Source organism: Micropterus salmoides, unplaced genomic scaffold (genome assembly GCF_014851395.1).
Source record: "Micropterus salmoides isolate LMB-PRFRI ecotype aquatic unplaced genomic scaffold, ASM1485139v1 Ms_hic_scaffold_8, whole genome shotgun sequence".
Classification (NCBI taxonomy): Eukaryota; Metazoa; Chordata; class Actinopteri; order Centrarchiformes; family Centrarchidae; genus Micropterus; species Micropterus salmoides.
Window position 1 is genome coordinate 6013256 of NW_024044570.1, and position 126554 is coordinate 6139809.

The 126554-nt window shown below is 39.9% G+C and overlaps 8 protein-coding genes and 1 long non-coding RNA gene across 16 annotated transcripts in view; 5 read left to right on the forward strand and 4 right to left on the reverse strand.

Annotated features, from left to right (window-relative positions):
* Window positions 1-228: 228 nt before the first annotated feature.
* deaf1 (DEAF1 transcription factor) lies at window positions 229-16168 on the reverse strand. 5 transcript variants are annotated; one of them, XM_038706597.1, is made up of 13 exons: window positions 15760-16168; window positions 14532-14629; window positions 13571-13709; window positions 13254-13403; window positions 12287-12426; window positions 12120-12185; window positions 11799-11843; window positions 10162-10339; window positions 9628-9771; window positions 3385-3671; window positions 3157-3255; window positions 2974-3060; window positions 229-1603 (listed from the first exon to the last, which is right to left on the reverse strand). In XM_038706597.1, exons 1-13 carry the CDS (start codon window positions 15950-15952, stop codon window positions 1502-1504), a joined length of 1728 nt encoding a protein of 575 aa, XP_038562525.1. In that variant the 5' UTR covers window positions 15953-16168; the 3' UTR covers window positions 229-1501. The 5 variants fall into 5 exon arrangements, with proteins under 5 accessions (XP_038562525.1, XP_038562526.1, XP_038562524.1 ...); XM_038706598.1 differs by having other exon boundaries at window positions 2974-3063; window positions 13571-13697; window positions 15760-16167; XM_038706596.1 differs by having other exon boundaries at window positions 2974-3063; window positions 15760-16167.
* Window positions 16169-17051: 883 nt separating this feature from the next.
* On the reverse strand, window positions 17052-23822 carry bet1l (Bet1 golgi vesicular membrane trafficking protein-like). The gene is made up of 4 exons (XM_038705588.1): window positions 23727-23822; window positions 19599-19684; window positions 19304-19360; window positions 17052-18595 (listed from the first exon to the last, which is right to left on the reverse strand). Exons 1-4 carry the CDS (start codon window positions 23743-23745, stop codon window positions 18428-18430), a joined length of 330 nt encoding a protein of 109 aa, XP_038561516.1. The 5' UTR covers window positions 23746-23822; the 3' UTR covers window positions 17052-18427.
* LOC119893441 (plasma membrane calcium-transporting ATPase 1-like) lies at window positions 22346-55573 on the forward strand. 2 transcript variants are annotated; one of them, XM_038705586.1, is made up of 22 exons: window positions 22351-22432; window positions 26170-26305; window positions 27709-27996; window positions 31867-32064; window positions 33631-33888; window positions 34565-34690; window positions 36205-36408; window positions 37014-37040; window positions 41380-41523; window positions 44122-44336; window positions 46478-46720; window positions 48358-48599; window positions 48677-48914; window positions 50114-50293; window positions 50620-50707; window positions 50893-50999; window positions 51576-51767; window positions 52124-52337; window positions 53034-53245; window positions 53346-53453; window positions 53759-53947; window positions 54424-54807. In XM_038705586.1, exons 3-22 carry the CDS (start codon window positions 27801-27803, stop codon window positions 54805-54807), a joined length of 3765 nt encoding a protein of 1254 aa, XP_038561514.1. In that variant the 5' UTR covers window positions 22351-22432; window positions 26170-26305; window positions 27709-27800. The 2 variants fall into 2 exon arrangements, with proteins under 2 accessions (XP_038561515.1, XP_038561514.1); XM_038705587.1 differs by lacking the exon at window positions 26170-26305 and having other exon boundaries at window positions 22346-22432; window positions 54424-55573.
* A 4939-nt stretch (window positions 55574-60512) lies between these two features.
* gtse1 (G-2 and S-phase expressed 1) lies at window positions 60513-71596 on the forward strand. 2 transcript variants are annotated; one of them, XM_038706643.1, is made up of 12 exons: window positions 60513-60611; window positions 60889-60958; window positions 61053-61110; window positions 62091-62760; window positions 63428-63586; window positions 63736-63871; window positions 64141-64539; window positions 65174-65228; window positions 66297-66509; window positions 66627-66852; window positions 67288-67404; window positions 71246-71596. In XM_038706643.1, exons 2-12 carry the CDS (start codon window positions 60937-60939, stop codon window positions 71333-71335), a joined length of 2145 nt encoding a protein of 714 aa, XP_038562571.1. In that variant the 5' UTR covers window positions 60513-60611; window positions 60889-60936; the 3' UTR covers window positions 71336-71596. The 2 variants fall into 2 exon arrangements, with proteins under 2 accessions (XP_038562571.1, XP_038562572.1); XM_038706644.1 differs by having other exon boundaries at window positions 71249-71596.
* Window positions 71597-83196: 11600 nt separating this feature from the next.
* LOC119893361 lies at window positions 83197-85619 on the forward strand. Its single transcript, XM_038705474.1, has 4 exons — window positions 83197-83479; window positions 83711-83960; window positions 84130-84267; window positions 85089-85619. The coding sequence occupies exons 1-4, from the start codon at window positions 83304-83306 to the stop codon at window positions 85356-85358; spliced, it is 834 nt and encodes a 277-aa protein (XP_038561402.1). The 5' UTR covers window positions 83197-83303; the 3' UTR covers window positions 85359-85619.
* Window positions 85620-96107: 10488 nt separating this feature from the next.
* On the forward strand, window positions 96108-99923 carry LOC119893362. The gene is made up of 4 exons (XM_038705475.1): window positions 96108-96570; window positions 96797-97031; window positions 97660-97797; window positions 98407-99923. Exons 1-4 carry the CDS (start codon window positions 96389-96391, stop codon window positions 98677-98679), a joined length of 828 nt encoding a protein of 275 aa, XP_038561403.1. The 5' UTR covers window positions 96108-96388; the 3' UTR covers window positions 98680-99923.
* A 1095-nt stretch (window positions 99924-101018) lies between these two features.
* On the forward strand, window positions 101019-124463 carry LOC119893365. 2 transcript variants are annotated; one of them, XR_005442797.1, is made up of 8 exons: window positions 101019-101325; window positions 101538-101781; window positions 102168-102305; window positions 102963-103301; window positions 122921-123157; window positions 123293-123368; window positions 123531-123634; window positions 124390-124463. XR_005442797.1 is itself a non-coding variant. In XM_038705478.1 (4 exons), exons 1-4 carry the CDS (start codon window positions 101183-101185, stop codon window positions 103272-103274), a joined length of 837 nt encoding a protein of 278 aa, XP_038561406.1. In that variant the 5' UTR covers window positions 101019-101182; the 3' UTR covers window positions 103275-107076. The 2 variants fall into 2 exon arrangements, 1 of the variants encoding a protein (XP_038561406.1); XM_038705478.1 differs by lacking the exons at window positions 122921-123157; window positions 123293-123368; window positions 123531-123634; window positions 124390-124463 and having other exon boundaries at window positions 102963-107076.
* Window positions 111077-114824, reverse strand: LOC119893367. The gene is made up of 4 exons (XR_005442798.1): window positions 114482-114824; window positions 114131-114177; window positions 113742-113827; window positions 111077-111749 (listed from the first exon to the last, which is right to left on the reverse strand). It is a non-coding gene; the product is annotated as an uncharacterized LOC119893367 (long non-coding RNA).
* A 1931-nt stretch (window positions 124464-126394) lies between the features above and the next one.
* Window positions 126395-126554, reverse strand: part of LOC119893363 — a 13999-nt gene continuing 13839 nt past the window's right edge. The window contains exon 5 of the mRNA XM_038705476.1: window positions 126395-126552. Coding sequence (XP_038561404.1) covers window positions 126535-126552 — 18 coding nt within the window. The 3' untranslated portion in view covers window positions 126395-126534. The remainder of the gene's footprint in view (window positions 126553-126554) is intronic.

The following is a 126554-nucleotide window of genomic DNA, read 5'->3' on the forward strand; positions in this document are numbered from 1 at the left end:
ACTCCAGTTGGATAAAAATAAGTATTTCATTAATAAATTAACTTATTAAATAAACATCTGAGGAGATGAATGAAGACAGAAGACTCTTCTGACTGTTGCTGACGGAAGAAAAGACGTCATCTACACACAGAAGAAAGTCTGAAAGTCCAGTCTGTAATTATTATAGACTGGTGCAGAAAGTGATTTACTATGTTAAAGTGTGCTACCTCACAGAAAACCATCCATCTCTTAATGAATAATTTATTTTATTTTATTTTATTTAGTTCAGCAGTTTAGTAGATGGGGAGAACATAAATGTAATTTATTAAAAAGATCAAAAGTAAAATGTAAACTCTTTTGGCAAGATACATTTTGCAAACTGGACTTTAAAATGTAAATTCTGTTCAGAATATGGTTAATTTCTAACTAAAATTAAATGGAAATGTCCATTTTACTCAAACTACAGGATTTCCCTATAAATCTGTCAAAAAAACTGCTCTGATTTCTGTCATGGTTGCCATACAGCATGCAAACTCTGCACACTTAACTGCTGCAAGAGTTTAGTTTCTGTCATTCTGAGCTTCCACTTAAAACAGAAAAATACAAAACTTCAAAACCCTGAAAGATGATCATTTCTTGAACACACAAGATCTTGTACAAAGTATCTTCCAGGACTTTCTATAGAAAACAGACTTAAACTGAAACGTTCACATAACGTGAAAATAAAAACTGTGTTTTCACTGGAAGAAAACCCCACAAAGAAAAACCTTTATAACATGAGGAGGTTTTGATCCAGACAACAAAATCAGGTCACAATTCATCATGAATCATAAGATTAAAAAATGCCATTAACCATTAACAACAGATCCTTCATGTCGAAGAAGTGGTCAAGGTTGGGTGGGTTTAATTTAATATTATCTTTCATTTTATCGACATGTCTGACCTTTATTTAAGCAGGACAGTCTCTGTAGATTTAAATCCGTTTATCAAGAGTTAAAATGGCACAGAAATAAAAAAAACAACAGAGATAACAGTCACTGAGGGAAGATGAGAAATAAAAATCATCACTATGGTATATAATTAACTAAATTAATTGAGAAAATAATTGACAGATTAATCTATAATGAAAATCAGCAGTGCCATATAGCTTTTTACCATCTTTTCAACCTATAATCGCCATAATATACTGGTAGTGAATTAATTTTTTAATAATTAATGAAATATGAATTTTGTTCAGGGTTGCGCTTCTGTTCATCTAACATCCACTAGACACCCACCTTCTCCATACAAATATAAAGTCAGTGCAGGTATTATACATAAAGTTCAACTCTCAGGAGACCAGAGACTTGACTTTTCATGCCGTCCTGAGGAGACACTTTCACAAAAGCGGCTCCAGAGACGAGATTTTAAGTCTCCACAAAAGATGTGTTAAAAATAATCTCATCTTTGCCCACATAAGGGCGTCCTGTCTGAGGAGCTCGTTGACATGCCGCTCATGTTTTCATGCAGACTGCGGACACCTTCATTTCACTTTGTCCATGTCCATGGCTGTCATTGGCTCCTCCTCCTGAACGGCCACGCCTCCTGCTGACTGACAGCAGGTGTGCTGATGATCCTTCCAGTCCTGCAGAGAGAAAACAAACTGATCTGTGATTCTGTTCACTTATTATTACTTATATTTTTGATATTAGATCGTATTCCATCCTAATTAAGTGCTGATAACAGCTGATAATCAGGGCCTGTACGCAACCGTCTCAGAGAAGGAAATCTGTCCTAAATGACCAAAAGTAACACGTTTGGTCCTACTCCTATTTCGGCTAATGATCCTGACCTGTTAGAAGTCGCCCGGAGATGGCGTTTAAGCTGAGATAATTCCATGAGATGAAAGATGTTTTAGGTGTGCTTGATGACCAAGTGTTCAGAAAATTATATTATTTTGACGAGATTGAGGAAAAATCTTTTATTTTTGTAGATCATAATGTGCATGACGAGGCTCTGCATTGGCAGTACTGCACAATATATGTAAGATGCACTAATAAATGCCTTTTGATGTAACTGGACAAGACTGAGAGGAGTCAAATTACATATAGGCTACAATTTAAATTTATATTTATTTGCCATTGTTTACTTCTGTCATAATAAGTCTATTATGTAAATGGTGTATTACATTTACATTACATTTATTCATTTAGCTTAAATGTAATGTGGTGTATTGGTAAATATCATTATGAGATTAAGCTATTTATAGATTTTGGCATCATATTTTTGCATAAATAATCCAAGTTTGCTTAAGGCTCGTGCAAACTACACAACTTTCAGCGTCGGCCGATCGCTGTGCTGTTCAGAATACACAACTTGCCGTCTTCGGGCGGCAGTCTTGAAGTCGTGTGGCGTTCACACTACGTGACTGATCGGTGACAGGGGGTCACACACACTACACAAGCTGACAACGACTGTCACCTGGCGTCTCGTCTCCAAACCACATTTTGTCAAGAAAACACACGTGGAATGTGAAACGGGAAATAAACGCAAACCTACACACGAAACAGCTGTTTGTTATTATAAAGATTGCGATCGTAAAGACAAAGAATATATATAGATGAAAGAATGGATAAGCACACACAGGTAACAGGCTCTCAACAGCTAACTGCTGCTAAGAGCTAATAAATTAAGATATTGTAATTTCTTCCTGTAAAAGAAATGTATAAATTGTACATACTTTAACTACATCTCACATCTTTTTGCATGTGAGTTTATTAACAAATCATTGTCTGATTTTATTCTTGATTTTACAATAAAACGTTTTATTTCTGATTTTGTGGGGTAGCTTATGATACTTGCCATATGATGTTTGCCTTCTATCTTCTCTAATTCAAAGCCTGAACTCTTTAAAACATGATATTTAATGAGGCTTTCTAAGTGGGGAAAAAAAGAGAGTTTAAATTAAAAGAAAAACATGTCTGTACTCCAGAGGATCGTTCAGGTGAGTCTTACCTTCCTCTGACAGAACGTGGAGCAGTAGTTGACTTTGTGGCAGCCTGTACACTCACTCATCGCCACCCGACCACAGTTCACACACATCTGCTGCCGAGTAAAAACAAGAGAACATAAAGGAACCAGCGAGGAGACAAGAGAATAGAACAGGAGCCACTTTTAGTGTGTGTGTGTGTGTCATACATTAATGATGATCTCTGTGAGGTCAGAGCTTCTCTTGGCTTCCGAGTCGTCCGACTGCTGAAACGAGATCTGGTTCTGAAATGACGGACTGAGACCACACTGTACACAAACACACAGGCAAGACGATAACTCAGTAATGAAGCAATCATCTTATTTCTATGTCTAATTATTATGTGTAATAATTACATTTATGGTTAATGCGACTAGTGTGTGAGAGAGTGTTCTCACCTCCTTCCTGCCTCCCTGATATCTGACCCCTGCGGTGTCCCCTCCACAGTTTTTGGCCTGTTCGATCAGAGCCTTCAGCTGCTGGACGTTGCTCAGCAGCGTGTTGGCCATCTCCTCCAAGTACAGCCAGGTGTTCTTCTGTCCCTCGCTGATCGCCGTCCCTGCCCCCCCTACAGGCCCCACCTCCAGCCCGCTCACCAGCCCTGCCGACGGAGAAGCCGCCGCCATTGTCATCTTGGCCTGAACGGGCTGGGGAGACATGGCCAGCGCCGGCAACGCAGTCAAAACTGAGAGAGACACCACAAGAGAAACAGTTTTATTCTTTTGGTCATTTTATGCCTTCAACTGATGATGGACAGTAGAGAGCTGACAGGAAATGAGGGTCATATTCAAACTAAGGACGCTGCGATTAGGTGGTGGAGAGTCTGAACCTGTGTGTGAACCTACAGACACCATAATAAACAGTGTTTCCCACATATAGACTTTACTTGGGCGGGCCGCCCAGGTATATTAACGGCTGCCCAGGTATGTTTGGTGACCCATTTTAGCATTTTGCAGAGAATCACAGAGAAAGAGGTTATCTGGTATTATGTTACAAGCACCGACCCAGTAAAGCAACAGTGAACACACCAGTGCAGATTCCGTACCACGCTGGTTTCGATAGGCTACGTCATCAACAAGCCTCCTCCAAAATACGCCACAGTCGCACAGAGGACTAGTACATCACATCAAAAACCTCCAGCTGTCTGAAGACTTCTACAACTGTAGTTAATAAAAGGCACTATAATAAATAGTATTAGGGATGCATCTAATGATTATTTATTCATAACACAATAAATGTTGGAAAACAGTAAAAAATAAATGTCCATCCCAGTTTCCAAGAGTTAAAGGTGACATCTTCAAGCGTCCAACAGTCCAAAACCCAACAATATATTAATTTAAAGCTAAAAATAAAAAACCTAAAAGCAGCAAATCCTCACATTTAAGAAAATGAGGATGTTTGGAGTTTATTACTGATAAAAGATCAAAAATTTCTTTTAAGTTATATTGTTGTGTGTATTTCTATCCTTCTTGTACCCAATCGTAGACCATGTATCATCTGACAGAGTAATTTAACAGTTTAATCTCGTCTCTGCTGACCTCCAGTGGTGTAAAGGTGTAGTGACAGGACTCTGTGGGGTCACTGTTGGGTGTGGTTACAGGTGCAGCAAAGCAAACTTCTGACCACACCCAACCACAGAGGTTACTTCTGTAACTGGGTTACTGTTAGTTTCCTGCAGTAATCTTGCGAAACGTCACAGAAACCTGGTTTTCTGTAATCTAACTGATCCACCCAAGACGCATGAGGTGGCTCGATGTAAATTTGGTACGTTTAGTGTGTGCAGTTCACTCACAGTCAGACCCACAGGAGGCGCCACAAATATCACAGCCTCCTGACTGGACGCCTGCCGTGACTGAGGTTTACAGTCCTCCAGATATTTAATGCAGAAGTGAAATATGTAGAATGAACCAAGCAGGTGGTCTCAACAGATTCAGGCCAGTGTGTCTGCTTCCTCCATACATTCACTCCTGACCTACATGCAAAATATATATTCCTGTGGTGAAACTAACAGCCGAGAGCTCTGCTGACAACAGACGCATTCAGAAATAACGATACATTCGTCTCAGACTTTGATTTAACATGTCCTGGGTACGTTGTTCTCATCAGTGTTTGGAGAATATATATTAGCACTTTTACTTTACTGGATTCTAAGGACTAAAATCTACTTTGTTCTCTTACTGTCCTGCCACTACAGATGAGACAAGAGAGGAGCTGTTAATATTTTCAACTGAGCAGCCTTCAATGATTGCCCTACTGAGTATGTTGGACTTTTCAGCCCTGTACTTTTTCCCCCCCTTTTGAGTGAGTCAGTTGTCCGTGATGTGTCCTTCTCCATAATGATCTGTGCAGGGGTTTTCACCACAATCCCCTGACATGACATGCAGCCTATCCATCATTATGAGCTGCCAGCCAGGGCTGAAATGTATACATACTCTTTCCAAGTGAATAGTACTACCCACCAAGGGCTGAAATGAGCACTGAGGTAGGCAACGTTGGAGAGACTAGCAAGAGATCGCTAGATTTATAAATTGCTCATTCCAAGCTTTAGCCTTTTTTGGACATATTTATTTGTAAAAATAAATTAAAATGTACTTTTTTTGTTAATATTCTTTGTTTTAAAAAGGTGCAAATACAACAGTATCTATCAGAAAGTAGTATTTCTGATAGATACTGGTCTCTATCAAGTGAACTAAACACGATTAAGTAGATTTAGTGCATTAATAATACATAGATTTATTTACATATTTACATCATCAGTACCAAAACCTCTCACCGCAATAACAGTTTCTTCCCGTCTGCAGCTACACTCATCAACAAGGCCCAGGTCCCCCACTGACACTCCTCCCTTTCAAATAATACAAATGTCTCTGCACATGTAAATATTATTTCATTTCATATCATGCCCAAACCTGGCACATAGCACATATTTGTTGTTCATTTTTAATCGTTGTTGTTGTATATTTTTATACTGTCAATTTATACACAATATTCTCTTCCGTTGCAATACCTCTGCACAACAAAACCCAGAATAATGCACATGTAAATATCTGCCACATTGTTCTGTCTTTGCAAATAGTTGTATAATTTTTCTCTATTCTTTTTATTATTCTTATATAACTTGCATTGTTTATTCCATATTTATATATTTCTAGATTTATTTATGTCAACTGTATGTTTGTCTACATGTAGCACCTTATCACCAAAGCAAATTCCTCGTATGTGTAAAACACTACTTGGCAATAAAGCTCCTTTTGATTCTAATTATACTACTGTTATTATTTGTACTTCTGAGCAAAGAAACACACTTGGTTCGTAGCGTTTAAAAAAATAAAGATCTCAGATGTTACTACTACTATAACAGATGTAGAATAGAATCCGTCCATTTGAATTGATCTATCTGAATCTTTCAAGTATTTTCTGATGCACATCTCTTACTCCTTACAAATGCACTCACACAACCACACACAAACACACACCCAGCGTGCTTCATTAACCTCAGGGTGAAGGACAGAGAGAGTACTGACAGCTGGATCACTGCTGTCTGTCTGTGTGTGTGTGTGTGTGTGTGTGTGTGTGTGTGTGTGTGTCTCTCCCCTTCTGGCCAATCAGAACAGTCCCAGGACTAACTACAGCTCCAGTCAACAAACACATGTAACTACAGATCATTTCATATGTTCTGGATGAAATATCACCAGTTTATGTGTATGTCTTCTGATTACAAACTCAGATTTAACAGGTCGGTGTCAGACCCTGTGCTAACAGAAGGAGTGATGAGATGGTCAGATCTCTGATTGCTCCACTGACTTGAGAGCTCATTACAATGGCACGACAGCCAATCAGAAAGCAGCTGTGGTACTTCCCTGACGTCTGATGGCGTCAGATGATGGGCTGCCGGTCAGTGGCCGTGCAGGGAGCTGTGGGGGCCAGGACGACCGAAACATTAAAGCATTCAGAGGAAACAGAAACTAAACACAGAGACGTTACACTGCTACTACTTCATTTAAAGTTAATTAGAGTAGTTTGTTTTTTTTATGGTGCTGACATTTCAATTTAAATTCCAGTGAAGTTTACTATCTAAGATTTACTGTTTTATATTTATGTAAAGTAGTAACAGCACTTATCTATGTCAATATTCTTTTAAAGAGGTGGTATTATGCTCATTTTCAGGTTCAAAATCCTATTTAGGGGTTGTACCAGAACAGGTTCACATGGTTTGATTTTCAAAAAAACACTTTTTTCCCCCCATACTGCACATTGCTGCAGCTCCTCTTTTCACCCTGTGTTGAAGGCTTCGTTTTAGCTATGGAGTGATACATCTTGTCTCCAAGTTATCTTTGTTGGGAGTTGCACATGCGCACTTCCTAGTTAAGGACTACTAGCCAATCAGAAGCAGAGAAAGGCGAGTTAGTGAGAAGCCGGTAAACAGCTTCGGATCAGCTGTAGGCTACATGTTGCCGACCAGCTTGGCAACATGTCCTGGAGCAAGAGTTTCAGAGTGGTGAGTTATTAATCTGTAACAAAAGTATCTTTCATCCATAAAGTTTTAACTGAGCTCTGTCTCTACATCACAGGAAAAACTTTATGTCCGCTGACTGCCTGGAGGGTAGCTAGTGTTTGGAAGGGAGAGGAGAGCTGTGTGCTGCAGCTCACTGTTTTTGAGGGCGTGTCGGACTAGCCGCTTGGCGAGCGTTATGAGGCGCATTTAGCTTTCATCCCTGTGTTGTCACAGGGAAACAGCTGGACTACAAATGAGCTGTTTTCAGGCAGTCCAGAGCAGAGTTTTCTGTGGGAGATGGGAACTCCCTTTGGGCTGGACTTCACTTTGCAAACCTATTACATGCCCAAAAAGGTATATAACTCAATAAAGGAGAGGAGGGGAAAAGCCAAAAAGCATAACGCAATCTCTTTAACAAACACATATAATGATATTTATCAAAAATGTTTACTTTACAAATGTTATAATCGACAGATATATTTTTGAACTCTCACACATCACAGTTAATCTTAACACTCCTACTAATTAACTAAGTGAACTTTTGATAAAAAAAAATTAAATTATGTTTTGAACTGAAATAATTGGTCAATTATTTGAGCTATTTATATAAATAAATAAAATAAATAAAGCAGGGCTGGGCAAGTTAACGCGTTATTCCGTTAATGCATTAACTCTGACAATTATTTTATCACACATTAACGCAGTTTTTATTAATACGATGATTATTATTATAAAGATTGTTATTATTTTCAAAGTCCGTTGCTCTCTGGCTCTGAATACACATACAGTCAAACCGTGGGTCATAGGAGGGGTGGGATGTTGATCAGTCTGAAAATCAGCAACCAAAACAAGCAGCGGAGGAAGCCTTCGGCAGAATACGTTGGATGCAGCGTGTGGGAGAAGTAGATTGAAATAAGCAAGACGAGAGATCAAATGCCATAGTGAAGTGGATAGCTACACACTGCATGCTGATCAGTATTGGGGAAGACGTCTGTCTTAGGAACGTTCTTGAAATCACAACGTAGTCACTTGGCCCCGCAGGGTTGCTCTGCGCTCCTCAGGTGAACAGAAATGGAGAGAAGCGCTCCGCTAGTAAACGGCAGGTGCTCTATGGATGGTAACCATGGCCACAGCTATATCCTATTTAACTTAAGTTAAAATTATAGGCTACATAACTTTACCAGATAGGCCTTCATCTAGTTTGTGGCTCTACCATGCGAATTCCCTCCTGTTGATGTCCTATTTAGTAAACAGTAATAGATTCTGGAAACTCACAAACAGCGAGGATCAGTCTCTCTTCCAGTGATTTGTGCTGCGCGTCGCGTACAAAAAGTTCAAGAGAATTCAACTTCATAACAATACGATTAATCACAATTAATCGCAAGAAAATCACGTGATTAAAACTTTTAATCATTGCCCAGCACTAAAATAAAGTGCTTCCTTACTGAGGCGTAGGGGAGGGATAACAACACAAGGCATAATTTGGTTCTTAAAAGACATTAACTTTTCGAAGACACCCAAAGTATTTGTCTAACTCAGACTGCTGAAGACTCATATCAGCCTTAGCTTAAAGCTCTGGGTAGGCAATTTATTTCACAAGCATTTTTTTATAATTTTTTTTATAATTTTTTTTTATTTGTTGAAGTTTTCTTTACATCCCCACAGTAATAAATAAATCAAATGCTCTGACACACACACAAAAACAAAAGCACAGTTTCTGCAGCTGTTGCAGAACAGTAACAACCACAACCATATACCAAGTTTCAAAATCTAGCAGTCCCTCGGTTGTTTCTCTAACATTGCCTTCCCCAGCTTTAACTTTCGGATGCATTTTTGGACTGTTGTATTTTGTTCCCCATCACTTACGCCAAAATTACTTTAAGAAGGGATCTCTTTATGGACAAAGATAGGAAGCGTGTTTACAGGGTCCAAAAACTACTTCTGTGTACATACAGTATGTGTCAGTATTGTTTAAAGACAGACTAAAAATGTGACCGTAACTGGGAACAATGTTGCATGGTTCTCTCTCAAGGTTACCTCTCTCTGGAATAAAACAACAGCTGGTACGCCCTCAGATACAGCTGACAACACACAGACGTCCAACAGATGATGGACACACGTACAGTTTAACAGTGATGAACTGTACCTGCTGTGCTGGCAAACACCTCGCTTGGCGCTGACCCTTCTGAGATAATGGCAGCGGCAGCGGCGGCGGCGGCATCACCCGTTGGAGTGCGGTCAAAGGTCAAGGTGCCGGAGGTGGTGAACTGTCCTGACGGGGACACTGTGACTGTTGGAGGAAGACAGACTTCTCAGCCGTGTTTGGACAATCACTTGTGAAGTCAAAGTTTAAATGATGTGATGGAAACTCCAGGACTTTCAATGAACGTTCATGTCTCACTCAGAGGATGTCCAACTGTTCATCAATATTTCATTCATTTAATAATTAAATATCAAACTGAATTCAGTCAGTAATTGCTCTATAGGATGAGGTGACAAGAATTTTAGGGTCATTTTCAAGGTGTCAAAAGGTCAAGGAATAAAAAACGGTCTAATCTGATAAATGAAGGACATTTCTCCTCCTTAACTCTCAAACTTTTTAAACAAGCTGTTGTGACTGTGAGCACATGACTCCATAAAAATCAACTGATTTAATAGTCACACAAATCACACAACATACATGTGGCTCCCGGGGTCAGCGTGATGTTTTTGGTGGCAGGAAGTTCCTTTTTGGGGGGGCTGACCGGAGGCTCGGTGTCCTTCTTCCGTCTTTTGTAAGGGACGAAGAGGCGGACTGGACCAGTCTGAACCGAGCAGCGAGAGGAAACAGACAGAACGTCCAACAAACAGTGACGGTGCTTAAAAATCAGAGACACTGAGATTAAAAACAACAAGAGTATGATTTCTGATTTAGGTTGGTTTTTACCAAAAGACTTCTTTCATTGAACAAAGTTGTTAAAATAAAAGCAGCAGTACAAGAACTCTGTCTAAAGCTAGTTTGGGTTTTCAATGTCTTACCCAAGGACACTTAGGCATGTGGACAGTCTTTGTGCAGACAACTCCATAATTAAAAGGCTGACCTGCCACTAGGGCTTTCACTTTCATTTGAATATGGGAAAAGAATGTACATTTAATCTGTAATCAGCTGGTGAAATTCAAAATTCTCAATGTAAAACTGAAAAGCTCTCATACTGATTTATTGACATCCTGTAGTCCTCTGTAAACCAGATGGTTTCTCTCTTCGTTAACACAAACTGTGTGGGAAACTAGTGAGCCGTGCGTCTGAGAGTTAATGTGAGGAAACATTTTGGGGTCAAAATCATAGATGGAAAATTGATTAAAAAGGTGAAGCCATTTGCTGACAGTCTTAACGTAAATCTACCCTGACAACAACAACAAATCTGAAGTCGGCCGTTAGCATGTAATGAACAGAAAGTCAATTTTACAAAGTAGTTTATTGCTCTGTTAGTTCAAGTTTGTTTAAACTGTTTAGAAAAAGTGGCAGCAACCCTACTCCATAAAATATTTTTCTGCTACCACATTTGTTGTTTATTTTAAATTTTCAATTCATGAGCACTAGCCCTCCCCCCAACGGTTACATGACATTTTAATGGGGAAAGTCAGAATTCAAAAAACTTCAAAGCATCAAATCTCTGGCCTCTGTAGCAGAGCTGAGATGCCGTGGCTTCTTAATGTGGTAGGACTCCATATTTCAGTCAGACTCAGGATAGGTTTTTTTTTTTTGGCAACCGAAAATGACTGACGACATCCTCGTTGCTTTATATTTCCAACTGGTTACTGCGCTCGCTAAAAACTCCTTAACCCTCATCTCTCGCTCCAGGACATGTAAGCAAACCACAAATTATGAGCTCCTTTTGTCATTTGGCTCCACTAATCAGCAAGTGTCCCTGATTGTTACCAGTAAACACGGGGGTGGGGTGGATTAAAGTAAGTCTATCCCTATTTTTGTGAAACTATCTAACTTGTACTAGATTAATCTGAAGCAAAATCAAGACTGGCCTAACGCTACAGACCGCTCTAAAATATCCAGCCCGGGTTGGGTCTCTCTGCTATATTTGAATTGGGGAATGGAAGGACGTGTAAGGGACTAGTTGTGGCCTTGTTTGTCGACAAGTCTCTTCAGCAATCCTTACCTAATTGGCATAACGAGATGTCATTACAATGCAACTTGCTTAAAGTACAAGAAGGCTGCTTAACACCATGTAATGACATCTAAATGCAGATCATAGGTTAAAACCAGGTGGAGATAATGAGGCCACAGCTACACACAAAAAAAAAAAATTAAATTAAATTTACCATACTGATGTTTTCTGCTACCACAGTGTCTGCTTCCTTTGGACACTGAAGACAGAGAAGCAGAGAATAAGACACAAAAACAAACCCATTTTGTCATCATAACTGTATATACACTATGCCTTTCTCTTGTGAATCTATTCTGTACACACAACATCTATTGCAGATCAGTATAGCTGAGCGAGAGATGGCGCTGAATGTCATGCCACGCCGAATCTTTGTCCCCGATTTTGTCGCTTCGTCATTGTTTGGGCCATTTGTCTTGTTTCTAGTGCCGTCTCTCTGTATTTAACACTAAATCTTCTCTCCGTACTTCTGACTCACCCCTGTCAGGTCATCACAGCAGGCTGCACAGGTACAGGAAGCAGCATGGGGGTTCAGGATACGCTCCTATGCACACACAAACACAAGGTTATCCTGCAAGAAGAATTTAACTCCATCTTTCTGCAGTAGTACAGTGTAGAATTACAGAAGTATTTGCGCAGTAGTACCTGTATGAGGCACAGCAGAGGTCTGCCAGCGTATCTGATACTCCTCTTCCAGTCTTTGCTGCTCGCTCTTCCCGCCAGACCTTCAAACTCAGTGGGAGTGAACCACTGCTGGTTGTGTCTGATGCAGCGACCTTTACCACCTGAACACGACACAATACTGTCATTCCGCGTTTTACAAGTAGTTCCACTAACCATTTTAAGTAACAGCATTCGTCGTCATGGAGGCCAGTTGGAGATGAGAACGAAAGTGGGTAAAGGATTTAAATGGAACGCAACTACCCGTCTTCACTTTCTTCCCAAAACCGGGATAGACTGTCAGTTGTAGGATTAGCACTACATTGCTTTTTACAAATCATCAGAAATACGTGCAGACTCATTTGAATGAGTTCGGATAACTAAAATATGTAGGCACTTTGTAATTAGCTGCGTCACTTTCTGATTTAGAATTCTGTTTACAGACAAAGTTGGGAAATAATAAATCAAACAAGCTGAACAGCAATCTAAGTTAATGACATATTTCAGCAACTATCTAATAAAAAAAGAAATCTGCATGAATACTTGTGCTTTTGAATTTTTAAGTATACTTTACTGATAGTACCTTTACTTCAGTAACATTTTGAATGCAATACTTGGAATTAGTCATTTTTTTACTGACTAACTTTTTTTGCTGCTAAGTGATCTGATTACAATGTCTTCTTCTCTTAAACTGATGATTTGAGATGTTATCTTTCTTCACTTTTGTCTCCAGTGACAGCAAATGGTGATCATACTACTTTCCCTTTGATTCTACAGCCATGTGTCACATTTCTATTAGCTTAATCCTAAAGCAAATATATAGATCTTATTTTCCCAAACCAGACTGGTCTGGAGGTTTAACTTCAGTAAGACTTATGTAAACCTTCTTCATGAAAGAGAAGATGCTTTGGTTTACTGGTGGCTATATGTTACGGCCCTCGGTGTGGGTCACCTGATCCCAGTCGGTTCTTGTAGAGGACTCCGCTAGTGTTCCTGCAGCGGACCGGCAGCTCGTTGTTGTAGACTGAGGGGTCCCAGTTGTACTTGGAGCAGGAGTCTTTGTCCTGGGGAGGAGTCAGCGGTGTGGGTGGAGTCTGCCGGCCTGAGGGACGCACAGGAAGACGAAACAAACAGGCAACGATCAGTCTGAGAGAGTGATGGATGTCACTGTCTTCCAAGTTCAGGTTTGTATATAAATTTTTTTTAACAACCTGGTTCAATATGGACACCGCAGAGCACCTTCTCCGTACTGTAAAAACACACACATACCTGATGCGATGGCCGCAGCAGACTTGAGGCCAGCAGCCTCCACGATGCTGCCATCAGTGTGAACTACAATCAAAGTGGCCTTCTGGGTGCTGAGACCTTCACCCAGCTGGAGGGTTGTCCTCCCACTCTGTGAGACACACAACACACACACACATACACAAACACACAGTATATACACTTGCAAAGATAGTGTTGCAGTATAGCAGGAGGCTCAGCTGTCAGCAGAGGACACTGGAAGGTACAATGATAGAGGTTCTAGTTTTTTTTAAGGGGTCTTTTGAGAGGTTGAACACCTTTATGAGATTTTAGAGTGACAACACTCTGCAGCACAATTATCGGAATACAACAAATAAAGTTTACAGTCTACAGATCTGTACCTGCAGCATATGGGAGTATGAATTATGCAAAAGAATGATTCCTTTGAGGGGGCAAATAATAGAAGTTATTGTAACACAAATTACCCCATTAAAAAGTACCTGAAACCTGCCGGGCTCTGTACCGGCTGTCTATAATGGATTTTGGAAGTATGAGCAGAGATCTGAGCTTTTATGAACAATTAACAAATTAACATTTTTGAACACTCAGGTAGTTACGTCATAGTTTCCCACTTTAATAGTGTATTTAAACACGTCTTCTTCTAGAAAACAGAAGCTCAGTTTTTAACTTAATTTGGATTAGTCCAGTTTCCAGAGTGAAAGTGTAACCAAGAGACCTTCCTGTTGCTGCTGTCTGCTGGTCCGATCACTATGTTGGGCACGTCAGAGCGAGATGAGACACTGAGGTTGTTCATGATTATTAATGATGAGAAACGTCCGTTTAATAAGGTCTGGAATGAAAACAGTAAAACTGCCTGACCTGATTATTTCTCTTGGAAGCTGATCTGATCTTACAGCACAGACTGTATATACTGAGCGAAACTGAGCATGTGCAGTACCATGACCATCAGAGTGTGTAGATTTACCAGCATATGTTCAGGGAGACTTCCTGACGTGGCAACCGTTGTGGTAAAAACGTTGTCGTCTGCAGCATGAACACCTGCCACTGTCACAGCAGTCACCTCTGATCAACAACAAGAGATTCAGATATTTTATCATCGCATCCCTCTTCAGATCAGTACTTCTACTGTATTATAGCTACTACAGTACCTCTGTAATGTAAGATATAATTATAATCACAGCCAAACTGGAGTGTTATGTTGACAGCATGTAGGGCTACATGGGGCAATGTGGGAAATGATAAATATCACCAGAAGACCTTTTCTATAGAGCCAGAATATGGAGAAGAAAGAAAAATCAGTAGGTACACTTTTTAGCTGGTGTGCCTGACACACCTAAAAGGAGACTTAACAGTGATTGAAGTTAAATGAACAGCTAATTTTCTGCTTATCTCTGGGAGTGGGAGAAACCTAATACAGAATTTAACTATAGTTTGAAAAGATATTAATTTTAAATTATTATAACCTGTTCGTTATTATTATTATTCATTTTCACAGTTGTTTGGAAACCACTCATCCAGCCTGCTGACACAGCCTGGCCAGCCCTGACACACAATGTACACTCACCAAACTACATTCAATATCTGGCATTTGTATCCTATAAAATGGTGGGAAAGGCATAGATATAACCTATAAGTATAATTTTTAGTTGTACATAAATGCAATTCATCATAAAACGATTTAAGCAAATTATAGAGTTAAGTAAAGTATTTTATCCAATCAACTAATCTCAATCTACCTCACATTGGTGGGCGGTGCGCTATCGTTTGCAGTGTAAACCAACACTAAAACTTGTAATTTTATTAAGGTTAGGTAGTTGCTTAAAAATGTCTGTCCTTGCCGAATTTTAAGACACTTGCTAAGTTAGAAAATGAAATATGCACGCTGTGATATATGTTGCGTTTATGCTATCAACAGGCTACAAACCTTTAAATTACACAATGATTGAACGAAGTTTAGCAACGTAAGTTACGTATTGGAAGCTGTAGCTGGTTGTTTTACTAATTGAAGAGCTGTACAGTTTCATGTGAGAATCGTTATTATCTTTAATCAATAAGTCATACATTCACCCTGCAGTAGTGTTACTCCCCGTTGAACACAGAGTAAGCTAAGTTACCAAACATTATCATCACGTTTTGTGTTTTAGCGCCACCCCGCTCAGCAGCGGCCTGCTGCTAGCTAAAGCCCGCCTTGCCTGCGAATGCCGCCTCGGCCTCGTCTGGGTTCGGTAGGGATTCGGCTCCCATGTCGATGTTTCCCGGTTCGCCCATCACGGCCATCGTGGTGACTTCGGCCTCCGACTCGGTATCCGAGCCGTTCCCCGGCGGCATGCCGATGGGCGGTTCATCCAACCCGAGTGCCTTCGTAGCCGAGTCCGCTTCGTCCATTCTTCCGCCGAACGACAAGAGCCGAATATAAACGAGCAGCCGCGGGATAGAGCGCGGTCCGAACGCAGCCGAGCCTGGTACGAACCAGAGAAGAACAGCAAACACGAAACTCGTTAACGATAATCGTCAAATGTCAACAACACTTTCTACGAAATTAGCAGGAAACGTCAGGCGAGCGAATCCGAACAGAGGACAGGAGCTCGGGCGCTCGACTGTTTGTTTTTCACGATGTCTCAGGAAATAGATGCACCGGAGACTACCGAAAGAACACGAGCCGATCCGAAGCGACACCGTCCAATGCACACAAAAACAGGAATCAGAAAATCTTTTTATAGACATTGTATGTTCAGTTGTACTTCAACTGACCCATATGTTTCTATTATTTACATTTATTTTCTGTTAAATTTGAAAATTATATTTTTATGTGCTGATGTAAAAACTCCAGAGCTGACATAAACACATACTTTGTGTTTTCATGTGAATGCACCACAGTGAAAAACGTCTGAAACTTACACTTCTGACAAAATATATTTGTTGAAATAAAATCTGTAGTGTACTCTGTAGGAAACGCTGCCTAATATAAACTAACCCCTCCAGGTTTTAAAAAAAAAAAGCCGCTGCTGATGCCTGTGCAGGCATCGGATTCAGATGGATCATAAATTCCTGTATCATAAAATAAATTTGAGGTCATAGTCTCTTGAGTTTTCTCAGACTAGTTTAAGATACTGTATTTCTTTTGTTTTGTTTATAGTGTGTCCATATACATGTGTGTTCTCTATACTGTAGCCAGTGTGTGATTTTAATATTGTATTGTAAGTAAGCACATCGTGAGCAATGTACAATCCTGAGTCAAATTCCTCACATGTGTACACATACCTGGCAAATAAAGCTGATTCTGGTTTCCCTATCATAAGTTTTCATGGTTTGAAACAGGAGACTATTAATTTGGTTATTAAAACAAATTTTCTACAATTGTATGATCATGACAATAAAAATACGCAGCTTTTTTAATGAAAAATAAAAGTCATAAATTTAGTACACCTCACATAATGACCAGGAGCCAAATAAATCATGGAGTCAATCAAGTATCTCCAACAAGTTCACACAATTAAAACCATTTATTGCCCATGTATAAATAATCATTTTAAATGTCTGCTGTGGCTGATTAGCAGTCCTGACAGCGGGAATGTAAACACATATGCATAAACATGTACACGCGTTTATCCCTCTTAAATCTCCTCTCTCTTTTTTGGCTGGATATGTTGTGCGGAGACTGACAGATTGAACATGAAATTTAAAAAAAAAATACAACATTTAAACTATAAATAGAACAGGTCCCAACATTTAATGTTAATTATTAGAAGGAAACAGGCATAACCACAAACACACACTGAACTAAAACTGCTCATTAAAGCAAAGTTACTGAAAAGACAAACGTTTAAAATGTTTTTTGGTTGTTTAAAAAATATAAACATATGTTAAAAGTATGTGAGTGTTTGCATTTCACAAGAGCTATCTGCCAACTAATACAAACGTTTGTTAACATATTGTATTAAGATGTCCAAAAAAAATTGATTGTCACTTCTTAAAAACTTGGCAACGTCACCTGGCTTGCTTCCTGCTCTCGCCAGCAGATTGTCACCTACTGTATCCCAATTTCACACTACATCCAAATTGACAGAGTGTGCATATTATATATTAATTTAGTTTTTAGTTTGGTTTTAGTTCCTTTTTGGAAAGGAAATACTAAAATATGTATGCAGACGCTGACCAAACTTTGACCTTGGAATAACACTGCCAATTAAACATTCACAAAGAAAAAGCACATACTTCCCCCTCTTGACCTCTGTGGATGTCTCACCACCAAACTTGCACTTTAATTAGATTTTTTGCAGTTTTCTTCATTTTCTTCGTGCATTGGTGTGAGATAATAGCATACATCAACAGCAGCACACTTAAAAAAAAAAAAAAGAGCTTTTTTTTTAGTATGCAATATATTTGTTGTAATTTTGTCATATTTGCAATTTGAACTGTAGCTGCAACATAAAACTTGCTTTATATTATTGTGCAGTCAGGAATTAAGACACAGCTTCTCTGTGATGAAACATGTTTTGGGGCAAGTTTATCAGCCTATCACACTCAGCTGTGCCGGGGGCCATCTCCCACCTGAGCTGCATTCAGCGGGAAGAGAGAAAGATAGTACCCAATGGAAAAGCCCTGAAGTCCAAGCATGTTTTTTTAATAGACACCTGTATCTGTGGTACGACCACGCCCACAGCTTTTTCCACTTCTGAGCTGTTCGACAACCCCCAATCATCAAAATGTTTTCAGTCTCCTTTCTGTTCTCACTTTGGTGGAATAAAAAGTCTTCTTCTGTGCAGGAGAACCACAGAGTTGATTTAAACCCATCACATGTGTGTCCATGGTCTCAGCTCCACATCAGGACCAGCTCCTGGTCTGATCTGGTTTTTCCTATCAGCGCTGAATCCTGGAGACCAGGTAGTAAAACAAGAAGAAGACCAGGACCAGGCCCACAGAGACGTAGCAGAGGATGCGGCGGTTGTCTCGGCCGGATCGGACCATGGTGGAGAAACGCTTCACGCTGCCAGTCAGCAGCCCCGTCGCACTCAGGAAGTTTGAGTCCTGAACGGAGAGGAGGAGAGGCAGGAAAAATATAATGAGGGGACTTTTATAAACCGCAAACTTATGAGAAAAGCAGGTCTACAGTTGAGACAACCTGTTATTTCATTTTAGCGTGAACATACCCCCCCCCCCTTTCACATACTGAAAAAAATGCATTCAAATGCAGAGGAGTTGTAGGGACATGTCTGAAGGTCAAATCACACCAGGAGCCTTTTTGATGTCACGTCACTCACAGAACAGATGCACTTCAATTTGTCAATACAAAGATTCTGAGAGACACGTCACTACTCGTTTTTAACGCTCAGACTTTCTTTCCTTTTTCTTTTTTTTTTTTTTTCCTCTTGCGCTCTTGGTGAAATGAATCTGTGATACAGTATCTACTGTAAGACCATAGTTTTGGATTGATGACAAAATATTTCACCCAGTCTATCTCACACTTTTCTGTAAGACAGCCCAAAGTAACATTGTAGAGGAGCCTTTATGGAAATAAAACAATGATCATTTTGTTGCCATTCAAAAGCTTCTTTGAGGATTTAAAAGTGTACTTTTGTGAATGGGAGGGAAATAAAATCAGCCTAGAGGGGGAGGGGCTTGCACTATCCAATTAAATTAAATTAGAAACCAGTTCTCTCCAAAGACATGGCACGTAAATAAAAACAAAAGCTAATTATACTTTTCTATATTGCTTTGTAGACCGGAAGGACTCACCATGCCGTCCAGGTACTCGTTCTGATCATCAGCTTCTCTATCGATGTCGTATGCAAGCTGTCAGATTCAGAGACAAGACAGGCAGGTCTCAACCTTATGTTTTTATTATTTATTAGAAAAGGGATGATTAACGACATTAAATTTAGTCAAACTACAGACAAAAAAAGAGAAAACGAAAAGCAGATTTTGGGAATATACAACAACTGCAAGTCAATGTTTATTTATATATATTGACAAATGTATTAGAAATTATGAAACTGGTGTATAAAGAGTGTAACTGTTGGTTGTGACTCACAGATTTCAGTCTGGAGACTTTGGTGGCCAGGTTCTCAGCCAGCCGTTTGTTTTCAGCATCCAGCATGTCGTCCACAGAGCCATGACCTGGAAAACGCACAACCACATCAGATTAGAAATGAAACAGTGGTTAAAGTACAAACTTTGTGAAGCCATTTGTTGTAGACATTAGGTTTCCATGTAAAGTCCACACTGGGTTCTGTATTCATTTACAAATGTGAGATTTATAATTAAATAAATACAGCAAAGTCTTGGGTCCTCTGTAACATTTCAATCAGGTGCTAAACCTGTTAACACTTTGAACTCATATGCAAACTAGTTTCTTAGGAAGGTTCATAGAAAGAAGTATTTAATCTGGTACTAATTATAGGGAAAATTGAATAATTCATTTGAATCAATAGGTTGCGTGTTACACTGCATGTCAGCAGAACATAAGAAAATCTATCATTTTAATTGTGTTTAAATAGATTTGTCGGTTTTCCAATCAATGTGGATTTAACAGTTCTTAAAAAAAATCATTTAATAATAAATAGCTGCTAATGAACTCTACATCCCGTAAAACTTCATTTAAAAGCCTAGTCCCAATAAGATGCCTTTCAATTTACTGTCCCAGTGTAGCTACACATTTTGACAAATAAATGCAGGTCTCAATTAGACGCCTGGTCTGTTTTTAAAAGACACAAAAGATCAGTCATTCTCCAAAATTTGGTTAATTTTACAGAAACAATTAAGATTTAGACGAAAAAAGCCTATTTTTTATACGAAATAAGAAATATTCATACTGGTTGAAATAAACATCGTTTCTGAATGAGAGTTTTGTGTGAAAAGAATTAAGGGCCTGTCCCATATAGAGAGTCCCTCCCCTTCTGATGGACCACCATGGTACCTTATTTCGGAAAAAATATGTAAGGTAGTCAACGTGAGAGACAACTAATTTTTTGATTCTATTTTGCCCTGAATTACACATATGACGTTTGTCAATTTAAAATATACATTTGAAAGTCAAGAAAGTTGCACTTTGTTGTAAAACTGACTGAAAATACATAAAGATCACACACACACAAAAGTTGTGTATGATAATGTTACTGAAGCTAACATCAAAGACATTACATGAGAAGATGGATTAAACACATCAGGCAAAACACATTTCTGCATGGAACATAGCTAAATTACCTATAGTAGCAGATTACTTCTGCACAAATGGAGCCCAGGGCCCAGTTGTTCAAAAGTATTCTGATCATATTTTGGCTATGGATTGGATCAAATCTTGGAAATGGGTTTTCTAAAGAAAAAAAGTATTCTGAAATTGGATCAGATTACCTAATCCAATCCTGGTTTTGATCTGTATCAAACCATCATGTTGGGGTTGTTTTAAACTTTTTAGTAGGATTGGGATCCTTTTGATCGAAAAAACAGAACACCCCAACAGAAGGTGGATTCAAGGTGGATTTTAGGACCAAAATGTCTTTCCAAATAATACAACATTTTTATCATGTAGTAGCAAATCTACACATTGTTTATATTATATTTTGCACTTGATTTGTTTAAACTTTATAGTGACAAAGTAGATGAAGTAGACATTACCCATAAGCCATTCAGTACAGTGAAGTAAAAAATATAATAATTCCCCGAACGGCTGTCAATACCAAACAAAATAATGTATTTAATTTCAACTGTAACTTATCACTGTACTCCAACAGTGGTTCTCCAACTTTTTTCATGTCAAGGACCCCTACACTGACACAAATTAGACCAGGGTCCCCCATTTGATAAGATTTTGTCCCAGGGTCATCCCATCTGACAGGATTTTGGCTTTTAGATGTTTTATTCCAAAAAGTGTATAAAATTCATGACCAAAATAGTCATAGCTTCACTATGGAACTTACGGATGGACGTACTGAAAAGAAATTATTCCTTTTTGCTGGGGTTCCCCTGGATCCCCCTCAAGCACCCCTGGGGGTCCCTGGACCCCACTTTGAGAACCACTGCTGTATATTAATTACAAAAAGGCACAATTATCAGAGGTTAACCATTCAAAAGTAGTTTGTAACAATTGCATCCCTTATTGCAGGTCCAGTCAGTCCCTCATTCTGAGATAGCCTCTTGAATGTAAAAGCTGCTCTCTAAACTCGGAATGATCTTTATTTTAACTATTGGACAACATGTGCTCAAAACATCCAATGTGCATTTGTGAATAATGTATATTTGTTTGTTTTCTTGGATTTGTTGTGGGTCTGACAGTTGAAAGAAATTGAAAATGGGAGGAAAACTTTTTGTCCTTTTACTGTGCATTTTCTGTCTCTTCAAATAACAGTGACCCCACACTGGCTGTTCTACCTGTTGGTCTTTATAACATTAAACGCCTATGTTGTGACATGTAGTCCCACAACACTGGAAATCCGGATTTGGTACTCCTGACAAGTTTATATCTGGATCAGGGTGATCATAAAGTCTATGGGGTGATCCAATGCAATGTTGGTTTGAAAAACTGGTGCAAAAGTAAAATGGATTACGTGATCCTGGATAGGAAATCCATGAGCAAAATGGGATTTCCACATCCGGATCATTCTGATCCAGATAAAAAGATTTTTTAACAACTGGACCCACATCCCTCCCCAACTGCCCGGGGTTTCCCGATCTCTGCAGCAGGGTTTTACACTGTGGAAGTATTGGCGCCCATTTAATTCCCTGCTAAGGGTTAATTTACGGTTATAAACCATAAACATAGCTTTACAGAAATGTTATGTTCTACAGATTTATTTAGTAAGTAATAAATGTAGTTAAGAGAGATAGTTAAACAGCCCACTAATCCAAAGGCGCAACCTAATGTCAATGGTAAGTCAACTAATGTTAGCTGAACTTAATCCGTCATTATTAACAATTAAGTTAACGTTTTATGACAATCACGAAATCTGTATGATCTAAACTAAACTTGAATTACAAAAATTTCGTCGATATTAGGCTGAGAAAAAAACATTATCGTTACATGTTGAGTGTGAAACGGTTAAATTTCTCCAATGCTATTAATGTTAGCGGTCCACGGAATTGCCATTAACTTTAGCTAACGTTAATGTTAGGTTACGTTAATCTAACCAATGTTCACAACCAAAGTAAAATAACTAAGTTAACTTAAACCATGTGTCGGCCCACTATTTGATAAAGACTTGGCTTTATATTAATAAATTAGAATTCCTAGTAACGTTAATTTCCCTCGGTTAATGTTGAATTTCCCTCGGGATAAATAAAGTATCTATCTATCGTTATGTATATTATATTATATATTATTAGTTCTATATTATTTAATTAGTAGTATATCATTTACAGAGTAAATTCACGCTAAATGAGTGAGAGATGATCACATTTCTACCTAACGTTAAAGATCAGGCACATTGTTAACTGTCAAATGCGGATTCTCATTGGCCCCAGACCGTTAGCGAACATTAGTTAAGTTACAGCCAACCCCCGTTTTGGGAGTTTGGATTCAGGTTAAGTTTTGGTGTAGAAGATAAGATTGACTGTAAATTACTACCGGTGATCTGACGATTTATGTTTCTTTGTCAAAAAATGCTACCCTAATGCAAATCGATGGTGTCCAAGTTAACCCTACCCAATGCGGATGCAAACAGTAGCACATCTCGATAGTTAACAGTTACCATAAATCGTCAAAACACCGGTCATGTTAACGTTTGTTCTAGTCTCTCCAAACAAACCTTAACTTACAAAAAAGTTAAACAAGCCAACTTTGTCGCTCACTACTAAACAGGAAGGGACTCTCTTGTATTTTAAGCTGGTTATGCATATATTAACAATCTTATCGCTTGCGGAAAAAAATAGAAAATAGAATTTTGTGGACTGAGGGAGTAAACATTTCCGGTCCATAGCAGTCAAACAGCTACGAACTAAACAGCTAAACTCCTCAGCTATACTAGTTAGCCTGCTAGCTGATCTCAGGGATTGTCTTCGGGTCAAAGTGAACTACAGACCCAGACACTAGTTAAACACGCAGCCAATCTGTCGTTTAGGTTAAACACTCCATCACAACGGCTGTAACACTGGCTCTATACTGCTGGAGACGACTAAGTTAACTGTCAAACACTTTAGAAGTGAGTACGTGTCCAAAAAGCAATACCTCTGTTCCAGTCCGCCATGTTGGTGAGTGACGTCACGATCAGCTGTGTACAGGGTTGATAGATGCACGTGACAATCCCACAGGGGGGGGGTCGCCACGAAGCAAACAGTTGCGGTTTGCGTCTTCTTCATTGTTCTTTCACGGCGTTGGCATCCAACGTAAATGGTGCATTACCGCCACCTACTGTACTGGAGTGTGGACCCCGACATAAAAAAACAAAAATAATAACAAAACGAAAAATAAATTATATCCCTTCTGCCAATCCCGTGTCCCTGAAGAACCCAACTAAAGTGCACTAATGTCATTTAATGACTTTCCCAGTAAGTCTGTAAGGGAATTCCTTAGAAACCCAAACCTTCTTCTTATTTATCCTTTCCCTCTCGTTCAAAAACCACATGTTCCACAGACTAGCAATAACAATAGACTAAAAATACTTTCACAAAATTCACACCTAACTTACCCGATATGTGCTTACCCATAATATGTTAGTACTTATTTAACTCATAGTGTCCAATTCTTAGCCTAATGATTTCCTGCCTTCCCATTTTCTTTCAGTGACCCTCCCTGTCCCAACCTTTCGTTGAATGCAATATAAACGTCTCCCTTTCTTCTCTTCGTTCTTACGCACCTGCCACCTTTTATTAATTTTCGACCAGATTTGTGGCTTAACTTCTGCTTTACTTAATTGCTATTTCGACAGCTTCCCGTTTACTAGCTTGTTTAGCCAATCTATCTACAATTTCATTCCCCTTCCCCCCTACATGTGCTCGAACCCATGTAAACTTTACCCTAATCCCCATCTGACAAACCCGCGAGGGAAGTTCTAGTACCTCATATGCTATGTCCTGTTTTGATTTTGACTTGAATGATTGCAAACTCTTTAGAACTGCACTAGAGTCTGAACCAATTGTAACCTTCGCTGGTTGAACTTATTCTACCCACTACAGTGCCAACCAAACACCCACCAACTCCACAGTAAATACTGATAAATTATCAGGCATTTTACAGGGTTTCAAAGGATTAAAACAGAAAAGCTGGTGGATGTGTAGTTTGCACTTTGTTTTTTGGATCTCGGACTGGTGACTGCGTTGCACAGATCATTACTGGTCCTGATACCCTGAACTTTTTGACAGTATTTTGTTTTGCTGTTGTTATTACAGCTTCCATCATTCAGTCACCGAGTAACAATATAATGTGGTAGAGATATAAGGTATCCTCCAACAGTAATAATGGTAAATGCAGGAGATAGGAGATAATCTTGCAATTCATAACTTGAGTGTGTACTGTGTGACCACTGGATGGCAGCAAACACACACAGACACACTGTACAGACAGACTGGGGAGCTGATCCCAGGTTAACTTGCCCAGAGTGTTAACTAACTAGTTCGATAACTGAACAAATTCACCCAAAATAAGTTTATCAAACATGTTTATTTCACAGACTTCAATATTCTGTTTGAGATTAATTTGTTTATTTAAACTGTAGCAATCTCTATTTTCATCACCAATCATCCGATTTGTAATATGCAGTTTGCACTTGAAAAAAAATGTGTGTCAGAAATTTGTTTCAGCAATGATTTTGTGGCAGCATGAATCCAGAGCTCTGATAGGCTGGTGGATGTGTGTGGGGGTGTGGCCAATCCTTGACTGATCTGTCCACTGAGGCCTTAAACTTCTTCTTTGCTCGTATTTAGAGTGTGGGGTCAAAGGTCAATCTTGCTCAGTGTGAAGACACTATCATGCAAACGTGAAACTGTGATATCACTGTGTGTGTGTGTGTGTGTGTGTGAGAGAGTTAATCCTCCTGTATGTCTATGTACTGTAATCCACCTGTTTGTGTGTGTGTGTGTGTGTGTGTGTGTCACGTGTGTGTGTGTGCCACCTGACGTCAGCCTGCATCACTGCTTCTCAAAAGGTGGGGGGAAGGGAAGTGTGTGTGAGTTTTATGTGTGACAAAAAAAATTACATTAGTGAACAACAACTAATGCAGGCAAAGCACAGAGAAGAGGATAGATTACAGTTAGCGGGTTGTTTGGATGTTGGATCTTGCGTCCTTAGTTGTAGCCTTTGACTCCCTTGTCTTTTAAGTCAGTTTTGAGCTGATGTGTTCCTCAGCAGGAGTGGCTGCAGCAGCAGGTTTACACCTGGTGTGTGTAGACCCGGTCTGTGATTCTGTGTAGATCTGGTGTTTGAGACGTAGTCTGTGTAGACCTGGTCTTTATAGACTCTCAGCAGGAGGAGCTGCAGCAGTAGTCTCTCTGCCACTCACTGAAGCCACAGATTGTCTAATTAGATTAAGCGAGGCTTTCCTCAGATAATCATTTAGCCAGCTCCTGTTTTTTCCTCCGATGGAGCGCCGCTTGTGACTGTGAGCTTGCTGAAGGTCAAACAAAATTTCTGAACAACAGGCTGGTTTTGGGAGTAAATTGCGGTCTTGGGGCAGGTCTGCAGACTGCCAGCTGAGGAGCTGTGGCTGGGTTATGGGCTGTTTCTGGAGCTGTGAGACCGACGCTGCACAGAGTAATCTGACTGCCACTAATACCTGCTGCTGCTAACAGGATACGATGGGGGAAGTTTTTGTAAGTAAAGCCTTTCTTCTCTTAAGTGCTGCAGTAATGAAATTATGTTTGATCAGATATGACTGTCTTTGAATAGTGTTATTATTTTATTTTTTTTAAGCCTGAATGTGTTTGCTCAGTGTAGTGGGCTGGCTGCTGAGTTTATTCATCTGTTTCACACTGCTACAGCTTGTATAGTTTCATGTACTGTGATGGTTTATTCAGTAGTAACTGATCAACATCTTTAGATCAACATGATGTAAAGATTTATTATCGCTCTGTGTTTCCTGTTGTAAACTGAAACTCTTTGTTTTTTTGACTGTTGGTTGCCATCACTAACGTAGATTATGTTTTGTACAGAGCAGCAAAGCTTTATCCACCAATTTGGCTGTCATGACTTCTGTTCAGCATGCTCACCTCTGAGTTTTCTTTCTCTCCATCAGCCTTAAACAGGCTGCTTCTGTGTTGCTCAGATTAAGCCTTGGCTGACTGATTGACACAGATTACAGCTGAAGGCACAGAGGTCACAACCTGTGAAGAACAAATATAAAGGCTTTCCGTTCACCCACCAGCAGCCACAAACACAATACTCTACACCACGTACAGATATCTATTCAGACTCTGTTCAAAGTGAATCAGTTAAAATGTAATTTTTTGTGAACTGCAAATGGAGAACAGAGCAGTCTGCTAGATGGAGGTTTGATCAGGTCTGTCAGGTCTTGCTTCACAGTTACCTGGTTTATGGAAGGCTTTTCACTCATGGGTGAAACGAGCGATGTAACAAGCATGATGCTAAAAATTTAACAAAATGGTTATTAAATACTTTTTTCTAATGACACTGATTACATTTTTTTAATATTCGCCTATTCATAAAGTTTTCTCATTGCACTTCATATAGAGTAGGGTCATGCCACAGTTTGACACTGGAATAAAGTGGCGTGTTGCTCCGAACGTCACTTTATTGATTATTTCATTTGTAATCCTCCCCACATTTGCCATTTGATGTATATCAATATTGGAAAAATATTGCATAGGTTCCACTATATTGCCTAGCCAGAGTTCCCCTGCGTAATCCCAGCCGACAAACATTCACAAACCACCAAAATAAATATTGTCTTCTGATTAGCATTCTTGTTTAAATTGAATGTTTCTTTATGATGATCTACCTGCTATTTCAAATCCTCCACAATTTCAGGAATATAATTCTGGTAGAGAAGCACCCCCCCCCCCCCCCCCGAAAATCTGAATTTGTGGAGGAATTTATGTGTAATTGTATGTAGTTATAGTGAAAAACCCCACATTCCATATATTTTATGTATAATCATGCCCTTTGTGTATTAATATTTCTAAATATTTCCCCTACAGTTACTTACTCTTTTCCCATGAGATCTCTGAAATGACCTGATCAATTTATCCCCCTACAGTCACAGAGTCCCCATCAGGAGAGATCTAGACCTCAGGTTGACCACTGAGTCTGTGTTTTTCGGGAAGACCTGTGTCGAGTCCCACAGGAGACATGGCCACCAACTCTTTTCGTGGGTCGAAACATGGCCGACGTGGCGAGGCCAACCACGAGGTGGACTTCAGCTGCTCACTACAGGAGCTGCGCTCCCTTATGGAGTTAAGAGGAGCAGAGTCACTGACCAGGATCCAGCAGAGTTACGGAGATGTAAACGGTCTGTGTGCCAGACTTAGGACATCACCTGTGGAAGGTAAATATGTTCAACAGGCTGATGGCCAGCTGGAGCCACACAGAACCAGAAAAGTTCAACCACAGGCAGTGTTATGCTCCACTCGAAATACAGTTTGGTGTTTTCATTCAGAGCTACTGTGGTATGTAATGATGTTTTAGGCCCCTTCACCAGTGACTCACAACCCTTTCCTCTGGCATGGACACCATTAAACCAACGGAGGGCATATTAGGTTTAGTTTGGCTTGAGGGACTTTTGACTGTGCAATGGCCAAAGTCAACAGTGACCTGCAGTCTCTGTTGATCCCGCTCTGCTCTCCGTCAGCTTCAGGACACTATGAGACAAACACAGCATGTTCCAGTCTGTAAATACTACATTTGAATTAGGAAACATTCAAATGGAGGGTTCACAGCAGTGAGGGCAGTATATGATTTATGTTGTTGTTTTTTAAGGCAGGTTTATTAATTTGAAGGGGTCTAAAGTTTGATAAAAGGCTTTAAAGATGTCAGAAGGAAGTCATTTAGCACTTTGTTAGGATTGTACAACATCAACATTGAGCCGAGAAGAAGCTTTTCGGGATGTTAAGAAAATCAAAGCAGTTATTAGCCAGATATAAGAGATCACAGTAAATGCAGTGTCAATGTAATTTTACAATTCAGTGTTTCTGCTATCAGTTACATTCATTTCATCACAGTTGGCACACACCCAAAAGTAGGTTTACACATTTCCATCAATTAAAAACAAACATTTAGCAATTGAAGTAAAAAACACACAAGTTTCACACAATGAGGTAGTGGCAGTATGCAGATCTTAAATTTGGGAAAAGGCTCAGTACTTTTAAGCGGTACATACCTTTTTACCTAGAATTGGAGGGTGTAGCCAATAAGTTTACTCTCAGACCAGCATTAAATGTTGTCCTGCGATTCAATCCGGCTGCAAAATTTGTTGCGTCACCTGACCAACAACAGTTAACAATCTTGAAAAAGCAAGCACAGAAACAATAGTTAATGTTGTTGAGGTAGTGGTGCTCATTGTGTCTGATAAGCATGTAAAGCTTTTCTACATGTTGACCTCAGTGACCGCTACTGAACCCCGGAGAGCGGGGGCCGGGGATCAGGGGTCGGTGTGTCCTGTGCTCTAATGCAGAGGATGACCAGAGGAGTTTTGTGTTTTACTTTAAATGCTAAACTTAGACTCCATGACCCTGCTGTGACTGCAGGTTTAGACACAGAACTGGCCTTTTAATTCACATCCTTCTGTTTGTAGGTTTTAGCAGTTTTCTTACAAACCAGAAGTTGATAATTTTCCAAAATAATTTTTAGATTGATTGCAATCCATCTATGAACATATTGGTTTCAGTTCATTTATAAAAGCCTACATACAGAGATAAAGTCCTTCACAGTAAAGATTATCCAAACTTTATTGTTTTAGTAGTTCTGCTATGATGTTGTGTTCCCATGGTCTGTCTCATACTGACCTACAGACAGTGTGTCTAGGTGGACTCAATATGTCTTGGTGGACACGTCTGCCCTTTGACATTTTCCTCCTCATCATTAATTCATTTAGTCTGTCCATCTTGCACGCGCTCAGTAAACACCTTCCGCGTTTTGACTCCTGCTGACAAAGAGGTAAAATGTCAGCAGCAGCTTGAAATCAGTGGAAAATCCATCACACTGCTTTCCTCCTCTGTGTGTGGCTGTGGTAACAGCTGGGGGGCAGATCTGTTAACTTTCAATCCTGCATGCTCAGTCCTCTGCTCACTGAGTTTAATTTTCAGACGACATGAATAGAAGTGCTGGGCTACAAACCTGTTCAGACTGACTGAGTCTTTGTGCAGCAGCTGCAGTGTGTCCAATGGTATGGCATGTCCTAACATGTTTTACTCCACTGTGAGGAAACCAGTCTGCACCCTGCTCTCACACAACTCCACACTACTGCACAGAGACATAAACACCAGAGTTGTGTTATTTAAAAAAAAAAAAACAAGCTTGAACCTTGTTTCATACAGTTTCTATCCCTAATTTACTTCCTTTACCTCTGCTCCATGGTAACCACCGTCCTTCATTTCTTTAACAACCAGTTGTCAGACTTCTCTGAAAACCGAAATATAAATATCAGGATGTACAGTATGTGTATAGGATAGAGCTTTACACCCGTTTAGTATAAGCTTGTACCTAATGTTCTCAACCATGGAAAAGTAGGTAGTAATGACATAGAGCTAATTAACATTACTAATTTAGCTAACGTAACAGCCAATAAATGTGCTGTACAGGGGAGATTATAGATAGCGCTAAAAGCCTTCACTTTACCAGCAGTTGTGGAAACTACAGACTTTTATTAACAGACACTGGCCTACAACGCACGTTTTCTACCAAACTGAAAGCTAATATTTTCCTCCGCTAACTTTCACCGTCATGTTCTGCTGTTCGTTCTCTCTGATTTGCTCGGTTATATATATATATATATATATATATATATATATATATATTACACCCAGGGAAGAAGACATTCAACATATCACAACTCTGTCTCAGGAGACGAGCAGAAAACTCACTGAGCGTGGCTGGTTAAATGGCTGCAGATTGAAGGTCACGCCCAAGTACACCTGTCTGCCATCAGCCCATCCCCATGCAATCAACCCATGTGAAAACCACAACCCACACACCCAACACACACTCACTCTGGGTGCTCACCCATCTAACATCTGTCTGTTCTAACCATATTCACAGCTTAATCTTTGTTGTAAAAAAAATTGTATTTAAATTGAGTAAAAAACAATGTCATACTGAATGACAATATATTGCTTATGCTCTAGCTCAGGGGTCGACAAATAAGTCTGACATCGGGCCAAATTTCTTTTAAGCCGTTATTTGGCAGGCCACAACATTATTTCAGTCGAATTATTTCAAACCCTTGCATACTCATGCGAACGTTTAGCTCAGTCAGTAAAGTGCGGATTCCCATTGGAGGAGTTGTAAGATCGTTCCCGAAATCTTGCGGACTTCTTTTTTTCTCCCCTGTTAAACAAATTGATAAGGACACTATTTCACATACTGCAATAAAGCATGTGCCGCAGTGTGTGTGTGTCCCAGCGTTTGATTGGCATTCATAAACCTATGGACACTAATTTTCCTGAGGAAATTCAGTGGAATCCAATCACGTTTACAGACGGCTTTTTTCCAAAGGTGTGTCAAGTAAGCCAGAGTCTCTTTCGAATGTCCTTCAGAACTTCAAAGTAAAAGCTCTCAATGAACTCAACATGAAGCATTGCTTCAAAAAACGTTCCTGCGCTTTAATATTGGAGGCACAATCACTTAAGAGGAAGTGATTGTGAGAGTTACTGTTGCTGTCATGACTGAGATTTATTTCAGCATCAGCCACTATAAATTTATAATTTTTTTATTTTTCTGCTATCAAAGCATATTATTATTATTATTATATTATTATTACTGGCCATGGGCCGCCTATTGCCAACCAATGCTCTTTATTGGAAAAGCTGGCAGATAGAAACTTTCTACATGTCTGCTTCATCATTTAAAACAGATTTACCCAAAATATGTGACAGATTTGGGATTATCTAAAATTTAAAATAAACTTTTGTGAGTGAGATCAAAGTTACAACAATATGAGTTTGTAAATATGGAGACAATAATCAGATTATTTAACTTTACTATTTTATCCTGCATGTGTAAGGCTAATAACTATATGACACATATTTGTCAGTGAAATCACTAATGATTTATAACTTAGGATTTGTCCTTCAGAGTATAAGACATTTGAAGAGGTTAGGATTAAGGATTATCTTGATCAACAGATGTTAGAAGTTTAATGTTTAAGCTAGGATCACAGGAGGACATTTCTCTGATGTTGCCTTTGTGTCTCATACTGCAGGCTTAGATGGATCCCCGGAGGACATCGACAGAAGGAAACAGGTGTTTGGACAGAACCTCATCCCTCCTAAAAAGCCAAAAACCTTTGTGCAGTTAGTGTGGGAAGCCCTCCAAGATGTCACGCTCATCATCCTGGAGGTGGCAGCCATCATTTCACTAGGCCTTTCTTTCTACCACCCGCCCAGTGCTGAGAGACAGAGTGAGTTAATTGGGTTTTTTTTTAAAATTCACTCTTATTTGTTCAAATGAACCATTTACATCTTCAGATTAGTCTCTTTCTGTAACTTTTCATCACAAGCCTGTGTGTAACCAGGCGTCGCAAAGATGAGCTTGTTTCAATATTATGTAGCTGCAGTACCGGAGGCTGCAGTTTCAGGAACCCCGCAATCCTAGCTGGCAGTATCAAAGTAAACAAGGATCCTAGAAATGCAGTTCCAGTCCTAGGATTGCAGTCCTGAAACTGCAACCCCTTCGGTACTGCAACTACATACTACTCGCTTGTTTACGGGGACCTTGTGGTGAGACATTAGCAGAGCTGTCAGGTGATTAGAAGGTCAGAATGTGTTTCCTGTTTTTCTGTCTCATCATTGGGCTTCAGTCAAGCTTTCGGTCTGAGACATGAATCCAATGCGGAAGTCCAGCAGGGGGCGACTCTTCTGGTTGCAAAAAGAAGTTCGGCTCAATTAGAAATAATGGCAAAATGACCCTACTTCTCAGCTGATTTATTACCTCAGTAAACACTTTCATAATGAGTTTATGGTCTCAGTCGCTAGTTTCATGTCTTCTTCAATACAACCTGATGTTCATTTAATAGATTATGTACCCATTTAGAGGGAAATAGACTATAAAGCAGAGTATACTCAGGGCGTGATTATCTGTGATTGACAAGTCGTTACCATGGCGACCTGTCAATCAGGCTAGAGTGACTCGTACCCACGGCACTGTGTAAATTTAATCAGCGCTGTTGAAAAATCTTATTAGGAGTTGTCTGTTCACTTTCTCTGGTGAGCACATTTAGTTTTAAGACTGTTATTCACTAGACAAAGTTGTCAGCCCTGTTAAAATGACAGTTAACGTGATTTACAGACGCACCTAGCTAAGCAAGCCAGCTAGCTCCACACACGGCCGTTAGCTCCACCGTCTCGTCCAAGACTCAACATGGCAGCGCCCTATAGGCCAAACTCGAGGCTTCAAAACGGCAGTCCACAAACCAACGGGTGACGTCACGATGACTACGTCCATTACTTATACACAGTCTGTGGCTTCAGTCCATGATGGTGTCTGGGACTCAGTGTACTTCCTGTGACAGGAAGTGTCACAAATCATGCTCATATAGTTATCAAGAGTATTAATTTTGAAATGTACAAAGTAATATTACAGGTGCTTTCCGTCAATACTTCTTACCTAGATTATGAGAAATAGTTTTATCTTATCTTTAATACTATAGAATCCATGGCCTCTGCTTAGTTACACTGTTACAGTTACACAGACTTTCTCTCACTCTCTCTTTTTCCTGTGAGTCAGTTATATGACGTGTAAATCATTGAATTAGTTTCCATCTCTGGTATGAAGGTCAGTTCATCAAAGCCGGGCTGCATCTAACCCTGGTTGGGGTATTTGTAATTCTGACTTATCTCGATCATCCTTAAAAAACAGATTTTCAGTAGGGAGCCACTGGGCCTGGCTGGGGTGTGTAAAGAAGCAGCGGAAAACGTTGAAACACATTCAGAAAACTAAAACTCCAGCCCGTGTTGTCTCTGTTCAGACTGTGGCAGAGCGGCTGGTGGCGTGGAGGATGAAGGTGAGGCGGAGGCTGGATGGATCGAAGGCGCTGCCATCTTGCTGTCGGTGGTGTGCGTGGTCCTGGTGACGGCCTTCAACGACTGGAGCAAAGAGAAACAGTTCCGTGGCCTCCAGAGCCGCATCGAGCAGGAGCAGAAGTTCACCGTGATCCGAGGGGGGCAGATGCTGCAGATCAAAGTATCCGAGATCGTCGTTGGAGACATCGCACAAGTCAAATACGGTGAGAGAACCAGGAGCATGCACTTATCTGTAGCAGAGCTTACCATTGGTTGTGTGATAATTGATGATGATTAGAGCTGGATATCAATTTCTGGTACTGACTGAAATGTGTTTGAAAGTTGACATCAAACGTCTCGCCAGTTACAGAATTTTGTTTTGTTGAATTCTGAGTAAAATCATAATTTTTCTTATCAAAGTAATTTATTGTGTTGGTATCAGTGCTGCAGTTCTGGTCCCAGAGCGGTGGAATGAACTCTGCACGGAAATCATGACAGCAGAGTCACTGCCCATCTTCCACTGCAGGCTGGAAGACCTTCCTGAATATAAAGGAAGTGAATCAAATGTAATTTATGGACCTTAAAGAATTAAAAAAATCCTCAGCAGAGATTATTTCTAGAGACAGTGTCTGTCTCAATATCGCTATCTATTCGCTATAGTTTCTGAAGTGGGCAGTTTACAGTTTAGTGCCTGACGTTAAAAACGACAGGAGATTGTTGATGTTTTCTAATGATAATGAGCCAGTTTCTCTAATCATTAGAAAATAACTTTTCCACTGCTGCATCAGTTACTTTCTTTTCATTGTCAATTTAACATACAGATGATTTAATGATGATGTAACATAATGATCTGATGAGGGTGAGCTGTTGACAGTGTACCTGTGTGTGCTGGTTTCCCAGGTGACCTCCTCCCCGCTGATGGCGTCCTGATTCAGGGCAACGATCTGAAGATTGATGAGAGCTCTCTGACCGGAGAGTCGGATCATGTCAAGAAGACTCTCGACAAAGACCCCATGTTGCTGTCAGGTGATTCCCTCTACTCCTTTCACATGAAATTACAGCAAGTTTAACGTGACCTGAGGTGTCATTGTTAGCTCTTACCAGCCAGTTTCTGCTGCTGATTTTCCATTGTTAAATCCGATTATCTCTAGGTTTCACACCTACAGACTGAACACTAAACCTACACTCAAATAATACAACTACAAAGAAGTAATTGTTGATTCTGTGTGGAAAAAACCGAACAATTTATTTATTTTTATTTCAGGTAGAGTCACCGCATTAACAGCAAAGTGATGATTTAAAAATATAAAATTTTGGGAGGTTTGATGTCAGTTTTAATTAGCCCACAAATTTCACAATTTAGCCTCAAAGGGCTTTACAGTCTGTACGGCCAACAACACCCTCTCTTCCTTACTGTGCATTAATATCAAGCGTGAATTTAATCCTTTCCTCACGGGGGTTTTATCGCTGGACAACTGCCAAATGTTCACACACATCTCGATAACGTGAATAAAAACAACTTGCGATAACTACAGCTGTATGAACCCAAAGTAAAACATTTTCTGTGATTTAATTGCAATAAACGGATCAAACCGATGCCGAAATAACTACAATATGATGCAGATTTGTTAAACATAGGAATTCATGCTTTGTCAGGTCTGTCAGCAAGTCAGCAGGACAAAAACTTCTAATATGTTTATTCATCAGGGCTATGCTATGCTAACTTGTTCAAAGTAAAGTACAACGATAGCTGGAATAAAGTTACAGACACATCTTCTCTTACTTCCGCGAGTAAACGGTGTAGTTGTCAGAGCATAATCCACTCCGACTAATCCAGTCTGGGTGTTTATTTGTCCAAAAGCTGCAGTACTGGTTCTGGGTCCACGGCTTTTCCCGCAGGTTAGTAGCCTTCCGTCGGCCAGTGGCGTTGTAGTTCTCTTCTCTGCCTAGGGCGAGTTCAGCATCGACAAAACATAGTAAAACGTTTTTTTCAACGGAAACAGTGGTGCCTCGAACGCCCTGTTGTGTACACAAGCGCACTGCATTCTCCTGCCCTTTTAACACCATTGTGTTTACAAACTTGTTGAAGCTGATTGGGTAACGCCTGTGACACGGCCACCAAACGGGAGAAAACATACCTCGAAGCCCGTTGCGGATGTTTTGACGTTGGGAACTGGTGCAAAACGTTTTGAGATTGAACTCGCTCCTGGTGCTCTCTACACAACGGCATGAAGCCGTCAGTGACGCCCAGATAATCTCAACACTGATAGACTATCGCGACTCAGCGTCATGTGACCTTCTTGCTCGGGTTGAAAATTTTCAAGTCACACGAAGGCCTTGCTCTCTGCGTCTTTGCATTGACTTTGTATGTAAATGCCCCGCCCTCAATGCTCACTTGGCTGTTGGTCTGAAAGCACCATTAGAGCCATGAAAGAAAATTTAGGTAGAGCACAGAAAAGGGTAGATGCAAGAGATGTAGTGTGTACAGAGCTGACAGAAATAATACCGGTAAAAGCCCTCTGCCTCTCTCCCTCTCTTAGGTACCCATGTGATGGAGGGCTCTGGCAAGATGTTGGTCACTGCGGTAGGTGTGAACTCTCAGACTGGAATCATCTTCGCACTGCTTGGTGCTACTGGGGATGATGACGGTGATGGTGAGGAGAAGGCTGAGAAACAGAAAAAGAAGAAAGACATTGAAAAGAAGATAGAGGAGCGGAAAAAGAAAGTGAAGAAAGACAAGAAAAGTAAGTTAAGTGTATAAGCGGGGCTGTTTCATTTCAGCTGGTATTTAAGAATAGAGTTTAGATTTCAGTCCAATACGCCTGTGTGTGACTGTTAAAGGGAAACTTCTAAAGGTCAGTCCACGGCAACCGTTTGGCAGTGTTTGATTTCTGACACCGATTCCTCTCACAGAGCAGGAGTAAAATGGATTGCATTTATATAGTTCTTTTATCCAAAGCGCTTTACAATTTGCCCCCATGCAAGGCACCAGCCTAATCATTGGCTGCAATTGGGGTGTGTTGCTCAAGACCACTTTGACCTTTGACTCTGTGAACAGAAGAACCTGGGGATCAAACCTCAAATCGCTCTACCTGCTGAGCCACAGCCACCACACAAATGTACTGCTCCATGCTGATGAAACCTCTGCTTTTTTAGTGGTAGTCACATGTAGGTAGATACCCACTAATGTTGTAAGAGGAAAACAAAGTCAAGGGACCAGCAAAGTTCATTCACCATCCTTTAATAGATGTCTTTTTATTTATTTGTTTATAATAGATGTATGGTCTAATTGATGTTTCTTTCCACATGCATTACTAACTAATGGTTGTTGCATGTTTTCCCTTTTCAGGTAAAAAAGATGACAAAGGCAAGAAAGGTGAGCAGCACATCAGTGCCTCAGTACTGTGAGTTACCTTATATCATGTAGGGCTGTCCCCGACTAAGGATTTACATAGTTGAATCAGAATCAACTTTTGCCTATAGTCGCATCATGTGTGTTTTTGTGCACGGTGATTGAAAGGCGGGGGGGGGGGGCACAACACCGGCGAGGTTGGGGCTCCGCTCCGGCTCTTCAGCAAGTGTTCCTTTTGCACCTACATGCATACACGATATGTCTACACATGCGCACTGACGACCCAGGGTTATGGTTTTCAATTTTGGATTTATTCGCGGACTTTAAAAACCTTTTATTGAAAGTTTTTTTCTCTTTTTACATGTTTACTTACAGCATTAAACAGTGAAATGTGTATTGTAATAGGCAGTATATTAACTTATTGTCAGAAAACTGGTAGTTCTATGTAAAATCTGATGTCGAGCACCCCCATATCGTTAAAATGGCAGGATCCTTGTTTCACTGCGAAGCTTTGACTGTGAGAGATCGAAGCATCGAATCTTCGACTATTTGGGGTCAGCCCTGATATCATGGAGCGGATGTGAATGTTGTGTTGAACAGCAGCAGCTTCAGTTATCTGAGTCAAGCTGGTTCGTTCACAGCTGGTCACTGTGGCCTCTGTAGCAGTTAAACAACAGCTGGTAACCAGGGTTGAATGATTTTGATTTGATTGATGTTGCAATATGATTTGCAATTTTGGAGGGTATGAATTTTTTACATCCTTATTCTCATTTTAATTGAAAAACATTAAAATCATTATAGTGTGATTTTTGTGGGGGTCTGACCGAAAGAAGATGTTTTCTCTGTATCTCTGCAGCACAACTGTAAATAACAAAATTATATTTTGACATGCAAATCACCTTTAACAAATATTGCGCCTCCTGCGAGTTGAAAATTGCCGTAGGCCATATTGTAATTTCGATAAAATTTCGCTTAATTGATCGGCCCTACTGGTAACATTAGTTTTGTCCATGGAGCTTCCCAGCATGCATTACTCATCAATCAGTGGTGATGGTGGAAGAAATGAGTAGCAATGCTTCGATCTGATACACTGGATCAATATGGCCTCTAGGGCTGACCCCAAATAGTCGATGATTCGATAGGAGGAGCTTGATTAGACTGCCAATCTCACAGTGGAATCTTCGCAGAGGCGCTATGAAGTGAAGATCATACCAATGTCTGATTTTACATAGGACTACAGCCTATTATGATATAAATAACAACATATAATTCTGTAAATAAAAATGTGAAAAGAAAAAAAGCTTTTAATAAATGTTTTTAAAGTTTGTGAATAAATCCAAAACTCTAACCGGTGAATTGCAGGCAAGCAGAGCAGAGAGAAAAGGGTCAACAATAAGCCTCAGTTTAGCTGTAAATGTACAGCGTAAGTTACGGTGACTAATGAATAGAGACTGCAGCTTCTCAAGATTAAAGCAGAGCTACAGTGTGCAGAGTGGAATTGCTGTAGAGTAAAGGTTGGATTGGTGCATCCCTGCATGTTAGCCAGACACACAGACACACAGTCTGTAGCTGTTACTGTGTCACTAAATTTAGTTTTGATAATTTTTCAGGCGACATGTTAAGTACATTTTGAATATGTGGTCAAAATAATGTCTACTTCAAAATTTGCTTCAACATTTCCAGTTAGCTACTGATGTCAACCAGAAATCTGTTGTTGCAAATTGAAATATTGTGTGCTCCTAAACCTAGTAATGAATATACACAGACTCCCTCATGACCATCTCACATGTAATATTATCCCAAACAACTCAGTTAAATAATCCTGATTAATTTTGGATGTCTGAAGGTGTGACTGTATGTACTGTTACCTGCTTGATGAGGAAACCTTTGTTTAGGTGAGATTGTAGCATTTTACAGTTTAATCTTCATACAGGACATTTCTGTTGTAAAATGGATCATTTGGAGTGATTGTCTTTTTTAATTTGTAAATCTCTCCGTCATAATTTGGTTCATGATCATCTTTGCTGTTGCTTTCTAGTATCTCGTAAGCCAATATGCGCTGGGCACCATGTGATGCAGAAGACTTAAATCAATTAATAACAAGACTAGGTCCAAACCTAGTTTATGGCTGGACTGTTAGTCAGTGGTAGTGTGAATTCCTGGATAGTAAATGTTAATCTGCAATTTTCTGCAGTGGTCCCAGTAATATTTGTTCTGAAAGTGTACTATAGAAGAATACCTCATGACATGGTTAAGCTACGTTTGAGACAAAACACTTAATAAATGCTGTTTTTGATTGTGATAAGCTAAACTTATATACAGGTTGAGACCAAGGTGGGGCCCACGTAATAAGTGGGTGTGAGACTGATATTCTTTAGTGCAGTGCAAGCGAGGAATGAATCCACTGCCGATATCGTCAGAGGGCTACATATTCTCTAAAGAATCTGGAGTTACAGTACAAAACTAACATTTGCACCCGAGAGCTCCAGCAAAGGTGGAAACTCCAACACTCGTTCAGTCACTCAGTAAGTCACAGACTTTTGCGTTTTGCTGCAGTCCAGCCCAAAAAAAAAGACGGGCTTTGAATCAGACTGATCAAAGATCCTGTAGGAGATCAGTGGTCTGAGGTGGATTTCAGGTTCTGAATTCCCCCTGGTTCTGCTCATACAATATGTCCTGTGGTTTCTTGTAGTCCATGTGGTCCCACATGGTGCAGTGTATGTCCCTGTGCTCCTGACTCTGTTGATGGTGATTAGGACCAAGCAGATTATCTTTAAGCTCGGCAGCTGCTTTCTTCTCCTGCCTGCTGCTGCTGCCTGCCTGTCCACTAATAACCTCATTACTGAGCTGGGATCAGCACATTCTCTCTCTCACACACCTGCAGATACCCTCACTCTTCATCACAGAGCTAGTGTCGTTGACATGATTTGTTATGCTGTTTTTGGAGGTTTGTTGTGATTTAAATATTAAAATCACTCAGTATGTCATAATAAACCCAGACTGGGATTACACAATAACATCATGCCCGCCATCGTCCTGTTATTCAATCATAAAAATGACAGGACGATGGCGGGCAAGATGTTGTGATCATTTTCCTGATCACAAAATGTCAACGTGGTCACGTATGTGATGGACAAGTGGACAGTATAACCTACACACTGACATCCTCATCCTCAGGTCCTGCTGCAGCATAATATTGCTTGAAACTTGGATGGCAAGCTACCCAACAAAGCTAGATAAAAGCCAAAGCAAAAGCTTAACGTTACAGATGTCCGAGTGTCTCGTCTAGTAAGTTTTGCTAACATCAACTCTAGATTTAGCTAAAGGCAAGTGACTGAGCAATATTATATATTGTATATATTATATTGTAAGTTCTCTGCCATAAAATAACAGCTTGTAGAGAGTAGTGTTGAGCTGGAGCCGGGCGAACAAGCAATATAACCAATCTGTCTTGGATCCTTTCACCCCTTTTAGCTCACGCCAACGAGTAAAAGCCAGTCAGATATTTATTTTGTCTGGTCTCTTGCTCTTCTCTCTTCCTCGCTTCCTCCAGCAACATTTTCTTCGGTCTCTTCGCAGCTACAGTACATACTGAGAATCCCGAGCTAGCTTTCTTCCAAAGAACTTACAATGTACAGTACATTATATACTTTAGGTCCACTTATAGTTTTCTTGCTGAAGTGTCGTGTTGGTGCCGTAAAGCATTGTGAAATTTTCTAGCCTGGAGTGGCTATGACAGAGATGACGTTGATTCCATTACAATTATGATTTAATTCTAGTCATCCTACCTTACTGATTTTTTGATCAAATGTTGGGTTTCTGTCAATGAGACTCAACTCCTCTTTCAGCTGTTTCACCTTAAAACCTTGCTGTGAGTAATGGAATAACCCCTGGTTTTCCCAGCGGGCTTTTATTGTGAAAAAGTTGCAGGAAGTGCTGATTTCATTAACAGGAGCTTAACAGTAGAGGCACTTGTTCTAACCAATTTTTGTGATTGAAACACTATTGTATTGTAGTCCTAAATAAATAAAACTGACTTGACCGGAAGGATCAGTAGCGGTTTTGATGGCTTGTGACCCAACACCAGGGGCATGTTCCGATTTCCTGGTTGAATGACAGGTTTCATCGAAATGGCGTGCAACGGGCTTTGAGGTACGTTTGAGTTTAGTGGGTGTGTAAGAGATGTTACCCAATCAGCAGCGACATGTATATATAAACACTCCGTGTTAAAAAGGCAGTGTGCTTGGGTTCACAACACGGTGTTCAAGCCATCACCGTATCCTTTTAAATGAACATTTTGCTACATTTCATCTAGCCTGAACAGGCCCCAGAATATTTTAATGACTTTCTGTGTCCTCTGTAGGAAAAAACAATGATTTAGCCACTGTGGAGATGCAGCCACTCAATGAGGACGGAGAACCACAGAAGAAGAAAAGCCTACCAAAAAAGGAGAAGTCGGTCCTCCAGGGGAAGTTAACCAAAATGGCTGTGCAGATCGGCAAAGCAGGTACGAACAGAAAATCTGATCATAATGACATCATCTGAGGGCTGATCACCACCTCCCTATCCCTGTTATTCACCTCCACCTCGTTCATAGTGTATTACTGCTTACACCCTAATGTGTGTTTGTAGAGACCAGGGCCAGAAGTAGGAAGCATCTCAAAGTAGGAAATCAGTCGTAACTTTCGAATATTTCTAGAATGATGAATGTTTGGTCCTGCATTCAGGAGTTAGAGTAAAATCGTTTTGTCAGCTGTGTTGATATTTGAAGCTCTGAAGGAGTCCTAAACTTCCAAGTGAATCATAGAGGTTGTGGTATTTAACATACTCTTACTTCTGTTTCCAGACTTCACACAACCTCAGTGACTAACTACGTGAACAAACCAATAGGTTGATGTAGCCAATTAGATGGCTTTGCTATCTTCTGGCTTCTGTTTGTAACTTCAAATTAGTTGAGTTTTAATCACCATTTTAGTATCTGTAATGCAATATTGTGTTCAATGGTCCAAATAGAGAAATTAAGAAGTCGTGAGAATATATATATTTTTTGTGTTATCTTCATGCACACAAATGTTCAAACCTGTGTATTATTGAAAACCCCAGTGAAATATACAGTAAAATTTCAATTAATAGCTCAGGCATTACTGAACTCTGCCTATATTTGGGTTAGGCGTCTATATGGAACAGGCCTTTAATTCCTTTAATATGCTTCTTTAGTGCTTATTGTTTCTGTAAGATGAACTAAACAATTGACTTGTGGAGAATCTAACTGGTCTAACAATGTGTATGTCCATATTGACAAAGCCCGACCAATATTGGTTTTTGGTTTTTGATGCCGATATTTAGATTTTGAAAATGATTTGGATAGTAGACAGTATCAGTTTAAACTACGACATTGAAAGCTATTCTGTACATGGGCTATAAAACCTTTTCCTGAATGTATTATGTTAAAAAAAGCCTTTCTCAGCAACTGAACTTGTAAACAATTGCATATCAATAAAAATGTGCTGCTAGAACATTCATCATTTTCAGCCATCTGTAAACAGAGAGAGCGAGAGAGAATAACTGTAATAACTAGTTTCAAAGTAGCAAATTCACATCTAATTCATCAGCACTCTTAATTATTCTATCCAAAGCTAACAAGAAACCATTTCTCAACCACCATCTGGCTCTAAAACATGCCGTCTATTATATAGTGATCTAGAAGAATGGCTGCTGTTGAATGCATCTAATATTATCCAGATATATTTACAATACCTTAAACACTATTGTTTAACCACTCAGTAACGTTAGCACTATTCCGCTGATAAACATGGCATTAGCTAGTTTTGTGGGTAGTCTAATTTAGAAATTATATGAATGTTAATTTAAGATAATTTAAATTCTAATATTACAAATGTTATAGGATCTCAGCACTGCGTTCAACATGGTTGGAAAACTGGGTGGGACTTTGGCACAATACTAAACTGGTTTTAATCCTACTTTAAAGGACAGGGACTTTGTGTCTATAGTTCATCACATCAAGGCTTCATTCTGGGGCCTCTTCTGTTCAACATTGACATGCTTCCACTGGCTCAGATTATGAACAACAACATCATGTTGCCATAATTATGTAGCTAAAACAAATGTACATAACCATATCACATACAAGCACTGTGTGGGTGCATTGAACATGCAATTAAAAAAAAAAAAAACACTGAAGTTAAAGTTTTTGGAGCCATGAAAGAAAGTCAAGAACTGAATGGTTTAGGGCTGATTAATGAGAAGAGAGCTGTCGTTAACGGGCGTGGCTGAGGTGGTATTTGGCTCTAGGTCTATTCAGTCAGGTGCCATTTCAGAGTAAGCAGGGTAGGCGTTTGGAAGAAGACCGTTAGAAGCTAGGCGAATCTCTTAAACAGTTCTCAATTATACCTAATAGGGTAATACCCGTAGGCCTAAAGGATTGGACCCTTTAAGACGGAGTGCTGGTCCAGTACCTCTTGAACAGGGGTAACTTGGGCTCTAACAGGGGCAAAATACATTTCTGATCTTCTGCTACGTTATGAGTATTTAAGCCAAGGCTTAATTGGCAGATTGTCAGCCGCTGTGCCGGAGAGCCAGGAACCTGGGAAGACCACACCCACAAGACTGGTCACGGATAGACTGTGATATTCTATTCCCAGAATCAAAACTTAATTTATTATTTATTATTATTTAAGCAGCGTTCAGTTTTTATGCTCCATATATCTGGAACTAATTCCTAGAAAACTTCAGGTCTGCTACTTCTCACAGTTCAATCAAATCAAGGCTGAAGACTTCTGTTTGGCGCTGCCTTTTATTAAATAAAATATGAGGCTTTTGATTTATAGTAACAAAAGTTACTACACTGTAACTTTTACTCTCTTTTATTTAGTTTTTATTTAATTGCATTTAATTTATATTTATATAAAGCACTTTGAATTGCCTTGTTGTTGAAATGTTCTATACAAATAAACTTGCCTTGCCATATACAAATGACAGGTAAATATAAGAAAGAGGTTTTGGGTTCATCGTAGGTATAAATAAGTTATGATCAGCTATGTTTTAATTTTGGCAACCATCTTTGTCTGTTTTTCTGTGTCTTCAGGTCTGTTCATGTCGGGTCTCACTGTCCTCATACTCATCATTCGCTTTGCGATCGATACCTTCTGGGTTGAGGGAGTTACCTGGGCTAATGAGTGTATGCCCATCTATGTGCAGTTCCTGGTCAAATTCTTTATCATCGGTGTGACGGTGCTGGTGGTTGCAGTGCCCGAGGGTCTCCCTCTGGCTGTCACCATCTCCCTGGCCTATTCAGTCAAGGTCTGTTTGTATACATCCTGTCAGCATTAACACATTCAGGCAGATCATGTTCTTTACCTTTTGAATTTTTACATATTTTATGATTTACAAAAAAATGTAATATAAACTCATGGTAAATACTGTCCAGCATCAACCAAAGTTAGCGACAGTCTCCCGGAAGCAGGTGCACATGCGCAGTGTGGGTTTGTTTGGGTCAATGACAACAGCACAAGACGGTTGTGGAGATTTTTCAGTCACTCTGAAGTCTGGGCGTATTTTAGTTGAGGGAAACTTGATTGAAGAAAATGACCTAGTTAGTGAATGCAGAGTGAGGGTAACTTTTAGCTTTGGTTTGTCTGTCTGACTTGCTAACAGCTTGTAAACTGAAGCTCTCATTGTTAGCTGCTCTTGTTGTCACGAATTAGGGTGAGCGCAAAGCAGGTGAGAGCCCAAATGCAAGACACAGGAGCGGAGATGCAGTTCAGAGACTTCAATACAAACAAAAGCAGGATATCAGGCTTACAGGCAGTTGAGGAAACAACAATCCAACAGACCAAGCAGCAGAGGAACAGGCAGGACACTCCACACAAGACACGACAGAGCGTATACACGCTGCAATGACTGAACAGAAACACCAAACGTATATACACCAGGGACTAACGAGCAGGCGGGAGCAACACAGGTGAGAGGGATAAGGACTAATGAGACAGGCAGGCAAAGAGACAGCAGGGGAAAACAGAGAGACAGGTTACTGAACACTAAATACAGACATTAACTAAGACGCAGAACTAAACCTAAGATACATGACAGGAAACAGACTGAAACACCAACAATACAAATAGGCGACAAACAAACCCAAGGACAACAGACTGAGACTAACAGGTTACAAAAAGGCCAAGAATCAAACAACAAAAACACAGAGGCCAACTAAAACAGGACAAACAGGCAAACCGAATAATAAGCTTAATAATGAGGACAGAATGATCAAAATCTGATTAATTAATGAAACTGTCAGAGAACATAAATTGACATCTAGCAGACAGACAGAACCCAAGCACGATGGTACAGCAACTAATACACCAGACAGGAACAGAACTGAACAAGAACTAAAGCAGGCACTGAAATATCAATAGGACAGATCAGACCAGAACAACCACACAGAATAAGCAGAAGACAGAACAACATAGACCAACTCCACAAGACACAGACAACCAGGACCAAACCTAAATGCAAACACACCGAGAAGACTGGATACAAGACCACAGACAGGACTGAAACCCAAAACCCAAAAACAAATACTGAACTGATCAAAAAATCAAAACTCACAGAGAGCAAAACTAAGCATAGCAGACAGGCAGAATGTGACACTTGTAAAAACTCTACACGTCTGTTCTGCTGCTGTGTGCGTCGTGTCTCTCTATTCGTCCACTGCACACAATAAAACGTTACGCAGTTTAGTCAACCAACCAGCATATCTTGTTCATTTTAAATCCAGCAGAGATCAAATTAGTTGTAAAAGTGTCAGTACTGGAGAAACGCCACAGACTGCTCTGTATTTATGTCAGTTGTTGGGCTCATTGCAGTTACTATCACTGTCTTCAAAAGACTTGTTTTCATGTCATTGTGCACGGGGTCATTGCATTACCTATTTAATATAAAGTGTTAATAATGATAATGCCCCCTTAGATGGTTTTCATATCTTTACAAAAGGTATTGGCTGCTATTTTAATGTTGATGCAAAATGGATATTTTATTTGTAGTTTTCAATATAAGAGTTGTTCAAATGGTTTCAGTGTGTGTATTAGTACATTTTAATCTTTTTCAGCACATTCTTACAATACCGTGATAAAACTGTAAACTGTGATAATTTTGGTTTAAAGTTTAAAGTTTCATCCCTAATTCAAACTGACATTTATTTCTCAAATATAATATGTCAAATAACAGTTCTCATATAATTTTAATATTATTTTTAGCACTCAGTAGGTCTACAGTTCTTTCAGTATTGTTTATGATCCCTCTTGGTTGGAGCATTGACCACCCGTAAAAGTACTAATGGGCCCATTTGACCCCTTGGATCAAACACTGTTCGTTCTATAAATGTCTTTAGCAATTTTAGAATAAAGCACTCAGACTCAGGTAACGCTGTTTTCCTCCTTTGTCAGAAAATGATGAAGGACAACAACCTGGTCCGCCATCTGGATGCCTGTGAAACGATGGGCAACGCAACGGCCATCTGCTCTGACAAGACGGGGACGCTCACTATGAACCGCATGACAGTTGTGCAGGCCTACATCGCAGGAAATTTGTATAAAAAGGTGCCGGAGCCGGACCAGATTCCTGCCAAGATCCTAGACCTGCTCATCCAGGGCATTGGGGTCAATTGCGCCTACACCACCAAGATTATGGTGAGCTGTAAAAATAGCCGTCCATTCAGGAAGCTCTATAATTTAAGCATTTAGTAGGTTGGGTTTGGAGAGCTGCCACAGCAGCTCAAGACTCATCTGATCACTGCCTCCTGGATCCACTGCACAGATCAGAGAGCTGAGGAGACAAACAGGTTCAGTTACAAGAGTTAAAAAGTACTTATTTATCATCAGTTTCCTGTCTGTTCATTCAATGAGACTTTCACAAGCAGTTTTATCATTATTAATTAGTCTGATGATTAATTTATGAATTATTTAATAAATTGTTTATGTTTATAACATAACCACTAAGGGCACCAGGGATCATGTAACAACAAAATTGACAGAACATTACTTCCACACAATTTTTTGTTTGTTCATTTGTTTTCTCATGTATTATACATTTCAAATGAAACGATGTGAGTTTGTTTAAAATTCTTAGTATGCTTCAAAGTGTTCTTGTGAGTGCCCTGCGCTAAAACCCCAAAGCCTCAGTTGGTGTTTTTTCAGGTGAGAAGATACAGTGTAATTCAGGAAGTCCAATTTGAATAACAATTCTATGAGTTTGAAGGTTTATCAGACACCAGCTCAATCCACAAAAATGATACTATAGCTATGTTTCCATCTAATTGTCAAGCAAATTTTAAGCAAAGTTTTGAAATGTTGCAAAAAAGAAAAATAAACAGAAAAGGCGTTTACGAAAAAACCAGGCTTCGCAAAGCACAGTTATGTCAGTAGTTGACGTTACACATGGCTGTAATAGAACTACAAGAAGTATGGGTTACAAACCAGAAACAAAACCAGTCGTATGGAGGACCATGGATCTGAGAAAAATAGAGAGAAGTCCTCAGGAATGTGTTTTATATAGGGAAGTTCTTCTGCAGGTTATGAGAATATCCGGGAAGAAACAGCTGATCAGTCGTGAGTTACATGTTCGCTACGTCTGAACTTATTCGGCAAAAAGTGTTTCCCTCTCCCCCCAAAAAAACATCTCAACAATCCTTTTATCCAACAGCTTCCTAAACACAACCTTAGTCACATCCCAATAACTTTATTTTATTATTTTGATTATTAACTACACCAAACTAAACAGATTTTTTCCCACCACCAGTCACACACTCTTCCTGTTTTACCAAAAGAAGGCATCTGACAATGTCTGGAGAAACCTTAAACAATAAAAACAAAGATGTATGAATAAAATCAACAATTCAGAAACCAATAAAACATCATTGGTAATATAAAAATATATTAATAAAAATAAAAATAGGTTTTAAGAAGTAATTTAAAGGAAGATGATTAGGAAGACTGGGCTCTTCAAGCAGGTCATGCTAGCGTCTTGGTGCCAAAAGAAACGATCCCCTCTAGCCTTTAATCTAGTCACAGGAACAGGGTCTTGTTTGAGGCTGTGCACAGGTTGCTGAAGGGAGAGTAACTAAGCCTAAAAGCACAAATAGTGTGGCAGTTAGAAGTCTATTGAAGATTTACTTTGTTGTTATTTACCTTTAACACTGAAAAATGTTACCAGTTTTGTGTTTGTTGAAAGTTGTGTGTCTTGTTACTGCTGTTCGGATTGATGTTGTTGTGCTGCTGCAGTTGTGAGTTTAATACCCACATGTAAAGAAGCTTGCTTCATCCTACAGCCTCCAGAGAAGGAGGGCGGGCTGGCTCGCCAGGTGGGAAACAAGACTGAATGTGCCTTATTGGGACTGTCCCTCAACCTGCACCGAGACTACCAGACCATCCGCAACGAAATCCCAGAAGAGAAGCTGTTCAAAGTCTACACCTTCAACTCTGTGAGGAAGTCCATGAGCACCGTGCTAAAGAACCATGATGGCAGCTATCGAATGTACAGCAAGGGGGCCTCTGAGATCCTGCTCAGGAAGTAGGTTTACTGCTGCTGCTCCCACAGCTCTGTGCTCAGTTATATGATAATCACATGACTCTTTCCTGTGGTTACAGGTGCAGTAAGATCCTAACGGCCAGTGGCGAGGCCAAAGCCTTCAAACCTCAGGACAGAGACAACCTGGTGAAGAAAGTGGTTGAGCCGATGGCGTCGGAGGGCCTAAGGACCATCTGCCTTGCCTACAAAGACTTCCCCGCTACTGACGGAGAGCCTGAGTGGGACAACGAGGCCCACATCCTCTCCGGCCTGACCTGCATCGCAGTAGTCGGCATTGAGGACCCTGTACGACCTGAGGTACATCAGCCAAACGGCTTAATTTGTTCCGGGTACTGCAGGATAACGGGTTGTTATCTGTTCTGTTCTTTTCTTCTTTTCTTTTCTTTTCTTTCCCATTGACGTTACTCGTAAATCGTTAGTTTGCCTATTTTGGATGCATTTTAAATAAGACTTCATTTTTTTAAAGAGAGAAGTCAGCTGGAATTTTGTGCATGTAATCTCAGTTGTTCATAAAGGGCTCCCGCTTCTTTGTTGTGAATGCTCTGATTAATCAATGTAAATGGGCGGCTGTGGCTCAGGAGGTAGAGTGGGTTGCTCGTTAATCGGAAGGTCGGCGGTTCAACCCTGGGCTAGTGGGCAAGTCCTTGGGCAAGATACTGAACCCCGAATTGTTCCACCAGTGTATGAATGTGTGTGAATGTTAGTTTCTGTTGGCTCAGTGTGTGTGATTGGTGAATGTGATGTAGTGTTAAAGCGCTTTGAGTGGTCACAAAGACTAGAAAGGCACTATAAATAAAAAGGGGGGGGGGTCTGTTGAGTCAGCCTCATCACATAAGTGAAGCGATGTGGTTACTTGACTAAATGAACACAGTTTTTTTCCCGCAAATTTAAGATTTTATAATCTCAGAGAATATTCAAGTTCTTTTCTCATAATTGTACCACTTTAATCTTGGAAATCAGAAAAGCTTTGTTTTCAGAATATTACCTCCCTACCCTGTTGTTGAAATCAGTCTGACTCCCATCTGTGCTGATATTTAGGAGAGCTCCATAGGTGTCCCAACCTGTTAGGACCTGCAGGAGGGTGAGATCAGGCAGAGACATTCTGTTGTAGAAGAGATGTATGTTTTGGTAACACTTGATGACAATGAGCTTATTATAAAAAATGTAATACATATCTGACTGCCCTAGTGCTCTCTCCTCATAAAGTGATGTCTTTAAAACCTCAAGGCAAAAGGGAAAATGCAGCTTTGCAAAAGTGATGATTCACAAGTTCTCTCGTACAGATCCTCAGATGTTGTGCTGATTTATCCATATCCTCACACCTCAGGGTGAAGTTAATCTAGTAAAACAAACTGCAGCCCACAGAGGGTTTGTGACATCATTGCTGCATCAGTTTTTGTCCCATCTGCTTTTTTACCTTATTTCTTCAGTGTTGTCCGGAGCGCTCCGTAAACCTCAACATGTATCACTTTCACTTTTGCTGTGGTTCTCACCAGGTACCAGATGCCATAAGAAAGTGCCAGCGGGCTGGGATCACTGTCCGCATGGTGACTGGAGACAACGTCAATACTGCCCGGGCCATTTCCACCAAATGTGGCATCCTGCAACCTGGAGAGGACTACCTATGTATGGAGGGCAAAGAGTTCAACCAACGGATCCGCAATGAACTGGGAGAGGTCAGACAACCACAGACTGGACCAGAAGACCGCAGTGACTGCAGTCCTTTGTCAATCTAACATTAAAAAGTTTCTTTCTCACTATTTCATTTGAATAGTTTCATGTGCCTGAAAAGAGAGAAATGAAAAGTCTGACAAATTTATAATTTCATGTAGCAGTCTTCTTTTTTCTGCCCTGGAAATATTCTTTCCACCCCTTTAATACTCTTGTGACCCCTTGGGTGCCCCAACCAACACTGCTGTAGGGGACAAAGCAGCACTTTAGTCTGATTAAAGTGATTAAAATGAATGTTTTGAAACTAAAACTTTTCTCTCTATCTCTGCAGATTGAGCAGGAGCGTATTGATAAGATTTGGCCAAAGCTGAGAGTCCTCGCCAGATCGTCTCCAACAGACAAACACACTCTGGTCAAAGGTTAGACACAATTTAACCAGGTCAGAATGAAAAGTAAATAAACTGTGTGCGAAGACAATGTTAGCATATGTATAAATTCAGAGGCCACCCTGATATAAAATTAAAACGAAGACAAAGTAACAAAATTAAAGTGACAAACACAGCAGAGAAAAACTGATTTGATAGGTTGTCTGTCATCATCTCAGGTATCATCGACAGCACTGTTTTGGAGCAGAGGCAGGTTGTCGCGGTAACCGGCGATGGAACAAACGATGGTCCCGCCCTCAAGAAAGCAGATGTTGGCTTTGCCATGGTAACGATTGTCGCCGATGTCATCAAACTGCTGCTTCTGCTTAACTCCTTGAAACATTTAAGACAGTTTTTGTTAACAGTGATCAATGTGTTTATAAAACAGTAAACACAGGAATCAGTACATTAATGATAAATGTTTTTTATCAGTGAACTTGTTCATATGAGCTGAGCTGAAGAGACAATAAGCTGTAAACTTTTGTAAATGTATTATGTAATAAAATAGTCAGATATCAGATTAATATAAAATTGCTACATTTTCAAGTTTAAAGAAAACAAAACTAAAGTCCAGATGAATAATAAACTTCCTGCTGTCTTTTGTTGTTGCCCCGCCCCCTGGTGTTTTTTATGGTTCTGATCCAGAGCACCCAGGAGGTTAAATCACAAGCAAATGATTATTCTAACATTCAGATTTGATGATTCATTCTGCTTATTTCTCTTTATTATTATCATCCATTTTATCGATTCCTCCCAGAGAGATGTAATTAACAAATTAAACATCCATTCTCCCAAATCCTTGGATCATCCCACAGTGTAAGGCTTATGTAAGCTAACGTATTGTACATGCTGTGTTCTGCAGGGAATTGCGGGGACGGACGTGGCGAAGGAGGCGTCTGACATCATCCTAACAGACGATAACTTCAGCAGCATCGTGAAAGCTGTGATGTGGGGCAGGAACGTCTACGACAGCATCTCCAAGTTCCTGCAGTTCCAGCTCACTGTCAATGTGGTCGCCGTCATTGTAGCCTTCACCGGAGCCTGCATCACCCAGGTCAGAGTCACCTGACTATGCCGCTGCCTACATTATAGTAATGTTTATCAGTCAGATTGTCAGTTCAACTGACAATGAGGGAAGTTTCAATTCATGCTGGAGTTGATTTGTGTCCCAGGTGATTCCAGGTGGTTCCTCGCTCTTTTCAGAGCATTAAGGTTTCTTAAAGCGTCTAAGAACATGTGTTTACCATTATAAATATTTTTTAAGATGAAGACAAACAACATGACACATACAGTAACATAAAGTACATGACATACATAATTAATTAATTCAGAAGATCATTTTTAATAAGATGTAAATATTATCTAATCTACGCACAGACACTGACTATAGATCTGTGTGTGTGTTTCCAGGACTCTCCTCTGAAAGCCGTGCAGATGTTGTGGGTCAACCTCATCATGGACACCTTCGCTTCGCTGGCTCTCGCCACCGAGCCGCCAACAGAGGCCCTGCTGCTCAGGGACCCGTATGGCCGCAACAAGCCGCTCATCTCCCGAACCATGATGAAGAACATCCTGGGACACGCCATCTACCAGCTGACCATAATCTTCGTCCTGCTCTTCCTTGGTCAGTGAACGCACCATAGCTTCATAGTCTGAAACAGACTCAGAGTGTGTCTGAATTCAGCCACAGACCCACATAAATAAAAATTTTGTTTGTTTAAGTTATTAAATAACTTAAACAAAAGCAGCATTCAAGCAGCAGGCTAATCCCAAAATCTGATCAGTCTAGTGCAGAAGTTCAGTGTGAACGAGACTAACTCATTGTGCAAAGGACGAGGAGAGGAGGAGAGGAAACGCCACCTTTTTAGACAAGTGTTCTTCTGAATTATCAGACCAGGGTAAAGATTTAAATGGGAATATCATGTTGATCAAATTCTACATGAATTGTCCTCGCAGTGGATATAGACACATTAATACGAGGTCTGGGAAATGTAAAGTGTCATCTTGCAGTTTGAGAGCCTTTTCCATCCTAATATTTCAGTGTTTATGTTTTTTTCCCATCTTCATTGTAATTGCCAGACAGACAGTTCCTAACAGGAAATTCTTCTGTTCTGTAATAGAAAGTTCCTTTTTGCTATATGCAGTTAGAAAACATGTTTCTATAATAACAAAAATCCTAAATGTCATCTGAAACTAAGATAAGACTAAACTGAAATGCTATTAACAATACCTAACTTGCATCATTATTTATGTGTAAATGATTGGAATCGTTAAAACACGGAGAGATTGGGTTGAATTCTTTGACCTCCCCTTCTCACAGGTGAGAGGATGTTTGACATCGACAGCGGCAGGAACGCCCCCCTCCACGCCCCGCCCTCTCAGCACTACACCATTGTGTTCAACACGTTTGTCATGATGCAGATCTTTAACGAGATCAATGCCCGTAAGATTCACGGCGAGAGGAACGTCTTTGCGGGTGTCTTCAAAAACCCCATCTTCTGCTCCATCGTCCTAGGAACCTTCGTCGTACAGGTAACCTGTGAGGGGCGAGACAATCGTCCCACCTGGTCAGGTTCACGGTTTAAGTGATAAAAGGCTCCCTCAATGATGTCGCCTCTCTTTTCTCCTGCAGATCATCATCGTGGAGTTTGGCGGTAAACCGTTCAGCTGTGTGGGTCTGACCATCGAGCAGTGGCTGTGGTGCATCTTCCTGGGTTTCGGCAGCCTTCTGTGGGGACAGGTGAGGAGACACGCCATGGTTTTTATATTAGATAGCAGACATGCAACAAAAGTTTCTGGTTTACTACGTGGCTGCAAAGAAACAATGTGATTCGGCACAAATGCTGAGTTATTTATAGGCTACTCACTGAAACTTAACAATAAACACACTCCACAGGTTGATGGTCATATTCTTTCAAAAGGCTTTAACAGTGATGGAAACCCCCCCCTCAAAAGTACGAGTGACATTTTTAGGTCAAGGGTGGAGCAGGAAGTGCTTCTGTTGTGAATGACAGGGATGTATATTTGTGTCTGTGCCCCTCTCAGCTGGTGTCCAGTGTCCCTACTAGCTGGCTGAAGTTCCTGAAGACGGCGGGTCACGGCACACAACAGGAGGAGATCTGTGAGGAAGAGCTAGAGGACATGAAGAACCCGGATGAGATTGACCATGCTGAGATTGAGATGAGGAGGGGCCAGGTGCTCTGGTGCCGCGGCCTCAACCGCATCCAGACGCAGGTATGGTTTCAGGGTTAAAGGGAAATTCTCTCATAACAGTGTAGATTCTGACTGTGGACTACTTTAACTTTGGACTCATCTACTGGGATCAAAATCAGCAGAACAAAATCATTTAGATATAATAGAGTATTTTTAAAGACCATGTTTAAAGAAAATGTTTGCTGGATAAAATATCAGCCTTCAGATTCACTTACAAGGTTTGTTACTAAAATACTTTGAGTCTGTGACGTGATCTAATTACTCTATGTTTTCATCATGGCCTGCAGGTCTTTGAAAAGTCATTTCACCTGGTAATCAGAACAAATATAACAAAGAAAATAGCGCATTTGAAGCCTTTAGTGTTAAACCAACCAACAGCTCGGAGGCAAAAAATTTTTGTGAAACTGAATTTTATTAGGAAAGGCTGAAAGAATGAGACCCAGGTAGAATTTTCCTTTAACATCCCGATACCCTGACTGTTTTCTCTTGTCTTTCAGATTCGTGTTGTGAACGCCTTCAAAGACAGGGTGTCTCCCTACGAAGGTCTGGAGACGCCCGAGTCTCGCAACTCCATCCACAACTTTATGAGCCAGCCTGAGTTCCACATCGAGGACACAGAGCCTCAGATACCTCTGATCGATGAGGCAGAGGGCGAGGATGACGCCCCCACCAAACGCAACTCCATCTTCATCCCGCCGCCGTTGACTGGACTGTCCAACCTGCCGCCTCACCCTTCATCGCCCAACCAGAACAACAACGCCATGGACCGCATCGTCCCGCTGCACAGGGACGCCTCCAGGTCTGGTCTGATCCCGCCCAACTCAGCGGGGCTGCCGCCTTGCCCAGGGAGCCCCCTGCACAGCCTGGAGACCTCACTTTGAAGCCCCAGACCTGACCACTTCCTGTTACGATGGTCTGTTCATACTGTGTTTGTTACGCCGAGAGTTCTGGTTCTTTTGAGAGCCGTGGAATGAAAAAACATTTAAAACAGACTCGCCTGATTGGTTCTCGTCAGGAGTTCACCTGCTGGTTTTTAGAATCCAGGAAGCAGAAATGTTTCCAGGCGTGTTTGTGGTTGTGTACAGAGCAACGGCAGCAGGTTCACACAGACTGATGTTTCTTTCTTTACTCTAATAGGCACGAACTCTGAAGTTGTTGTTGTTGTTGTTTAGGAGAAGAGTGTTTGTGCGGTGATCAATCAATAATCAGTTTCTGATCTGTAAATATTCATGTTGATGTAGTCAGAGCTTGTTTTAATCTGTCAGCGAACGAGCTGATGAGAGCTGACAGCGACGAGCTCAGGTTAGTTCTGTGTCAAGGTTTTAACTTTAAGGGTCTGCGACTGAAAAGTTTAGTGTCAGTCAGATTTAATGGAGGGGGGGGTGGTATTCTCAGAAATGTTTGTAGGCAGAAATGTTTAAAGTAAATGTCTAATGTTGGATTTTATTATAGTATTTTTGTAAAAAAAAAAATGTTTTAGGTTGTTGTTGTAAAACCAAAAGTTATTAAAAGTTCAGCAGGATGTTTGTGATGCTGCTTCACATCAGACACAAGAAGACAAAAAAGGTTTAACTGAAGACAAAGTTCTGTTGTCCTTCATATCAAAATACCTCCGGAAGGATAACAATAAATCAAACTGTCTGCTGACACATCGTCTGTGTGTTTTAAGAGTTGGGAGAAGCTTCACTGTCGTTATCTGTTGAAGCTCCGCCTCCTTCACCATGAATTTACGACACCATAGATCCTGTTGCAGGCTCAGTCTTATTCATTACATCATACAAGGTGGTCCACAGACAGCTGTCCTACTGCAGGACACAAACAGACTGTCTGATATGATTCACACTGTTGAATGTCCAATAATCTGTATATTGGACTCATATTATCCCACAGTCATAATATTAGTCATAACATTAAAGATTGTTCATCATTTTTCACGCTTTTCATGCATCCATAATATTTCTTTTTACGTACAGCTTCAGACTTTACTAAATATAAGATCTGACAGAGAGTCAATACCAAACAAAAACCCATGAAATATTAACCAAATTAAACAATACAAGTATGAAAATCAGCTCTCAGTCGTGGTGTAGAGGGAAAAGACTGATGGGCCTGAGAGTGTTTAATCAGGAGTGGCAGTCCACTCTGAGTTAGGTCTTTTGAGAAGACAGTTGATATATTTTTGTGAAAATTAAATGTTATGAAAATGAAGTTGTAGTTTTGAGAGAAAAAGGGTGATACCTGTGTGATAAAGTTAAGACAAAAGACGCATAATTAAAAGTTGTAATACTAAACAGTAAAGCCATAATATCACAAGAAAAGACAATTTAGTATTTTTAAGAATAAAGTTGTTTTATGTACAATTTTAACATTGTGACAGTTATTTATTATAAAAAAGTCATAATCTTACAAGAATAACCAGCGTGTGATATTTTCAGAATAAAGTGGTAACTTTGAAGGTCGTAATATTATCAGAAAATAGTTATTACCAAAAAAAAGTTATTTTAAATAACTATTATTTTTTAAAAATTGATCAAAGAAATAAGAAATGTAATACTATTATGAATAATAATTTTACATGGGAAAAAAAGTCTGTATTGTGACAAATAAAGTCGGAATTTAACAAGAAAAACAAGATTGTAGATCAGAATAGAAAATAAGAACAAACAACGACATACATATTCCAACAAACAGTAAAGCATATATGTGCAGTACATATATAGTTTTTCATCGTACACAAAGTTATGGTAGAATTTAACTCTGTGTGATTATTCCTTCCCATTAAAGTGATTAAGCGTCCTCTGATTGCACACAGTGACAGTGAACGCACCTGCACTGTACCTGAGCTATTGTTTCGTCCATGATGATGGAGCAGTAAAGCTGCCTGGCAGGTCACAACAGCTCCCTCTGGTGGAGCATTTGCAGACTGTGAGTTCCTGCTTCACACTGGAAGCTGCACAGTACAGCCGGGCTGAAACCAGTGAGCTGTTTGTTCTTCAGCTCCTCACTGCTGCAAACTGAGAGTAAAGCTAAAGAGAACAGGTGATGAAACACCTGTGTGAGCGTCAGCTTTTATATTATTTTATATTTCTATTGTTATTGTTGTTACATTAATTTCTTTCAACAATTGAACTGGAAACATTTGTTCAACCGCTACCACTTGTAAAGAGACAGAAGCTGGATGAATCCGAACCATTTATCCATTTCTTTAAGCTTTTTCAACCCTTTATCTGTGGTGGATATAACTTATATTTACTCAAACACTGTACTCTACAGCAAATTTGAGGTACTTGTACTTAACTTGAGCATTTCCATTTTATGCAACTTTACTTTCTACTACATCTCAGACGCAAATATTGTACTTTCTTACTGCTCTATATTTGTCTGACAGCTTTAATTACTTAATTTAATTGGGGATACATAATTTGGAATTTCTGTTACTTCTTAATAAACCATTTAAACTGCTCTTGGACAAGCTGGAAAAAAGGTAATGACGCTACAAACATATGAAGATCTTAGATTCTGATGCAATTCTGGAGATTAAACTTCCGAACAGTATATAAGTAATTAAAATGAGCTTAACCTTAAACATCTGCAGCAGTAAAATACAACACACAGGGAACATTTTAGGTGTATATGTTGAACTTCTCATTTGACATAATACAAATACATTTATTTTGCCCATTAAATCATCATTTGATTACCAGAGGAACTCGGTGTTGTTCATATGCTGTGGAAGATTTAAACCCAAATACGTTTGTTCTTTTGCTCTTTTCTTCTTTCTTTCTTCAGTCTATCCCTTCATGAAGGTTCACCAAACCTTGAAAGGCCAGGTGTTTTTTTTTGTGGTTGAAAATCAATGGGATGTTGCTATAAAGAAATTACATATTTATGTATTTTTTAATTAAGTATCTGTTTTATGTTCATGTGAAAGTTAATTTAAAGTTGATTTTATTGGAATGAAACTTTGAACTCGGATTTAAGCGGGAATGTGTGAGTGGGATCGATCAGAAGAAACATCAGTAGGTAGTGATCATTTTCCAGTATGGTGTAGTGTTTTATTACACAAAAATGAGAAGCAAGGGGAATTAGTGGGAAATTAGTGGGGAAGTGGGTATTCAGCAGTGCAAAATGGGAAAGGTTTATATATATATGTGAGATAGAAATGGATAAAATTTACCTAAATGAGGAAATAGAGAAGATTGATAAAAAGCTTAAAACAACAATACTACAAGCTGCCAAAGAATCAATTTCTAAAAGTAAAGGGAAAATGAAGAGAAAGGCAGTTCCCTGGTGGACAGATGAGTGTGGGAAAGTAGTGAAAGAAAGGAATAAAGCCCTCAGATTATTAAGAAGAACCCATAATTTTCATAATTTAATTAAATACAAAGAAACACAAGCAAAGGTCAGGAAAATTATACGAAAAGCAAAAAAACAAAGCTGGCAGGCCTTTTGTGATAAAATTGGTAGAGCAACACCTTCTGATGCGAGGAATCAGGAAGTTGCCAGCTGGGTGGAAAGAATCAATAATTATTCCTATCAGGAAACCTGGGAAGGATTCGTCAAGTCCAATGAACTATAGGCCAATAGCACTTACGTCACATATAGGAAAGATAATGGAAAGAATTATTACATGTATTTTATCACCTCATCAGAGTGGAGAGGGGTAGAGGAACTATGGATCCCGTTATGTGCTTAGAAACAGAGATAAGGAAAGCGCAAGTTAATAAAGAATCTTTAAAAATGATAGGAATAACAGGTAGGACATATAACTGGATTAAAGAATTCTTATTTGAGAGAAGTATACAAGTCAGAATTGGGACAGCTGTATCAGGAAGGTATATGGTAGAGAATGGTACTCCTCAAGGCAGTTTCATTAGCCCTGCACTCTTTTCCATTATGATTAATGATGTTTTTTCTCAAGTTCAGGGTGAAATTGGACAGTCACTGTTTGCTGACGACGGAGCCTTGTGGAAAAGGGGAAAGAACATTAACCATATTAAGGGTAAAATACAAGAGGCAGTTAATGTGGTGGAAAGATGGTCATTTGCATGGGGATTCAAGTTTGCAATTGGGAAAACTAAGACCGTAGTCTTCACTACAAAGAGAGGGGTCGATGTTCAGTTAAAGATGTATGGGCAAAAGATAGAGCAAGTAAAAGTCTTTAGATTTTTGGGTATGTCGTTTGATGATAAGTTAACATGGATTGAACATAACAATAAGATAAGATAAACACCAGGTGTAAAAAGATACTGAATGTGATGAGATGCTTCACAGGGTCAGAGTGGGGAGCAAGTAGGGCTGCTATCAAAAATGTGTATATAGTGCTGATTAGATCAGTATTAGATTATTGGTGTATCGCTTATGGATCAGCAGCAAATACTTCATTAAAGAAGTTGGAGGTGGTGCAAGCACAAGCCTTGAGACTCTGTTGTGGGGGCTGTAAAAACAACTCCTGTGTCTGCTCTTCAGGTTGAGGTGGGGGAAATGCAGCTGCATGTTAGATGTAAACAGTTAATGATGCACTACTGGGTAAATCTGCAAGGGCAGTCTGAGGACCGACATCCTACAACAAAGATACTTCTCCCATGTTGGGAGAGTGAAAGGGCCAAACGAGGGTGTTTTGCATGGAAATGTGAGGAAACAGCTGGAGACATGACATTAAGTCAAGGAAGATATGTCCCTACAGTGCCGTTATCTGTAACACCTCCCTGGATGTTTCCTTCAGTGTCAGTTGACTTATATTTTCTGGGAAAATGCAGGGTGAAAAAGGTTGTGGAAATATTGCAGTATTGGTTGAAGATAGGTTACAAACACTATATCAAACATTCGTCCAGGTGTATACAGATGGATCCACGGATCCTAATACAGGCAGAAAAGGTTTTGCTTTCAGTATTCCTGCCTTACATGTTTCTGTTAAAAGAAGGACATCAGAAAAGCTGGGACACAGGAAATACAGGGCGACATCTCTATATACTACAGCAGGATGTGGGCACAGGAAGGACAGCTAGAAGAATCAGTAAAGAGGAGAATATCTTGACAAGGCTGAGGGTAGGGCATACTAGACTTAATAAAACACTGCACTTAATAAACAAGCACCCTTCAGGATTATGTGACCACTGTCAAATAGAGGAATCAGTAGAACATGTAATTCTTCACTGTCAAAAATTCTCTCGGGAACGAGAAACATTAAGGAGGGAAATCAGAAAGCTTGGACAGGAAGAATTGAGTCTAAAAAATGACATTGAGGTAGGGAAACTATTTCATTATTTGAAAGAAACTGGATTGATCAATAGAGTTTAGTGAACAGTGAAATAACTCAGTAATTAATCATTTCTTTCTTTTATGTTTTTGTTTTGCTTTGTTGTGTTTTGTTTTGTTTTGTTTATTTATTTTATTTATTTATCAATGGATAGAAACTCTGGTCCATAAAACGTAACAAAGATAAAGAAGAAGAACTCGGATTTAAATGGTTTTTAAAACCCGGAAACCGCTTTTGTTGCTCTTTGGACTACAATCCCCATAGCTCTGCTCACGCTTCCGTAACACACCTCCAACCAATGGCTGAGTGCGTCAGAGTCACGTGGCCAACAGCGCAGCAGATTTGAATTGCTTGTTATGTGTGTTTGTGTCGCAGTTTGAATGCGGAGCAGAAAAGAAAATTTGTGAGTTTTCAGAGGAATTTGAGGTTTGTAATTTTTTTTTACTGTAATTAAACTGTAACTGTGCGTGACAGAATGAACCCAACTTAATGTTAAATGATGACTTTTAAAGCTCATGCCGGCAATCGTTTGATTTTAGCTAGTTAACTAACCGACTAACGTTAGTAGCAGGCTAACGTCAAAGTTAGCATGACGATTAAACATCGTGTTTAAATCCAATCCCTCAGCTGTTTGTCTTTGACTGTTGGTGTAAAACAAAGTTCATGTTATAGTTTAATGTCAGAGCTGAATGTGCCGCTGCAGGTCTGATCCGGATCAAGCGGTTTCCCACAGAGAAGAACCAACAGCGGGATGGACTGTCGAGCTAACAGCGGTCAGTTAACGCTCCCTGCTCCTGAGTCAGCACAGTTAAACACCATGTCACATGTGTCATGTGTTTTATTAACTATATTTGTGTGTCCGGACAGATGTGTTCTTCCTGGCTGATGAGAAGTTTGACTTCGACGTGTCTCTGTCACCTGCCAGGTAGGAAACACACAGCTAAACTCACAGATATTCATATTGATACCAGTAACCTTTTTTATTTTTATCAAGAGCTGCCAGTGTGCTGTCGTGTAGAGCTTATAATTCATCAGGGGAATCAAAAACTGCCAAAATCAAGGTTCATCATCATTATACAATACAGGATTGCACAGTGAAATTCGGTTGTAGCTCCCTCTATGCTACAAACACACAGAACATTTAGACTAGAATAAAACCGTAAAATAGAACTAAAGGAAGAAATAATCAAAAAAAGAAATGATCATAGTTAGAAGGAAGATACACAGTTATGTACATATACATACACACAAAAGATATTTGCAATACTTGACATAGCAGTGGAAGGGGGGCTCTGCGCAGGCACCTCATCTTACCAATACTCGGTAGATAATCACCTGCTGCAGAGCCCACCGGTCCTGGGGCTACACAAGAGAGGGGCTGATCAACATGTTATACTCATGTGAGTTACTTCTGTGAACTCGCTGTGATAAGATTTCCAGGAGCAGCAGAGACATACAAGCCACTCTAACCCTTTACCTCAGTTGCAGCACCAGACTTTACACTAATTGTCTGCCAAAAATGGCTCCTCTTCTTCACTCTGGCACAGGCTGTGAGGGGCTCTGTGAAAACTGTAGATTTAAAAGTTGATTTTGGTTCAGGCAAACATTTATTTCAAACAGTAAAATCAGGAAAATAATTTTTTTGAAGTTAAAAGCCTGTAACTGGGAAAAACAATAAAATAATTTTGTGGTCAACTACTGGTACTGTATTAAATGGAAGCACTAAATGTATGACTTCATGACAGGTCTCATCTTTTTGTTTGGTTTAACAAATATTATATTTAAAAAACATGTTATTTACTTGTTAAAATTCAGTTTAGAGCTGTCATCCTTCTCAAGTTTGCAGGTATTTGCTCTGAGCTGTTTTTCTTCCCCTCAGCCATAATGTCTCTCTCTGCTCTGCAGCTCCAAAGGTGACGAAGATGAAGATGAGGTGTTCGTGGGTCCGGTCAGCCATAAGGAGAGGTGTGTCTCTGTTAACGTTATGTCTCAGCTTGAGGATGGCGGCGTACGAGCGAGTTGGAGTCCGCTGAGTGGAGATCAGCTGGATGCTGTGTGTCAGGAAGCCCACAGATTAGCCAACCAGCTGCAGGGAGGCGAACTGAGTCGGCCACACAGCGAGGACGACAACATGACCACTGGCAGCATACCTGAGAGGGAGGAGTTTGTCCAGGACTCTGAGGCCAAACTGGGTGTGCTCGGTCAGACCGCCAGTGCACTCAGCCCCATCAAACGTGAGACCTTCTGCGTGCAGGACAGTCCCATGAAGCAGCTGCCGCCTGCTATCCAGCGGCGCCTGCTGAGAGGAGGTAGCTCCAACGTAGCTTCAGCCACCTGCCCTGCCAAAGCGGCTTCATCCATTCGGCATGTCTCCGCCAACACAACTGCATCCACCACCAGACTCAGCACCTCTAGCCCTGTGGCCGGGGTCAAGCCTCAGCCCAGGACTGGGCTGCGAGGGAAAGCCACGCTGGGTGTTGGCGTTGTGCTGCCGAGCAAACCGGCAGCTCCAAAACCTTCATGTTCAAACATCAAGAGCAGAATGGAGAAAACCAGACTGCAACCACCGAGCAAAGTAGGAGAGAAGTTTTGTTTTTTACTTTTCAATTAACAGGTGAAACATTCAGTCTCTAAAACACGACAGGGTTAATGGAGCCATCTTTTGTGAGCCTGTAACAGTTCTCTTGTAGTCCTTCTCCACTGCAGGGACTCACCTGGTTCTTTCCAGAACCTGAGCTTACAGAAACTTGTGGGTCTTTGATACAAGATTCTCTTTGTGTTTCCACTGTTTACAAAACGGGACGGTTAAGATGTACTTCATGAAAAAGGCAACTGCAGGACTACTGTCATTTTTAGACTGATGGTATGTGTTGGCAAACAAACAACTTGGCTTCACATCTGCTCTACCAATCATGATTGACAGTACTGCTGGCAACCCCTGAAAGTATCTGAAAATGGATTTGGTTCCCCAAATCTAGTTTCAAGAACCCGCCAAATGAGCAGAAGGAGAAGAGTGAAAACAAAAAGCAGAACTAAATACAATAGTTACTTTTATTGGGTTAAGTTGCTAAGGTGAAAAGGCATAATCATGTTTCCATTTTCTGTTTTTTCTGTCTCGTTTTGTTCTCCCATTGATCATCTGTGACCCCTCAGAGTTATCTGGTGACCCGACTACAAGGTCGACTAGCTGAATGAATTTCAAGTTGATGTCATCTGCTTTTTTTTTTCCTATTCTGTTTCAGGCGGTGGGGGGTTGGAGGCGTAGCCCGTCCTCTCTTCCCTCCAGAGCAGAGTCATATGAGGATCTGCTCTCTGATTCGGCGAGCGTGGCGTCCGACATCAGCGACTCCTCCCTCAACTCCAGCCTGGTGGGAAAGCGCATGCTGGCTCCGACCACCAAGGTAACTCAGCTTTTCACCTATCTACCTGTTGAACAGAGTCCGCAGTCAAACACGTTTAATGTAACTGATGATACTGTCTGTTTTTTATTTTTTATTTTATTATTCTAAACATCTTGACATCGTGTGGAAATAACTGATCATTTCATCAGGGTGTTGTGAGGAACCGGCAAGGTGTGAAAGCTCCTCCCCTTCAGAGCAGGAGGGTGACAGACAGGAAGAACACGTCCTCATCCTCGTCCTCTGTGTCCAGCTTCAACTCCAGCCTCTCACTGTCCCCCACTAAAGGTACACTAACTGCTAACAGTTAACTGTTAATACTGGCTATGTGTCGCGTCTTGTGCTTCTAAAACAGAGTAGGCCTACATAAATCTTTCTGTCGTCAGGTGCACTTTGCACAATCGGCAGGTGCTAGCAGTTAGCCAGAGAATGAACTGAGGTCTGCCCTGGACTAAACGTTCACCTACTGCTAACAGCTAATTAACCAGCTGACAACCCTGCACCCCACCCCCACCCAATCAGAACCAAAGAGTACAGGTGTTGTGTCTCCTCCTCAGGTAAACTGAACTCTTCTCTAAACCGGAGTATAAGCAGCTCCACTGGCCCCGCCCCCAGCAGTATCAACAGACCTACCAATCAAAGCAGGCCGCGCCGCTCCACCATTAACGCCACAGCTGATCCAGTGTCCTCCGCCGCCGGCCGCCGCTCGCTGTCCATCCAGTCCAGGAAGCTGTCTGAGGTGGAACGTGTCAAAGCCACCAGGTCCACATCGCTGAAGAGATCTGAGACCACGCCCCTCCAGATGACGCCCGCCAAGAAAGTTTTGGAGAGAACCGCCTCAATCCCCGCCATGGCCTCAGTGCGGCCGCAGAGCGGATTGAAGGCCAAATCCAAGCCTGAGGCCCTGGTGGCACCGACACCAAGCGGAGGAGTGAGAGGAGTCCCCCAAGGAGATGGTAATGATGCTGTCAGTGTTAATGTCTGTTTATTCACCATCAGATCAGTTTGACAACAGTTTGTTTCATCCTAGTTTATTTATTAAACACTATATAAATTTTGGATTCGTTCAACCCATCAAAAAATAAAAACATCAGACCCTAGAGACAAAAATATAAATTTTGCTTGTGAAGCCTCAACTCAGCCACAGCAGCCAATCAATCATCAGCTGTGACAGCACAACAGATAACTACACGCCTTGCTGCATTATTACAAATGTAGGTGGCCCAACATTTTATCTCTGTGCAGCTTTTCAATTTAACATCACTAATCACAATCACTAAGAGTGGATCTGCTAAGTTAGACTTGATGCTGGGCTGTTTGGACACATGTTGTAGCAGATATATAAAATTTCCCGACCATCTTCCTGTGTCTCTAAACAAGAACGCCTTAAAATACAGTACATACTGCATAAGACCAAACCTTTGAGAATTTAGTGCCTAAAGGAATGCAGATTCTGGTCTTCACCTTCCAAATTGAACTAATAAGTTCAATAATGTTTTTTTTTAATAAATATTTTGGTTCAAACTAAAGTCTTAAGTTTCTGTATTTGATTCTTTCTCTCACTCTTTGTTTTTTGTGTTTCATCTCCAGACGTCTCAAAGATGTTGAAGCCAAAGAGGCTGATGTCAGTGAGCAGCGTGGACAGGTAGATGACATCACACTGCAACATGTAGTCAGCTCTACATTTTACATCATTCATGTGTATGAAAATGATTTTGGCTTCAAGTCTCATTTTTACTATTGGGTAAGTTTTGTAAATGAAACACAAACAGAGCAGAAGAGTTTGACTTAAGCAGCAAATTGCAGGGCCCTGTGATTTCTGCGATCAGGTGGAACATGGAAAATGAAATCAGCTGTAAAATGTGGAATCTGCCAATATGTGGATGCAACGTTAAAACACACGGCGCGATGTCAGAGTCGACACGCTAGCAAGACCTCACCACTTCAACAAACTCTCAAAAGTGCAACCACATCGGCAGATGCAAGACGCAAGCTTGTTGAAGACTTCATGGCGGAGTCAGATATTCTACTGTAAAAGAAAGTTGTTTGTGAACAAGGAGGAGCATATCCCATGTGAGGGTCGCCTCAGAACCATTTATTACTGTGGTGTGTTAGCATATGGAGGCTGTCAAGTAAATAACCTATTTAATAAGGAGAAATTCACAATATAATACGAATTGTACTTTTTAATATATTCTTACAAAATAGAAAAACAGAATCTGGATTTCATGGGGTCCTAAATTTGAGGGCGTTGAGTATGTAAGTAATCAGATCTCACAAGAGTGCGTGTACTCCTGAACAGTTGGCATTCATCTGGTTGAAATGAGCAATTTACTGGAAGTTTGTGCAGTTAAGAGGGTTTGGTGACTTGAAACACTTGTGCAGGCAAGACTCAAAGGAGAAAAGGGTTCTGGAAAAGTATACAAAAATGTTCTTACATAAAGCTCAATGTGTTTTGGTGAGAAATTCTGTAAACATTACTTTGTTTACAAGAAAACTCCAGAGAGCTCGTAATTCTGGAAAAACTAAATAACAGCTATATCACTTGGTCACAATCAATGACAGCCAGGTGAAACTGTAGATAAGAACTGAAGGATGTTTCTAGATAGTAAAGATCCAGATAAAAAAAGGTGTCTTGTTTGAAGTTAAAGGATCAATTCTATCTTTCTGTCAACTCACTGATGTCGTCTATATTTTCCTTCCTCTTCCACAGTCTGCCTCAGAAGCCCTCTGCTGGTCCTCTGACGCCCTCTGCTGGCGGCTGCAGGTCGCTGCAGGTGAAGGTACGGCGTCCCTCCGCCCTACCCACCCCAGTAAGACGCAGGATGTCCGCCCTCCCCGTTGCAACGCCCACCAGGCAACCACCCATCCCTAACTGTGACTCTGCCCTCAGCGCCACCTCAGACAAGAGGGAGGGAAGCTTCAGGTGAAACGATTTAAATTGCTGTTGACCAATAGGAAAGCTGTTGCCGATCGCCTGCCTGTTACCATGGCAACACACGCAGAGGTCTCACTTTATCGTATCGCTGTTGTTTCCATGTAGTCCCGCCCCCGCAGGCACACAGGAGGCGGAGCCTGTGAGTGTCCCGTACATCCAGCCCTTTTGTCTGGAGGAGGAGGAGCCCCCTGCACTCCCGCCCTCCACCCCTCCCCAGTCTGACCAATCAGAGAGCACACATCCTGGAGCGCAGAGTCAGGGCGAAACGGAGCCCAGCAGAAACCTGATTCAACTGGAAACTACAGAGGAGAGCAACAGCAAGACACAGGAGGTCAGAGGTCACAAACACATTTCTGTCTCTTTACTGATCGTTATTAAACTTTATGAAACAAACATGGGTCCAGGTCTCCTGCGTGTCTGTGTGTAGCTCTCAGGACTTTTGTAGCTTCTACCTGAATCTCTGTGGTTTGGAGCTGTGTTCCTGTTTGTATTTTGAGGTATCGGCCTTATGTTACTGTTTTTTTACTGATCACTTTCAGCCGTATTAGAAATGTTTCAAGTTACTGCTGAACATTTCCTGCTGCTTCACAATAAAAGCTTTCCATCAAAGTGAGCTGATACTGTTGTCACAGACTGAAACTACAGGTTCATGAACTGGGTCCTGAGGAGGTTCATCCTCTTCCTCCTCCTAAGTCTGATCAGCTGCTTCCTTCAGTTGATTCGTTACATATCTTCATCACGCTGACGCGCTCTGTTCTCTCTTCAGGTTCTGCTTTTGGATCTTCCAGCTCCGACTCTGCAGCCTCAAGAGAAACTGCTCATTGACTTGACCAACACCCCCGACCTGATCCGGACCAACAACAAGACTTGCACTACAACTCAGGTAACTGACAACCTCACCTGGTCATATCCACAAACCCCAGACAGCATTCATAAGTGAAATTACATTTGTGTTTTTATACAATACCAATTATATTTTTAATGGTAGTTTTCTTCCAACCTGTATCGCTGAACTCTATATCTCAAAGGTTTCATTTTTAAATCAATATGAAAATTCAACAATGGCTTCAATGTTTTGAGGTTTATTTGCCTCCTTTTATAGCTCCTTAAAGGTTCAGTGTGTAATTCCTGGCCACATGCTCCAAACAAATAAGGGGCAAGAATTTCATGATTTGACTGCAGCCATGACAAGATTGTGTACAGTAAGAGACGTGTAATAAACCTAAATCTGAACAGTAATGGGGGGGTGAAATGGTAGACCAGACAGTTGGTTGCAATTTGCCGCTAGATGCCACTCAATCTTACACACTTAACCTTTAACTAACAGAAGAAATTCAAGAATATGCAGAAACTGCTGAGTCAGTCAAAATAAGGCCCCATCCACGCTACTGCGTCATCGAATTAAAACGGAGACCTTCTGCGAGGTTTGCACCTCTTGTCCAGACTAAAATGAAGACCTAAAACGGAGAAGTTTGGAAACGCTGCCAACCCAGTTTTGAAACTCTACTTTAGAAACGACGATGCAGAAGCTCTCTGATTGGGTCTTTATCATGCAAAACAGAAACCCAACGCTACTGACAGTTTTTTTACTTAATATTTTTATTAAAATATTTTGTACCGTGCAAACAAATACATCAGAAAAGCAGAACTTAATATTTGGTACAGAAACCTTTGTTTGCAAAGAGAACATAAGTTTCCTGTGGTTCACTGCAGCAGGGATTTAGTCAGACTCCTCCGTACAGACCTTCTCCAGATCCTTCAGGTTTCGGGGCTGTCGCTGGGCAATACGGACTTTCAGCTCCCTCCAAAGATTTTCTATTGGGTTCAGGTCTGGAGACTGGCTAGGCCTCTCCAGGACCTTAAGATGCTTCTTACGGAGCCACTCCTTAGTTGCCCTGGCTGTGTGTTTCGGGTCGTTGTCATGCTGGAAGACCGAGCCACGACCCATCTTCAATGCTCTAACTGAGGGAAGGAGGTTGTTGGCCAAGATCTCGCGATACCTGTCCCCTTGGCAGAAAAGCATTCCCAAAGAATGATGTTTCCACCTCCATGCTTCACGGTTGGGATGGTGTTCTTGGGGTTGTACTCATCCTCCTTCTTCCTCCAAACACGGCGAGTTGAGTTTAGACCATAAAGCTCTATTTTTGTCTCATCAGACCACATGACCTTCTCCCATTCCTCCTCTGGATTATCCAGGTGGTAATTGACTTCAGATGGGCCTGGACATGCGCCGGCTTGAGCAGGGGGACCTTGCGTGCGCTGCAGGATTTTAATCCATGACAACGTAGTGTGTCACTAATGGTTTTCTTTGAGTCTGTGGTCCCAGCTCTCTTCAGGTCATTGACCAGGTCCTGCCGTGTAGTTCTGGGCTGATCCCCCCCACCTTCCTCATGATCATTGATGCCCCACGAGGTGAGATCTTGCATGGAGCCCCAGGCCGAGGGAAATTAACGGTCATCTTGAACTTGAACTTCCATTTTCTAATAATTGCACCAACAGTTGTTGCCTTCTCACCAAGCTGCTTGTCCATTGTCCTGTAGCCCATCCCAGCCTTGTGCAGGTCTACAATTTTATCCGTGATGTCCTTACGCAGCTCTCTGGTCTTGGCCATTGTGGAGAGGTTGGAGTCTGTTTAAGTGTGTGGACAGGTGTCTTTTATACAGGTAACGAGTTCAAACAGGTGCCGTTAATACAGGTAATGAGTGGAGAACAGGTGGGCTTCTTAAAGAAGAACTAACAGGTCTGTGAGAGCTGGAATTCTTACTGGTTGGTAGGTGATCAAATGTCATGCAATAAAATGCAAATTAATTATTTAAAAATCATACAATGTGATTTTCTGGATTTTTGTTTTAGATTCCGTCTCTCAGAGTTGAAGTGTACCTATGATAAAATATTACAGAGCTCTACATGCTTTGTAAGTAGGAAAACCTGCAAAATCAGCAGTGTATCAAATACTTGTTCTCCCCACTGTAAATACTGTTAAGAACTACTACTACTAATGAACATTAAATTAAATAGTGTACGTATTGTGGGGGCCAGTGAAACAAACTATAAAAAATACCAATATAGTACTAATAAAAATAATAATGGAGGATTTCCTACTGAAATACAAACACAGACAAGTCGATGAGACGAAAGCAGTGGGTCGACATTTCTCAGTAGTGATTGGGTATGTTTCTGGCAACGCGTCAAAGTTGCTAACTCACTAATGGTATAACAGGAAGGAGATTGTCACTGCAACAAGGGGGAAAAACGAGCACAGTGCAAATGCCTTTCGGCATTTAAACAGACTTAAGACTTTGGAAATCTGAGCAGGCCTTCAAGCGGAATAAAATAAGTGCTGCATTGCAATCCATATTTATTTTGTTATTATATTACCTATATGTGGTATGTTTTGGGAATATTTTATTTAGTGGAGAACTTATTAGTAGTTTGCAGCAGTATTTTATTCTTTTTTTTTTTATTTTATATAATGTGTAATTTGGAAGTTTGTTAAAAAAAAAATTGTAAAGTAATTTGAAACTTTTGTAAAGGTCATAATAAACCAGCAGCAATGTAATGTTTGCATTTTTCCCCTTCCCTCTACCGAAAATTAACCGAACCGTGACTTAAAAACCGAGGTACATACCGAACCGAGATATTTGTGTACAGTTTACAACCCTACCAACTGCATACCGCCACCACCTGGGCTGGCGTGTGGAACAGTAGCATTAATTTTTGGAGCGAACACGAAGTTAAAAGCAAGTATATCCAGCGCTGTAGGAAGTCTGGTATGGTCAGAGGAAAAATGATGGCTATTTTTATCATGTCATGTAATTGACGAGAGAAAAGACGAACTCAACGGGAACACTGAGTGTGAGAGCTTGCTGTCCGCTAATGATTTGTTCTGTGGTTCTGTAGTGTTATGAACAGAGGAGCTGTAGTGCGCCCTCTGGTGGGCAAACTATGCAACACTAATGACATGAAGGACGGATCCGACTGTTTCTCTTTTCTTAATAGTAATATTGGTAGTTACCGATGCAGATATATCTTCAAATAGCTTATCGGCCGATTAATATGTGCAAATCAATAAATCGATTGGGCTCTACAATTGAATAAGTGTGTTTGATTACAATCATTTACTGTCCCTTTAAGTCTGTGGCTACAACACCAAACTGCTTTGGTTTATTGGGGTTAAATGAAAGATGAATTCTTGTTTCATAGAGCAGCTCTGTAGAAACAGTTTGTGAATTTCCTGTTTCAACATGCGCTCCTGTACACAAAGCAAAGTCCATAATGAAATGGTTTCTCATTTTGGTGTGGAAGAGCCTGGCTGGCCTACACAGAGCCCTGACCTCAACCACATCCAACACCTTTGGGATGAGCTGAATCGGTGTTCATTGGTGCTCTTGTGTCTGAATGGGAGCAAATCCCTGCAGCAGGTGCAAACATCTGGTGGACAGACTGAAACCAGAGGGGTGGAGGCTTTCAAAGCAGCAGATTAAATGCTCATGGTTTTGGAATGAGATGTTTAGCTGCTGCATATGAAGGGACTATCTGACTGTTCATATACTTTTGGACAGACGGTGTACATCCACTGTGGTCTTTAGCAATTATATATTAACTCCACAATTAACAATTATTTTTAATGGTATATATCAGTCACAGTAGAATCATCTTCCGTTTTTTACTGTCAAAGAAAGTAATTCATTTGAAAACAGACTTTTCCTCCTCTTTTGTTTCAGCAGCTGATCGACCTGAGCTCCCCACTCATCAAGTGGAGTCCAGAAGACAAGAGGGAGAACAACGCTCCACTCATCAACTTGTCCTTCTGATCTGAGTCCTCCTGAAGACCTGGATCTGATGATCTCTGCAGTTAACTGGACTGATCAGGTTTCTGTCTTCAGAAACTCTCTTGAAAGTCCAGTTGACAGAGTTTTTATCAGTGAAGTCTTTACTGAAGCAGAGTATTATGTTTTAAATGATGAAAATAGTCAAAGGTTGCTGATGTTGTTCTGCACCTGATTGTATTTTATTTGTCTCTGTCATGCTGCTCTTATTGATCTCTAAATAAATGTTAATGTCACTCCTGTAAACGTTCATGCTCCTGTGTGTTCATGTGCAGCTGATCTCAGTCCACCAACATGGAAACCTTTTTAATATATAAATATTTGTGAGCAAACTAAAAAGAAATCATTTAAAACACATTTGACAGGTAAAAATAAAAACCATATTAAATATAACTCAGTTTCTGTTTAAATTTATTTTTAATTCAGTCAGTTGAGCAGCAGATTTACGTCAACTGGGCATTTAGATGCTTTTAGGAAATGCGGCTGTGACGTGTCTAAACTAATTATGAATTTTGATAAATATTAATTATACTATATATGAATTAATACCCAATTATGAATGTTAATATTCAAAAAATATAAAAAATCTCTCGTTTCGAATGGGGCCCCACCGGAGTTATTAACCTAGAGTCTCCGGACCTCTAGATAGCTTTTAATAATTATACAATTATTAGTGATCAGTTAGTTAATAATCGCTCAATTATATTAAATCTATCAGTCAGTCTCATATCTAAAGGGTAAATTCTCTTGGCAGGGACTTAGAAATAGGCAATATACACAATTCCTTGGTTACAGTGAATTTATTAACTAAGGTGATATAAAAAGGTGGTTAAATACATCAGAGAAATAAACAATGAGAATGGAGGTTCGATTGTGGGAGGATTTGACTCATACGGCAACTAACGAATGCAATTAGATGATAACTCGTTAAATTTGTCTAGGGGTTTAAAGATTACATATGCTGGACTAAAGATAAATGGATGAGCAACTATTGGACGTCACTGACCACAGAATATAGGGTTTTGGTCTTACTGCTTGTGTTTCTTCCCGCCGGGTTGCTGGTAAACGGCCTCACATTGGCAGAGTCAGTGCATCTGTTGGGGTCTCTTCAGCCGTCTGTAGAGGGTTGATAATCAAACCCCCCTGCTTCTCTCTGGGAGAGAAAAGAGGAGTTGAGTCTCTAAATTATTTAATATAAAATGCAGAAATCCACACTGCTGGTTCACTACACGGCCTATCAGCTGCTGGTATGGATAAACCTCAAATTAAAACTCTGTGCTCTTAAGGCGTATTCACATTCAATGGGAAAACAAGTGTCTTGCGCTGCATGTTCCATGTTTGTCAGTTCAGTATTTACAGTGGCACTGTGGCATTGTAGTGAAAGCGGTGCTGTTTTAGCTACAATGCTATGGTTGCTAGCAGTAAATCAGTAGGTTTTAGAGACTCCAAACTGTGTTTCTGTAACAAACCTGGTGGCTGCGTCTGCATACTGATCTCTCACCAAGCGGATGGATGGTCTGCTCTTCATATAACAGTTTGTTATTGTACAGTTCAGCACATTCAGAACCACAAGTAATTACACTGAACAAAATTATACACGCAACACACGCTGTGTGATGGAACTGCATATTTTTGAGTGACCTTTTATTGTGGCCAGTCTAAGGCCCACCTGTGCAATACCCATGCTGTCTGATCAGCATCTTGATATCCCACACCTGCGAGGTGGATGGATTATCTCGACTAAGGAGAAATGCTCGCTAACACGGATTTTGACAGATTTGTGAATAATATTTGAGAGAAATAGGCCTTTTGTGTACAAAAAGAAAGTATTAGATCTTTGAGTTCAGCTCATGATGAATGGGGGCAAAAACAAAAGTGTTTATAATTTTCTATTATCTATAAATGTAATCTAAATTTTCAGACCTGCTCTGAGCTCTCAAATTAGAGAGAACTTCAGAAGTACCCTAATCCAGGGAAGTTGGGGGAAAAGACCTGATTTGACTGGACCAATTAATATTGGACAAACTTAAGTTTCCCCCAATTTGAACAGGTTTTTCGCCATGTGACTGACGTGGTTCCAGGATGGTGAGGTTGGTCCAGACTGATTTGTCTGAACAACTAATGGATTTTTAGTCTGGCAGACATTCATGGTCCCCTCAGGATGAATCCTACGGACTTTGTTCCCCTGAGTTTCCCTCTAGTGCCGCCTTGAGTGAAATGTCTCAAAAACTATTAGATCGATTGTCATGAAGTTTGGTTCAGACATTCGTGCCCATCAGAGTGAATTGTAACATTTAGTACCATCATCAGGTCAATCAGGTTGCAATATTTGGCATCATGAATACCTGCATACTCATGGCATTCCTATCAGCCTCAGCTGTAGGCTACTTTGTGTTTAGTGCTAATGTTAGCATGCAAACACTAAACTTAGATGGTGAATAGTGAATATAAAAAAATAGCCACTCTCTTACACATAAGCGAACATTATGTTGGTGTTTGGCAGCTCAGATATGGAATCAGTCAAAACATCTACAGCCTCGCGAGGTGATCATTATGGGAGCGTGGTAAAGTGATAACAATTAGAGGTCTAAGCAGTGAGTTGAAACTGAAGTAAACTCTTTGTGTGTCTATGTGTAAATGTTCTCTGTGTTTCAGTGCTGTAAGCTACAAGTTAACTTAAAAATGTGAATATTCTCAGGCAAGTTCTGGAGTCATAGGGGGCATGTTTTTCTAAGATTTCAGATCGGATTTATGGATGTAGATTATAACCAGAAGGGTGTTTAAACAAGTACAGAATAACTCAATAATTAAGTAAACTGGAAAGTGAATTAAAGGATAGGTTCACATGTTTTAAGTATTCCATAAAACAATACAAACACGTCCAGATGTACATTGAAAGTGTCTTATTAAACTGGGCTGGGCCGATGCTGATTGCCATTCTCAGATTCTTCTTCCTCCTTCCCTTGCCCACAAAAAGGGCTGTGATGTTTTGAAGTATATTCATGTGTGCTATAATTCCTTAATTGCAGTTCTAATAAATATATCTTAAAATATCTCAAACAGGTCAGCGATAAGCAGAAAAGCGATAAGACTCTTATCTCTTATAGTGTTCTTTCCCCAAAAGTATTTAGAATCATAGTTGCAGTTTTGCCAGAGAGGTTTAGCAGTCCTGCTCTGGTTTCAAGGTACAAGGTAGGTTTTAATAGTCATATTGTCTTATTAATATGTGTAAATCAGCTGGGCCTGATAACATCCCTGGCCGTGTACTGGCATGGGAATTTAACCACTTTCTATTCCTTAAGAAATACAGCCTGTTCTGAGTTGATTTCACCAGCGTGGAGATGTGAGACGACCATTTCAGGTTCTCTGTTTTGTTGATTCCCAGGAACCTAAAACTGTTCAACTGCTCCACTTCAGCACCACTGATCTAGACAGTAGTGTAGTAGATTGGAGGAGGTGTGTCCACAAATCCGAACTGTCTGGGGTTTGTGAGGAAGTCCAATATCCAGTTACAGAGGGGGGTACTCAAGCCCAGAATGCAAAGTTTGCCAATCAGTTTCATGGGGGAGATTTTGTTGAATGCTGAGGTGAAATAAACAAACAGCATTCTGATGTAGGTGTGGTTTTTCGCCCAGAGATGTTATCAGGCCCAGCTGATTTATTCACTCACTCCCTGGTTCTTCAGTTGTTCTTTCAACCCAACAAAACATCAGACCCCAGAGACAAAAATATTAATATAAATAAAGGCAACTCCATCACAGTGACTACATCTGAGCTGTGGCTCTGCACAAACAACTGAAATGGGTGATAAAATAAGGCACTCTTAGACATAAGTGCACATTATGATGGTGTTTGGGAGCTCAGATACTATGGAGCGTTGTTAGCACCCACAGGAAAATCTTAATTTATTTTTAACCTTTATTTAACCAGGATTATTCTCATTGAGATTAAAAATATATTTCACATGAGCAGCCTGGCCAAGACAGACAGCAGCAAAAACATTAACAGGGTTCCAAACATTAAAAACACATAACAAACTACAGTGAAAATAAATAATAAATTGCAGGATCATGAAAAGTCAAAAATATTCATCCCCATCAGGGATCAAACAGGCAATATGAATCAGTCAAAACATCTACAGCCTCATGTGAGGTGATCATTATGGGAGAGTGGTAAAGACAATTGAAGGACTGGTCACGGTGTTAAAGCAGTGAGTTGAAACTGTGAACTAAACTCTTTGTGTGTCAGTGTGTACACTGTGTAGCAATGTGTAGTAATGTGTAGCAATGTGCAGCAATGTGTAGCAATGTGTAGCAATGTGCACTAATGTGTAGCAATGTGCACTAATGTGTAGTAATGTGTAGTAATGTGTAGCAATATGCAGCAATGTGTAGTAATGTGTAGCAATGTGCAGCAATGTGTAGTAATGTGTAGCAATATGCACTAATGTGTAGCAATGTGCACTAATGTGTAGCAATGTGCACTAATGTGTAGTAATATGCAGCAATGTGTAGTAATATGCAGCAATGTGTAGCAATATGCAGCAATGTGTAGCAATGTGCACTAATGTGTAGTAATGTGTAGTAATGTGTAGCAATATGCAGCAATGTGTAGTAATGTGTAGCAATGTGCAGCAATGTGTAGTAATGTGTAGCAATATGCACTAATGTGTAGCAATGTGCACTAATGTGTAGTAATGTGCACTAATGTGTAGTAATGTGTAGTAATGTGTAGCAATATGCAGCAATGTGTAGTAATGTGTAGTAATGTGTAGCAATATGCAGCAATGTGTAGTAATGTGTAGCAGTAAGCTACAAGTTGAGCAAACTTAAAAATGTGACAGGCAAGTTCTGAAATTATCTGGGGCATGTTTTTGTATGATTTCTGAGTGGATTTATGGATGTACATTATAACCAAAAGTACGGAATAAATCAATAACCTAAAGTTAATTGGAAAGTGAATTAAAGGATAGGTTCACATTTCAGTAAAACAACACATGTACAAGTTGTAATACTCTGGTGAATTAAACTGAGCTGGGCCGATGCTGATTGCCATTCTCAGACTCTTCTTCCTCCTTCACATGCCCACACAAAGGGCTGTGATGTTTTGAAGTATATCCATGTGTGCAATAATTCCTTAACTGCAACTGTAAAGAAAAATAAATATCTCAAACAGGATTAGGCAGAAAAGCAATAAGACTCTTATCTCTTATAGTGTTCTTTCCCCAAAAGTATTTAGAATCATAGTTGCAGGTTTCCCAGAGAGGTTTAGCAGTCCTGCTCTGGTTTCAAGGTGCAAGGTACAAGGTAGGTTTTAACTATCATATTACAACAAGGTTGTAAAATGAAATGTTGTAACGTCCTTCTGGTACATAGCAGACAATACACAGTACACAACAATTATATTGGTAAGCACAAAGAAACTATAAACTATATTGTATGTTGCAGTGTTAAGGATGAATTTGAGTTAGAATATTGTCACAATATAACAAGTTTTGGAGTGAAATTGAGTTTTGTAACTTCCTTCTGCTACATTGCAGACACATTAATAAAGAATAAATTATGATCATTGGAGCAGTGCTGAGGATAGTCAGTACATCAGTACTTTATCCATGGCTACATTACAAATACAAACTGCTAATGGCTCATTTTGCATTGTGTTAATGGTCCAAATTTACCAAAATCTAAATAAAACCTTATATTTTTAAATAACAAACATCGGCAAGGGGGCTTAAGTTGTAGCTTACAGTTAACAGCACTGAAATGCAGAGAACATTTAAACATAGACACACAAGGACTTTACAGTTTCACTGATTAGACACCATAACCAGTAGGGATGGGTATGAAATCTTTATGGTATCGACTGAAACAGCCGGTATGGAGTAGAATCAAAACATCTCCAGCCAAACCATACTTCAATTGATACCTAGGCCTACTTTTTGTAACCAGATTTGCTTTTGGCTTGCAGCCAACCAAGCAAGCAACACACGACAGAAAGAGAAGAGCAGGCTTTTTTCCCCCTTATGTGCCTGCACCATAAACTGTTTAAAAAAGGCCTGCAGGCCCGAGTCCAGCGGTTATTCTAAGGTTGGACAGGTTTGTGCAGCAGTGTTCACCAGAGAGAAAGAGGGAGCGATCCAGGAGGTGCTGCAGGAATATATGCTCCTCAATACAGCTCCTTAATCAAAAATTATTTTAAATATGCCTAGTAAAAATTTGGAAAATCAATATGTAGCAGTCCATGTTGATATCAAAATTATAGGCTAATTATGGGAGACACTGCTTTCACTTGAGTAACGTAGAGTTACTTTCCTTAGTAACTAGTAGTAATATTACCATTTTAGAAAAGTAATTAGTACCACTACTTAGTTAGTGGGAAAAGTAATATTATTACAGTAATGCGTTACTATACTATACTATAGGATATTCTATATATAGTACTATACTATAGTATAGGCCTACTCAACCCGTTATAGTCTAACTAACTGTAAAGATGATCGGTTACTAGTGACGTGTTACTGTCCAACACTGCTCACCAATAAAGGAAAAAGCACTGGCGGAGATCTTTCAATTCAGGTCATTTATCAAAATAATTTTCACAGATCAAAAAATACCTTAAATTTGTTTCCCGCAACGTATTTGGTCACTAAACTATTTCACTCGTCCTCTCTCATTCAAATTTCAAAAATTCAAAATTCCCAAGTTGTAGTCTTTTCCCATATGATACTCCCTGTGAGGATGAACTAATTAGGATGAGGAGCGATCTGATACAATTTCCCAATACTTTTATGTACCATTCATTTGAAACAACAACAACAAAAAATAGATGACCTTGCTTGTCCATAACAACAATAAAAATAATAATAGACTACCAATCAACAGGTGGCATTTTATGCAAGGTATCGAATTAAGTACTCAACTGATGTCGGTATGACTTTAAGGGTACTGGTTTTGGTACTGGTATCTGAAAGATTTAAAGATACCCTACCGTAGTGACCAGTCCTCTAATTGTCCTCTAATTGTCTTCACTGGAAAAAAATTACTGATCACTTCCCTTAAATCTCGGCACATATAAAGAGCAGCAAATAAACACACACATATATATGCAAATTTGTCACACTGAAATGTTTCAGATCATCAAACAACAACATGAAACACAATCTGATCTTAAATAATGTAGATCCACAGCAATACATTTTTGAAGCAGAATTGACTGTGCTGATTTTGGTCATTACTTCAAACGATTTTTTTAGTTGCTGAATAATTATGTCACACACAGACTTGCAACACCTCTATGCAAGTAACTGTGAAGTTATTATGAACTCTTGATCGGTTCTCTTATCTAGAATTTTGCATCATCTCTGTAAATGATTGCCAATAATGTAAGGAGGAGTCTGCTTATAAATACGTGCTTTAGTTCCTCAGTTAGTTTGTTAATTTTCCATATCATATAGGAGAAAAACACGACTTTCCATTCAAAGAAAACTTCTACTTTTTTATGCTGTAGCCTAACTAACTTATTTTATTCTATTTTACTTATTTTATATTTATCTTAAAATGTAACATGTATTTTTCAATGTTTTCTTGCTTTTATCTTGTATTGTTTTTGTATTATTGTCTTTACACTTGTTAAAGCACTTTGTAACTTGTTTTTGAAAAGTGCTCTACAAATAAAGATTATTATTATTATTTATAGATAAATGCAGACTGCTTTACTAGGCATTATTCTGTGGTTGCTGCACATTTACTTCCTTTTTTTTCTCCACCAAAATACCATCAACTCGCTTTGCACTTTGGCATTTGAATGAACTTTGCACAGTGCGCCCAAAACACCACACAGATGGGCGAATTGAATTTTAAGGTCAGGGTAACACCAAACTACACAGGGACCCATGTGTCACGCCTTAATTATGTTAAAACTGTATGTGTATCTCAGTAATGCAGTTACAAAGGTGTTACATTCTATTGGATTAACATTTTCCACTTATAATAACTGATATGTAATGAAACCATCAAACCTCGTAGAATCCTGCGATGATGCCTTCAGCACCTGCCTTGGATGTCCCATGGTAGGACACAGGCCACTCTCCTGGCACTGACTCTGTGCTGCGGTATCGGTTTCCCAGCCAGGTATTTCCATCATACTTATCCAGGACCTGTGACAAAATATTCATATATGACATCAGATGTTTTTGTTGATTTTAAACATGAAGCAGTGACATTAATTGTTAAAAAGATGTGCAGTAGACCATATGTGAAGATTTGCAATGGAAAGATATAAAAGTAAAATTGATATCTTCAGCAATGAGCAACAGCAGGAAAAATAGGTTGGAGGAAACTATATCAGGCATAACTTTAAATAACAATGTCTGCTGCTTTTAAAACGCAGTTGTGTTTCACAAATGAATTTGAAGGAAATTCTAGGATTTAAAGTCAAGTTAACAAAAGCATATTTACCTTGAGGCCAAAACGTTGCCAACCAATATGGGTGTTTATACACTTCTCCACCTCTGTAATAAGTCTTGGTGTCTTTCAAATTGGTGAAATCATAGTAAAGTTGTGGATCAAAGAATTGATCATGGTGGATGAAGTGATTCCTTTCAAATACACTGTCACTGTCCACATGGTTCTTTGGGGCAGAGCGTGCTGCATCTTCATCACCTTGCAAGATGCTTTGGAGTTTCAGTGGACCCAAAGATTGCTATGGACCCGAGTACAGACTAGCTAGAGAGTATAGATTAAGTGTACTTCTCTGTTTATTCTTTTTTCAAAATAATTGTAACTCAATTATTTGCTCAACCCCTCAGCCTGTTTTCATTTTCCATGTAACTCTTTTAACCCTGATTGTAAACTGCACTGTAACTTTTATTATATTCTAATGTGTATTTTTTCAATTTCCCTATGTTGTTTTGAACCTTTTTTTTTTTTTTTGCACTTTGAATGACCTTGTTGTTGAAATGTGCTATACAAATAAACTTGCCTTGCCTTTGGAGGTGTACAAAGTTGGATTTTGACACTTGGCTGTAATGTAAGAATGAATTATATCTAGACTAACAATTTCAAATCTCTCTCTTGGCTGTACTAGAGCAAAATCTGTTTAAATCCATAGTGTGTAACATTTTCAGAAATATCTACTCAGTGCACAGATAGATAGGTAACAAAAATATTTAATAATTATCAGGTTTCATCTCCCTTCAAGACTGTATGCAAGAGATTATTGATGTGCAGGTGCTGTGCGATCAAAGCTTCTACTGCAACGTCTCTATGGATCATCTTTACAATTCTTAATTGTAAAGTAACAAAAAGTAATTGTAGTAGAGAAATACAATTGTCCATGTACTTCTTCTTTCTGTTGTGTGTTTCCTGACAGACGCTGAGAAATGCTGAGAGATGAAAGATGTTGACTAGAGTTGTGAAAAGAGACCTATGGTACTTTTCTCTGTACATGTGGTAAGAGCTGGTATCCTGTTTTGAAACCGCTCTTTAAAACAAATTGCTGAGCTTTCTAATTCCTGTCTTCCTGCTAGTTGCAATATGAAATTCATCCCTGCAGTTCTGAATGAAAATGAAACCTGATAATTATTGGAGATGCGAGGAGCTTTTTTTTGTTACCTATCTTTCTGTGCAGAAGATAGGTTATTTCTGAAAATGTTACACACTACGGTTTTAATCACATTTTCCTCTACAATAGCCATGATAGAGTCTCTACAACAAAGCCTGAGTTTCTCTCTGTTTCCTCACTCTTACAGAACCAGGCAAGCTGTTTCATTTCATCATTGATTCAGTCTGCAGGCCTATCGAAGCACATGGTAGGTAGAGGAGGTTTACTGTCGCCTTCATGTCAGAATCTATACTAAACAAAATTATATCATGAGCTGAACTCAATGATCTAAGACTTTCTCTATGTTCACAAAAGGCCTATTTCTCTCAAATATTGTTCACAAATCTGTCTAAATCTGTGTTAGTGAGCACTTCTCCTTTGCCAAGCTAATCCATCCACCTCACAGGTGTGGCATATCAAGATGCTGATCAGACAGCATGGGTAAATTACACAGGTTTGCGGTGGGGAGGACCTTGTGCTGCTGTACAGGGTTCCCAGCAAAGTATTTTCATCATACTTATCCGGGACCTGTGATAAAATCCGAATATTTGTTTTTTTGGTGATTTTAAACATGAAGCAGTGACATTATATGTTATGAAGATGTGCATTCAACCGTATGTGGGTGCAACCACCCACGATATCTTCAACAATGAGTAACAGCAAGAAAAATGGGTTGGAGAAAAAGTTAACAGGTATAACTTTAATTTAATAATGTCTTAAATCAATGTAAATGTGACAGTAACGTTGCTCTGTGTCTCATGGATGATATGTAAGTGGGCAACATTCATCATAACAGGCCAGGAAGGAGATGCTGACTGGGGCTTCTTTCAATTCAATTCAATTCAATTTTATTTATATAACACCAAATCACAGCAATAGTTATCTCACAGCAGGATTTGAGCTTATCGAGGTAACTTTGGGGTTAAGCCTGGGTTTTCAGTACCACGACGGTGGTTCACTTCTTACCGGGGTAGATCTCCATGGTAACTTATGCTGAACGGCTAACCTGCTCCGGAGCAGCCTGTCGCAGCCATTAAAAGAAATGGGTTTTTCTTTCATTTTTCTTATGTGGGGCTAAATATAATGAGCAGTTTGGTAGGGAATAAAAATACAATAAAATAAAAAATTTTAATATGAACGTAGGCTTTTATTTTAGGTTAGTAGCAATCTTAAAGTCAGTAATAATAGCAATAGGACTAGTTGTACAATAATTGTAGCAGAGGGTGTCGAGCAGGAACACGGGGGCAGCAGGTGACCTGCAACCACAGATCCAGAATCCACAGTTCCAGAGCCAGAAAACCTGCAGGAAGTGACAGGAGGAGAGAGGAGTAGGGACGAGAAAGCACAAGAATACCAGAAAGGGGAGAAGTTGTGTTAGTAACATGCAATAATGGGATGAGGTTGCATACAGAGGGAGAGAAAGTAGAGGAGAGAGGAGCTCAGTGCATCATGGAAAATCCCCCGGCAGTCTAGGCCTATAGCAGCATAACTAAGGGATGGTTCAGGACTACCTGAGCCAGCCCTAACTATAAGCTTTATCAAAGAGGAAAGTCTTAAGCCTACTCTTAAATGTGGAGATGGTGTCTGCCTCCTGAACCCAAACTGGAACCTGGTTCCACAGGAGAGGAGCTTGATAGCTGAACGCTCTGGCTCCTAGTCTACTTTTGGAGACTCTAGGAACCACAAGTAACCCTGCATTCTGGGAGCGCATGCTCTGGTGGGGTAGTTTTATGTAAGGTATCAAATTAAGTACTCAACTGATGTCGGTATGACTTTAAGGGTACTGGTTTTGGTACTGGTATCTTAAAGACTTAAAGATACCCTACCCTAGTGACCAGTCCTCTAATTGTCCTCTAATTGTCTTCACTGAAAAACAATTACTGATCACTTCACATAAATCTCTGCACATATAAAGAGCAGCAAATAAACACACATATATATGCATATTTGTCACACTGAAATGTTTCAGATCATCAAATAACAACATGAAACACAATCTGATCTTAAATAATGTAGATCCACAGCAATACATTTTTGAAGCAGAATTGACTGTGCTGATTTTGTGATAATGATTTTTTTAGTTGCTGAATAATTATGTCACACACAGACTTGCAACACCTCTATGCAAGTAACTGTGAAGTGAACTCTTGACCAGTTCTCTTATCTGGAATTTTGCATCATCTCTGTAAATGATTGCCAATAATGTAAGGAGGAGTCTGCTTATAAATACGTGCTTTAGTTCCTCAGTTAGTTTGTTAATTTTCAATATCACAAAGGAGAAAGAAGACACGACTTTCCATTCAAAGTAAACTTCCACTTTATACTTTATACTGTAGCCTAACTAACTGTAAAGATGATCGGTAGAGACGTTGCATTAGAAGCTTTGGGCGCACTCCTCAACGCCAATGTAACTACTCATCAAAACGTACAACCAGCTGCTTACCCCAGATCTGGCTATGGAGGAGCAGCACCACAGCAGCTGTTCATCAAGAATTTCATCACTACAATCTTGGATGCAGATGATAGCTGGTAATTATTGGAGATCTGATACTATTATTGCATAGAGAAGAAATTGACAATGTTACACACTATGGTTTACAGATTTTACTCTACAACTGCAATAAGAGTTTGTAAATATATATCCCTGTTTGCAGAATGAATCGTGAACACGTATAGATGTAATTCAGATGTGACTGACTGCAAGGAGAGACCACTAATGTGCTTTAAAATTGCATGCCCCCCACCCCCTTATCATTACAGCGAGGTGTCAAAATCCAACTTTGTCCGCCTCCGAAGATCCTTGCAAGATGGTGCACAGGTGGTGGGCACTGCCCCAGCGAACTACGTGGAAATTACAACAGTAACAGGAAGAAGTCACTTCATCGATGAGAATGAATTCTATGATCCACAATTCGACTACGATTTCACCAATTTGAGAGACACCGAGACCTATTACAGAGGTGGAGAGGTGTATGAACGCCCATGTGGTTGGCAGCGTTTTGCCCTCAGGGTAAATAAGCTTTTGTGTTACTTGACTTTAAATACCAGAATTTCCTTCCAGCTCATTTATGAAACAGCAATTTTTTGTTGAATGGATGTATAGAAATAATAACATATTTTGAAAATCCCCAAAAAAGAAAAGACCAACAAAAAATTGTGATTGTTATATTTTGTCACAGGTCCTGGATAATTATGATGGAAATACCTGGCTGGGAACCCGATACCGCAGCACACAGTCAGTGCCAGGAGAGTGGCCTGTGTCCTACCATGGGACATCCAAGGCAGGTGCTGAAGGCATCATCGAAGGATTCTACAAGGTTTGATTATATATCAGTTATTATGAGTGGTAAATATTAATCCAGTAGAATGTAACATGTTTGTAACTGCATTAGTCAGTTAAACATACAATTTTAACATAATTAAGGTATGACTCAAGGGCCCCTATGTATTTATGTGTTGCTCTGACCTTGCTCATCTGGTGGTATTCTGACCATCTCAGAATACCACCAGAGGTTTCTTCCAACGGGAAAAGCGCAAAGAGAGATGTTGGTATTTTGGTAGAAAATGGGTTTTAGACATTGCACTGATATTAGAAGTCTCAGAAACATGTCTGGATCTGGCACAGCAACAGTCAGCAGCTAACCTGATGCTTTTGTCAACAAGAGCAAATAAACACGACAAACAATGATTTATATGTGCAGCAACAACAGAATAACATCAGAACAGCAGTCTGAATTGATCTATAAATGAAAATGAGTTGTTCTACAGTATCTGGTAGCTCTAGCTGATTCATACTGTATGAAATGTTTGAGCCAGTAACAGTGGTTTTAACTTCATAAATACGCTTTAAAACCAAACATTATTTTTGAACCATCACAAAAAAGTCTTACGTCAGAAGATCAAGAAGAAGAAGATCACGCTGGTGTTTCTATTTATTCTATTCTATTTCTATATTTCATCGGCAAGAAATACTGTATTATACTGTCCAGACCTGCTCAATGTGAAAAGTGCCCTGAGAAAAATTCTGTTATGATTTGGGTCTATATAAGTAATTACATATATACAAACCCTAGTGATGTTATCAGTTAAAGAAATTATACTACGTTAATCAGTTGTAATTATTATTTCTTTTTAACAGCCAGGACCAGGTCAGGCGTATGGCAGGGGGGTTTATTCTACTCCATTCATCGCTGAAGCAATCCCATATGCCAAAACATTTACCTCCCAAAAGACGGGCAAGAAATACCAAGTGATTCTGCAGAATCGTATCAACCCCAGATACAGAGAGAAACACAACAACGGCAATTACTGGCTGGTTCCCATCGCCCAAGGAACATCAGCAACCGAAGAGCAGAAGATGGTAGAGAGGGCCATCCGTCCTTATGGCCTTCTGGTGAGAGAGGTCTAACAGGGCGAGAAAGGTCACAAGAAAACCCACAAATTTGTTTTGTTAGCTTCATTTTGAAAAGCCAGCGCTGTGTTGTCTTTAAAGCATAAACTGTATCAGCTAGTCTAAGCAAAATAGTCTGATGTTGTCAAAAATAATGATGTCTCATTTGAATATATAGATGAATGTGTAAAATATGAATTTCCTGACCTGAAATTTCTTCTTCCTTTGTTCCATTTAAAAAAATCCATTTTGCATTTAATAAACACAATTTAAAACAGATTTGATATCAGCGTCTCTCCATACTAAAGAGAACACAGTGGGTGAATGTTTCATTATATTATGCTTGTATGCTTTTCTATTTAGCAAAAGCATTTAATTTAAAATGCAGAAGAAAAAGCGATCTTGTCCTTAAGAATTGAGTCAAACATACAAATTTACTGTATTGGCCTATTTGTATATTCTACGTTTGTATGTGTGAAGAGTCTCCTGGTTCAGAATCAAAGTATTATCCACCGACAGCCAATGGAGAGGGGGAGGTCCCAGGACGGCTGATTGTCCAGCACAGCAAAGCCTCAGTGCTCAAAAGAGAGGACACGAGAGGAGAAAACATCAAGACAGAGAAAGAAATGTTATATTAATGCACACAGACAGAACAATAAAAAACAGAGGTTTGGAGAGATGTAATTTAAGTCAAAGAGGTTTGATTAATAGCTTTTATTCATCAATTTGTGTGCAAGAGTGAAATCTCACTTCATATGAACGTTTAGAATCAGAATTTATCGTTCTATTTAGCACTCACACGAGGAGTCACAACTTTAACTGTATATAAGGACTATGTATTTAGGTGGACTGATAACTTTTTTATTTCACTCAGAACAGTGGTCACAGTGTAAACAGCAGTTAGGACCTTACTGTGATTTCAACAGAAAGATCAACAGCGTCAAAAGTGAAACTACTTCCTTTCTAAATGCTGCAGACTGGAGACTGGCAACAGCAATACACAGTGTAGTACCGAAACCAAGTCTGAAGAATGCTGGGATGTTTTTTAACATAAACTGCAGATATGTCTCATCAAGAGTGACAAGAGAACTAGTCGTCGTTGCCATCTCGTGGGTGGAAGCGCTAACAACTCCTGTCGCTACAGGAGGACAGGATATTTTCAGTACATCCATCATAAGACCAAACCTTTCAGAGTGTAGTGCCCAAACTAATGAACTAATCAGTTTTAATTTAAATATTTTGGTTCAAACTAAAGTAAGACTTCAGTTTCTGTATTTGATTCTTTCTCTCACTGTTTGTTTTTGTGATTCATCTCCAGACGTCTCAAAGGTGTTGAAGATGTGACTTCAAGTCAAATTTTCATTTTTACCATTGGGTAACTGTGGTTAAGAGGGTTTGGTGACTTGAAACATTTGTAGAAGCAAGACTCAGAGGAAAAAGTACACAAACACATCACTCAGCCCGTCATAATCAATAACAGTGAAACTTGACATAGCTAATAGATTGTAAACATGTCATCCAGGTAAAAAGTTGTCTGACAAATCAGTGATGTGATCCTGGTCTTCCTCTGAATACCTCCGATGCAAACCGGTGCAGAGTATTATGTTTTAGATGATAAAAATAGTTAAAGGTAGCAAAAGTGTTTTCTGCGCCTGATTGTACTTTTATTTGTCTCTGTCTTGCTGCTGTAAACGTTCATGCTCTTGCGTGTTCATGTGCTGCTGTTCTCAGTCCACCAACACGGAAACCTGCTTGTTCTTAAATATTTCTGAGCTCGTGCAACTCCAAACTCAAAATAATCAAAACTTTGTAAAATCTAACAGTTCAGTCAGCAGCTGTTTTTATTTTACATTAATATTTTTATTTAAGTTGATCGGAAGACTAACATCTTGGCATTTACATGCTTTTGGGAATGCTGGTCTTGTTGCCTCTCAGCCAGTCAGTTTTGTGTTATAGAGCATCTGCTATATCTAAATCTATAAAATTTTAAATCTACTGTATTTAAACCTCAAAGCCTTTTCATGTGCAAATCACCAAACACATTATCACTGGATCAGATTGTGAGCATACAGTCGTGTCTATGTATTTTTATGCACGTGTTGTGTACACTCGGCTGTAAGATGACCTTATCAGTCTCTCATCAGTCAAAAAGGTTTTCAGCAACTGGATAACTATGTCCCATGTAAAATTGTATCCCCGCAACATTTCATCAAAATGACATTAACTGTGTGAAACTATAGAAAAAAAACAGAATGCAACCTGACAGGTATCTCCTATCATTCCACTGCCAAGGACACTTGTTATGAATAATTTGCGGTTTAATTTGACTGCTTTTCCATTTAACAGCACAACTTGCAATATACATGTTAATAATTTCAGGAAGTGTTACGCCCCACCCTTTGGTGGCTACAAGAGCCGAATAACACTCCAACACTGACCTAAACTTAACACAGATAAACACCTTTGAATCAACCAAATCAGTGGAATTTATTAACATAAGAAGACCATAAATTAAGAAAACCAAAAACAAAAGACCATTACACAAAACTGCCTGGTTGAGAGGCAACAAGACCAGCAGTCACAAACCAAAAAGCTTCCCTTCTTACGCATGCACAGGAACTTTTAAAGGCCGCCTTCCAAGGCCAGGTGGACCTCGTTAAGCAATTAGCTGGAGCACTCCCGGAGTAGAACTAGAGAACCCAAAAGGGTAGTACTTTATAATAACTTAAGCATTAGTTAAGTATTAGTAAAATACAGAATTCATCATTTATAAAGCATTGTTCTTACATTAATACACATTAGTAAGTCATTCATAAACATGTTGTATTCTTTATTAATAAGTTCATCTTTAATGTGCTTAATAATTGTATTGTCATACTTTATATATGATCGTTTCACTATTTATAAATGAAGTTTTATTTTAATTATTTTAATAAGACCATTTGGAAAGTGCAAGAATTATTACATAACTGCCTGTTTTTTTATACATTCCCGAGGAAGAATATAAACAATCTCAGCATAACTTGTAAATCTACTAGTGGCAAAACTCAAAGGATGCTACTAAGACAACCCGAAAGATGCCCCAGCTACGTTACTGGGTAAAAGCCTCAGGTACTGTATCCTTGAGACAGATCATCTATAACCAGCAGTTCATCAATGATGTGATTGTATTTTATACTTTATAAAAAGTATCATTCCATTGAAATATCATATATATATATAAATTACAGAAAGTTTAAGGAAATGATTAATGAACTATTTAGATGTACCTACTTGCATGCACTTATAGGCTATATGATTTAGACATGTAGGCCTAGTAATAGTGTGTGAGTGTGTTAATAAGTATTTTCCCTGTAATGTAAGGACTATCTAGGCCAAACAAAGCATTAAATTGGAAATTTTCAGTTAGGCTTTTTAAGTCTCAGCTTTTTAACAGCGGTCAAGTTAGCAACAATAAATATGCAATGTCTGGTCAAGTTAGCGACATCCGGTTAGACTTAAAATAAAACTAATAAAAATCGTTTGGTAATGGAACGTTACATATGCAAACAAACAAATTAAAAAAGTCAATACTGACTTTTTGTCAGTGAATGAATATAATATCCAAGTTTCACTTTTTGAATAGAATTACTGAAATAAATCAACTTTTTGATGATATTCTAATTATATGACCGGCACTTGTATTTTGTTGTGTTGTGGTTTCAAACTATTCTCTGGAGGTAGCCTACTTTTTGGATGTGTAAGCACATGTAGCACCTTCAGAGGTATTTTTATTTACAATATTTATGATAATACAGTTCAGCTTTATGTAAAGTCGTAATTTCTTTACCTAAAATGTGTAAACTCTTTTAAGTATTTTTTGGTTGTAATTTAATGAAATGTAATGCTGAGAGATGGAGAAATTTAATCAGTTTATAGTAGTGATGTCTTGCTTAAATGCTTCCTGATAAAGTTATAAATCTTTGGTATAACAATGTAAAACTTAAGAAGAATCTCTGGACAACACGGTGATGATATTGAGTTTTGACAAACTGGATGAGATCTTTATTGAAGCATTGACTGTGATGATTTATCTGATTTATTCTGTCCTTTATGTGCAGACTGGTTTTTGAGAGCCTGGATTGTAACGTTAGCTTAGAGGTCAATTCTTGGCTGGATGCAGATGGCAAGCCAGTCCCAGAGATGATGCGCGGTCAATGGTGCGACCAGCTGCTTTGGATCCGATTCAACAGGACTGACACATCAGATTACAGGACACTAGCAGATAAGAAAGATGTGTTTTTTTATGAACGAATGGCTGTAACAGCTTCAACAGAACATCCAAGCAACCCTTTGCTGGTCCAATCACAGCAGATCTCTGGAAGTGCAGGTCTTGGAGTTTTGAACCATTAATAACTGGTTTGTAATTAAAATAAAACTTCATTTATAAATAGTGAAACGATCATTTATAAAGTATGACAATACAATTTTTAAGCACATTATAGATGAGCTTATTAATAAAGAATACAACATTTATAACTGTTTATAGCGCCAAATCACAACAACAGTTATCTCACAGCGCTTTTCATAAAAGAGCAGGTCTAGAGAGGGAGAGGGCAAGAGAGGAACAGAGAGAAAAAGAGGGATGTAAGGAGAGAGAGGGGAGGGAGGCAGCCTACACAATATACACACACAGAGGTACAGACAGTAAAGGTGATGTTGCTATAGACTGAATGAAAAATAGTATAGATATTTATAGTAGTGTTAATGATAACAATCGTAATGTTAATGATTATAATAACAATAATAACAATAGAGATCCAGACTCCACAGCTCCAGAGCCAGAAAACCTGCAGGAAGGAGGAGAGAGGAGAGGGACGAGAAAGCACAAGACTACCAGAAAGGGGAGAAGTTGTGTTAGTAACATGCAATAATGGGATGAGGTTGCATACAGAGGGAGAGAAAGTAGAGGAGAGAGGAGCTCACTGCATCATGGGAAATCCCCCGGCAGTCTAGGCCTACAGCAGCATAACTAAGGGATGGTTCACGACTCACCTGAGCCAGCCCTAACTATAAGCTTTATCAAAGAGGAAAGTCTTAAGCCTACTCTTAAATGTGGAGATGGTGTCTGCCTCCTGAACCCAAACTGGAACCTGGTTCCACAGGAGAGGAGCTTGATAGCTGAACGCTCTGGCTCCTCGTCTACTTTTGGAGACTCTAGGAACCACAAGTAACCCTGCATTCTGGGAGCGCAGTGCTCTGGTGGGGTAGTAAGGTACTATGAGCTCTTTAAGATAAGATGGTGCCTGATCATTAAGAGCTTTGTAGGTAAGAAGAATGATTTTAAATTCTATTCTGGATTTTACTGGAAGCCAATGCAAAGAAGCTAAAACAGGAGAAATGTGATCTCTTTTCCTGGTTCCTGTCAGAACACGTGCTGCAGCATTCTGGATCAACTGAAGAGTCTTAATGGACTTTTTCGAGCAGCCTGATAATAAGGAATTGCAGTAATCCAGGCTAGAAGTAACAAATGCATGGACTAGTTTTTCTGCATCATTTTTAGACAGGATGTTCCTGATTTTCGCAATATTACGTAGGTGAAAAAAGGCGGTCCTTGAAATTTGCTTAATGTGAGACTTAAACGACATGTCCTGATCAAAGATAACGCCAAGATTCCTCACAGTGGTGCTGTAGGCCAGGGCGATGCCATCAAGGGAAATTATATCTTTAGATAATGCGTCACGGAGGTGCTTAGGCCCCAGAACAATAACTTCAGTTTTATCTGAGTTTATCATTAGAAAATTACAGGTCATCCAGGTTTTAACATCCTGAAGGCACATTTGAAGTTTAGCTAACTGATGTGTTTCATCTGGTTTGATCGATAGATATAACTGAGTATCATCTGCATAACAATGAAAGCTTATGGAATATTTCCTGATAATATTGCCTAAAGGAAGCATATATAAAGTGAAGAGGATTGGTCCGAGGACAGATCCTTGAGGAACTCCATGACTAACTTTGGCATGAAGATAGATAGATTGATCATATCTAGAATAGAAGTGCTGACTGAGGGTAAAACATCTTTAAGCAACCTAGTCGGGATGGGGTCTAAGAGGCAGGTTGATGGTTTAGATGAAGAAAGTATTGAAGTTAGTTGGTAAAGATTGAGGGAAGCAAAGCAGTCATATAAACATATATCTGGTTGTACAGCTGTTTCTAAGGTTCCTGAGTTTGGAGATAAGTTGGTGCCAGTTGAGGGCAGGTCTTGGTGAATTTTGTTTCTAATAGTTAGAATTTTATCATTAAAGAAGCTCATGAAGTCGTAACTACTGAGAGTTATGGGAATACTTGGCTCAATAGAGCTGTGACTCTCTGTCAGCCTGGCTACAGTGCTGAAAAGAAACGTCTCAGGTTACGTATGTAACAAGACAATGCGTCGGTGACGACACTATGAGAACGCCTCTGGGCGTGGCAGGGCTGAACTATGAATGAAACTACTCCAATCCTATTGGTGTTACTAGAACGGTAGTGTGTGATGGCGTAACCGGAGGGGGTATATAAGCACGCCGGCACATAGGACACATTAGCCCTTTCTATGAAGCAAGACACTCCAGGCGGGGTGAGGTGTGGTGGACCGACGCAGTGTCTCGTTCCCCTTCTCGGGGACGACTAGGAGGAGAGCTGGTCTGATTTCCTCCACCGGGAAGACCTCAGAGTGTAAATACTCAGTGCTCTGACAGGGCAGAGCAGATGAAGTCTCCCGTCCTCCACCGTCACATGAGGTGGGGGATGAAACGCCTGCAGCACCGTGGACCCTGCCAGTCTGGCTGGAACCTTAGAGACATAACCTGGACAAGGGTGCAGGATGGCCCTGACCCTCCCCGAGGCAAACTCCAGGCATCGGGGAGACACCGAAAGTGCCTGGAGATCCCCCACCCTCCTCAGAGAGGTGATAGCGAGAAGAAAGGTCATCTTAAGGGTCAGGTGCTTGACCTCAGCCGACTCCAGGGATTCAAAGGGGGCCTCAGCCAGCGCTTCGAGAACCCCTGCCAGGTCCCAGGTGGGAACCCTGGAACGAGTCACGGGTCTCATCCTCCGGGCTCCACGGAGGAAGCGCACAACCAATGGAAGCCTCCCCAAGGGCCCATCACTCAGAGGGGCGTGGAATGGTGCAATGGCAGCCACATACACTTTGAGCGTGGATGGGGAGAGGCCGGTGGAGAAACGGTGCTGGAGGAACTCCAGTATCACAATTACTGAGCAGGTAACTGGGTCCACCGCCCGTTCTCTGCACCAGGTGGTGAACACATTCCACTTTAGGCCGTACATCCTTCTCGTGGACGGGGCTCTGGAGCTGAGCAGCGTCTGACGACAGGAGCAGTCGAGTCGCCTCTAGGAACTGCGCCCCCTCAGGGGCCAGACCCATAGCTGCCACAGGGCAGGGTGCGGGTGAAAGATCCGCCTGGGACAGCAGCTCTCTCCTCAGAGGGACCTGCCAGGGCGGGCCCTCGAGGAGCGATATTAAATCCGAGAACCACTCTCGTGCCGGCCAAAACGGGGCTACTAGTAGTAGACTGACGCCGTCCTGGTGGACCCGCTCCAGAAACAGACGCAGCCTCTGCCATGTCTGCACCATGGCATCCAACCCTAGCGGGGCTGGGGACGAAAGGGAGAACCACAGGTGACAGTGCGCCGTCTCTCGGGACGCAAACAAGTCCACGTTTATGCATAATAACTCCACCACCTGGGGGTGGAGTCTCCATTCCCCGGGCCTCAGTCCCTGTCTCGACAGCAGGTCTGCTCTCTGATTCTGGGTCCAAGGGACGTATGTCGCTCTGAGGGACAGCAGTCTCTACTGGGACCACAGGAGGATCTGATGTGGCAGTTTGCATAACGGGTGCGAGCGCAGACCCCCCTGGTGATTCAAATAGGCCACCACTGCCGTATTGTTGGTTCTGACAAGGATGTGGCGTACGCGGAGGGCGGGCAGAAAACTCCTCAGAGCTCTGAAAACCGCCAACATTTCCAGGCAATTTATGTGCCAAGAGAAATGATGCTCCTCCCAGGAGCCTCTCACGAAGCGGCCGTCCATGACCGCGCCCTATCCCATGAGTGAGGCGTCTGTTGAAATAATTGTTCGGCGACAGATCGCTCCCAACACAGGATCTTGGGACAGGAACCAAAATTTCCTCCATACAGACAGTGAACGAAGACATCCGCTCGTAACCCGTATCAGACGGAGCGGATTTCCCCTAGGGGAGAATCCCTTGGATTTTACCCACCACTGCTCATGTGCAGTAGTCCGGAACGTATTATACTGGACGCTGCTGCCAGAAGACCCAACACCCTCTGAAAGTGTTTTACAGGGATGGCGCGGCCTAACTGCACTCTGGTCACTGAGGACAAAATGGACTCGATGCGTGCGGGAGACAGGTGGGCCCGCATCGTCGTTGAGTCCCATACCACCCCTAGGAACGCAGTCCGTTGGGCGGGTGTCAGCACGTTCTTCTTCGCGTTGAGCCGCAGCCCCAAACGCTGAAGGTGGGCGAGGACGACATCTCGATGCCGAACCGCTAACTCTCGAGACTGTGCCAGGACGAGCCAGTCGTCGATGTAGTTCAGTATGCGGATGCCCTGGAGCTTCAACGGAGCCAGAGCTGCATCCATGCATTTGGTGAACGTGCGGGGAGATCTAGGCCGAACGGAAGAACCCGATACTGGTAATCCGTGCCCCTGAAGGCAAACCTCAGGAACTTCCTGTGAGAGGGACGGATGGAGATGTGGAAATAAGCGTCTTCCAGATCTATCGTGACAAAACTATCCTCGGATTGGATGTGGCTGATGATGGCTGTGATGGTAAGCATCCTGAACCTGAATCTCCTCAGAGACTGGTTCAGGGACCGCAGATCCAAAATCGGACGCAATCTTCCTTCCTTCTTGGGAACCAGGAAGTATCGGCTGTAGAAGCCGGCTTCTCTGACCGGCAGGGAAATTAGTTCTATGGACCCTTTCTTCAGCAGAGAGCGGACTTCCTGTCCCAACACCTGGCTCTTTTCTGCGTGTACTGTAGTCCCGATCATCCCGCAGAATCTGGGGGGGCGAACCTGGAACTGCAGCCCGTAGCCATCTACTACTGTGCACAGGACCCACGGGGAAATGTTCGCGAGGCTTCGCCAAGCTTCCGTGAACTTCGCCAAGGGGACCAGCCCCTCGGGGCCGACTTTGTTTTTTATTATTTTCTTTTTTAGAGGGGCTACAGAGTCGAGTGTCATTCTCAGCGAGCCTGCAGCACTATCAACAAGATGATCGATTTGGGAGGGACTGAAATTAGCATATGGAATTAGCTGATGGAATCGCATCCTTAAATTTAGCTACAGCACTATCAGACAGACATCTTGTGTAGAAATTTTTGCCCAATGGCGTGTAGTTCAGCTCAAAAGCTCAAAAGTTATCAAACAGTGGTCGGACAAAGAGGGATTCTGTGGGAACACTATTAAATGTTCAATTTCAATACCATACACCAAAACAAGGTCGAGGGAGTGGTTAAAACAGTGAGTCGGTTCATGAACACTCTGAGAGAAGCCAATGGAATCTAACAGAGAGATAAACGCAGTACTGAAGCTGTCATTCTCAACATCCACATGAATATTAAAATCCCCTACAATAATAACTTTGTCCGTTTTAAGGACGAAAGTTGACAAAAACTCTGCAAATTCAGATAAGAATTCAGAGTACGGACCAGGTGCTCGGTACACTATAACAAAAATCAATATCATAATCTGATATTAGTTCATTTACTAGTACACCTTTAGAAGAGAGAGATCTGATGTTTAAGAGTCCACATTTAATTTTCCTATTAGTTTGCACTATTGCTCTTGTGGTAATTTTTATGAGGTTTTTATGCACAGCTCCTCTTCTGTTTACCTTTTGATTTATTTGGCCACGTATTTGTTTCCTCAGCTTTATTTTGAAAAGCCAGTGGGTGGGTTGTCTTTGAAGCCAGTCTGTGAAAAATACTCAATCCAAAAATCCATTACTGCATATAGTAAACTTGTTCTTTAGACTTGTGTCAAAAATTCAAACATACTGTACTGGCCTATTTGTATTTTTTTGTATTTGTATTTTAAACAACCTGTTGTCGAGCACAGGAAAGGAGGAGGAGAAAGGAGGAGAAAACAGGCAGTAGGAGAGAGAGATACAGATTTAACAGCAGCTTTAGAGAGATGCATTTAAGTCAAAGAAGTTTGATTAATAACTCTTAATTCTTAAGTTTGTGGGAAGGAGTAAAATCTCACTTTTCTGGTGCAGTTTGGTTTAAATCAGATGTTGCTCTATTAAGCATTCACATGAGGAGTCAAAGCTTTATTTAACTGTACATAAGGACTATCAATCTAGGTGGACTGATAACATTTTCCTTTCTCACTTTTCCTTTCACTCAGAGAACAGTGGTCACAGAGTAAACAGCAGTTAGACCTTAATGTGATTTCTTGTAAGTGGGTAACTTTCTCTGCAGAGACCAATGGAATGAAAGTGAAACAATCAACTTCCATTTTATATGTTGTATAGTCACGAACCCTCCGCCGTGGCTGGCTGCCTAGTTACGCGTGTCAGGGTGGATTTTATTTATTTCCTTCCTTTTGGTGAAGTGCGGGTGTATTTTTATGAGGTTTTTATGCACAGCTCCTCTTCTGTTTACCTTTGATTTAAATAATTTCGATGATCGGGGGACAGACACCGTCACTATAGGATTTTCACTAAGTAACTCCTGAAATGGAGGAGCAGAGAAGTGTGTTAGACTGCGACTCTGCCTCCTGGTCTCAACTCTGGGTTGTCATGGATTTGGTCCACTAATAAACTTGGCCAGATTTCTAGAAATGAGAGCTGCTACCCAGAAAGGAACATGGACACAGCACAGGGAAACAAGTACAACCACAACAGGAAGTGTCTGCTCATATATATATGAGCTTCAGTTCCTCAGTCCGTTTATTGCATTTCCACTTTAGAAACCTCTGACATTCCTTTCAAACAAGGCAGTGTTCTACTTTTTCATACTATAACTAGTTGTAGAGATGATCGGTAGAGACATAGCACTAGAAGCTTTGGGCATACTCCTCAATGCCAATGTAACTTCTGTACAAAATGCAGGATCACAATCTGGTTATAACGGAGATGTAGTTGATGGACGATCAGCACAGCAGCACCTGTCCATCAAGAATTTCATCCCAACAATCTTCGATGCAGATGAAACCAGGTAATTATTGGAGATGAGATGTTTTGTTATCATCTATACACAAAAATGTTACACAGTAGTGTAACAAACTTTATTCTACAACAGGCATGAGAAGGTTTTTAAATACATAGTCCTGTTTGCAGAAAATGTTGTGAACGAGCAGTCTAGATATAATTTAGCTATGACTGTAAGAAGAGACTACTAATGTGCTTTGAAATTGCATGTCCCCCCCCACCCAACATTACAGCCTGGTGTCAAGATCCACCTTTTCCAGGCTCCAAAGCTTCTTGGAAGATGGTGTACAGGTAGAAGGCTTTGACGAAGTGGACATGCCAACAAGAAAACATTTCCTTATCGACGAGAATGAATTCTTTCATCCAAATTATGACTATGATTTCACCCATTTGAAAGACACCAAGACTTATTACAGAGGTGGAGAGGTGTATGAACGCCCATGTGGTTGGAAGCGTTTTGCCCTCAGGGTAAATATGCTTTTGTTTTACTTGACATTAAATCCCAGAATATCCTTCCACTTAACTGCAAATTTTGTTGAATGTAACCAAGTGAGGTGCAGGGACATTTGGGGTTTTGGGAGTGTAATTGTGTTGTGCAAAAAAACAGGGCTTGTACCCTTGACCTTCACTGACCCCAGAAAGCAAAGTTCAATAGAAATAATAATATAGCAAATTAGATGCAGTAATAAATCTTTTGCTAATTATGGGGCAAAAATAGTCAAAACAAGCTCTCAGATCCAAAACGACCATATCACTGTGCTAGAAATTTGGTATGGTCAATATATTAGCAAACACATTCCTACTTACACATTCTATCAAAATGATCAATCAGTATAACTGCAATATTTACTCTCCTTTTAGCTGTGTGTTCATCACCACTAGTAAGCCCTTTCACATTAAAGTTGTACCTGATATATTTAGCTCCATCCTGTTTTTCCTGCTGTTACTCATTGTTGAAGATATCATGGGTCAGTTTAACTTTTATATCTTTCTATGGCAAATCTTGTTAACTTTACACAGTCAAATGCACATCTTCATAACAATTAATGTCACTACAATAAAATAACAAAACTTCTGATGTATTATTTTGTCAAAGGTCCTGGATAAGTATGATGGAAATACCTGGCTGGGAAACCGATACCGCAGCACAGAGTCAGTGCCAGGAGAGTGGCCTGTCTCCTACCATGGGACATCAAAGGAAGGTGCTGAAGGCATCATCGCAGGATTCTACAAGGTTCGATTATATATCAATTATTGTCAGGGGTAAATGTTAATACACTACAATGTAACACCTTTGTTACTGCTTTACTGAGATACACATAAAATTGTAACATTATTAAGGTTTGACACATGGGGCCCTGTGTAGTTTGTTATTTCCCTGACCTTCAAATTTGCTGTGTGGTATTCTAAGCACATCGTGCAAACAGGTGTGCCAATCAGATTATTTTGTCAGCAAGAGCAAACTAAATACTGGAAGTAAATTTGTACAGCAACAACAGAATAATGCTCAAAAAAGGAACATCATTAAAGCAATCAGTAGTTTCAAACTAAAACTAAAAGCTTAAACATAAAATGATGAACCATCTGTGTTTGGAATAACTTTAAAACATAAATGTGCTTTTTAAAACTAAAAATTTATCTGTAAACCATCACAAAAGTCTTATGTTAAAGATCTAGATATAGAATATAATCACGGTGTTTCTATTTCCGGCACAACCACATATAAATACTGTATTTAACTGTTTGTAATGTATTTATCATTATGATCAATTAATAATGACTGCATAACTACAAACCCTAGTGATATAATCAAATAGTTAAAGCCAATTTTTGTTTTTAATAGCCAGGCCCACGGCAGCTGTATGGCAGGGGGATTTATTCTACTCCAAACATCACTGAAGCAAAAAACTACGCCAAAACATTCACCTCCAAAAATGATGGCAAGAGATACAAAGTGGTTCTGCAGAATCGTATCAACCCTGCGTACAGGCAGAAACACAGAAACAATGGAGATTACTGGCTGGTTTCCATCCCAGAAGGAACATCAGTGACAGAAGAGCAGAAGATGGTAGAAAGGGCCATCCGTCCTTATGGCCTCCTGTTGAGGGAGGTCTAACAGGGCGAGAAGAAAACCCACAAATTTGGCCACGTATTTGTTTCCTCAGCTTTATTTTGAAAAGCCAGTGGGTGGGTTGTCTCTGAAGCCAGTCTGTGAAAAATACTCTGATGTAGTCAAATTATATTGAATTCAAAAAATCCATTACTTTATGTAGTAACTTGTTCTTTAGACTTGTGTCAAAAATTCAAACATACTGTACTGGCCTATTTGTATTTTTTGTATTTGTATTTTAAACAACCTGTTGTCCAGCACAGGAAAGTAGGAGGAGAAAGGAGGAGAAAACAGGCAGTAGGAGAGAGAGATACAGATTTAACAGCAGCTTTAGAGAGATGCATTTAAGTCAAAGAAGTTTGATTAATAACTCTTAATTCTTAAGTTTGTGGGAAGGAGTAAAATCTCACTTTTCTGGTGCAGTTTGGTTTAAATCAGATGTTGCTCTATTAAGCATTCACATGAGGAGTCAAAGCTTTATTTAACTGTACATAAGGACTATCAATCTAGGTGGACTGATAACATTTTCCTTTCTCACTTTTCCTTTCACTCAGAGAACAGTGGTCACAGAGTAAACAGCAGTTAGTAATGTGATTTCTTGTAAGTGGGCAACTTTCTCTGCAGAGACCAATGGAATGAAAGTGAAACAATCAACTTCCATTTTATATGTTGTATAGTCATGAACCCTCCGCCGTGGCTGGCTGCCTAGTTACGTGTGTCAGGGTGGGTTTTGTTGTTTTTTGGTGAAGTGCGGGTGTGTTTTTGTTCTGTCTGTATGTTTTTCTGTCTCTCAATCTCTCCAGTCAGGAAAGTGAGCCTGGGCTTGAGGTTTGGCACTCCCAGGATCTATCTGTCATCTGACTCCATCCACCACACAGCAGCTCCATAAAAACAACCTCACATCCAGTATAGTTAGAATAGTTAGGGGACACCGGGGGATGGTTGCAACACAGGACAGTTGTAACATGTCCAATTTCTGTAATCAGGAACAAGTAGTAGCACCCTGTGGCAGGCACAGCCAATTTTAAAAAGAAAAAAATACACACAAATAACACAAACATTAATGTTTAATTGTTTTATTGTTATGTTCAAATGTTAAAACCTGTAAGCTTCTCTGTGGGCCCAAGACGCCTGCTCTCCAGGAGTGGCATATGTCCATCACCACTGTGATGGTGCATGAAACAAGCACGTTACTAATATGACTCCAAGTAACTAAGATATTTGGATCAGCCCTACACATCAATAATGTTCAACTATTGAATAAAACGCTTTCAATATCATTTTCTTTTCATTTTCCCTGTTACATCATGTTACATTTCACCCCAGGGTTTGTTGCATCCAATCCAGACTATGGGGTGAATTCTATCGTTTCACTCCTTGTGTTTATGGGCAAAACCATGCACATTCTGTCTGTGTGTTGCAGAGACAACAGTTCCACCATTTAATAGCAGACACATGTAACTGGTTTGAATCACATTTTGAAGGCACTGGATTAAAAGAGCTCCAACATACAGACAGAATTCTCAAAAATGTTTCAAACATCCCTAAAGCCTGTACCACGAAGCAGGATTTTAGCTTATCGGGCTAACTTCGGGTTTAACCCTGGGTTTTCAGGTCCACGAAGGTGGTTCAGTTCTTACTGGAGTACATCGCCATGGTAACTTATGCTGAAAGGCTAACCTGCTCTGGAGCAGGTTATGTTAGACATAAGAAATCAAATCTATGAAAACACCAATACTGATCAATTCTTTTGTGAAATGACATCACCATCTGTAGGAGATCCAACAGAACGTTTTATAGGCTGCTTTTATTTTTGCTGCAGAGAAATGTTTGTATAGTGATATCAGAGGTTTAGAAAGATGCATTTAAGTCCAAAGAAGTTTGGATAATTTTGATAAGTGTAGGAGTTAAATTTCACTTTGAAGAATACGAATCCATACTACCTCAAAGTTTTTCAGGTACAGTTTGGTTTTTACAAACATGGAAAATCTGATTTTGTCATTCTGTTTAGCACTCTCACGAGGAGTCACAACTACACATAAGGATTATGTATCTAGTGGGACTGATAACATTTTCCTTACACTCAGAGAACAATGGTTACACTGTACAGCACAGGAGCAGAGATGGCCGAGAGGTTGCGAACGAGAGATTGCTGCATTGGCCTATTTGTATTTTCTACGTTTGTACGTGTAAAGAGTCTCCTGGAGGGTAAAGGTCTAGATCCAAATTCTCTGGAACCGAAAGCAAAGTGAGAGAGGGAGGTCCCGGGACGGCTAATTGTCAAGAACAGGAAATTCAAGAACAGGAAATTCCAGTACTTATAAGAGAGGAAAAGGGAGCAAACACGAAGCAGAAAACAGGAAGCAGGAGAGAGATATAAAGGTACATAGACTGAACAACAAAATTGCACTTCTATATCACAACCAGCAAGAAGACCTCAGAGATTAATTTTAAACAAGAAAGTTCAAGACTTTTTTATACTAGTCCTGTAACCAATTGTAGGCAAAAGATGATAGATAGAGACGTTGCACTAGAAGCCTTGGGCACACTTTGCAATGCCAGTGTAACTAGTAGGGTCGGTGCAGGAGCAGCACAGGATTACCTGTCCATCAAGACTTTGATCTCTACAGTCTTGGCATCAGAGGAAACTTGGTAATTATTGGCGATGAGACGTTTTGATAAGTATGGAAAAGATATTTCTGAAAATGTTACATACTACGGTTTTAAACAGATTTTGCTCTGCAACAGCCATGAGAGAGTTTGTAAATACAGAATGACTTGTGAACAAGCTGTCTTGAAATAATTCAGATGTGACTGACTGTAAAAAGAGACCACTAATGTGCTTTGAAATTGGATGTCCCCAGCCAGGTGTCAATATCCAGCTATGTCCACATACAAACCGTCTTGCAAGGTTATAAACAGGCTGCCCCAAACAACCATGTGGACATAAGTGGCGTATTATCAGGAGGAAGTCACTTCATCGACGAGGATGAATTCTTTGACCCACAATTCGACTATGATTTCACCAATTTGAGAGACACCGAGACTTATTACAGAGGTGGAGAGGTGTATGAACGCCCATGTGGTTGGCAGCGTTTTGCCCTCAAGGTAAATATGCTTTTGTTTTACTTGAGTTCCTTCAAGTTCCTTTGTGAAATACAACTGCATATTTATGTGACATAAAATCCTCAAAATAAGCTGACAGATGCAAAACAACAGTTTCTTGATAAATATTAGCAAACACTTTCCTACTTACACACCCCATCAGAAACAAAGCAACATTATCGTAGGACTGCAGAGTTGGCTGCAGTTTATTTTGTTTTATTATGACACAATGAATGAAACAATCTTGAAAAATGTTGACAATGCAACTTAAATACAATTGTTTGTTTTTAAAGCAGCATCTGAAACAGACGCCAACATGTGAATAGGGGGTACCGGCACCTAATATTTTCCACTTCAAGCTCTGGTCTCATGTGAATATTTTGTCACAGGTCCATGATAAGTATGATGAAAATACCTGGCTGGGAAACAGATACCGCAGCACACAGTCAGTGCCAGGAGAGTGGCCTGTGTCCTACCATGGGACATCCAAGGCAGGTGCTGAAGGCATCATCGAAGGATTCTACAAGGTTTGATTATATATCACTTATTATCAGTGGTAGCCTAAATGTTCATCCAGTAGAATGTAACATGTTTGTAACTGCATTACTGAGTTAAACATACAATTTTAACATAATTAAGGTATGATAATGGGGCCCTATGTAGTTTGGTATTTCTCTGACCTTGGAATTCACTGTGCCCATCTGTGTGGTATTTTGAGCATGTGGTGCAAACAGGTGGGAGGTTCATGTCTCACCACAAAGCAAGTTGTTGGTAGTTTGGTGGAAAATACTGGATATGAATGTACAGCAACAACAGAGTAATGCTCAAAGTAGGAACAACAGTAAGGCAGTCTGCATTTATCTATAAATTAATATTCATTCTACAGTATGACTTGTCTCTAGCTGATTCATACTAGTTTGAGTGGTTTAAACTGAAAGGTTGAAACATAAAAGGTCAAACTGTCTTTGTTTGGAGTAACTTTACTTAATAAATATGCATTTTAAAACTAAAAGTTTTACATCAGAAGATCAAAAAGGTGTTCCTGTGCAACCACAAAAAAACCCGCTGTATTTAAGTGTTTGTATTGTGTTAGAATTACTGCATATGTACAATCCATATATAAATGAGTTAAAGACAAAATACTATGAATGTTAATAAATTCTAATTCGTAGTTTTTTCAACAGCCAGGCAATGACGAGGGACGTCAGGTGTATGGCAGGGGGATTTATTCTACTCCATACATCTCTGAGGCGATCCAATACTCCAAAACATTCACCTCCAAAAAGACGGGCAGGACGTACAAAGTGATTCTGCAGAATCGTATCAACCCCGAGTACAGGCAGAAACACAGGCAGAACGACGATTACTGGCTGGTTTCCATCCCGGAAGGGACACCAGCCAAAGAAGAGCAGAAGATAGTAGAAAGGGCCATCCGTCCTTATGGCCTTTTGTTGAAAGACATCTCAAACCCTGAGGAACTCTGCTCTATTTTATAAAGACTATTTAAAAGAAAAAGCACAGTGGTGAATTTTTTTACTTGTTCCTTTGCAAACACCAAATTACTTTTCCTAAGCCTAATTCTGATTTTGCTGTGAAGTAGGGTTACAGCAGTGTACCGGTTTTACAGTATACCATGGTATATTCAAATTGATCATACTATGAACATTTGCTAGTTTAATTTTTGAGCCATGTTGATGACAATTACTATACATTCTATAATGTAAAATGGGCATATCATTTTCCAAAACAATAAAATTTTGAGTTTCAACATTTGATACATTTTCTTTTACTACTTTAGTTAAACATGGGGATATATACAGTTGTGCTCAAAAGTTTGTATACCCTTGAAGAATTGGTAATATGTACCATGTGTAAAGAAAACATGAGTAAGCCAGAAAAACACTCTTTTATCTCTTATGGGATTCACATTGAACTGTAGGTCATAAAACAAAACATGGCGACAAAGAAAAAAATTAACCGACCCCTGTTCAAAAGTCTACATACACTTAGTTCTTTTTTTTTTTTTTTTTTTAACTTTTTTATTTAACAGTCAGACATATACAAACCAACATAGTGCAGTAGTGAGCAATCTTGTAAATCCATAATTCCAGAAGTGACATAAAAGTGATTTAAGTGTTTGATCTAAGTGTACATGTGAACAGGTGTGAGTATATATGTGTATGTGTATGTGTATGTGTGTGTATGCGTAAACAAAGTTACCATTTATTATTTATTACCATTTTCATTACCATCTCCGCCCCACTACCACCATATTGCCAGTATTGTGTTTGTTGATTTTTATTTCCATCCTTCCTCCTATGTACCAATTGCCATTGTCAATCCTGCATAAAATAAAAGATGATAAAATAAGATAATGTAAGATACCTTTCCCCCACATCTCTTCAGTCCCTATCTTTTCATTTTTTTTTTTTTTTTTTTGTGTTATGTGTAATGTCTAAGGTGCATTAAAAGAGAGAGTACAGTGCGATAGTGTCTCAAATTGGGACAGAGATGCTGTCCCATTGAAACCACTTCTCGCCTGTCTTGCCTGCCTTGGTGTTTGTGTGGTTTTCCATATATACATTTTTTTTTTTTTTTTTTTTTTTTTTTTCTCCCTATTCTATGTTGTGGTGCATTAAAAACCCGTGAAGAGATAAGGGGGGAATTATTGCAGTAGTGATGATAATGACACTTAATTCCAATACAGCATTGACAACGGCAATATTGATGATTATAATAATAATGGTAATAATGATATTAATAATAAATGACAATGATGATGGCAGTGGTGACCGCAATGGTGAAAGCAAAAGACAGCAACATCAGCAATTACAACAATGAAAAAATAACAGTGAAAATAGCAACGATAACAATAACAGTAAAGATAGTAATAACAATGATGACATGAACAAGTTCAAACAACTAAATGCATTAATTTTCGTGGGTTGATTAAGAAGGTGGGAGGAGTTGGAGTTGAAAACCGAGAAAGGGTTCACAGCTGTAAGAGGTCAGAAAGTGTTGGGCGGCAGGAGTCAGTTTTAGATGCGTAATTATGAAGGGGAGATGCATATTCCATTGCAATGAAGTCTGTTATAAGATTTTTCCAAATGTTAATGTGTAATTTATTTCTAGTTTTCCAGTTCATGAGGATAGTTTTCTTGGCGATGGTTAGAGCTATGAGGAGTATTTTAGAGTTTATAGTTTTATCAGTGATTATTGTGAGGTCTCCCAGCAAGCAAAGAGAAGGCGACATTGGGATGTGGCAGCCAACTATAGTGGATAGTGACTGTGTGACCTCTTCCCAAAAGTGTTTGATTGGAGTGCAGTGCCAGGTTGCATGGATGTATGTATCTGTAGAATTTTGATTGCAATGTGTGCAAACTTCTGATGTGAAACCCATTTTAGCTAATCTATTGCCCGTGTAATGTGTTCTATGAAGTATTTTGTATTGTATTAACTGAAGATTTGCATTTTTGGACATGAGATGGATGTTTTTACAGATTTGGGTCCAGAAGCTGGCATCAGGAGCTATTGAAAGATCGTTTTCCCATTTTATTGTTGGTAAGTATATGGTCTGAAGTTGGTTTGAAATCATTTTGTATATTTTAGAGAGAAGTTTCTTTGGGGAGGAAATGTTGACCAAGTCTGATATTGCCGCTGGAAGTTCTAAAGTTGTGTCTCTGATGTTTATTTTTGTCAGAACAGAAGATTTGATTTGTAGGTATTTTAAGAATTCGTTGCTCCCGATGCCATACTCCTGGGCTAGTTGCGGAAATGGTCTAAATGTGTTAGATTTGAAAATGTGCTTAATGTGGGTAATACCCCTTTCTGCCCATGTGTGAAAATTCAATGTTTTTTTATTGCTTATAAAGTCACGGTTGTTCCACAGTGGTGTGAAGTTAGATGGAACTAATTTAGAATTTGTGATATGGTGAAATTTCCACCAGGCTGTCAGAGTGGAAGCTATAGTTACTGCATTAAAACATGTGTGTTGTTTGATTGATTTGGTGAGGAACGGTATGTCAGCTATATTTAATTCTTTGCATAGTGATTGTTCTATATCTAGCCATATAATATCGGATTGGGTGGGGTGAATCCATTTGTATATGTATTGCAGTTGGTTAGCCATTGAGTAATATTGGAAATTTGGTGCTTCTAGTCCTCCTTGAACCTTACTTTTTTGTAGTGTAGTGAGTTTTATCCTTGGCGTTTTATTTTTCCAGTAGAAGTGAGTGATAATGGAGTCTAGTGATTTAAACCAGGTCAGTGTAGGGTGGGTTGGAATCATTGAGAATAGATAATTAATTTTCGGTAAAATCGTCATTTTTATTGCTGCTATCCTGCCGATTATGGAGATTGGAAGGTTGAGCCATCGAAGCAAATCGTCTTTTATTTTTTTTAGCAGTGGTGTGAAGTTGAGTGTTACCAACTCTGACAGTCTGGAGGAGATCTTAATGCCTAAGTAAGTGATGTGATCATGACATATAGGTATAGGTGTTTGGTGGGGTGCCACATCCCATTTGGTTTTATGTAGAGGGAGGATGAAAGATTTGTTCCAGTTTATTGCATAATCTGATATTTTTGAGAAGGACTGGATTGTTTTAATTACTTCTTGAGTGGATGTTAGGGGTTCTTGTATATATAGTAGGATATCATCTGCATAAAGTGAGATTTTATGTGTTTGTTGTGGTGTTTCAATACCTTTGATTGCTGGGTTTTGGCGGATAGCTGCTGCTAAAGGTTCAATAAAAATCGTGAATAGGGATGGAGAGAGTGGACATCCCTGCCTCGTCCCCCTGTGCAGTGTGAAGCTTTGTGATGTTAGTCCATTGGTTGTGACTGTGGCCGATGGTGATGTGTATAAAATCTTGATCCAATTAATAAATGACTCTCCAAAGCCGAATTTTTGTAACACGGTGAATAGAAATTTCCAGTTGACCCTATCAAAAGCTTTTTCGGCGTCTAATGTGGCAATGAGAGTATCTTTCTTTTGTACTGATGAGTAATGCATTAGATTGAATAATCTGCGGGTGTTATTGGATGCATATCTACCTTTTATAAAGCCGGTCTGATCAGGATGGATTATAAACGGTATAATTTGTTCAATTCTATGGGCTAGTGTTTTGCTAATCATTTTTATGTCGACATTTATAAGTGAGATAGGGCGATAGTTAGATGCGAAGGTGTGGTCTTTGTTAGGTTTAGGAATGAGTGATATAAGTGCTGTATTCATGTGGGATGGGAACTTTGCGTTATGTTTTATTTCTGTTATTGTTCTGCTGAATAGTGGGTATACGGTTGACCAAAAATGTTCGTAGAACTCAGCAGGGAAGCCATCTGGACCTGGTGCTTTATTTTTTTGCATGCTTTTCAATGCGGAGTGAAGTTCTTTTTCTGTGATTGGTAATTCTAGTGTGTTTACTTGTTCCATGTTGAGTTTGGGTAGAATAGTGTTATCGAGGAATTGGGTTATGTCTTCTTGGTTTGGGTCCAGATCCGATGAGTATAATTTTATATAGTAATCTTGAAATATCTTGTTTATCTCAACTGGTGAATTGGTTAGCTTCCCTGCCGAGTTTCTGATGGAGGTTATAGCTGTTCTTTCTTTATTTCTTTTAATTTGACTGGCTAAATATTTTCCGGATTTATTGCTATGGTGAAAAGTTTCTTGACGGAGCCTGTGAATCAGAAACTGGTTTCTTTTGTTTATTATTTCATTAAGCAAAATTTTCTTCTCTCTAATTTCTATATAGATGCTTTCTGATTGATTATTAGCATGTAAAATTTCTAATTCTTTTATTCTTTCTTCCAGTTGGACTTCTTTTTCTTTGTCCTTTTTTTTTTATGTACTGAATATGATATAATTTTACCCCGTAAAACTACTTTCCATGTTTCCCAGAGCAGTGATGCTGACGACTTTGGAGAGTCATTTATTTCAAGGAAGGATGTCCACTCTCTCTTGAAATAGCTGTCAAATTCTGGATCTTTCAAGAGTGATGTATTAAAACGCCATCTGGTGGGGTGCTTTGGTATTGCAGATGGATTCCATGTGAGAGTTACTGGAGAGTGGTCACTAATAATGATCGGATGTATTTTAGTTTCTAAGATATTAGGTAGGATTGAATTACTGGTTAGAAAGAAATCAAGGCGAGAGTAGGTTTGGTGGACATTAGAATAAAAGGTGTATTCTCTGGCGAGTGGGTGTTGTAGCCTCCAACCATCACCAAGACCAAAATCACTCATGAACTGTTTTATTGTTTTAGAGGACTGCCAAGGTTTTCCTGTATGTTTTGACCTGTCAAATGATGGATTGATTACAGTGTTATAGTCTCCCCCTATAATTATTGGACCGTTGGAAATGTTTGAAAGAGAGGAAAAGAAATTTGCAAAGAAGGCGGAATCATCAGAGTTTGGTCCATAAATGTTGCCAATTGTAATTGGATTATTATTGATTGAAATGTTAATAATGATAAAACGGCCTTCAGGATCTGAAATGGTTGTATGGTGGTTAAACTGTATTTTTTTGTTTATTAAGATGCATACTCCTCTTTGTTTTGAATTATAGTGGGAGGAAAAACAGTGGTTAAAATGTGTAGTTTTTAAGCTGTTTTGTGTATATTGCGACAGGTGTGTTTCCTGTATTAGACATATATCTGCTTGTGTATTTTTTACACAAATTTTTATACACTTAGTTCTTAATACTGTGTACTGCTTTAGCATCAACGACAGCGTGCTGTCTTTTGTAATAGTTTTCTATGAGGCCCTGAATTCTTGCAGGTGGTATAGCTGCCCATTCATCTTGGCAAAATGCCTCCAGTTCATGCAAAGTCTTTGGTCGTCTTGCATGAACCGCACGTCTGAGATCTCTCCAGAGTGGCTCGATGACATTAAGTTCAGGAGACTGTGATGGCCCCTCCAGAACCTTCACCTTTTTCTGCTGTAACCACTTGGCCTTATGCTTAGGGTCATTATCTTGCTGGAAAGTCCAAGAGCCTGCAGAATAATGCAAATTGCCTGCCAGTATTTTCAGATAACATGCTGCTTTCATCTTGCCATCAATTTTCATCAAGATTCCCTGTGTCTTTAGAGCTCACACACCCCCAAAACATCAGTGAGCCACCACCATGCTTCACAGTGGGGACGGTATTCTGTTCACTATAGGCCTCAGTGACCCCTCTCCAAACCTAGTGCTTATGGTTGTGACCATAAAGCTCTATTTTGGTCTCATCACTCCATATTACAGTGTCCCAGAAGCTGTGAGGCGTGTCAAGGTGTTTTCGGGCATATTGTAACTTTCTTGTGACATTGGCGCAGTAAAGGCTTCTTTCTGGCAACTCGACCATGCAGCTCATTTTTGTTTCAAGTACCGTCGTATTGTGCTCCTTGCAACAACCACACCATCTTTTTCCAGAGCAGCCTGTATTTCTCCTGACGTTACCTGTGGGTTCTTTGTATCCCGACAGTTATTTTGCATGACGAGTCATATTTTCAAAATGAATGCCAAAATAAAAAAATTATGCCAGGGTATGCAAACCTATTAGCACAACTGTATGTACATATATATATTTAATTATTTGCCTATATTTGGGACAGGCCTTTAATTCCTTTTCCACAAAACTCCCAGAATATATAAAAGCCTACTGTAAAATTATTTAACCAGAAATTTTATACCATTTCAACCAGTAGGAATATTACTTGTAGTCTATTAAAATTAGGCTATTGGATAACACATCAATTACAATTAATTTATTTTATCAACCTCTGAGAGAAAGTGCATCCAACCTCATGCAGAGACAGAGATGAAATGAATTGTTCTTTTGTATTATATTTTAATTTTATAATTTCCTTTGAAAACTACAGAAAAACAAGTTGTTTTTCTGTTTTAAAACCAAAATGGAAAAATTGTCAAACAAAAAAACAGACCTCTATTTTTATTTAAACTCATAACGGAAAACAGGGTGGCTAATTGGGTCTGGGTATCTCTGGATAATCCGTAATTCGTTTGTAATTCTAAAACGAAAATACCGTTTATCTGTTTTTTGTTTCAAAACGAAAAACGAAATAATCGTTTTTGGTTTCAGAATCAAACAACGAAAAACCAATTCAACGAACAAAGAATGAAGAGAGTCGGTCTGGGAATTACAGAATATCCACAGATACCCGGACCACTAACATGTCCTGTTTATGTCCACACATGCCTTTAAAACACCAGAGTTGACGGTTGAACCACAGGCAGATACATTTTTTGATGAGGGAGCTGTCGTGGCAAAACATGTTTCCTCTAGTTAGGGTGAGATGAATAGCAATTCAATTCTCCCGGTTTTCATGTAGTTGATACGCAGATAGGATACTTCTGCACAAACCTCATAGGGACACAGAGAGAAGTCTAATAATAATCATACTTTATCCTTAGACAACAGTCACTAGGTTATACTTATTTGTTCATATTCTTCATTATGTTTGGCAGCTACAGCAAGCACATGAGTATTTTAACACACCAATTCAATAACAGAACAAAGCACACTGAAATCATGTAAGGTTTTTATTACAATGAGCTCAGGACGAAACAGTCAACAAAGATCAAGACAAAATATATACTTGAGTTACAACAGTAATTAAAGCCTAATTACAAGTGATACCCAAAGTTAAGATTGTCAACATTTTCTAAATCTTTTTATTCAGAAAGATTTTCAATAAAACCAAACTAATATCTGTTACTAATTCACAGTTTCAACATTTAACTAGAGAGACCACAAACTTCTGTGTAACTACAAAAAGTGAAGGTCTAACTTTTGTAGATATTTAAAATATATTTAACACATTATATATATTGTGTAATAATATATAATAGTGATTAACCTTTAATATTTGATCAATTCAACATATACTCACTCTACTCTGGGGACCTGATAAGGCCGTAAAGGGCTCCTGTTCCCCAAAGTTGAGTTAAGGTCCTTTAGAAACAGATGAACTACCGCAGTGTTAAAATCTGTGGTAATTTGTTCAATAATAGGTAAAATTGAACTATAGTTAACAATTTCATTCCAGTTCTTTGTCAGAATATCAATAATTGTGTCATGGACCAGTGGATGAAATGCAAGTGATGAAATAATTTTCACTGCACAGGCCACATGTTGGTCTTTTGTCAGATTAACTGAATTTTCTGCCAGTTTCTTAAATTTGTCGAGACATGATTTAATATCCCCATTTAGTTTTTTTCTTTGTTGTGTGTCCTTAACAGTAGAGATTGTCTGGTAGATTTCCAAAAAATGTTTTTATTGAAATAGTCAGTGTTCAATTTAAAAGGAATTTCCTTGTATGTTTCAACATAGGGATAAAAACAGCTGCTGGGACTTGAGATGTCAGAGTACTTGAGATCTACAAAATAATTTGGACCCTTTAGTCCCCAAACCTTAGTGAATGCCACATAAGTAAAAAATCCATATTTACTGAGCCACTGATCAGCCATCTCTAAAAGTTTAAACATACATGGCTCAATATCTTTTTTTCTCTTTAAACATGGACTGTTGAGAGTATAAATTAAAATAGTCTGAACATTTGTTCCATTGTTTGGTAGAAATTCATCAATTTGTCTCATTAAAATTTCCTCACTGTGTGATGTAACTTCAGTGGAAGGAGAAGCAGAATTTTTGCTCTTCTTGTCTCGATAATATGGACAAACTGCATGAAAAAGGTTAGATGTACCATTTTTCATTTCAACAACAGCATATGCAAATTGTTTGTCCCCCTTTATGTTTATTGTGGTCATTGTTTTGCTCCAAAACTCCATGTCTCGATGTCTAATAACCAATTCATTGTTTACATTTGAAAATAATGTCATTATTTGCTTAAAAAGTTGCTTTTTATAACGACAAGTTATTAGCGTCATGAAATTGTCTTTTAATGACATAATTTCTGTTCTTGATGTCAGTGAAGGGTAGCGTTGATCCTCCTGCTGCTGGTCCTCTTCCCTGGATAATGAAAAAGGGGGAACTTAGTTTAATCCACATGAAAAAAATCTTGTGCTAAACAATTTGTCATTTAACCTTTCAGCTGCAATGTTCCCCATACGCTGCATACGTCGAGCTACAACTGTAAGCTGCCAACTGACTGAATGAATTGAACTCTGTGGTAGTGTGTTAGGTGACGAAGACGCCGGGTTTATCTAAAGTCTGCGTAGGGAGGGGGTCGGGCTGGATGGATGAGTCACCAAAAAGTTTAACTTTAACCTCTGCCCTAAAAGGAAGTAGTAATTTTAACCCACTCCATGATCTTTGCTTAACCCTAACCAGATTTATTTTTCAAAAGGAGTTTTTTATGGGTTTGGAAGTACCAAACAAAATATACTCACCGGCCACTTTATTAGGTTCACCTGTTCAATTGCTTCTTAACACAAATAGCTAAACAGCAAGTCACATGGCAGCAACTCAATGTATTTAGGCATGTAGACATGGTCAAGACACTTGCTGAAGTTCAAACCGAGCATCAGAATGAGGACGAAATGGGATTTTAGTGACTTTGAACGTGGCGTGCTTGTTGGTGACAGACGGGCAGGTCTGAGTATTTCAGAAACTGTTGATCTACTGGGAATTAAACGCAGACGGGCTACAGCAGCAGAAGACCACTCTAGGTGCCACTCCTGTGAGCTAAAACCAGAAACTACAGTTCACACAGGCTCACCAAAATTGGACAATAAGATCTGAAAAAACGTTGCCTGGTCTGATGAGTCTCGATTTCAGATGGTTTGCTGAAGTGACTAAAGAAAGAGGTGCTTAACACCATAACTGATGCCTTGTCTTCTGTATGTATGAATGTATGTGTGTTGTAGAGCAGCACAAGCCCCGTTGTTAGTAGTGAATGGGTCACTGGTGTAGGAATTTTTTCCTTTTATAAGCAGATTGATTGATTGTGTATCTGTGTTGTGGTGTGGGTTTTGTTTTGCATGTGTGATTGGTTAAGTTGTTTTCCTGCATGCATAGTTTCTATTTTAGTTTTATTTCTTACAAATTATTGCCAAAGGAGAACTACTGTGGAGAGTGGACTGTGTGTAACTCTGTGACTGCTGTGACCATTCTGTTTAGGCAACACAGTCTCACTCCCTACTCGTCAAAAGGCCCGTTGTCGTTGCTTTTTAAAGACTTGGGTAGCCCCTTTGCATCAATTATTGACGTTTAGGGATCCACAGTCAAGTTAGCAACGCTTAGCAACAATAAATATGCAATATCGGGTTACACTTTCAAGATAAAACGTAACGTTTCGATACATTGCCATGTTGAAACGCGCATAATTAAAGTCGTGAAACGTTGCAGTTTCGTTAGGTTTAGGCACAAAAAGTACTTAGTTAGGTTTAGGCAACAAAACTACTTGGTTAAGGTTAGGAAAAGATCGGGGTTTGGGTTAAAATAGCTATGTATGTCAATTAAGACTTAAGTTAACTTACGTTAATGTCAATTTACCTCACTCGCCTAAATAAAACATTTAATGTTTTGTTTCGCACTGGACACAAACCCTGTTCTCCTGCTTCAAGGTCCGGGTTCTGGCCCTCTATCCACCCCAATCACCTCCTTACTTCGTCTTTTCTCTTAAATATCATACTTGCCTTTACCATCAAAAACTGACACAACAGGGCTTCCCTCAATACGTCGAACTATGACGTCAAAGGGATCCCTGGTGCGTCACAAACCGATGGATTCAGGCATGGCCCACGGCCATTACTGAATGTTTTAGATATTTTAGAGCCCTTTTTATACAGATCACTTTTAACTCCTTTATCCTGTTTAATTTAATAAACACTGGTTTACACCGGTTTAAACCGGTACTGGTCTGAGCCTTGTTTGTTGTCTGGTGCAGCTTGTTCCCCCAGCAGAGTCCAACCTACATAGTGTCGGTCACACCTACATAGTCCATTGTCATGGGACCAGTTGACATAACTGAGTAACAACATTTCATTTCTTGAAGTTTACCTTTGGGGTATGAGGTGCGGTACCTTGGTTGATAACATCTCTCCTCTCTTAAGCATTTCTTGAACTTGTTGTCCGCTTCTGTCCGGCTGAGAGAAAAAAAAACAGAAGAAGATTTAAGTTACTGGTGAAATGAACTGTACTGCCTACATGCTTCACCTATAGTCTGACAACCACTCAAAGTATTTTACACTCCCACAGAGTAGCCCATCGTTACCTCCATGGCTTGAGGCAGCAGGTCCAAAAGAGAACTATATGATTAGATTAACAACACAAAAGATAATTTAGAGTAAACATGTGTAGCTACTGCTTAAAATTTGGTTTGATGCTTTTTATACCAGGACTTCATTTGGCACATTAATGCGAACTTGTTCAAAATCATCGTGACTTACCAGACTTGATCCACAAACCCAATCCAGCAGGGGTTGACAGATGAGTTCTAGAGAATATATATGTAAATAAAAAAAGAAAATCTTACTATTCAATGGATTTTTATTTCAAAAATCTAGTAGCCTAGATATCAGACCTGTCAAGCCGCTACATATATATATATTTTTTAAATCAATTTCCTAGATGTGTTTAGAGTTGCAAATGAAACATTATGTGTTGATAGAGACATGTTGCTCAGAAAGACAACACACACCGACGTTTAACATAACACTTTACGAATCACAAAGAATATGAGAGCAAAATGAAAATATTGTATTTAGGTTATGTTTTAAGTTAAAAACCAGAGAATTCACCTGACGGGAAAAATGCAGCGAACACACTCTCGTTGATGCAGAGATGTTGTGAAAAGTAAAGTTTATCCTTCTGATTGCGGCAACCAACGCGACCCGGAAAGCTGAAAAACGTATTCCCTCAGTCAGTTTCCTCTCTGAACGACCGTGTGAACTACTATGGGGCAGTTCTTGAACGACCGACGTTTATTAAAAATCCCCACAGCCTCCTGACATTGTTCACACATTCCTGTAGGGTGTTTTCCTGTAATTAAAAGTGTGCTGTTCAGATTGCTACGCCCAATTCTCAGCCTGCTTATTATCACCTGGTCGTTTCCTCTTTGCTCCCCTGCTTCTTGATACACCTACTCTGCTTTGGATTTCGTGTAAATGTCTCCCTTTTATTGCATTATCCCAGCTCTGTTGCCATTGTTGATTTATACTTCTCCACACTATGCCTTTCCCCTCTGATTTTGATAATTTAATGTTGACTTCAACATCTCCTTTTTGTAACTGCTTCTTTTGCCACCTTATATATTATAATATTTTCCTTGTACTTACATTCCCTATAGCTATAATATACACTAGTTAAATCAGCATTCTTATTATTGTGTTTAATCTTAAATAGTTCCAAATCTTCACATGGTGTTTCTAATTCCCAGGTCTGACAGGTCACACCACATTTGCACCTAACTATTTATTATACCCCTCTATCCTTTGCTATTTGCTCCCCTGTCCACACAAAACTTGTTTTTTGTGTTGTCTCCTTCTCCAGCACCCTTTTTGCTGGATGGCCTGGATCTCCATGCCCTCTTAAACTGATCCAGTAATTAGCCCCCAGCTGCTTTCTTAATTTTATCATTATTCCTTTTTGAACTTCAGTCAATTAGTTTTTTCGTTATAGACCATAAACTTGGATGTCTCTTGGTCTGTACTATTATAAAACCTTCTACTGTGTGATTAGCAAGCAAACTAAAATAACGTTTTTAATAAAACTAAAACAACTTTTTTTAGTAAAACTAAACTAACAAATGTTTAGTTCTCCCTAACAGCCAGAGCATTGTTGACCTGTAACTTCAAGTGAACCAATGTTAAATGTAGCTTAGGACAGCAGTTCGCCTGTTTAAGTTTCTATTATTTAATTCATATTTTAGTTATAGGCCTTCTTGCTATATGGGAGCTCAACCAGCAGAGGTCCCTCTACCTCCTTCTGTGGCGCCAACAGGCAACAAGGTTCTCACCTTTTGACTTGTGTTTATATCAAAGAGAAGGCTGGCGCTGCAACCAGAGGAAGCTAATCACTGAGTTTGAAGGATTTGCAGAACTTCACCTGCCTCCCAGCTGCTCTTTCTATGGTGCTATAACTGCTGAAATCTCTCAGCTTCAACAATCTACTGCTGCCCAAACAAAACTCTTCCAAAACAAATCTGTGGAGTTGCAAACTTTTCTATTTATGCGATTTTGAGATATTTAATTTGCCACATAAATATAAAGTATTATGTTACTTAATTAGATGAAACACTTTTAATTCAGCCTGTTCAGCCTCCAAATTAGTTATGCAGGCCTTTGTGAAACCTGGTGACCATTGTGAGTAAAAAGCATCTTTTACTGCCTTTCTTGGGTTTAATTCTGTATGATGAACCATCAGGGAAAGGCAGTGATGGTGACCAAATCACAACAACAGTTATCTCACAGCGCTTTTCATAAAAGAGCAGGTCTAGACCGTACTCTGTGATGTTATTTACAGAAGCCCAACAGTTTCCCACCAAGAGCAGCACTAGGCGACAGAGGCAAGGAAAAACTTCCTTTAAGAGGCAGAAACCTCGAGCAGAACCATGGATCTGCCTCGACCGGTTCGGGGTGAAGGAGAGAGAGGGAGAGAGAGAGAGAGAGAGAGAGAGAGAGAGAGAGAGAGAGAGAGAGAGAGAGAGGGAGGGAGGGGGATGGAAGGAGAGAGAGGGGAGGGAGGCAGCCTACACAATATACACACAGAGGTGCAGACAGTAAAGGTGATGTTGCTATAGACTGAATGAAAAATGGTACAGATATTTACAGTAATGTTGATGAATCGTAATGTTAATGATATTAATAACAATAATAATAACAATAGTTGTTGCAGCAGAGGGTGTCGAGCAGGAACACGGGGGCAGCAGGAGACCTGCAGCCACAGATCCAGAGCCAGAAAACCTGCAGGAAGTGATAGGAGGAGAGAGGAGAGGGACGAGAAAGCACAAGACTACCGGAAAGGGGAGAAGTTGTGTTAGTAACATGCAATAATGGGATGAGGTTGCATACAGAGGGAGAGAAAGTAGAGGAGAGAGGAGCTCAGTGCATCATGGGAAATCCCCCGGCAGTCTAGGCCTATAGCAGCATAACTAAGGGATGGTTCAGGACTCACCTGAGCCAGCCCTAACTATAAGCTTTATCAAAGAGGAAAGTCTTAAGCCTACTCTTAAATGTGGAGATGGTGTCTGCCTCCTGAACCCAAACTGGAACCTGGTTCCACAGGAGAGGAGCTTGATAGCTGAACGCTCTGGCTCCTAGTCTACTTTTGGAGACTCTAGGAACCACAAGTAACCCTGCATTCTGGGAGCGCAGTGCTCTGGTGGGGTAGTAAGGTACTATGAGCTCTTTAAGATAAGATGGTGCCTGACCATTAAGAGCTTTGTAGGTAAGAAGAATGATTTTAAATTCTATTCTGGATTTTACTGGAAGCCAATGCAAAGAAGCTAAAACTGGAGAAATATGATCTCTTTTCCTGGTCAATAGTGGTTTAGTGGAAACTGTATATGAAACTTACACCCTGTGATTAGTTGACCAAATTGCAAAAACATATTTCTCACTAATTCTGGGTTCTGTGTTTGGAGACATCCAAGGTACTGATCATTGATGTATGTTGAAATATGATAAATTCTGTGTTGATCTGAGATATATTTTGAAGCACAGCCAGGATTTGTCCAGCTCCTCTGGACCGAACAGAGTAACAGTTTTAATGTATGAGGAGGTTTGAGAAAGTAAGATTGCTGACAAAGTTTGGGAGTTACTGATTGCCCAAGGAGCTTCTCACATGAAAAGTCGCAGGCAAGATAGGATATTTTTCGGCATCTAAATTTTTTTTGATTCGGATGAGATTAGAATTTTTTTGTCAGGAGATCAAAATATCACCACGGTGATCTATGTATTATTTTAATAAACCATATTATATTGATTTTCTTCCCAGGCTCCTCAGGTTTTTCTTCTGCTCAGCTGGGGCAGTGAAAAAAAGGGTTTCCACGACAGAGGTGTAAGAAACTAAATGTAAATTTTCACATTATATTTGATTGTATGCATACTTGTGTCAAACCTCCTGTTACTTTATTAAGTGGCTCAAAACCAGAAGAAGAGGTGGAGCAATATAAAAATGAAAACCAAGCTAAAAGAACCAACAGATTCTGTGCAAACAAACTATAGATAACAGTTAAATAAACAAAATCCACTCAAATGGAAAGAGTCTCCTGGATGACAAAGGTCCAGACACACAGAGAGAGAGAGAGAGGCACACATATTGGACAACCATTCCAAATACCAAAAATCAGTCTAAGTGTGGGTTTAAAACACATTGTTACATATCAATAGTGGTTTTGTGGACACTGTTGAAACAGATATAAACCAAGCCCTGTGATTTCTCCTTAAAGAGTTTAAAACATTTATTTTCTCACTAAACCAAAGGACAGTTTTCATTGGAGAATTTTTAAGAAAACATTTGGCCATGTGTTGTAAATGCTCCGTATTTGTATAGCACCTTTCTAGACTTTTCAACCACTCAAAGCGCTTTTACACGACATCTGCATTCACCATTCCCACTGAGCCCAAGTGCTCAAACAGAAACTAACATTCATACACTTGGATTGAACCAGCGATGTGCTCATGTGTGTTTCTCTGTCTGCAGAATCCGAACCTGATGTGTCCCATTCTGCGTCCAGACCTGCCAAACTGCTGCGTTTATATAATGTGTTAATATTTCTTTGTTCCTCTCTCTGTGCTGGAGTTCGTTAAGAACGTGGTTGCTTGATCCAGATTATTATTAAATTGGAGTGTAAGAGTGTGACAGTTGACAGTTGGCGCATTCAGCCTCCTCTTGTGCCGAAAGCTTTTTCTTCTTAATTCTTATTTTTTCGGCACCACACATTTCTTTTTCCTCCTTCTTTCTTTTTGCTATATTTACCATCTCTGTTGCACTTGTCACAACCCTGGGCTCGGCTGAGTTCAGCCCAGACAAAACGTAGCAAACCGGTGTAAAAGGTTTTTGGATTAAACTCGCCCCAGATGGAAAGTAAACTCCTCTGCCAATCAGAATTCAGCAAAAACGATGATCAGTCCAAGTTGGGAGGGGCCGTTCGTATCCCCCCCTCAATATTGAAAGTAAAACATTCAGTAAAATCGGATCATTCAGTAAAACATTAGAAACTGAAAAATGTCAGTATTTAGGGACATTAAACCCGTTTAATCTAAGAAAAGACATATGAAACTGTAGGCTAATTGGTTGTCCCTTCTCTTGCTTCTCCAAAATCTAACTTGGACAAAACAGTAAATATTTGTATAATTTTTTTTTTAGGGGTGCTTAGATGAAATTTAGGTGTGCTCAGCGTAATATTAAGTTTTTTGTATTGTATCTAAAAATATTATTCTTCAAATATCAGGGAACTCAGATATGTGGGAGAGATTGTGCAAAAGTTTTGAACATGAGCAGAAAACCTGCTGAAACACATTCTTTTAGTTTGGATTTGGTCTCCTGAGAAAAAAGATCTTCTCTCTTCTTCTAATTTCGAATTTGTGGCACTTTTGCTGATACTAAACAACTCAGTAGAACTTCTTGTGATGTGATTCTTGGCACTATGAACGAATCAATATCGAAGAATATTGAAAAAGCTGTAAAAACAGCATTGACATATTATCACTGTGTAAAGTTGTCATGGTGATTGTCGCCCACTTACACATCCAGCAGACACAGAGCAAGATTAGTGTCACATTTACAATGACTGAAGACATTATTAAATTAAAGTTATGCTTGAATTTGATTTAACTTTCCCCTCCAATCCATTGTTGAAGATATCATGGGTAGGTTTTACAAATCTTGTAAACGCACACATATGGTTGAATGCACATCTTCATAACAATTAATGTCATTGCTTCATGTCACCTCAACAAAACGTCTCGGGTTACATATGTAACCATTGCTCCCCGAGAAGGGGAACGAGACACTGCGGTGACGACACTATGGGAACGCCCCTGGGCGTGGCAGGGCTGAACTATGAATGAAACTACTCCAATCCTATTGGTGTTACTAGAACGATAGTGTGTGACGGCGTAACCGGAGGGGGTATATAAGCACGCCGGCACATAGGACACATTAGCCCTTTCTATGAAGCGAGGCACTCCAGGCGGGGTGAGGTGTGGCGGACCGACGCAGTCTCGTTCCCCTTCTCAGGGAACAAGGGCTACATACGTAACCCGAGACGTTCCCCTTCGAGGGAACTCGAACTGCGTCAGTGACGACACTATGGGAACGAGATACCCACTTAGGCCGCACCGAAACCCGCCTGCCCCCAGTGTGCAGAACCTGACGGCACGACTAGGAGGAGAGCGCACGGGTGCCGGGTGCAGAATGCAGGTCCAGACTGTAAAACCAGATAAAAGTGTGAGGGGTGGCCCAGCCAGCCGCATCACACAAATCCTGGAGTGACGCCCCTGCGAGGAGGGCCCTAGAAGCCGCCATGCCTCAAGTAGAGTTCGCCCTTACAGCCATAGGTGAAGGCAAACTGCGCACCTGATAGGCCAGGGAAATAGTCTGAACGATCCAGTTGCTGATGGTGAGTTTAGAAGCGGGGAGCCCAGAAACACACCAGCAACTGTTCTGCTTTCCTCCACCAGGAAGACCTCAGAGTGTTCATACTCAGTGCTCTGACAGGGCAGAGCAGATGAAGTCTCCCGTCCTCCGCCGTCACATGAGGTGGGGGATGAACCTTAGGGACATAACCTGGACAAGGGTGCAGGATGGCCCTGAGCCTCCCCGGGGCAAACTCCAGGCATCGGGGAGACACCGAAAGTGCCTGGAGATCCCCCACCCTCCTCAGAGAGGTGATAGCGAGGAGAAAGGTCATCTTAAGGGTCAGGTGCTTGGCCTCAGCCGACTCCAGGGGTTCGAAGGGGGCCTCAGCCAGCACTTCGAGAACCACTGCCAGGTCCCAGGTGGGAACCCTGGAACGAGTCACGGGTCTCATCCTCCGGGCTCCACGGAGGAAGCGCACGACCAGCAGAAGCCTCCCTGAGGGCCCTGCAATGGCAGCCACATATACTTTGAGCGTGGATGGTGAGAGGCCAGCGGAGAAACGGTGCTGGAGGAACTCCAGTATCACAATTACCGAGCAAGTAACTGGGTCCACCGCCTGTTCTCTGCACCAGGTGGTGAACACATTCCACTTTAGGCCGTACATCCTTCTCGTGGACGGGGCACTGGAGCTGAGCAGCGTTTCGACTGCAAAGAAGAAACTTGTGGAAGCTACTTAATGACTTTAGCTTTCTATAGGATCAGGTTCAGTTTCTCAAAACCTGAAAATTTCAGAGCATAACATTAAATCGCACCATGTTAGGAAGGGAGATCTAAAGGGAGATCTAAACTACACCAGTTTCCCACTGCTGCGCTCGTTAGTGTAAGTATGTGCAATAAAACCTTCGAGACTAAAATTATATTACTTTACCAACCAACCTGTGTGCAGAAAGCGTTATTTTAATCTGCTCTCTCATCTTCTGTGTTAACCTTACAAGCTAACAGCTAACGTTAGCATGGCAATTAAAGTTAGCCAAATGTTACAAACAAGCTAAATTAAAGGCTGTCTGTGTGTAACATTAGTCTAACTGTTTAGCTTAGTTTGCCCTGTAGCTTACAACTTGCCACACTGTTGTAAACTGGTTGAAACGAGCCAGCTGCTCCTGCACCATGACAAACTGTTCTCACATCAACTCGACGTCAGATAAATAACAATACATGATACAAATGTTGACTGGCAAGATAATGTTGGTAACGATTGCAAAGATATCTACATGACAATTACGTAGATAAAGTTTTCGGGATGTTTGCAGTCAGTGGATCCTAAAACTCATGCCTGTGACACATCATCACCAGTTAATTTCCACCAGTTAAACTGTCACAGTGGCAGTAAGGTTAAATGACTGCAGAGATAACAGGAGGAAACACTGAAACAGACTGATCTCTTCATTCTTTGTATACATCACTCAGTGCTGTCGTGTCAGATGTTGGCTTTATATTGACTTTGCTGTTGTTAACATTCATTTTGCTGCTCTATAAACAGCATTTAGTTGTATTTAGAATATTCAACACAAACCCTATATTGAATTAAAAAACAACCAGGCAGCCAATATGCACACTTCAATATTTTTTTATATTTATGGTAAGCGATATCATCATCTGAATATATAACTATTTTATTGCAGATTTTCCTCCCATCGTTCAGGCCTTCCTCACGCCCTTGTTCGCTTCATCTCTTATTTGTCTGTTGGTTGCTAGGATGGCTGAACACGCAAAATGGTCAAAGGCTCAGACATATTTAATTTAAAGCCAGAGATAGTGCTTGCAGTTAATATTGACAGACTAATGAAGTGTTGCAGGCTGCGGTTTTGAAGGCTGGTTTGAAGTCAGTATATCAGAGAGCAGTAATTGTGTCTCACACACACACACACACACACACACACACACACACACACACACACACAGTGTAACAATACACCAAATCCAGGTTCAGTTCAGACTTTGATTTTAGATCCACGGTTCGGTTCATGTTGCGGTCACCACCCTTTTATGTTTTGGAAAAAGGTGAAATGTGTCAAAAAAACTGCATCATGAGATGCTCTGGCCTACAAATCTTGTTCTTGAGATTTAAGAAGTCATGTTTGTTTTGTTACAGACCCCAGTTTCTTTCACATAGTGATATATTTAATAGTTTATTCAGTGATTCCCACACAAAGTGAGTTATATGGCAATATCATGTTTTTACCACTGATTTGTTCCGACTAGTGATTAGTATCATGGTCAAAAGGTATCACTGAGTGTGTTTCGGGGTATACCCTTTGGTTATATTGAGCATTTCATGTGGGATGACTCAGTTTGTGTTTTTTCCCTACACTTTCATAGAGTTCTCCATCCCAGCTGGCAGCAGAGGCATCAGAGTTTAGGTTCATAGGTTCTTCAGACTGATTAGGTTGTTAAAAAAAAAGTTCAGTTCATTGGCCTTGTCCTTGAGGAGAGATAAACCAGTGCGCAGGAGAAGATAGTAAGGCCAGCTGCAAGTCGTTAACATATAAATAACATTTATCCGGATCAGTGTCCTCCAATCGCTCTCATCCTCAGCGTCATACGTGCATCCAGTTCATGTAGTAATTTCGACATTTCTTCTAATTTCATTGCAGGCCAGTGGTTACTCTCAGCAGCTCACCAGACTGCGCCCCGATGGTGTCAATCCTCCTCTGCGCTTCCACAGACCGGTCTGAGATGTTACGAAACAGTTCACCGTACTGATCAGCCCTTTGATGTAAAACCTTCAGCTTGAGTTTATGATGAGATGGGAACTAATGTGGATGCAGACGTCTCTGAAGAAGTAGCACAGCAACCCAACGCTGGTGTGTTTACTATCAGATCTGACAAAGGTAAACCTGATTCCCATTTCTTTCACAATAGTCCATGGATTATGACTAAGACCCAGTTACACTTTAGTTGTGAAAAACCAACAAATTGTGTTTATTTCTTCGCTCTCCTCTCTCTCTCTCCTGAACTACACTTAGAGTCCAAGGGGACAACCTCTTCCAGCTCTTCCCAGTCCACCAGGCCACTGCTTGATGTCGTAACCAAGTCAGCACAGTAAGTTTCAGCTTGTGGCTCGAATGATCCTGGATGAGATTTATTGTGAGAGCCTCCTTTGCACAGTTTTTTGATTGGTAGCTATTTCTGTAGGTGTATTTACTGTAAGTTGTTCATGATTATTTTTAGTGAATACTGTCTTGTCTTCTACTCCTTTCACAGTTGGTTGAATCTGCACTGACCAAGAAGATCAAAGAATCTGGGTGAAAGGATGGATCAGCACACGCAGGTAGCAGGGATTGTCTGAGCTGCAGAGAGAGCTGGAGGTGAGTTAAAAGGTGCAGTTCCCAGACTCAACTCATGACTGTGAGGTTAAAACTCGCAGCCCAAAAAGGAGAACAACAAACACACGTGTGGACATCTTCAGCTGAGGACTGCGACTTACTTTGGCTTCAACTCAACAATCATTCATGACTTCAGTTAAATGTTGAAGTTGCTGTTACTGTTACCTTGTCTGTGGTCCGCTGGCAGAACACCGGCTTCTGTCTGGTCAGGTACCGTCGTGCAGTTGCTGAGGCGACATAAATTTTGTTTGGAGGTGGACGGACATTACAGAGTTGGTTTTTTTTCTTTAGCTTGAAATAATCCCATACTTTGCACACTTTCTTCATTGTCCCTCGCTGTTTTCTCTCTCTTCCTCCACTTTTCAAACAGCTGCATCATAATCACGTCCTGTTTACAGCGTAAGCGCGACAGTAACAAATGTCCTTGCGAAACAATGTTCTGTATAGTTACATGGATTAAACGAAGCATCGATGCAAGGGGGGGAGCACCTGCACAATAATTTCATCCATTCAGTCTTGAAGGGAGATGAAACCTGGTAATTATTGGCGATGAGATATTTTGATACAATCTGTGCACGGAGAAGAGATTTCTGAAACCGTTACACACTGCGGTTTTATAGTTTGTAAATCTTTACAGAATGAGTTGTGAACAGCTGTGTAGATATAATTCAGATGTGACTGACTGCAAGAAGAGACTAATGTGCTTTGAAATATCATTTCCTCCCCTTCCATTACAGTCCGGTGTCAAGATCCCACTTTGTCCAGCTCCGAAGCATCTTGCAAGGTGATGGACCGGCAACAGACTCTGCCCAGAGAACCACGTGGATATTGAAAGAGTATTCGAAAGAAATCACTTCATCAACGAAGATGAATTCTTTCATCCAGGATTCGACTATGATTTCACCAATTTGAAAGACACCGAGACTTATTACAGAGGAGGAGAGGTGTATCAACGCCCATGTGGATGGCAGCGTTTTGCCCTCAAGGTAAATATGCTTTTGTTTTACTTGACATTTAATCCCAGAGTTTCCGTCCAGTTTTTTGTGAAACACGACTGCAAATTTTGTTGAATGTAGAAAACGTAAAAAAGTAAAAATAAATAAAAAATAAAAAACGAGACATTGGCGCAGTAAAGGCTTCTTTCTGGCAACTCGACCGTGCAGCTCATTTTCGTTTCAAGTACCGTCGCATTGTGGTCCTTGCAACAACCACACCATCTTTTTCCAGAGCAGCCTGTATTTCTCCTGACGTTACCTGTGGGTTCTTCTTTGGATCCCGACAGTTATTTGCATGACGAGTCATATTTTCAAAATTAATGCCAAAATTAAAAAATTATGCCAGGCTATGCAAACCTATTAGCACAACTGTATGTACATATATATATTATTATTTGCCTATATTTGGGACAGGCCTTTAATTCCTTTTCCACAAAACTCCCAGAATATATAATAGCCTACTGTAAAATTATTTAACCAGAAATTTTATACCATTTCAACCAGTAGGAATATTACTTGTAGTCTATTAAAATTAGGCTATTGGATAAACATCAATTACAATTAATTTATTTTATCAACCTCTGAGAGAAAGTGCATCCAACCTCATGCAGAGACGTAGATGAAATGAATTGTTCTTTTGTATTATATTTTAATTTTATAATTTCCTTTGAAAACCACAAAAAACAAGTTGTTTTTCTGTTTTAAAACCAAAATGGAAAAATGGTAAAAACAAAACAGACATCTATTTTATTTAAAACTCATAACGGAAAACAGGGTGGCTAATTGGGTCTGGGTATCTCTGGATAATCCGTAATTCGTTTGTAATTCTAAAACAAAAATACCGTTTATCTGTTTTTTGTTTCAAAACGAAAAACGAAGTAATCGTTTTTGGTTTCAGAATCAAACAACGAAAAACCAATTCAACGAACAAAGAATGAAGAGAGTCGGTCTGGGAATTACAGAATATCCACAGATACCCGGACCACTAACATGTCCTGTTTATGTCCACACATGCCTTTAAAACACCAGAGTTGACGGTTGAACCACAGGCAGATACATTTTTTGATGATGAGGGAGCTGTCGTGGCAAAACATGTTTCCTCTAGTTAGGGTGAGATGAATAGCAATTCAATTCTCCCGGTTTTCATGCAGTTGATACGCAGATAGGAGACTTCTGCACAAACCTCATAGGGACACAGAGAGAAGTCTAATAATAATCATACTTTATCCTTAGGTTATACTTATTTGTGCATATTTTTCATTTTGTTTTGGCAGCTACAGCAAGCACATGAGTATTTTAACACACCAATTCAATAACAGAACAAAGCACACTGAAATCATGTAAGGTTTTTATTACAATGAGCTCAGGGCGAAACAGTCAACAAAGATCAAGACAAAATATACTTGAGTTACAACAGTAATTAGAGCCTAATTACAAGTGATACCCGAAGTTAAGATTGTCAACATTTTCTAAATCTTTTTATTCAGAAAGATTTTCAATAAAACCAAACTAATATCTGTTACTAATTCACAGTTTCAACATTTAACTAGAGAGACCACAAACTTCTGTGTAACTACAAAAGTGAAGGTCTAACTTTTGTAGATATTTTAAAAAGATTATTACAAGACATATTTTGTAAATATATTTATAACATTGTGATCCAAATATCTACAGAAAGTGAAAGTCTAACTTTTGTAGATATTTAAAATATATTTAACACATTATATATATTTTGTAATATATTATAACATTGTGATCCAAATATCTACAGAAAGTGAAAGTCTAACTTTTGTAGATATTTAAAATATATTTAACACATTATATATATTTTGTAATAATATATATAATAGTGATTAACCTTTAATATTTGATCAATTCAACATATACTCACTCCGCTCTGGGGACCT

Excerpts from the sequence above, each read along its gene's own strand:
- deaf1 (XM_038706596.1), bottom strand. The coding sequence starts at position 15,952 with ATGGACGAAGCGGACTCGGCTACGAAGGCACTCGGGTTGGATGAACCG. Across the intron at positions 3,256-3,384 it reads ATCAGGGAGGCAGGAAGGAG|TGTGGTCTCAGTCCGTCATT; the intron begins GTGAGAACACTC and ends GTTTGTGTACAG. Across the intron at positions 3,064-3,156 it reads TCACAGAGATCATCATTAAT|CAGATGTGTGTGAACTGTGG; the intron begins GTATGACACACA and ends TTTACTCGGCAG.
- bet1l (XM_038705588.1), bottom strand. Across the intron at positions 19,361-19,598 it reads AAGTCTCCAGACTGAAATCT|CTTGCATACGACATCGATAG; the intron begins GTGAGTCACAAC and ends TGAATCTGACAG. Across the intron at positions 18,596-19,303 it reads ACGAGTACCTGGACGGCATG|GACTCAAACTTCCTGAGTGC; the intron begins GTGAGTCCTTCC and ends CTCTCCGTTCAG.
- LOC119893441 (XM_038705587.1), top strand. The coding sequence starts at position 27,801 with ATGGCCACCAACTCTTTTCGTGGGTCGAAACATGGCCGACGTGGCGAG. Across the intron at positions 34,691-36,204 it reads AGACCCCATGTTGCTGTCAG|GTACCCATGTGATGGAGGGC; the intron begins GTGATTCCCTCT and ends TCCCTCTCTTAG. Across the intron at positions 51,000-51,575 it reads CAGATGTTGGCTTTGCCATG|GGAATTGCGGGGACGGACGT; the intron begins GTAACGATTGTC and ends TGTGTTCTGCAG.
- gtse1 (XM_038706643.1), top strand. The coding sequence starts at position 60,937 with ATGGACTGTCGAGCTAACAGCG. Across the intron at positions 64,540-65,173 it reads AGGAGTCCCCCAAGGAGATG|ACGTCTCAAAGATGTTGAAG; the intron begins GTAATGATGCTG and ends TTTCATCTCCAG. Across the intron at positions 66,853-67,287 it reads GCAACAGCAAGACACAGGAG|GTTCTGCTTTTGGATCTTCC; the intron begins GTCAGAGGTCAC and ends TTCTCTCTTCAG.
- LOC119893361 (XM_038705474.1), top strand. The coding sequence starts at position 83,304 with ATGATCGGTAGAGACGTTGCATTAGAAGCTTTGGGCGCACTCCTCAAC. Across the intron at positions 83,480-83,710 it reads TTGGATGCAGATGATAGCTG|CGAGGTGTCAAAATCCAACT; the intron begins GTAATTATTGGA and ends TTATCATTACAG. Across the intron at positions 84,268-85,088 it reads TCATCGAAGGATTCTACAAG|CCAGGACCAGGTCAGGCGTA; the intron begins GTTTGATTATAT and ends TCTTTTTAACAG.
- LOC119893362 (XM_038705475.1), top strand. The coding sequence starts at position 96,389 with ATGATCGGTAGAGACATAGCACTAGAAGCTTTGGGCATACTCCTCAAT. Across the intron at positions 96,571-96,796 it reads TTCGATGCAGATGAAACCAG|CCTGGTGTCAAGATCCACCT; the intron begins GTAATTATTGGA and ends CCAACATTACAG. Across the intron at positions 97,032-97,659 it reads GGAAGCGTTTTGCCCTCAGG|GTCCTGGATAAGTATGATGG; the intron begins GTAAATATGCTT and ends ATTTTGTCAAAG.
- LOC119893365 (XM_038705478.1), top strand. The coding sequence starts at position 101,183 with ATGATAGATAGAGACGTTGCACTAGAAGCCTTGGGCACACTTTGCAAT. Across the intron at positions 101,782-102,167 it reads GGCAGCGTTTTGCCCTCAAG|GTCCATGATAAGTATGATGA; the intron begins GTAAATATGCTT and ends ATTTTGTCACAG. Across the intron at positions 102,306-102,962 it reads TCATCGAAGGATTCTACAAG|CCAGGCAATGACGAGGGACG; the intron begins GTTTGATTATAT and ends TTTTTTCAACAG.